The sequence below is a fragment of the Miniopterus schreibersii genome (genome assembly GCF_964146895.1).
Source record: "Miniopterus schreibersii genome assembly, chromosome: 8".
Taxonomy (NCBI): domain Eukaryota; kingdom Metazoa; phylum Chordata; class Mammalia; order Chiroptera; family Miniopteridae; genus Miniopterus; species Miniopterus schreibersii.
In genome coordinates, this window is record NC_138109.1 from 21,211,615 (window position 1) to 21,355,793 (window position 144,179).

Consider the following 144,179-nt stretch of genomic DNA (forward strand, 5'->3'; position numbering starts at 1 on the left):
AGCACCAGAGAGGGTAACATACATGAGTCAATGTGAAAGACTACTTCTAAATTCTTAATTTCTTTAAAAGAAAGATGACTGTTTAAAGGCAAAAATAACAACACTGCACTGTGGGAGTTAACATATGAAAATAAAATAAATGTCAAAAGTAGAACAAAAGAGGAGGAAATGGAAGCCTAGTGCTGTAAGGTAGATTGTATGTAAAGTAAAATAATTTTAGCTCCAGGTAGACTTTGATAATTTGAGTGCATCTTGTGATTCCTAGAGCAACCGTTTAAAAGGAGATATTAGGTTTTTGAAAATGTAGAGGAGATAAAAATAGAATACTAATAATTTTCAAGAACTCAAAGAAAGCAAGAAAAGAGGGAAGAAATTAAAAATAAGAAAAGGGGAAAATAGATATTAAATAGCAAAACAGTACTTTTCAATGTAACCAAATCAATTATTACATTAAATGTAAGTGAATTAAACACACTAATTAAAAGGCAGGCATTGTCTGACAATAAAAAAAGCAAGACCTAACTATATCTTTTTATAAGGCACAGACTTTAAGTATAAAAACACAGAGAGGTTCAAAGTAAAAAGATGGAGTCCTGGCGGGTGTCATCCTGTGCACTAAAAGATCGCTGGTTCAATTCCCCATCAGGGTCCATGCCAGGATTTCGGACTTGATCTCTGGTAGGGGGTGTGCAGGAGGCAGCTGATTGATGTTTTCCTCTCACACCTATGTTTCTCTTTCCTTCCCTCTCTCTCTCTAAAAATCAATTAAAAATCTTTTTTTTTTAAGTGAAAAGATGGGGAAATTATACAGCATGGAAACACTAATTAAAAGAAAGCTGAAGTGAGTATATTAATACCAGACAAAGAGGTTCAAGACAAGGAATCCTACTAGGACATTTCATATGATACAAGAGTCAAGTAATCGAGACAGAACAATCCTAAACGTGTGTGTATCTGACAACAGCTTCAAAACACATGAAGCAGAAACTGGCAGATCTGAAGATCTGGGCGTTTCACTGTACATAAATTGTATCTCAGTAAAAATTTAAGATATATATTTGTAGAAATAAAAAGAAAAGACAGGATCTCCAGCACAGAAATAGGTCTGGGGCTCAAGGTCAAGGCCTAACCAGCAGCTAAGAAGTCTTGACACAGTCCCAGAAGGTTGGATCAGGGCTCTCAGACCCCTCCTGCCCGAAGCCAGGGAGGACCACAGGCAGCTGGCTCGGGACAAGCAGTGGTCACAGGAGGGAGAGTCATCACGGCTGTGAGGCAGAGAAGCAGGGACAGGGACCTAGTCAGGGCTTAACAGCCATCGTGGACTATTAGGTAGAGCACGAGAGGGAACAGACTAATGTCTTATCTCTGCACATGTTTCCCTCATAAATACTACAGCTCGTAATCATTGCCTTTCTCCATGCGTTCCCTTGTTGGTTTCTCTCTCCCTGGGCCTGTAAATCCCATGAGGGCTGGGACCACGTCTGCCTCTTTCACCATCTTATCCTAAGTCCTGGGCACAATGGCTGATATCTAGAAAAGCCCCTTGATAATTGCTCATTGACTAAATGAATGAATGAGGACATGAAAGAAAGAGAGGGAAGGAGGGAGGGAGGGAGGAGAGATGAAGGGGGGGACTGGAGTGGGGAAGGATAGACAGAAAGGAGAGAGAGAGAAAAAAGAGATCAATGTCCTACTCTCCCTAAAAGGGTTAAGGCAGTGTCATAAATAATGTTAAGCCACCATACAAATCCTCAAGTCTGAGTTTCTCAGTCACCCCTGCCAGCCCTTACTAGCTGCCCTGCTCCTGTTCCCGAGCCCCTGACCTCGCAAGACCCAGAGGACAGTGCATCTCAGATGGAATCCCCTGCAGCCCCCCAGCACATCCTTTCTGACTTCAGTGCATCCTGCACTAATCCAGACCTTTGTCTGCAGAAGCACGGCCTCAGCTCGAGGTAGGAATCGACAGCCATTGATCAGAGACTCTCTCCCTGATTTTCTGCCCCCCTCACCCCATCTCCACAATGGGCCATTTCCCAGACAATAGCTATCATCACTGCCTTTGTTCTGGCCCAGGCATCTTGGAATTGAGTCTCCAATCTTTTTGCAGACATGCACGTGAAATGGAAAATCCATGCCAGTCCCTGTTGGAGCACTGGCAGTTGATTCCAAAGCACACAGGGTTCCTGCTCCCTGGGGCACAGAGGGGACAGATGACCGGGGATGGCCTGGGCAGGGAGAGGTCTAACTCCCATGGTGAGCCTTCCAGGGTAGGATCAGCAAAGCCCCCCTGCCCCTTGTATCACCCACCCACTCAAGGCGGGGCAGGGCCTGATCAAATTGGATCACCCCTGGAAAACCTGGGGACCCCAGAATCTCAGAGTCCTGTTTGCAGGAAGCCCCTCTTGCATCCTGGCAGAATAAAGGATTCAGGGAACTAGCAATCCTCAAAAGGGGAAGTAGGCAATAGATGCTCCCCACCTCCTCCCCAGGAAAAAGCCCTTGAAAGCTCGAAGCTATTTGTTCTGAGGTAGGAAAAGCCCCTCCTTTCCATTCCCCAAAGTGCAGCCTGCAGACACTTCTGACACATGCTCCTGAACATGTCATTTCTCCTGCTTGGACTCCTGACCAGTGGTACACAGCTATGATCAACATAATCCTAAACATTTTGAGACAGTTAAGGAAATTTGATTATGAATTGGGTATTAGACAAAACAAAAGACTTATTGTTAATTCCATTCGGCGTTGTAATGCTAGTTGTTCCTTTTTTAAACGCCATATTTTTAAAAATGTATCCTGCAAGGGTGCAATGACACAACCTCTGGGATTTGCTTTAAAATGCTCTACAGAAAAATGAAAAGGAAAGGAAAACTATCATAAGGCAGAATGCAGGTTGGAGGAGATGAGATACCAGGACTGATTAATGATGTCTGCCCGAGGCAAGGGATTTGCTGCAAGAGTAGGGTGTGCAGAGGAGTGCGGGAAACCAGCTGCATATTTGCCACCCTGGCTGGCCCCTTGTCTGCCAGGCAAATGTCTACGTTGCGTTTCAGGCCTGCTCCGAAGAATACCTTAGTTACGCATTGATTAACTAGGAGTTAATACAACCCAGGCTTGTTTATTTACTGTTTCTGCTCTGGGACAAGCCAAAAATAAGAACTATCAGGGCTTTGACCTAACAATTGTTATTATTAATTTAATTTTATATGAAAGTACTGATTTTATATTTTAGGTTCAACTAAATGAGCTCCCCTTTCCTTACTTTCAAGCAGGAAGTGGTATTAGTAGCTGGTATTTATTGGACGGCTACTGTGGGGGAGGCACTGTGCCGAGAGCTACACACATCACCTCAATCATCACAACAACCCCACGGGCTAGGACTGTGGGACCCCATATTCCAGACCTGAGTTAGAATCACTTGCACAAGGTCATACAGGGTAAATAGTTGAGTCAGGCTCTCTGATGCTAAAGGCAGCACTCAGATGTTAAATTCTCCCACCTCCTTCTCAATGCCCAGACAAGGGACTTATCAATTTTTCAGCCACAAAAAAAGAGCTGGGACTTTCTGGACTAGAGGGCCAGAGAGAAAAGAGACCAAGTTCCAAAGGACAGCTTCTGGAGAGCCGGTACCCCGGGGGTATCCTCTGCTCTGGGCAAGAGAGGCAAAGAGGAAACGCTGCGCGCAAGGAGCTTTCCCGGCCTGTGAGGGGAGCCCTGCCTGCTCCAGGGCGCTCAGAAGCCACCGGGGAGGATGCCAAGTGGCTGGGGCCACTTCCCTGAAAACTCAGCCAACTTTGGGACAGACATTCTGCTTGTCAACAAATGATGGATGAAAAAGGGGAAGTTAATCAGTGAAACTTGGGTACAATCCTTAGCTGGGTTTTCTTGTTTCATGATGAAAATTTGAATCACAATTTCTCCATGAGTCTGGTTATTTCTGTCGGATTTAAATTGGTAGCAGAAACTAAACATCTTACCTGATGTGTGGTGGGAGGGATGTGCTGGCAACACAAAATACAAAATCCTGATGTAGGTGTTGGATGTATGGCTCGTGCAAAGAATCAGATGGTCCGACTGAAATGGAATTTATTTAGAAATAAGAAAGGGTGGCTGTTCTATGATTCAGCGTGGTTTCCTGCTTTTGTGGTTTGTTGTCGTTGTCGTTGTCGTTTGTTTTTCCTTAAGAAAGGACCTTGAGATTCTCCCAGAAGTTGATGAGAACTGCTTGTAATACTTCGGGGATGGAGGTTAGTGAAAGTAATATGAATGAGGTGAAACTGAAACAAGTCAGAGACTACAGCTGAAATTTTGGGACTGAGGCACGAGCTCACGGGAATTGTCCAGTTTGCACGGTCCCAGTGAGTGTGTCCAGTCACAACATTGGGCTCAGGAGACCTAACCCTGGCATTGGTTTTGCTTGTGGTCTATGATATCCTTCACTGGCTATGGTTCCCCACTAAGGCGTTGGGGAAATACTAAGCTACAGAAACAAATTGCTAAGACATTAGAATTAGTACCAGATCTTTACTCAAGGTCCCAAGGTCTATAGCCTTCCAAAATCAACCTTTCCCTTCAATCTACACAGTGCTAGGCCAAGTCCTCAAACTGCTTGGCTGGAAGAAAGCCTCACCCTTTATCCGGTTCTCGCCCTGAGAATTTCTGAATATGCCTGAGAAATACGTCCATGTACCATGCGCCACAAACCAACCCTGGCTGTTGCTAGAACTTCAAGCTGTCTGACTTCTGATCAACTTATTTCTTCCTTCCTGGGTTGCATTTCTCTGTATTACCTCCGCTCTCTTAAAAAGCCCATGCTTATTTCCCCCAGAGCACAGCCAAGACCGAGTTGTAACATTTAACCACATTTTACTAAAGACTTGGGGGAGTAAGAAGGAATGACCATGCAGAGGGCTATCTCCCTCTTTGGGCTCCAGCTGTGTTACTAGGGCCACCAACTCCCTCCTCATGACAGAATTGCTTTGAATCTATCTTCCCTCCATGAGTTCAGATCCTCACTCCCATCCCAGTCTTCTTTGGGATCCAGCAAGAGGGGAGGGAGGAAAAAAGACCTCCAGTCTCTACAGATATGTAGAGTGTCTCCAGCCAAAGTGAAGACACAGCATTAACACCATTGTGAAAGCTGTTTAACTCCTCGCTGCCCCCAAAATTCCATTTCAGAAAAGAATGTCATGTATTTCAGTTGTGAAACCAAAAAGTCCCATTCGATAATTTGTCCTAAATTAGAATGTAATTTGCCCTCAAAGTTACAAATCTCCCCTTGGGGAAACAAGGAGTCATTAGTTTTTAAAAGAGCACCTTTTCCTGCCACTTCTAGTCTTCAGTATTAGGGTCTACCTTTATAATGTGGAGGTTCTCCCCAAACACAGCACCTGGGAGGGATCTGTGGTGCCCAAATCACTCCCCCTCTTTGTGGCCTGGCCTTCTGCATTTAAGTCTTCCCAAGGGGGACATCCTACATTTGTGTCCCTGTGCCCCAGAAATGGCTCCTTACAGGGTCCAAGGTCCCGGGAGGAATGAACCGTTTTGGATCAGGTTGGTGGTGCAAACTAAAGAAAAGGCCTTTGAGTGCTACTGGAGCAGCATCTGTGGTCTAAGGAGAAACCACGGTGAAACTGCCTGTGACAAAAGAAAGGACAATGCAGTGCAATTTGGCCCGTGTGGAAGGAAGAACCGGGGCAGCCCTCTGGACAGCGCCCCAAAGGCCTCATCTTTTCAGACTCCTCCTGGCGCTGCGCATTGTGTTGTGCTCAGGGCAGCCTTGGCCTTGGTGTTCCTCTGGGGAAGAGTTTGAGCTTTCCTTTTTTAAAACATTTCTAATTCTCTGTGCTGATGTGTCTTAATCTATACTTCTCAAACTAGGGCACGTTTGTCCCTTCCCCCAGGGACATGTAGCGCGCACTAGAGGGTTGGTGAAGCCACACTGCACACATCAGTGGCCTGTGGATTTAACTAAAAATATGGCTGGGGAGGGGGGTTCTACTTTGAATTTTTGCACTTTTACATTTATCACAAGGCAAAATCATCAGCCTCCTGCTTTTCCAGGTCATGTGATTTCATGTGTCTCTATGAAAGCTTGGAGGGGTTTTGGTTTTGTCTAACTTGTTAGTCAAAGTAATGCATGAAAATAGTTTTAAAATCAAATCATACAAAAAACTTTTCATAAAAAGTCACAATGGCCGCTCTATCTCCCAGCCTGGCTCCAGGGAGGTAACGATTTGTAATGCTTTATAACTCTTGCAGCTGTTCGGTTTTTTCCTCCTTCTAGCGATCTCCATATTTCTAAATAATACGTTTAAACTGCTAATTATTGATCCATAAATTTCAAACATTCTCTATTGATTTTGAATTAGGATGGATGTGTGTTTGGCTCCCTCGTTCCCCGAATCTACATTGCCTCATACAGCTATTTAGTTAAATAATTTGTGTTGTAAAATAGTTACTGTTTGGTGGCCACCTAACATCCATCTTTTTTCCTCTTTTAATGTATATGTACCTCAGTTTCCATTGGGGAATCCACTGCTCCCCTACTCAGTCACCACTTTCCTGGGAAGCTGGCCCATCTCAGACAATCAGGTGGCCCCCGATGGCTAAGCCCCATCCCCCAAGCTCTGGTGACTGGTTCCAAAAAAAAAAGGCATGTGACTCAGTATCTGCCCAATGAGAAGTCTTCTGGAGGAAACTGGAACAGAATTTCCTTGTTCTTTTGCAGAAGCCCCTAGAGAAATATTTGCCCCCTGATGAACATGAACAAAGAAGCACGAAGCCCTTCGAAGGTGCTGGAAGCCGACCGCGAGGAAAGCCTGTCTCATTTTGAATATATACCGCCGAAGGCAAAGGGGAGAGATGGAAATGAAGGATTTGAGAGAACCTCATCTGGAGCCTAAAGCAACTTCAAAATTGTCAATCATGGGAGCAAAATACTATAATTTCCTTTATGGTTTAAGCCACTTTGAGTTTTCATTTACTTGCAGAAGAAAGATTCCTCACCAATATAAGGGTTTGTATCATGATGATTTCACAGCAAGTTATTTATGGTTTCACTGCAGAGCTGAGCAGTGTATGATTACATATCCTTTCATATCAGGCTTTTTGGGGGTTTTTAAAAATTGATTATTATTTTCACTTTCAAAATGTTCCATGCATATGTCCTTAATTCTTTGCAAATACTCAACTCCAACATGCACCTTCACTCCAGGCTGGTGACTGTGTCTTCTCTTCAGCCCTGTCCTGATTGAACCCCTGCTCCCTGGATGCAATTGAGTTGCTCTGGACTTGCTGGAATATTTCTCAATGCTTTCTCTGAAAGAGTTTCAAGCAAGCAAGTTGTCTATGGATGTGTCTCCATTCTGTCTATGGAAGACGTCTCCATTCTGTCCTCACACTGGATGGATAGCCTAGCAGGATATAAAATTCCCAGTTGAAACTGTATCCCATAAGACTTTATTTCTTTGTGTATGACCTCTTTTGCATTATTTTGCTTTGGGGGGGTTTTAGGGGACCTCCTAATCCTGGGTTCTAAAGCCTCTCTATAATGTGCCTTTGATAAGGGTCTTTTTTCTCTCATTCTGTGTCCCCTTCATGATATGGGTCTTTTCAATCAGGAACCTGGTGTCCTTCATTTGAATTTTTTTTCTTAGATCCCTCCTTGTTTCCTCTCCTCTGTTTCCTGACACATGTTATGACATGGATGAACTTTGAGGAAATCATGCTAAGTGAAATAATTATGCAACAAAAAGACAAATACTGTTTTATTCCATTCATATAAGGTACCTGGAGTCATCAAATTCACAGAGACAGAAAGTAGTGTGGTGGTTGCCAGGGGCTGGGAGAGAAAGGGATTGGGGAGTAATTGTTTTAATTGGGTACAAATTTTCAGCTAGAAAAGATGAAAAAGTTCTGGAGATGGAGGGTTGTGGTAGTTGCACAACAAGGTCAATGTACTTCATGCCATGAATTGTACGCCTAAAAATAATTAAAGTGGTAAATTTCATGCTATGTATATTTTACCACAACTTTTTGAAATCCCATCAGAAGGAAAAACCCATGTAATGAGGAGAGAACATGAGGGAACTGAACTGTAGATGTGGCCGAAGGTTTTGAGTCAAAGAGGCAGACAAGCTAGAAAAGATGCCTTATAGACTAAACCACAAAAGGATGCATCTTAATGCGTTCAAAAGGCACGTTTGAAAAACCAGCCAGGAGACCGGGTTAAGTGGGTTCCTTGCGGTCAAGTCCTGTGACTGAGCATATGTTGACGTTTAGAGCATTTTGTTGGTTTTTATTCACTACATTTATGATGATGATGCCTGTGAGACGCTAAATGCAGATGTCTTGATGGTGAAATACCTGGTTAAGAAAATCTCATGGAGTCACCTGGAGAAAGTGAGCAGATGGAGGTAAGATTCTGACAGGCACAACTGCAGGAGTGGCCGCAGCGGGCTCGGGCACGTCCTGAATGAGCCGGAGCCACTGCCTCCCTTCCCTTAACACTTGCCCTCCAAGGGTCAGCCCCGTGACTTCCTTGGTGCTCTCAGTGGGAAAGAAAAATGGGCACGTATTTAATAAGGGGTGGTCCGAATGCCTCTCTCGCACAAAGTGCCTGGAGGAGCTCGTTCTCCTTCACTAGTACACACTGGTTTTGCGAGGACAGCTGCTGGCCAGTGTCTCTCAGATGTCAAAACCTAGTGTGAAAACATCGTTAGGTTTTGAGCTGAAAGAATTTGTTGTTCACCTTAATGAAAAAGTGCCTCGCAAAACCAGCTTATTGAGCAAGTTTCTTTTTCAAGGTTGAATATAGTCAAAATCTGTGAGGTCAAACTATGGAGGTACACTATTAATAATCACGCCAAGGCCTGGTATTAATTATGGGGATGCCCAGAGCTTCGGGCAGACCGGCTCTCCAACTGGCTGACACAGCCTTAAGGCAAAATCATCAAAGTGCCCAACATCTGCAAAAAAGCTTGATCTGTTTCTTTCTCACCTAGATCATTGTCTTAGTAAATGAGACTGAACATCTGCTTCTTGAAAGACAGTATAGATGTCTTTTATCTTACTCCTCCAGCTAAGAAGAGCAAAAACCTGGGCAGGGTGTATAACACAAACATAAGCCTCAGAACGTTGGGAAGAAGACGACAGCCTGGCTGGGGACTTCAGGGCCCAAGGACTGGCTCAGCAGTGAGCCCCTGGATTGTCTTTTTGCTTCCTCTGTCCCACTGGGTGCTGGAGATACAGGCAACCTGGAAATGTCAATGAGCTCAGAGGAAAGAAAAGCCTGCTCTCTTTAGACAAAGGACCAAGAAAGGGGCAGCTTAGCAAGGCAGACAACTTCTGTAAATAACTGCTATATTCCAGGTAAACAACAAAGAACAACTTTGGCCCCGGCCCCACCTTCACCAGCAAGGGCTAAGTGGGAAGCCTAGACTTTTATCCTCACACAGCTGGAATGAGGTTCTCACCCCTCTTCCACCTTCCCCTGCCCGACCCCTGGTGCTATGGGGGGAAAAAGCCAAGCAGAGAACTGGGAAGTTGACCCCCACTAAGTGGCAATGAGGCTTCTCTACATGTTGTCAGTGGAGATAACGTGGGGAGCCTGGCCTTCTACTTCCACCCAGCGGTGTCAAGGTCTCCCGCTTGCTCTAAGGTGGTATCAGGGGAGGCCGAGAGAAGAGTCAGGACTTTCATCACCAGCCAGAGTTAATGAGGCCCCTCCACCAGCAACAACAACACTGACGCCACCATCACTACCACCAGCATCACCACCAGCATCACCACCATACCCATGATGTTAGTGGAGGCCATGGGGGGAACAGAAACAAGGCACGTCTGTCTCTTCCAGCCAGGGTGGCATCTGTAGAGGCCTAGTGAGGAGCCTCAACTCTCACCCCCACGTGGTGGCACAAGTAGCCCCACGATGGTGTCAACAAAGGTTGAATGGGGAACATGGATTTCCATCTCCCGAACTAGAGCTATGTCAGATGAGGCCTGCTAAAAATAGATTGAAATAAGATCTAGTATCTCATAACAACATACCCAAAATGTCCAGGTTTCAATAAAAAGTCACTCATCATACCACGAATCAGGAAAATCTCAACTTACATTAGAGAGACTATCAACAGAAGCCAGCACTGAGATGACATGGATATTAAGGTTACCTGACAAGCATTTTATATGAGTCATCATAAAGATGTTTCAACAAACAAATTTGATACAAATTTTGTAAATAATAATAATACTCGGCAAACATTAAAACATATACAGAAAAACTAAGTCGAAATTTTAAAACTATAAAAAATTATGATAACCAAAATTTTAAACGTCAATGGATTGGATCAATATTAGAGTGGAGAGGGCAGAGAAAAGAGTCGGTGAACTTGCAGAACAATAGAAATTAGCAGACCTGAACAGCAAGTAAAAAATAGACTTAAATAAATGAACAGAACCACAGAGACTGTGGAACTTTAATAAAAGATCTAACTTTCATGTCATCGGAGTCCAAGAAGGTAAGGGAAAAGATATACTAAAAAAATTCAAAGAAATAATGGCTGAAATTTTTCTGATTTTGGCAAAAGATTTAAAAAAAGCATTTAAGAAGCTAACCCCAAAGGAATTCACACCAAAATATATTATAGTCAAATTTCTGTAAACTAAAAAAAAAAAAATCTTGAAAGCAGAGAAAAACAATTGTTTACCTATAGAGGAAAACCAATTTGATGACAACTTCTCATCAGAAACTATGGATGCCAGAGGAAGCGGCACATTTTTCCACCATTGAAAGAAAAGAGCTGTCAAACTACAGGCCTATACCCAGCAACAAGGTCCCTCAGAAATGAAGAGGAACTGAAGACACTGCCGGATGAGAGAACACTGCGGGACTCGTAGCCAACAAACATACCCTAAGAGAATGGCTATGGGAACTTAAACTTGAAGGTGGCACAGTAAGGGAATGCTGGAGGGAAATGATAAAATAAGGACTCTTGGAACAGCAGGGGGAAGAATGAAAAACACTGGAAAGAGTAAAAATATAGGCAAATAAAATAGGCTTTCTTTCTCTTGAGTTTTCTAAATTATATTTGATGGTGAAACAAAAATTATCACACCATCTTATGTGGTTCTCGGTGTACGCCGAGGAAAAGTTTAAGACAATTATAAATGGGAGAGAAACGAGGAATACAAAGGAAGGTAAGATTTCTTATACATCCCTCAAACTGACAATTGTTAACACTAATAGATTATAAGTTTTATGTGTGTGTGTGTGTGTGTGTATACATACACACATATGTACATACATACTAGAGCAATCACTTTTTTAAAAAACCTATACAAAGAGATACGCTCAAAAAAGAAGAATAAAAATAAATTCTTAAAATGTTCAAGTAATCCACAGGAAGCAAGGGGGAAAAATGGCATGGGTAGGGACAAGAGTAAATAAAGCAAAAAAGTATACAAGTTCTAATATATTGGTAATTACATTAAAGATAAATTACCTAACTACATCAAGTAAAAGATGGAGATTGGCAGAATGAATTGTTTTAAATGACTTAACTATATAATGTCAACAGAAAATTCACTTAAAAAATAACAATATAAGCAGGTAGAAGGTGGAAGGACAGAAAAAGATATATCATGCAAACATTAATGAAAAGAAAGCAGGAACGCTTATATTAACATCAGATTAGGTACACTCAGCATAGAAAATTACTAGAGACGGATAGATAATATGACGATAAAAGGGTCAACGCACCAAAACCATATGGTAATCCTAAATATGCATGCACCAAACAAAAGAGCTATCAAATATGTGAAACAATATATAAAAGAAATTGTATTCCATGATCAGGTGGCGTTTATTCCAGGCATGCAAGGTTGGTTCAATATTTGAGAACCAATCAATGTAATTCACCATATTAACAGGCTAAAGAAATGAATACACTAGTACTTTCAACAAATGATATTGAAGCAATTGGGTGTCCACGGGTCAACAACAAAAAAAAATGAAACTTGACCTAAACTGAATACCTTATATAAAAATTAACTCAAATGTATCATAGACTTAAATTAAAACATGAAACTATTAATACATCTAGATGAAAACATAGGAGAAAATCTGGACTTAGGGCTTGTTGAAGCATTCTTAGACATGACATCGAAAGCATGATCCATAAAAGAAAACAAATCAAGAAGCTGGACTTCTTCAAGATTATAAAATTTGCTCTGAAAAGAACCATACAAAGAGGATAAATAGATAACCTGCAGACTGGAAGAAAATATTTGCAAACCACATATCTGATAAAGAACTAGTATCTAGAATATAAAAGAACTCTCAAAACTCAACAGTGTCTCACCTCAAACTCATTAGTATGGCTACTATCAAAAAACAAAAACAAAAAAATAAAACAAACAAAAACAAACAAACAAAAAATAGCAAGTGTTGGCAAGTATGTGGAGAAATTGGAACCATTGTGTGTTTTCGTTGGAAATGTAAAGTGGTGCAGCCACTATGGAAAACAGTATAACAGCCCTTCAAAAAATTAAAAATAGAATTACCATATATTCCAACAATTCCATTTCTGGGCTATATATCCCAAAGAATTAAAGACAGGGTGTCAAAGAGATATTCAAAGATCCATGTTCATAGCAGCATTGCCTACAATAGTCAAGAGGTGGAAGGAATCCAAGTGCTCATCAGTGGAAGAATACATAAACACAATGCGGTATATACTTACGATGGAATATTATTCAGTCATTAAAAAGACAGAAATTCTAGCATGTGCTGCCACATGGACAAACCTTGAGGACGTTATGCTATGTGAAATAAGTCACAAAAAATCCTACATGATTCCACTTATATGAGTTGTCTTTGCAAGATATACCTGTGCGCATTTCCATGCATGGTAACCTGAACATTGTGCCCACGCCTTCTCTTTGGAAAATTCTAGGCATCTCTCCTCAGTGCATATGCTCATAAAGCAATAAAAAAAATATCCTGTTGCTATTTGTGTCCCTGTAGCTAGACAAGCCTGAGTGCACATTGTGAGAAAATAAATCGCCTGGATCCCTAAACTGATGGACAGTGTCGATTCAATTCTGTAATATTGATTGGTGACATACCACTAATACAATGAATGGACTGCTGTCTGTATCCCTAATAGAAGGAAATGCTGCATTTCTGCTCCAAGTTATTTAATATAAGTATCCAATTATTTTCTCAACCAGGTTCACGGGGTCCCTGAATTCTTACCCCAGGTTAAGAACACCAGCTCCAAGTGTTCTTTCAGCTGCATTCTCACCAGTTTTCATTTGTTCCTATTTTCATTTTTGCCCAGTTCAAAATATTTCCCTATTTCCATTGTGATTTCCTCTTGGACCCAGGGGTTGTTTAGAAGAGCATTGCTTCGTATCTCCCTCAAGCCCACAGTGTATCCTTTGCAAATGTGTTTTAGAGGTGAAGTTCCGCAGGGCCTGGAGATAAAGGAAGCTCCCCTGGCAAAGCTGACTCGAGAGGGAGCTGGAAGGTTGTTGGAGCCATTGCTACTGCAGCCAGCACGAAGTGTTTAATGTGCAGATTTTATTGCTTTAGAATTTATCATTTTTTAGAAGAGCGGTAATGTAGGCTCAAGCTTCAAAGATGCCGTGGTTGCCTGGCAGCGAACCTGGGGCTCGAGCAAGTACTGTCAGGCTAAGAGAGGGTGCTCCCAGCTGGTGGGTCCTTCACACTGCTGCCTGGTTGGCCTTTCTTCTTTCCCTCACGTGAGGGGAGCCCCTGGGGGCTAGCAGGAGCAGAGGTAGAATCTTCTAGCTAAGCAGGACCTGATGCAAGCCCTGGTTGAGCAGCCCGTATCGGCTAAAATCAAAGAGACACCCGGGGAGATGGGGGAAGGGAGGAGAATCGGGCAAGAAGCCTGATGCATGTGCCAAAATACTGCACTAGGGTTCGGGCACTAAGCGCCCACACACCAGCGGGGAGTGGGGGGTCCTCCAGTTTGGAAATGCCAGGTGTACGAGTCAAGCTTCATTTGGGCTGAGAAAGAGAGATAGTGGTTGGAAAATAAAGAGTAAGGCTCGGTGAGGTTTATTTCCACTGCTTAACCGCTGCGTGTCCTGAGTCCCCGCCTCAACCTTCCAGCCCTCGGTTTCCCCGCGTTACAGAGAGGAGGCTGAACAGAGCTCTCTGGGGACCCTTCCGGTTCTAAGCGTCCATGAAGGACACTGCTGGGTAAGTGACGTGGCCCTCTGTGCCTCAGCCTGCTGCTGTACCCATGCGAGATGACGATGCCTCTCCCCGCCTAGGAAAGCAGAGAAATGGAGGGTTTCTCTCACCAGCTCCAGCCTCCTCGCCCCAGAACTCCAGCCAGGCCAGGGGCTGTGCTGGGGACCCTCTAAAAGAAAACGCCCTTGAGCTCAGCTCTCGCCTCCCAGCTGGCCCATTGCAATGAGCTGATTTTACCATCTGCTCTCTCTTCTCTTAAGGTGAGTTTTTCCAGGAGGCTCTTGGGCCCGTGTGAATAGATCCTTGATTTTCTCTCTCCCCTCCCCCAATTGCAGTTCTCAAATGGGTCTGAATCCCAGGATGGGAACCACAGCTTCAGCACTACCTGGGGCCCAGCTCCCATGCTCCCAGGGTTAAATGTGTCCCCTGAGTGGCCGCACCCATTGGGACCCCAGGCTCAGTGCCTCTGCCTCCCCTCCTTGATGAGATGCCCCGCTCAAACAGACGCCTGTCCGCCCCGCGCATGCTGCTGGAATTCCAACAGGCTACATCCCGGCTCGGAGGGGACTGCAGGCAAGACACCGGGCACCAACCATTCGCTTAGACTCAGGCAAGCCTGAGCCCAGCCTCCTCCCAGCCAGGCTGGGTTGGGGAAAAAGAGGGAGGACAGGAAGGGGGGTTAGGGAGCAGTGGCTTTTGCCTTCTCCGGTACCTTGTCTGCCCCAAATCCCTCACGCAGACCCCAGGTCAGCAGCCCTTTCCTGTATGGGGCTAGCGAGGTGGGGAGAGGACTGCTTATCCAAGTATTTTAATTATCTACTGAAGCTAACAAATCACCCCAAAACTTACGGACTTGAGACAGCAGTTAATTTATTGAGCTGATCCTGAAGGTTGGCCGGGATCAGCTGGGTGGTTCTTCTGCTCATGTAATGTCAGCTGGGTGTGCAATCCTCTGGGGACTGCACTGGGCTGGGACATGCCAGACAGCTCATTTCATGCCTCGTGCTTGATGGGAGTGGGGGAAGGTTGGGATCCTTCTTTCTTTCCATGGATTCTCGGGTCTTCTCCTCTGTGTGGTCTTTTCAAGTGGTCTCTCCAGCACGGTTGCCAGCTCAGGACTCCACAAGGCACAAAAGAGGAAGCTTCAAGACTTCCTAAAGATTAGGCCAGGACGTGCCACAGTGCCACTTCTCTGCATTCTCTCTGCTAAGAGTCAGAGGCCAGCCCAGACGTCATGTGGGAGGGGACCACACCCTGGTGTGAATACCGGGAGACAGGGCTTGTTGAGGGTCAACTTTGGAGACTGCTGCCCCACCAGGAAGAAACAAACCCAAGATATGACCTTGGTTTACAGACCACCTAAGAGACAAGACCTGCATGGTACTCCAATGTGGATGCCATGCCACACACCCAAGGCCCTGCTCAGCCGGGACGCATAGATGTGAGAGAGTCACCTTCACACGCGGAAGGACATTGGTACACACGCAGCCTCACCTTCACACTGACATGCCTGTGAGCTCACACTCGCCTTCACCTTCCCGCTGACATGCCCGTGAACGTGATCACACTCACACGCACTCACCTTCATAATAATACGGCCGTGCACTCACAAAACACACACACGCCAACCTTCTGTTTTGTACATCCCGATCCGATCTCTCACGTGGGGCCTTCCATTCAGACAGGCTGGCCCAAGACCCAGCAATCACTTGAATGACTGATTACTCAAGTGAACGAATTAGCACAGCTCGCCTGGACTGGAGAGAAACCGAGGGTGTAGAAACCAGGGAAGCAGCATCTTGAGCATCCCTTGGGGCCAGAGAAACCCACTCGGGAAGAACCAGGCTCTGCACAAACCTGCGAGGAGCCTCAATGGGGAAAAATGATTTAATTATCAGAGTGTCACTAAACAAATTGTACGCCTCATTTTGGGGTACTTACTGCTTATGGTAATTAACATTACGAAGGTCTTTCTTCTCTCTTCTGTTTATATTTAGTTTAGTCACCCACAATAGAGCTAAAATTCTTTCAACTAATTTTAGGCGCTCTTTTACATTGCCCCTGCATCTCCTCCCCAGCACTGCTACCCAAATGCAATCTTTAACTTCAGAGACAGCCAAATTCAGGACAAATTGGAATCAATGCGGCCTTTGTCTGGGCTAATAAGTGGCTGCCACGCAGAGGAGTGCGGAACTGCTAATTGGCCGATCTCAATAGGAAAGAGACAATGGTGGCGAGAAAGCTGGGGGATTAATTATAGGGCCGCCTTCTGCGAGCCCCAGCTTCCGCGGCTCCTGGCCTGCGATGCAACAAGGGTGGGCCTCTCCATCCGTCCCAGAAACAACAAGCCTGCCAGCTGGAATTCTCCTGCGCTGGGGACTCAGACCAAACACCAGCATACGCAAAGGTCACCGAGAGAAAGGGTGAAGTAGGCAGGTGGCCGCTCATGAGGGAGAGGGCCAGAGTGTGTGCTGGAGCAGGGGCATGAGGGGACACTCAGTGGGACAGGGGAGCTATGTGCGCCTGCTCATGAGGGAGCTGTGATGATGCCCCCTCCCTAGAGGAAATGGAGGCCCAGAAATCTGGTGAGAGACATGTGCAAAGTATGGCAGGTTAGCTCCTTGACGGAGGCAAACCAAGGACAAGGCGGAGGAGACTTGGCTCCAGTGAAAGCTGATCAAAGTCCTTGTCACCTACCTCTGAGCCCTCTACCTCCAGGGTCACCCCTCCAGCCCACCCTCCATCCACAGTCAGAATTGTCTCCCAAACCCAGCCTGATCCCATCACTTTCCAACTTTAAAGCCTTCATCAGCACCCACAACCACAACCATCCTCAAAGTAACATCCAAACTCTTAGTGTGATGGACATAAGGCCATTCAGTGGCAGCCAGAGAGTCTTGGAAAACCTGACCCCGAAGGAGGAAAACTCCTTGGTGTTCATTCCTGATGCCATATGGGTCCTGGGCCTAAAAGGGTTAAACACACCAGAGCACAACCTTCCTTAGCTAGTGCCTTGCCCTGCTACAGCAGAACTCTTCAGTGTTTCCAAAACCCCCTCTGTGCTCTATCGCCTTGGTTTTCACAACCTCCCTGAGAGGCAGGCAGTCTCCTCACCATTTCACAGATGAGGAAACAGGATCAGGGTGGTTAGGTAACTTGCCCGGGTCACGCAGCTAAGAAGTGGATTCAGCAGTCAGCTTTTAAGCCACCTGATGCAATTGCCCCTGTCCCCACTAGATGAAAGCTTCGGGAGCAGAGGTACCATGTTTGTTTGGTTCACCGTTTTATCCCGCACTCAACAAGCAGTACCTGGCACACAGGAACTTTCAGTAGAAAAGGCAACGAAATCACTACCATTTATTGAGGACTTCAATCCTGTGCTAAGGGTGTTGAAAGGACACTATTTGCCTAACACTATTATTAATCCCATTTTACAGATGGAGAAACTGAGGCCCTGAATAGTTAAATCACTCACTCAAAGCGGCACAGTCAATAAGGTGGTAGCGCAGGGACTTTCACCCCAGTCTGCTGGACTGGAAAGCACTGGTTTCGATCTGTGCTCTCTGCTGCCTTCTAACCCCATGTGAATTAGTGAGTGAACGAAGGACTTCAGTTCCTGAGCTCTCTCCAGCAGGCTGCTCTTATATCTGAGTAGCCACCTCCTCACTTTCCTCCCGACTCTGACCTCTGGGCTCAGCTGAATGTAGACACTTCGAAAGCAGAAGAATTCCCGAATATTAATGCTTACAGCTAATGTTCTTTGGTAAAGATAATTTCAATGTTTTAAGATATTATGTTCTTTTGACTGGTCTCTTTTCTAAGCACTTCTGAGTAAACACATCTATCTAGGGCTGATTGATTCTCGCAATTGCACTATTATAATCTAAACTAGGACATTCTGAGTCACATATTCGAGGGGAGGAATGGTTCGGGGTATGTGTGTGTGAGTGTGTGTTAATATTTTTTCAAGTTTCCTTTTGTGCTCCACTCAAGAGAAATATTTGAAATTCAAATAATGAGGTATTCCTAGTGAGTTTTGCTTTCCTTATGCCCACGGTAAAAATAAAATAAAATGCTAGACCTTTTTCTTCCTCCATTATATGGTGCTGACTTTCCTTTCTCATTATGTTTACCTCCAAAATTTGAATGAGTGTAAAATTTAAAGGAATTACCACAATTCTTCAGTACATTTGCAAATCAATTAAGAGGAGCCAAATTATGCTCCTGCTTTTTGCAGGGAGTCAGTCTTCCCCAGCTCTCGGAAAGCTGCAGCCCACAGCTGCCTCGCACACAAAGAGCAGCTGTCAAGTCTAGAAGCAGGCTTGGCATTTCAGCGCTCACCTCCAGTGGCCAGTGCCAACCGTTGAACCAACCCCTTGCTGGGCAGCTCCACTTACCTGCCAGGAGCTGAGTCTCCCACAGTGTTAATGATGCTGGAAAAACACACACTGTCTTCAGAATCAGAGGCCTGGCTCTGCAGTCCACACTCTGCTGCCTCCTGGCTCTGTGACCTTGGGCAAGTCATGTCATCTCTCTGAGCCTCACTTTCTTTGGCTGCAGAGTGGAAACAATAATGCTTCTTCCAAGGTTGTCCTGAGAGTGCTATCTGGAGGAATGTACCTCTGACCTGCCCAACACACATTGGGCCGGTGGGCTTTACCTTCCTTTTTTTTCAGAGCTCAGAGGGAGGGTGAGATTTTCTACTTATTATTCCAGATCCCTGAGGGTATCTCATAACCCTGGGACCTACAGGAGAGGATGTTCTAACAAGACCTGAAAGCTAAAATGCCACCTCCCCCAAGAAGCCCTGCCAGATTGCAGCTATAGCATCTCCTCTCTTCTACATTGCCTCTGAATTATGGGAATTTTACTCTCTCCCTTGTGTTCTGTACCATGTACCTACACCTCTCCTCCCCAGGATGAAGCAATTCCATGAGGGCAGAGATGAAGTATGATGCCTCTTTGCAAATTCTATTCCAGCTGAATAGAATTTGTTACGCTTTCTGTTGACTTTCTTGCCACCAGGCCTTCCCTGGTGCAGTCCCCTCCATCTCCAGCACCCCTAACTCCACTCAGCTCATATGCCTGGACCAGCTAAGGGTTTGACCCTGCAGACTCAGGTGTGGGCAAAATGTCCCACTTTTTGTGTTTGGGGGCAAGAGGGTTCAATCTAAATTCAACCCCGAGCTAAGGCAGGGGGTCAGCTCATCTCTGGACAGCCTGGAGCAGCTGATTCCTCAAGCCCGAGATGCCTCCCTGGAGACCTGTGCCAGGCCCTGCTCAGGCTCCCCGGGCTGCCATCCCGTGCTGGAGGAGAAGGGCCCTAGAGCGTGAGCCTCGGGCTCTGTGAAGGGGACGGTGAGGTGCTCCCAGGAAGAGATGGAAGCTCTGCAGGGCATACAGGAGAAGATGGGATAAGCCCAATGGATGGAGATTTGGGATGGAGCAGCCGAGCCCTGAGGAACGACAACCGCTGAAGCCCAACTACTAGGCAGGGCCCAGCGACCAATTCCAGTTACAGGCCCCAGACAGGCAGCTGGGGAGGGCAGAGGGTCAGAGAGGGAAGGACAGGCCACAGCAGGCCACTGGGCTGGGCATCCCTCCTCTGTGCCTCAGCTTTCCACCTGTAAATTAGATGACTTTGGGTAGGTGGCCTCCAGGGATCCTTGTTACTCTAACATTCTGGGACCCTAGGGCACGGGCACAGCAAAGACAAAGGCGTGGCTTGTGGGGCCAAGACACTTCCCATCCTCCACCCAGGTAGCCCGGTGACCTTGAAAATATCTTCATGCCCCACACTCCCAGGGGCTGGGTGTGAGGTGTGGTCCAACTTGCTTTGTTTCCATTGAGCATGGGCGCCAGATACTGTGCCAAGGGCTTAGCATACATTCCTTGCCAAGGGAGGTGGCAGCTATGTTCTAATGGGCTCTACCATGCCCAGAAATGCCCTGGCATGGTCCTGCTTCCCTGAACACAGGCTCTGGGCTCCTGTGTAAGGAAAACAGGCAAGGGACAGGCCTGGCCCACTAGGCCCTCCTCTCGGAGTGCGTGCAATGTTTTTCAGAGTGCTGCATAGCTCCTCCCTGCCAGCTCCTGCCTGAGGTGTCGGATGCCTGGTCCCCAGGCCCCAGCAGAGGCGGGTGCAGCTCCACAGGGACCCCCAGCCAGGTGTGCAGTGCTGTGCTAAGCAGCCTGCCAGCCCCGACAGATGGCAGAGCGGAATCGCCATCCATCACAGCCGTAAGTGGCCAACTCCCCTCTCGGTGCCCCAGACAAATGGCTCCACTCCTTCCTCCCTCCCCCAGTCCCACCATCTACCACCCCTGCCAGGCAGCTGGGCAGAGCCGTTTACTCAGCGAGTCCTGCGTGCAGAATGCAGGGGGAGGCCGGGCTGAGTGCCGCGTGGAGACACATCCATCATCACTGAGAGCCGGTAGCTTGCTCTGCATGGCGATGCAGCGGGTGTCAGCCCTCAGGTGTTTGTGTGTGCAGGTGTGTACATGTGTGTGTATGTGGGTGTGGGTGAGTGTGTGTGTGCATGTGTATGTGTGTGCATGCATATGTGTGTGAGTGTGCATGTATATGTGTGGTGTGTGTGTGTGTTCCGGGCACTGTCCCACCTGCCCAACAGGACCTGGGGGGCCTCATCCTCACAGTCTTGCCTCTCAGCCATGGCCACCTGTCTGCCTCTTCCCTGGATTAAGCTCCAGGGAGTAGAGATGCCCAGACCAATCAAGGCTTTGGGATGGACTGGACTCTAGCTTTTGTGTCCATATGTCCAAATGTTAGGCCTTGTAGTGGGAATGGGCCAGACCAAGTGTCAACCAAATAGTGGGTCACGTGCCAGGCCTCTTGGCAGGTCATATGAGTGAGAACATGGATCAGGCCATGAGCCCCCCCTGATGTCAGAAATTAAAGCCACTGAACTGATTAGGTAACTGGAAATCTCCATCCAAGGCATCGCCCCAAGGAGAGGGGAAGCATGGATGGGACATGGTACCAGAACCCAGTTCTCCCACATCCGGACCCTGGAACCCTAGGTTAATAACAAAAACTGCCAAAGCCTCAATGAAGAAACTAATCCAACTGAATGACAACTTTGTGTCCACCAGGCACTTAGCAGGGGGCCTGGGAAGGAGAAGGTGCTCAGCACATGGCACTGGCGAGCTCCAGGGCACAGAGCGACAGCTAGGTAAGCTCCCAGCATCTGGAGAGTGTCAGGGCAGCGAGCAAAAGAGGAGCCCTGTAAGCCCTGCCGAGGGATAGATGGGAGGCCGCGTAGGAGAAGAGTGGGCAGAGGAGAGACGTGTGAAATTGGACCACTGAACAAACTTGTTAAAGAGTCTCAAACTGGCCCCTGGGTCAAGCCCATGAATGACCCAAAACAAGACAGGAGCTTGTTTACCTAAATGGCATATCCCAGGCTCATTGCTGATGGACCGGCACCGAGACAGCCCCTCATTAGAATCAATCTAATATCCTGCCCTTACTTTCAAATTCAGAGTCTCAGGCACAGAAGATGGAGGGACCTGAATGGGCAGAAGTTCTTGTGAGCATGAGCTGACAAAGTCCTACATGCCATTGAAGGCCCACGTCATCCCTCGCCTCCTAGGTGAAGGCTCCCCAGACAGGCTCCCTCCAGCACCTCTCCTACCGGGTCCCCCCCACGCCCTCTCCCCAGGTAGTCGGTGCCTCCCCAAGGCTGGGACTGGGTCTCGCCCACCTCTCACTCGCATCCCCAGACACTAACAAAATGCCTCATACAAAAGCAGAATGAGGAAATGAATGCATGGACGGATGAGTCTTTCCTCACCGTTAGTTTTAACTGTCCACAAGTTCCATATGGGCCAAGAGAGTTGCATGGCTCCTTACAAAAATGCCACCTTAGTTGCATTGCACCAATAGAGGTATTATGACCAGAGCAATGGAAGAGAGAATTCCTCCCTGTTCTATGCCACTTAAAAAGTGCCCAGAAGGAGATGAGAATGGAGATATAGTCTAAAAAATATGTGCCGCGAAAGCATTCAAGAAAATGAGGGAGAGGAGCCTCAGCTCGCAAGAGCTGTCTGTAAACACTGGAGGGTGGTCAGAAGGCAGCCCTGCAGTCTCCCTCCTGGGGCTTTTCACATCTCCACAAGCTCCCCCAGGCCCAGGCTTCCCGGCCTCCCCACCTCATTCCAGCCAGTGCAGGTGTCAGGCTTCCTACCATGTCCCAGGGAGGGACAGAAGCAGCAGGTGGAGTTGTAGTTGTGGTTCCCCCCACCCCCCAGAAGTTCAGGACCAGAGGGTTATCCTGACCCTCAACTTGGGATTGCTGGGTCAAGCAAGAGAATTGGCTGATCCCCCTTAACAAATAAATCCAAATTCCAAATGTAACTTCAACTTCATATCCCAAACTTACATGTTTACTTCAGGGATGAGGTGCTATTTTGTGGCTTCCAGGACAATGCAGTTCATAAATTCTTCACACCTCTCAGAGCAGGTGACAGCTTGCTTATAAAACCTAATTCATTGCCATGCAGGGCTCCAAGCTGCACTTCAATACATGCACCAATAACACATCACAATAAGGTTAGAGACAGACACTTCCTCCCTCAGCCCCAAATAGGCATTTTTCTGGATCCAGCCATCCAAGAAGAGAGCCATGCCAAGCAGACACCCCGAGCGAGACCTCCGAAAACTAGCAATAAGAGAGGCCTCCCTGTGTAATTTCCTCTTGGACCAAGCACCACCTCCTCAGCCCCCTCTCCAACTTAATTGCAGGAAGAATTGTTATGCTAATTGGCATTATTCACAGAGTTAACAGAGCACAGGGTCTAAATTTAGATCCACTGAGTTCTCTGGATCTGACAAAGATGCTGGTGGGGAAGGGGAGGTTCTGGGATGGGGGTGCTCAGTGGGGCTACAGGATAGTGGAGGGCGGAGGTGAGCCGTGCCCCATCTTTGGGCTTATTGGGGTATTTAAATCGCAAGGAAAGCCTGTGGATCTTGGCAGGGAGGACTCTGAGAAGGCAGAATCCTCTGCCAAGGGAATACTGAGCAGAAGAAGAAGAAAACCCACATGTGCTGAGGGGCCGCTGTGTGCCAAGCTGGGCACCCAGGCTGTGGGTAGGAGTGCAGCCGCTCTGGCTTATATCCGGGCTCGAGTCTTTGACTTACAGGCTGAGTGGCCTCAGGGAACTTGCTTTGCCTGTCTGGGCTCCAGTGTCTCCCTCTGTGGTGGGGATCATAGTGTCTAATTCGCAGGGCTGCTGTGGGGTTACAAGGTCGTGATGCATAGTGCCTAGAACAGGTCCTGGCCTGAAGATGACCCTACTCACTGGCTGGAACGATGGCAATGAAGGAGAACTTGGAAGGCAACAGTCACCACCATCAGCACCACCACCCTAGGAGGAAGGAGTTAGGAGTCTTGAGCTCAGAAAGGTTGAGGAGCCTGCCCAGGGTCAGAAGTTCTCAAAGAGCTGAGACTCAAATCCAGGCCCGTCTGACTATAACAGATGCATGGTTCACCCCACTGTCCTAAAGCCCTGATCTGCCAGAGGGAACAGCAGCTCAGCCAACTCTGGCCCACCCCCCTAAGACCTCTCCACTTCCCCCACCATTGTCCCATGGGAGTGAAAGACCAAGATGGATCCATTAAAGACAAGGAAAGGCCAGGCTGGGCCTGTCCTCCTCACTATCTCTTTGACCCTAACACCTGAGGGATGAACAGAGGAAGCCTGGAGACCGCTGCACCTGGGCCCTCGAGTACAGGTGTGCCCTCCCCTTTTGTCATAGAGAGGCTGTAGAGCATGGTGGTTAAGAGCATGAACTCTGCCTGCGCTGGAAGCCCAGCTCTGTGTGCCCAGCTCTGAGCCTCAGTTTCCTCATCTGTAAAATGGATATAACAATAATACCTACTTTACAGGGCTGTAGTGAGGAGTCAATGAGTTCCTCTGTGTTAGGGCTCAAAACAGAGCCTAGCAAGTATTAGGAACCAAATGACTGTAAGTAATGTTAGGACATTCTGAAAGTCTGAAGGCCAAGGAAACCAAGGAAACCTCTGCCTAGGAAACCTTGCCTTGAGAGCCCACCTTGACATTCTAAGTAGATTTTCACTGATGGGTGGATCTTTATGAGATCTAAGATTAAGGAATGTGGGACCCTCCTTTCCTCTGAGAAGGGAAAGGGTCTTATATCTAAAGCTATAGTCCCCCTTCCTGTAGGTCTCCAGTCTCTGAAGAAACCCTGAGCCCCATGGGGTTTCCCACCTGCTACCTGAATTCCAAGGGATGCTCAGCGTCAGGGCCTGAGTTTTTAGTCTGAGAGCAAAGCTAAGTCTCAGACTCACCCAAAATTTATCTGCAGAATGCCAGCCCGCTGTGCAAGTCTATCATATCTGAGTGCATGGGGTCTGTGAGAAAGCTTTGGATCCCTAGGACTTAGGTAATATGGGTACAAATTCCTGCTCCGATCCCTACAAGCTATGGGCTTCAAGCAAGTCTCAGGCTTCTTAGAGCTTCAACAGCCTCCTCTTTAAATAAAAAGGGAAATTGCTCCAGAGCAGGCTGGTTATGCAGATTAAATAACATAATGTGATGTTGCTGATTGAACTGGCACATGCCATGCAAACTGAAGGGATTACTACTTTTATCCTGAAGTATGGTCCCAGGTGCAGAGCTATGGATGAGATACCTCTGGCAGGTCCAGCTGCATGGGGATGAATGTGGGAGGCCTGCATTATTGGGCTTCCCCCAATCTGGCTGTGGCTCCTTTGTTGTTGACTACTCTTCGTTAGTCTTGTGAACACTTCAGTTTCTTGGTGTCCATCCTCCATCCCACTCTACAGTGATCTGACCCACCCACCAAGCCCTGTTACACTTTTAAGCTGAGAATTTGCCCCCAAAGTGCCATTCCAGTGCAATTCTCTCCCCCAAGCTCCAGACCCATTTATCCAACTCCTTCTCGGACATCCTGCCCAGGGAAGCCCACTGGCCTTTCCAACCCAACAGGCCCCACATTGAACTTACCACCTACTTCCCCCCTTGAATCTGCTCCTCCTCTCTGTTCCCCATCATCAGTGAAGGATGTCAACATGTCCCCAGTAGCCAAAGCCAGAACCCAGGAGTGGTCTTGGATTATTCCCTGCCTATCCAATACATCCAACCAATCAAGTCCTCCCAAATCCACCTCCTAAACTGCTCTTGAGTCAGTAATAGTGGGGAATTGTAACCCATCCCATCATTCTTTTGATATTGTTCCTGTAAATGCTGACTCTGACTAATATGTAGCTTGTAGATAAACAGAATGTTTGTAAAGAATCCTAGGAACTAACTTCAGAAGATACAGACCCTGACCTTCAGTCATCTCAGGGATTTGTTGACCTTCAACCATAGAACAAGGATGACGTAGAACCAGGATGACAAAGACCAGGATGATTCACATCAGACCATCACCTGACCAGTTTTGAAATCCTTATCAGAATGGACTATGCTCGTCTGCATGTAGAAACCTTTACAGTCTCTTCTCCTTGATATATTTGTTCTGCTTTCACTTTTCCTCCTTATAAAAACCTCTGCCTGAACTGAAATGTTGAGATGGGCTTTGTGACAAGAGTCTCCCATCTTCTTAGGTGACCATCACTTGAATAAACCTCTTTCCTTTTTCACCAGCACCTATCTCACGAGTTTGGCTTTGATGGTGGTAGGCAGCCAAACCTTGGTTTCAGTTACAAATCCAGCCACTGCTCCCTCGACCTTGGTCTAGGCCTGCTCAACAAACCTGGACTAAGATGCAGCCTCTATCCTATTCTATCACTGCTTTGTCTCCACCAAACCACACTACGGTCAGCAAGTTCTCAAGGGTTTCCTACAGCCACTGGTCTCAGAGCAAACTCCTGAGCAGGCCCTACAAGGCCTCCATCCTCTAAACTCCAGGGTATAAGCTCTGTCCCTCAGCTGCAGGAGGGTCTGCTGAAAGTGGGCACATTCAAAGGAGTCACACACAGGATGGATATTTGAATTATACTTACTGCACTCCAGCTGTGTGCTAAGCTCTGTGCGAAGCATTTGACATGCATTTCCTTGTTTGACCTTCACCACCACCCTCTGAGTTAGGAACTACCATTATGTGGTGGGCAGAACAACAAGCCTCAAAGATGTTCACCCCATAAACCTCAGAACTTGTGACTATGTCTCCTTACATGGTCAAGAGACTGCAGGTGTGTTTATAAGTTAAGGACCCTGAGGGGGGGGGGGGTATCTGAGTGAGTGCGGTGTACTTACAGCAGTGTAATCACAGGGTCCTCATAAGAGGGAGGCAGGAGGGTCAGAGTCAGAGAAGGAGATGTGGCGATAGAAGAAAAGATTAGAGAAATGTGCTTTGAAAATGGAAGAAGGTGCCATGAGCGAAAGACTGCAGGTGGCCTCCAGAGAAACAAGACTTCCCCCTGGACCCTCCAGAAGGAATATGGCTCTGAAATCCCTTCATTTGACTCCTTAAGGTCCATTTTGAACGTCTGACCTCCGGAACTGTGAGATAACAAATTTGTGTCATTTTAAGCCTCAAAGTTTATGGTAATTTGTTACAGCAGTCATAGGAAACTGATACACATTATCTCCTTTTTACAGGTAGGGAAACTGGGACCCAGAGGGCTCTGGTAACTATCCAGAGTTACATAGTAAGTGGCAGAACCCCAATTTGAACTCAAGCCTCTGGCACTAGAGTACTGGGATGGGAATCTCATATAAAGGAGGGTAGAGAAAACTGGGTCTGACTGAAAATCCCAGAATGAGTTCCCTGTCATGAGAGCTATTCAAAAGAGGCTGAAAAATTATTTACTGAAGTGTTCTAATGCAGATTTCTCTATCAGGTGTATCTTTGCTTCAGGGCACTGGTTTTCAAATCACTTAGTAGCTGAACCCTCCATCAGAAGAGAGCATTCCTAATTAACATAATCCAGATCAAAGAAAAGCATCCTCGGTTGGATGGGGTGGAGCCCTGCCTGCTGGGCTGCCCTCCCAGGGTGGTTCCACAGTAGCCTAGGGTTCCACAAAACAGTGTTTGAAGGCACTTGCCTGGGGACTTTCTGAGTTTCCTCCAGATCTGAGGTCCCAGGAACCTGAGAATTTCTCTGAAAACATACAACAGAAGACGCGTGGTATCTCTCTGAGCCCTTGCAGTGGGTGGCGGGAGCCAGGGAAGGTTTAAGAACCTGATGCAGACACTACTAATGATTTTTAGTTACTTAATTCTAGAGCATTGACAGGTCCCCATAACTTAGGGTTTATTTGCTTTCTCTTGAACGTCACATATAATTCTTGTCGAAATGTTTATTTGCCTAATGCAACTTTTAGTACCTGGATAATTTATTCCCTCTATTTGTCAGCCAGGAGGAAGGAAGGATACTTTTAGCCTCTGGCTTGATGGTGGAATGTAATGCAGTGGCCTCCTTTCATCTCCATGACACGACGGGGTGCCTTGGCTGCTACACACCTTTCCCAGAGCAAAGCCAACTCCACTCCATTTCAGGGCCCTCCCACCCCTCCTGCACAGTCTGTAAGCTCAGCTCCATTCAGACACAGGATTTTTTTGTTTTCTGCAAAAAGAGAAGCCAATGAGGAGGTGAATTTTGTCATCATGTGCTCTTTTAGGAGAAAAAAATCTATTCTCTAGATAGAATGTCATTTCCAAATTGAGTCAATTCCATGCATTGTGAGGAAATTCAACTCAGCCAACAATAACTGAGCACCTACTATGTGCCAGGCCCTCCGCTGGGCTGGGGCTTCAGCAGTAAATAAGCCTGTGCTCCTGCCCTCGAGGAGCTGAGGTCGATCGGGAGCCAGCCATGTAAACTAATAAGCTTAGAGCTACCCGGGCTGTAACAGGGAAACAGACAGAGCACCGGGGGAACGTGGGGAGGAGGAGCTGCACTGCCGTGGGAGCGAGCAAAGGCTGTGGGCAGCACGGGCCACAGCCTCGCATTGCCCAGGGGGGTGAGGGGGAGGCGTCACAGACACAGGGAGCCCAGTATAAGGAAAGGCAGGTTGGTATGGGGTGCACTGTGAGGGGTGTCAGGGGACATGGGCTGGAGAATGTAGAGGCCCAATCATGGCAGACCTTGGATGCTGTCCAAGGATTTTGATGTCACTCATAGGCAACAAGGGGCCCATCAATAGTTTGTGTTAGAAGAGAACGTGCAGCCGTGAACCGGAATGAGAGTGGTGCCAGGTGTGCTGGGCCACCTTGGTGGTCTTTGCAATAATACAGGACAGATGTGAGCTAATCCAAATGTGGATAGAGGAGGGATGAGGGAACAACATGCACTGGAAAGATTTGGCATCCATTAGATGTGAGAGTGAGGGACAGGAGGGGGCTCATGGAAGCCATCGCTGAATGGGGAGCACTGATAAAGACCAGGTCTGCGGGCAGAGGAGGCCATCTCAGAAGTTCCCCCAGGACCCCAAACCCACTCAGACCCCAATGTCCCAACAGCCTGGAAAGGCAGGCTGCAATCAGTTTTTAGCAATCCCACAAGTGGGGGACAGGGTCACCCTCCCCAGGATGAATCAGGGACTGCCAGCTTCCAGAAACTTCTGAAGTAGCCTGGGCACATCAGAGTCTCACTGGGGTCACCTGGGCAAGAGTCATCCTGACTCTTTCATGTGACACCCATGAGGAAGAATGAGGACTTGCCCGGTCTCGTGGCTAGCAGCATAGACTTCACAATAAAACCCGGCCTGAGTTCAAATTCTGACTCTGCTACTGACAAAAGTGACCTTAAGAAAATCATTCAACCACTCTGCCTGTTTCTCAATCCACATAAAGATGATAACAGTAATAGTGCTCACCTTATGTAACTGGCAGGAAAGTTAAATGAGGTAATTACATGAAGCACTCAGCACAGTATCTGGTACTTAATCAGCACTCACTAAGTAAGTGGCTGTTTTTATCTTTTATTTTTTTACCATCATGACCTTTATAAAAGGAGCTTCAGAAGCCAGAATGTGTGATATTCCAGCCATGTCCAGAGAATACCTGGATCTGACAGAGTACATTTTGTTCCAACCGCAGGAGGTATCATCCTTACTGCAAATTAACACACTAGGGCCCAGCAGGCATGAGGCCTCCCCAGGCTCTGATCACCCACCTCCTGGGGGCCACACAGGCTGAGCCAAGGTCATGCCCTCAAACCATGGAGCAGCTCCACTGCAGGAACCAGCTATCCGGGACCGCATCTCCAGCTCACTCTTCTTTAAATTTAGCTCTAGCCTGAAAGAAAGAGCCCCCTTCCCTCCTGGGGAGCCTTACCACCAGTGAGGGTCTGCTCCCTGGAGCTCCTCCATGGGAATCAGCTCAGGACCTGATTGGGGACCCACAGACTCTCCCTGGGGGACTGACAGAGGATCCCCTTCCCAATGCCTGGGGCTGCAGGCCCCTCTCCCACTCCTGTGTTCACAAGCTCCTACTAAGAGCCACCCCAGTGAACACAGCAGCCAACTCTCCACATTTGTGCCAAGGAATAGAAACTCTCAGATAACAAAGAGCCCAAAAGTCATTGCTAATCACATTTGCATAATATGATTTTTTTCAGCAGATTTACCTTCCTAATTACGCTTGTCTCTAGCCAATATTAAAGTGATTTTGCATTCCCCGAGCACACTGGTGATGAGCAGGGCTGCTCCAGAAGTGGGTGGGGAGCCAGGCTAAGGCATCCCGGAGGTTTCGCCACAAAGTAGATAATTCCCAAGTGAGGAATTAATAGGGCCCACCTCCATTCCTAGGGGCCAAGAAAAGTTACAACTGACTTTTGTACAGGGTTTTACAGCTCGCAAAGGACTGTCACAAGCATTGCTTCATTTGGGCTTTATAGTAACCCTGCCACCCAACATACAGGCGGAGAAACTGAAGTCACCTGTCCCAGGACATTTAGGGGAAAAGCCGGGACTCCAAGCCAGATCTGCTGGATCCAAAGCTCTTTAGGGAGGGTCTCTCTAAGAGCCCCTCTTCTTGATTGCACACCCTCTGTCACCGATGTAGATACTGAAGCAAAGAAAGGTCACGGCCCAATTTGTTCATGCCTCCCTGGACCCAGGCCCCTGGGTACTCCCCCTCGCGCATTGACTCTAGAATTGGCCACATGACTTGCTTTCACCCGTGGGATCGTATAAGAAACATGTCACAGGAAGAACCTTGACAAGTGCTTGCTAGTCAAGTGTCACTTAATGCTGTTCTTGGATTCCCTCAACTACCAAGTGAGCAAGCCCAGCCTAGCCTATTGAAGAAAGAGAGACACACAGTTCAGTTGCCTTCACCACCCCAACCAACTGTTGCCTAACCACCAGCTGTGTGTGTGAGACAACTTGCCCTCATAGAGATGCAATATGAAGTCACCAGAAGTTCAGAGACAACTGTCCAAGAAAACTAAGCCAGAGCTTGAAAGATTTACAAGCAAATGTAGACCACCGTCAAGGCCAGCTTTGTCTCTGCCCAGGCACACAGGGCTCTAAATCTTCTCACTGGTCTTATGAGGTGGGTCTGCTTGAGGCTGGGCCCAGGCAGTGTTGGCCCCGGTTGTGGCACCATCCTTCCTGGGAGGTGAAGAGCATGGATTGCAGAGTCATAGTGCCTGGGTTCGTCGTATCTCAGTTCCTTCTCTTAATAGCTATATGACTTGGATAAGTTACTAGTCTCTCTGTGTTCCTGTTCCTCCTCTGTAAAATGGGTATAATTTTTATATACAACTTAGAGGGCCATTTTCGGGATTAAATTTATGTATGTAAAGCACTTAGAACAGTCCCCAACACCTAGCAAAGGCTATCCAAGCACCAGTTCCCACTACTCCTGCTATTGTCTCTCCTGTTATGATTGCTCTGATCACTCTTCCTGTTCTTATTTTCTGTCTCAGAGGAAGGACCCTGGAAGGGAATGATCAAGCTCATGCTCTTGGCTTCAAGCCCTCACCTTAACCTCATGGAGGCCCCTTTAGACAGGGCAGAGCTCTCAGCTTCAGGTCCCACAAAATGCCTTTTTTTTCCTCTGCCTTTCTTTTCCTGGACCTAAGCCCAGCATGTGGTCTCTGCAGGTTTCTTTCTAATTCATTAGTATGAAAGTTCTTCTGAAATCCATACTCAGAACTGGTTCTAATTCTGGAGAAAAGCCAGGCTTCCTCACTGCAGTCCCCCAAGCCCCCCAGAAGTCCCAACATCCTTTCTGTGCTCACCCCTCACGTTAAGGTCACAGTGAGGCAATTCGTGCTATAAACCTGGAGTCAGCGGGATTTAGGTTCAAATCCAGACTGAATCACTTACTAATTTTGTAGTCTTGGGCAAGTCACTTAAGCTCTGAGTTTAGATTTCTTCATCTTCAAGATGGGTTCTTGATACTTGACTCCCTAAAGGTTAATGTGAAGATTAATGAGATAATGCATGTATATTAGTTAGAGTAATGGTAGCTGCTATAACAAATAAGCCCCAATTTTTCAATATTTCAGTAGCTTATCACAATAGAAATGTATTTCTCATTCACATAACAGTTGCATGAGATTGTTTCTATTGAGTTGGTGACTTTCCCTCACATGGTGATTTGGGGGCCCAGGATACTTCTATCTAGTAACTTTGTGACCCTTAGAGGTATGGAGGCCTCTGCACCCAGCCAATAGGTGGGGAAGAGAAGTTGGAGAAGACATATACCTTATTCTTAGCTACCTTGGCGGAGAAGGAACATGCATTATCTCTCTTCACACTCATTGATGAGGCCAAGCCATGAGCCCCAGCTAGATGTAAGAGGGATTAGGAATAGAGACAGTCCCTGGCTGGGTAACCCTTCCCAGTGACAACTCTACAATATGCAAGAGGGGGACACAAACTTACGGTGGAAGAACGTCTGGTTACTGCAGTCTACAAGTACTTACAGAAATATCGTGGGTGCATTGTAAGTAGTAACAACAGCCACTTCTACTATTGCTGCTGCCACCGTGAAAACCCCCACTGCTGGTGTTGCTGTTTTATTAATGGTTGCTCTGTGAAATAGAGGTAATAATACCCATCTTACAGAGTTGTGATGAGCCTTAAATAAAGATGTGAAGGCATAACTAATACCACTGGTGTCTCCTCCTCCTATACCTAAGTCTCCAATTGCCACTGGCGTACTTCAGGCTCTCCTAGGCTGAACTCCTGCTGAGAGCCCCCATGGGGTTCAGCATCCTTCTAAATTGGAAGCCACTCCTTTCCACAGGCTTCACCCCCACCCTAAGGTCATCTAGGGCACTTGTCCTTCTCCCTCACCTTCCTAAGAACCACTAGAGACAGTTCCCCAAGTGAGGCTCACTTGATCCCTTCATGGTCAGAACAGAATGCCCTCTGCCTGCTTGTCTTTGGGGCTCAAAATGGACTAAAGGTAAGAAAAAATGGGATTTCATGCATCGCTCACGACTATTTCTTTTCCAATACAAATGATGTTTCAAGCAGCTGTTTCCCTCCCACCAGCCCACTCACTCAATTTCTGTTAATTTTCACGCCCTCCCACTTTTTTTCTGGACTTGCTTACTATGGAAAGGATTTTATTTGCAGAAACAGTTCTCCCAAGAAGTTTTGGGTTACCCCCTTTTAAACATGGCTCTTTCTAAGACCAGGTTATTAAAGGTCAGAGTGGGAAAATGGATTGAAGGCTTAAATATAAGACCTGAAACAATAAAATACATACAGAAAACATAGGCGCTAAGCTTCTAGACATCTGTCTTAGTGATGTTTTGTGGGCAGAGGATCTGAATAGACATTTTTCCAAGGAAGACATACAGATGGCCAACAGGCACGTGAAAAGATGTTCAATACCACTCATTATTAGGGAAATGCAAATCAAAGCCACAGTGAGGTATCACCTCGCATCTGTGAGAACAGCTATTATCAAAAAGACAAGAAATAAGAAGTGTTGGAAAGGATTTGGAGAAAGGGGAACACTTGGACATTGTTGGTGGGATTGTAAATTGGTGCATACACTATGAAAAATAGGGTGGAGGTTCTTTAAAAAATTAAAACTTGAACTACCATAGGATACAGCAATTCCTCTTCTGGGTATTTATCCTAAGAACATGAAAACACTAATTTAAAAAGATTTATGCACGCTTATGTCCACTGCAGCATTGTTTACAATAGCCAAGGTATGGAAACAAACTAAGCACCCATCAACAGATGAATGGACAAAGGAGATGTGATATGTGTACACAATGGCATACTATTCAGCCATAAGAGGGGTAAAATACTGCCATTTGCAGCAACATGGATGGACCTTGAGGGTATTTTGCTAAGTGAAATAAGTCAGATGGAGAACAAAAACCATATGATTTCACTCATATGTGGAATATAAAACAAACAAAACAAAATAAAGACAAACTCATAGCTATAGACAGTACGGTAGACACCAAATGGGAGGAAGGGGGGAGGGTGAAATGGGTAGAGGAGGTCACATGTATGGTGACAGGTGGAAACTAGACTTTCGCTGGTCAGGGTGGGCTTTCTGGACAGGCAGTGGGGCTGTTATGTTTTCATCACTTTAAATAAGGAAGAAGGAGGAATCCCATGTTTGTGACACAGACATAAGGGGTCCTCTGGGAGGAAGGGAGGAAGAGAAATCCAAAAGGAAGGCTGGGTGAGGTGAGACGGGATTCAGCACGCGCGTTCCACCCCACCCTCCTCCGCCCAGTAATGGAGTGGATATGAATTCTTGTTCTGCCTCCCTGGCTGTGCGATTTTCAACAGATCATTCAACTTCCCTAAACCTCAGTTTCTTCATCTATAAAATGTTGCAAGGCCCACCTCACAGAAATATTGAGACAATGAAACAAACCTAACATATGCAACACAGCCAGCACAGTGCACGGTGCTTACTTAGTAAGGTGCCCAATACAGATCATTCCCTTTGCCCTTCCTCCTTCCAAAAGAAAGGCAGGTTAAACTTTCTGAGGTTAACTGGAATTTTTTCTAATAAAAACAGTACTTTTCTGAACACAAAAGTAGCACATTGTCAGTATATCTTTAAGTAACAGAGTCTTTGCAATGCTGCCCAGGCTGTGTCAGGGCCATGGGACAGGAAAGAGTGGCCACGGAAGAAAAAAAATCTTGTTGTATAAACTTTGTATTAAGTTGCCAATACTGGATTTTTTATCTACAAAACAGCAATTTTATACAGTTCAACCTGAATCAAATAATAATAATAACAAATGCTTATATGGTGTTTACTATGTACTAAGCCTGGCTCTAAGCATCTAAGTGCTCATTAATTCTCACAACAACCCTATAGGGTAGGTACTACTATAAATCCATTTGATAGCCAAAGAAACTTCAACACAGAGAGGTTAAGTGACTTGCCTGAGATCACACAGCTAGTGAGTAGCAGAGCTGGAATTTAAACCCAGTCTAACTCCAGAGGCCACAATTTAAAGTCACTGCAGTAGCCTCCTATATGAATAATTGAGAGGCCTCCTGAGGAGTATCCCATGTATCCATCGGCTCTCAGATGAGCAGGGAGTAAGGGGGCTGCAAAGCCAGGCCATCAGGGATGCCAGGAGGAGGAGAGAGCAGCTATCACCCAGTGGTCAGCCTGCAGTCCCGAGCCCACCCTAGGAAGAGTGGGTGCTGCTCCCTTCAGAACCACAAGGCAGGTACTGGCAGGCGCCTGGCCCCGCCCACTTTCCTGAACATTCCATTTCCCCTGTCCTTTGTGGCATGACTCTCATAAAACTATTCATTTCTTAATTCTGATGGCAGAAAGGAATTTAATCAAGTTGCTTGAATGTGACGGCAGCCTCCTGCTAAGCCAGCTACCTCCCGAGGGTCATTGGGAGACTATGCCCTGTTAATATTTAGCTCCAACAGCAAACATTATGGCTTTCAATTTGGAAGATTATGCTTCTGGTTAGTTATGTATCGTGTGTGCGCGCGCAGGCTCGCTGGGTGGCTCATCTCATCAGCGCGGGAGCATTTTGCCAGGGTTATAAAAAATGCCATTTTCTCCGCGAGGCCTTTCCAGTCAGTGATCCAGTGAAGTAACATCGGGATCAAAACCATGTTCTGAAAAATAATTGATCTGTTCAGCAGCTCACAGGCCTGCCTTCCAACCGCCCAAAAGAGCCACTTTCAGGGGGAGCCAGGGGCCGGGGTTGGAGGGGGCTGCAAGGAGGGCCCCGGCCCGGGGAGGCCCGGAGCTGTCCGCGGTGCTGAACCAAGTGCTCCAGGGTTACCGGGGAGTGAGCGTGAGACCGGCCTGGAGGGACCGACGGGCTGATTGTCGGGGGGCTGCGCCCACTCTAGGCGCTTGGATCATGACACGTTCCTTCTTTCCAGAGCTCCCCACCCTCTAGAAATCCGGATCCAGCCCTCAAGGGCCTGCTGTGGTGCTCGCTGTCCGCGGCTGCCTTTGTCCCGAGCAGTGCCTCCCACTAGCCATCTCATGGTTTTCCTTTCGTTTTCTGTTCTCTCTCGTTTGCACTCTCTCAGGATGGCTCAGAGCCTCTGGTGGGTCTGAGAAGCTCAGTGTTTCAGAAACACAGGGCCATCCTTATTCCCTTTACTCTCGCTTCCTCTCGCCCAGTTTCTCCCCCTCATCGCCATCTCCACCCCCACCTTGTTCCTTCCCCCTTGTCCCCCCCCCACTCTACACACCCCTTTCCTTCTTCCCCTGCCTCCCTCTCTCCAGCTCCTCATTTCTTCCTCTCCATCTTTTTCTCTCCCTCCATCCTTGCTCCCTCAAGGTCTCTCTCAGTAGTTTCACCTCTTTGTCTCTGTCTAGGACACCTTCTCGGTTTCCCTCCCTCACCCTCACTAGCTCCCTCCTTCTCTCCCTGCTTTGTCTCTGTCTGTCTCTCTTTGCTTCCCTCCTTCTCTGTCCTTGCCATTCCCTCCCCCGTCCCTCCTTCTCTCTCTCCTCATTTCTCCGTGTGCCATTTCTCTCCCTCCCTCTCCCTTTCTCCATATCTCTTCCCCCTCCCGTTCTCCCTGTCTCTGCACACAGATCTCCTCTCCGGGAGCCCCCAGGTGCTTGGTGAATTCATTTCAGCAGCTATTAGGGATCAGCACCTGCCCTGATACTTGGTGGGGAAGATGAGTTTGAGATAAGATGGGCTCTTTCAATCTCGGCACATCTGTAATTGCATTACCATTAAATTGCACCATTTTCCAAAGGTGAGAGCCCAGGGCCCTTGTGCTGAGAGTCTTCTGTGAAGCCACTGCCAAGTCCTGCGTGATGTGAGGCCCCGGGTAGAGGGCAGCGCAGACCCAGCTTGATTTGACCATTATATTAATCCCCTTTATTGTCAGGGTCTCCTGTTTTCTGTTTTATTTTAAAAGTAAAAGAACCCTGGGAATCATTATTTCCAATTTTCTCATCTCACAAATAAAGAAACTGAAGCTCAAAGAAAGGAAGGGAATTGCCCACGGTCACACAGGCATGAGCCACTGAGTCTACAGATGTCCCTCACTCTGCAGCCTTCCTGCGAGTTAGGACTATAGCAGGGAAGGGTGTGGGGGTGCGAAAACAGGATCTATAATTTTCAGGTTCCAGGGGGTGACCTTGACCCCATATGCAAGGATCTGTCAGACACAGCAGTCAGGATACAAAAGTGGCCTATGGGGCAGAGAGTAGTAACATCATGACTTCTCGTGGTCTGTCAGGTTTGGCCGGGGTTACAGAGAACAAGAGAGAAAAAAGCTGGCAAAAGCTGGCTGGGGATTGGGCACATTAGTGCTCCAGGCAGATGGGCTGCTACGCAGGGCAGGACACAATTTCCAGCTAGGACCTGGGGGACACAACCGGGAAATCAATACAGAAGGCAGCACATAAACCAAGGCCATAACCCGGGGGCTGGTAGCAGGCACTGCGGTCCAGGGGCCCACCCAGCCTGTGCCTGTGTGGAGGGAGATGGGCAGGATGGGGCCTGGGAGAGTGAAGATCAGGATGGGCTGGAGCCTAGAAGCAGGGGAGGCAGGGCACAGATGCTGACGGGGTGGATTCATAGGGAGAAACAAGCAGACACTATGGGTTAAACATCGGGAAAGTCTCCAGACAGGAGGCTATGAGAGAAAAGCAGATGAGCCTGTGGGAGGGTCAGTACTGGCACAAACACCAAGCATAAGAACTCCAGAAGGCCAGAGAAGGTGCCACCCGGCACAGGGGTCTGTCCCTTGGCTTCTGCTCAGCCTTGTTGGTGCCCTATTTCCTGCTTCTTAGGGAGAAGAGATGTCAAATCGAACACAGCCCAGGCTTGTCCCACCCTAGTGGATCATTCCCAATGCCCACCTACTGTTGGCAGCCTGAGGAAGGATGGGTTAAAGGCTGAGGGCTTCGAGGGACAGGGAGATCATCACCACAGTGGCTGCCGATGAGGGTGAGAGCCGAGTAATGCCCTCCCCAGCCCCAGCACCGATGGCAGCAGGAACCTAAGCAGGCAGGCTGAGCAGATGCAGGTCCCCAGCACGTCATCCCCAGCTCCAGGGCAGGGAGGCCAGCAAGCAAACAAACAGCCAGCAAATGTGTCCCTGTGCCCCAGGGTCAGCATGCCACAGAGGCTACACCTGCTTTGGCAAAGCAGTTACTTTGAAGCCCAGCCTGATGCAGACAGAGTGTGCGGCACCCAGGGACAAAATGGGGGGGTTTAATGACGTGAAATAGCTCTGTGTGCAATCTGGGTGTGCTACAAGGGCTGCTGAGAGCCTCTAAAAGCTTCCCCAGCCTGGCCTGCCTCTGAGGCTGGCCCATTATGTTGTTTGCTTCCTTGTGATCAAAATGAAGCCGGCCCCTGCCAGCCCTGGCTCCATCCACGCTGCTCCTTCCTCCCAACTCCAGGCACCCACGGGGCCCCCACCACAGGTCATCGGGCACAAGGCTGGCTGCCCCAGCAATTCTTAGATAAATCAATTAGAATAAATGAGCTTAGTGATGTACAATGCCCTTGCTCCACTGCGTGCCTTCTGAACTATTAGTTCTCTGGAGAAGATTAATTACGGGCTGCCATACTAATGCTCTTTTAATGGAATCTGTTATTTAAGTTTAAGAAGAGCAGGTATTGAGTATATGGGAGTTAGATACCTGTTACGTGCATCCCAAATCAGGGGCGATGGATGGAGCTAACCTCGGGATGGACCTGTTGAAACACAAAGAAAGCCAGTAATCAGTCTAAACCCTGCAGAAGGTTACACCAAGTCCTGGAAGGTTTTCCTGGAATGGATTGCATGTGTCTGTGGATGCAACTTTACACCCTACTTGGACAGGCATTCTTATGCCGGTAGAAACAGAGTAGGACATGGAGAAGGAGATGTTGAAGGGAAGAGCTAGGTGACCCTAACTGAGTCACGAAGTGGGGTGTAGACAAAAAGAGCTCATTTGACTTGGGTCATATTAATAGAGTTATAATATCGCAAGTAAAGGAGGTTTTAGTTTTGCCCTAATGGTCCAGTTAGAGTAGAAAGTCATGTCTCCCAAGCGATGCTGACCAGTTGGGACATTCAAAATGGACAATAACTAGAGAGATGAGAGGCCTGAACACCAAACCCTGTGAAAGTCGCAGGGAGCTCCTGGGAGATAAAGATGGGCAAAGGCAAAGCTAGAGGTCTCTCTCTCTAAAGCAGTGGTTCTCAGCCCTGGCTGCTTCTTAGAATCATCTGAGGGAAACTTCAGAAAATACCAATGCCCACACCTCCCTCCCTCCCAGAAACTCTGCTTCAGTTGGCCTGAGGCGTTAGTATTTTTAAAAAGCCCCTCGGGTGATTCTAATGTGCAGCCAAGGTTGAGAGTCACTGTTCTAAAGGGTCACAGGTGGCAGGCATGGCACTTATTATATGCTATATGGATGGATGGAAGTTTCTGTCTTAATTAATACGTTGGAATCCTGTGGTAGGTGGAACAGCAGAGGATGGGGTCGGAGTGAGCTGGAGGGAGGGGTCTGGGCCAGGGTCTGGCTCCTCTGTAGAGGGTGCGAGCAATTGAGGCACAGCACTGAGCAGGTAGGACAACCAGAGAGCCGCACGGAGGTGGAAATAATTTGCAACCAACCTCATATGTGTTTGTGTTTACTGAACCTTTGTAAAAGAGAACACAGAGGAATCGGCTGGCTGAGTCACCAGGATGTCCACCCCCAGCAGTCCCATGGGGTTAGGGGCGGTGCACCAGGTGTTTCTGGGCAGAAGCAACAGAGATGAATGGAAGGGTCAGAGCATTAGGGGCCAAAGTTCCCAGCCAGTTGCCAGGTGCTCAGGAGGGAGCATGGTCCTGCCCTAGGAAGGAGGAGCCTGGCAGGACCAGGGCAAAAGACCCAGGACCCCAACCTCCTGGGCACAGGTTCGTGACAGGGCTGCTGTCCTGGAAGATCAGTCAGCACAGAAGCTCCTCTGAGCTGGAATAGGTGTCAGCATCTGGGGCCCGGGAAGGGAGTCCTCCCTGAACACCTACCGGAGGCCAGGCATCCCTTCACTTACACCTAACAGTGGCCCTGCCAGTTTTGGGGAGTTGTGAACCTATTACAGATGTGAAAACTGAGGCTCAGAGAGCTTCGAAGACCCGCCTGGTCACAGCCAGGATCTGACTGCAAAGCTCATTCCCTGGCCCCAGACCGAGGATCCACGCTGCCGTGTGGTAAGCCGTCTGCACCCAGGGCTGAAGCCAGCCGCAGCAGGCATTGGGGTAGGGAGAGAGGAGGCAGGATGTGGGGGGTCATCAGAGGCCCAAGAAGTTAAGGCAGGGGACACAGGCCGCTGTGTGACACGGAGACTGGGGCAGATGTGCTATGTGCTATGTGGTGCTGCTTTCTCTAAGCCAGAGATTCTGAGAAGCCTCAGTATCGTCTGTCGGATGGAAACAGCAGCCTCTGTGCTGTCCCTGCCGTGAGGAGATGGGGTAAGAGGTCTGGGAGTATTACAGACCCCAAATAGGCAGAGTCGCCTTACCCCCCGTGATGAAGCGTGATCTCCTAACACCTACACTCTCTCTCTCTCTCTCTCTCTCACACACACACACACACACACACACACACAGGCACGAAACACGCTCATTTACATACAATCTACAAGTTATACCCTGTTTATTTCCCTGTTGTCATCCCTAAGCCTTTGGGACAGCCTTGTTTAAATATTCCAGCTGAGTCTCAGTTAGACCAAAGTCTGTCCATGCTCGGGCCAGAAGAGCAAATCAGGAGTGGGGTGCCCTTGAATGCACATAACAGACACATGATAATAAATATTTGGTAAAAGAGAGGGAAAAGATGAGCGAATGGTCTGCATGCAGTTGCAATCCTAACAATTCACGTGCATAGAATACAGTGAACAATGAGCTCGGATGCGTTTTCTCTCAAATAATCATGTGACAGGTATTACTATTCCCACTTTACAGACGAGGCATCTGAAGTTCAGAGAGGTTCAGTCACTTTCCCGAAGAGAGACAGGTAGAAAGTGGAACAGAAAGCTGTAGCGCAGAGAGCCAGATGAGGCCTGTACTTACAAGATCTCAGGAATTATTTAAGGCCCCAGTGAGCTGTCTGGAAGCTCTCCCAGCCTCCCCCCTCACCCACGCCCATCTCTTGCCATCCCATTGCCCTGCCTTCTTTTCTCCACAGCGCTTCTCACCACCTGACTTCATTACTCACTGGTTTGTGTGTTATGGCCTGTCTCCCACTAGCAGGGAAGCTCCAGAGAGCAGGACTCCCTCCCTCGTGTTGAACATACATCCCCAGTGCCTAGTAGAGTACCCAGCACACAGTGTCCCTCCAGACAGCAATCCATGCCTGGCTGAGAGACTGCTCTGGGGTCATGATGGGCTTGTGGGAGGGGAGGGAGGTATTCCTGGTGGCATAGATGACCCCTCCATGTCTTCCTCTGCAAAGAGTCAGTAAACAAATGCGAGACTGGTTATAAATTATTTCTGCCATCTTTCATACAATGCAGTTAACAGCTGGCTGAGCTACAATACAGCAATTATATAAATTTTGAGGGCATTTTCGTGTTTCAATTTCCTTATGTATTTCTAGTTGACCAAACTTGTTCAAAGTACCATTGACTGCAATCCCATCATGTGGCTCACTGGGCAGGAGGGTAGTGGCTTGGGTTTAACTCCCCAAGGGCCATGGAGGGGAGAAGGGAAAGGTCTGCGGCTGGCAAGGGCTGGAGAAGGACCTGCTGTTAAAAGTCAATTGGTTGCACCCTGGCTGGTTTGGCTCAGTGGTTAGAGCTTCGGCCTCAGACAGGAGGATCTCAGGTTTGATTCCTGGTCAAGGGCACATACCTGGGTTCGATCCCTGCCCCAGTCAGAGGCAATCAATCAATGTGCCTCTCTCATGTCCATGTTTCTCTCTCTCTCTCTCTCTCTCCCCACCTTCTCCTACCTCCCTTCCGCTCTCTCTAAAAATCAATGGAAAAAATATCCTCGGGTGAGGATTTTTTTTTTAAAGTAAATTGGTTGCTTTAATCTGTACACCTCATTCATCATTTTCCATCAGGGCCTCTGTATCTGGTCAGATCCGTCTCTCTGGGGACCTTAAGGCCATTTCCTATCACATTTCCACACGAAACAATGGCTGATAGAACCCCTCCTTAAATATAGTTCCCACTTCAAATTCAAAAACATGTAGTAGCTTCCAAGGAAGGAGAAATGCTGAGGAAGAGAGGGCTCTATTTGGAAAAATTATAATCCAGTGGGAGTAGGAGGAGAAGGGAAACATTAAAAGCTTTTTAAGGCTGGAACAAAAATGTGGTCAACACTCTATTCCTAGTACCTGGCACAGAGGCTGGAACATAGTAAGGACTAGGCAATATTGCTTGATGAATGAGTGAATGAATAAATATAATTAATATAATATAATATAATAATAAATATAATAATATAATATTATAATATAATAATATAATATAATATAATTAATATAATATAATACAATACAATACAATACAATACAATACAATACAATACAATACAATACAATACAATACAATATATAATAATATACCATGCATAGGCTTGGGACCAGATAACTGGCTTCAAATCCTGGCTCCACAGTTTTGTGATCTTCGGCCTATCACCTAACCACCCTGCATGGGGGTTTCCTCATCTCCAACACCAGCAAAGCATTCAGAGTAGAAGGTGTCCCATGACCCCCTCCCTCAATTTTCCAGAGGGAGAGAAAACCTTGTCACTGTCAATAACATGTTAGAACTGTCCATTGTGAAACAGAAGTCACAGTTCTGTTTATTTTGCAATGATGTAAATTTCACAGACCTTCCCTTCTAGATGAAAAATATAAACCTTCCACGGCTACATCCAAGAAACCTGTAACCCTCAAACGTTGTCGTCTGGCCATGCCTGAGGTCTACGACATAGAGACAATGCTAGTGGGGTCTTGGTGACCATCAGCCCTGTCCTTCCCTGCAAACAAGGAGGGGTGAAGGGAAGCACAGCTCACAGCCGACTGGGGAAAAGCCTCCTAGGGGAGGAGACATATGAAGTGAGCCTGAGGACACTGACAGAATTGAGGACATGGAGATGGGGTTGGGGGACCAGATCTCCCTTGGCACTAGGCCAATAAGACCTGGGGACAGTTGCTGGAGTCTGTCCTGTCTTAGCCTCTGCAGAGCCTGGCTCTGAGAATAACAACAATAACAGTAGCCCATTTATTGAGCATCTACTATGTGCCAGGTGCCATGCTCATTACTTACGTACAGATTCTCATCGTATTTATGACTTTCCCACAATATAGATATTATTGCATTGACCCCCATCTCCTGGTATTCATGTCCTTGTATCACAATCTCTTCTTCATGAGTGTGGGCTGGACCTAGTCACTTGCTTTTGATGAGCAGAATAGGGCAAAGGTGAGGGCATGTCACTTCTGAGACTAGGTTACAAAAGGCTGTGACTTCTGCCTCATTTGTTGTCTGTCTGTCTGTCTAGCTCTCTCTCAGAATCAGTGAAATCCGGAAAGAGTCTCCATCCACCTCATGGAGCTGTTGTGGGGATTCAGTGGGATAAGACCCAGGTGCTCAATAAATGTTTATTGACTGAATGGAGCTGCATTCCCGCCCGGGACCCAAGACTCTCAGCCCAGTGTTCTTCCCCCTGCGCAGTCCCCGTGTCACCGCCCACTCTGCTCACGCTGCAGACCCGCGGTCCTGACTGGCAGGGAGGTGGCGGCCAGGAGCCCGCTCCGGCACAGTCTCTGCACAGCATCTCAGCACCGGGACCCCCAGCTCAGCCCACCTCCTCCCCTTGCCTATAGCCACAGGCAGCAGCCTGGTGGCCCGCCACCTGCCCGCCCCGCCTCCCTGCGGGACAGTGCTCAGGACACCCTGCCTGAAGAACAGCCTCCCCATCCAGGCTCGATCCTGAAATTGCCCTCTCTGTGCCTCAGTTTCCTTCTCTGTAGAATGGAGATGATAACGCCTACTTCTCAGGACTGCTATGAGAAGCCTGTGGGACAAGGTCTAGCAAAACCCTTCTCTTGCTCAGATGCAAGGAGTTTGTCCCACCGGAATGAAGTCCCTAGACCTCTCTGCTGCCACCTGACCTCCTTCTGAGCCTAAGAGAGTTGAGCCACAACATCCCAAGGTCAGCGTCTGTGTGGGGCTGAGAGCCAGGAAAGGGGGTGTCGGGCAGAGGCCTCTCTCTAAAGGCCTCTTGGAGTGAGGATTGCACAGGCCTGCTTGATGCTTCCTTCAAAAGTTCCTCCCAAGATCCACCTTGGGTCCTTCTAGCCACAGGAATCCAGGCCCCAGGCTGAGCAAGCCCAGTAATTAAAGGCAGCTGAATCAATGTCCCCTGCATCCGAGGTGGCAGGGTGGGGGGAATGACTGAGGGAGGGGATAGATATCCTAGTCCAGCATCCAAGTTACAGTCCTGCATCCCTAGGGCAGGACAGGCATTCACAAAGCTCAATAACTTGTCCAATTTTCAGAAATATGAGTTTTGGTCTCCATGTCTCTCTCTCTTTCTCAAGAGCCTCTGTCTAGGAGAGTCTGTCCCTCCCCCTGCCACCTCCTGCATGTGGCCAGCACTGAGACCACCTAGTGCAGGGAAGTGAGCCCAGGCTCCCCTACCCGCAGCCCAGAGATGCTGGCTCACCTAGGATAGGACCTGCCTGCAGCAGCTGCTTGGGAACAGCCATCCCCCTCTCGGTTATGATGAGCTCCTTATCTCTCTGTGCAAATTAGGAGCACTTCATGGTAATGCAGCCCGCTCTCAGCCTTGGCAGACGCTCCAAATAAAAGAGCTCGATCTGAGTCATTGAACATTTAAACTCCACCACCACCCCATCCCCCAGCAGTCACATCTATGAGGAGCGGGCGATGCTGCTTGTCCTCACTTCCCGGGGTCTCTTCCCCAGCCTGAGCCCTTCCCCGGGGGCCAGGTGCCCAAGAGCCCGTGGCCAGCTTCTCCATGGCTCATATGGGTATCCGCCCAAACAGGGCTCACGTCCTGCACAACACACCGGTAGCAGTAACGCCCACCATTTACAGAGACCTCAGGGCCTGCCAGGCACTGGGCCAAGTGCTCTCCATGAATGGCCTCATATAAGCCTGGGGACAGCCCCATGAGGTCAGAGCTCTAGCCCCATTTTCCAGATAAAGGGCAGAGAGGTGTCGTGCCTTGGCCAAGGTCCCAATGCTGGCTAGTGGTGGGAATGAACTGCAGCTCCACCACCATCTCAACCCTGCTGACCGCACCCCTGGCCCCGCCTCGTGGCCCTGGGGATGATCAGATCTTTGTGTCAATGCAGATATGCATACACACTCCCAGAACATTCTCACTCACATACTCATGTATCCAGGACTTGAAGTTAGATTTTTCCCTCAAATGGACCCAAAAGAATGTGAGACGGGCTGTAAACGACGGGCCCAGGCTGTAAAGCAGAAAATCAATTTGTAATGGAGGAAGCTGCAGTCTCCCCGAGGTGCGAGGAACAGCCAGCCAGCCGAGGCGCCGGCAGCCACCGCCTCGGAGGATCTGCTGCCCTCCGCACCGGCGCCCTGCTCGGGAGGCGGGACCCGCACGGCCCTGCACTGCTTCGGGCTGCTCTTGCCAACAGGTCCCCAGTTCCGCCTCGCAGATGCTGAATTTCGAATGCAGTGAAAAATAAATATTTTAAGGCTCTGTGGCCTGAGTCACTGGAGTTTGGTGGCAGCTAATGCTCTGCAGCTGGCCCTGCCTACGGGCCTGCTTAGCTGGCAATTAAGATGCAAAGTAACATCCCTCAAAAGCTCCCCTCTGGGCCTCTTTGCTTCTCCCCTCAAGGCTTTGGTGGATTAAGAAGATTCAGGAACAGGGGGGAGGTGCTGCTCCCACCACCCTCATTGGCAAGAGTTTCAGGCTGGGTTTACGGGCCTGCTCAGAGCCAGGCCTAGGGCTGGGGCTCCAGTCTTCAGCTGCCCCCTCTTCCTGGCTACCTACAGGCCACCCCCACACCACAGCACACACAAACCTGAAAAAGGAAACCAGTATGGCAATTTGAACCCTTCTGCAATACCCCATTGGCTGTAGGCTGTAATCCAAACCACCGGCAGTGACCCCCAAACCAGACCACTTGGTTGGCCCCTCTTCCGTCTGAACCTCCTTAATCTCTTCTCGCCCTTTCCAGCCACAAGCGCCTCCTTTTGTTTCCCCAAAACAAGGCAAGCTTTTTCCTGCCTCAGGACCTTTGCACCACGGTCTCCTGATCTGTGCATAGCTGGCTCCTATTGAACCTTAAAATATCACCTCTTTCAAAAAAGCCTTCTTAGACCACCTCACATAATAAAGGGCACTTACTGTGTGCCAGGCCTGCACCAGCTATCTTACAGCAACCCAGGGTCTGAGAAAACAGAAGCACAGAGCTTCGCCAAGGCCACGTGGTCAGAGTTAGGGTTTGAACCCAGGTGTTCTGGCTTCAGTCTGAGTCCTTAACCACTGTGCTGTACTGTCTGACTCAAGTGGCTTCTTCCCCACTATTTGGTTATCTTGTCTGTCACCCCAGATGAGTGTCACTAATCCATGACAACAAGAGCCTTTTCTATTTATTGTCTCCTGTTTCCCCCACACCCACAGCAGTGCCTGGCCAGGGCAGGCGCTCAGTATATACCTACTAGATGAATGAATGAAAAAGGAGTGAAGTACAATGGAGACAAAGGGACAAGCAGTGAGTTTACAGTTCCTGGACTGCAATGGGGCAAAGGGGGACAGACAGGACAAAACTGCAGAGGGAGCACCAAACCTGCTAAAGAAAACACACCCATGGGCCAGCAAGCAGGCAACTGCACAGATCTCTGAGTTCTTACATGGTCAGGAGGGAGGAAGTGGGGTCACTTACTGAACACAAACTACATTCCTTAGGACTGTCATTAACAAAATTGTCAGTTATTAAGACTGTCATATGATAGGAATTTGTGTGAGGGCAAAGCTCTGGTATCCTTAGGTGACCACAGGTAAAAATGGGCAGCAGAGTGAGGTGGCTGCTGAAAAACTTTAGTTCATTCTTAGGCTATATCAATAGGAGTATGATGTATAGATTAAGGGAGGTGATTGCCTCCCTGTACCTGCTCTGGCCAGACCTCCCTGGAGTATTGCATACAGTTCTCACCACACTTTAGGGGGAACCCTGCCAACTTTTGAATGTATAAAGGAGATAGTCCCAGGCCTATTGAAAACACTGCGGTTACCCAGCCAGGAGGAGAGGAAACCCAGAAAGGCTTGACCTTTGTTTGTAATCCTTAAAGGCTGCCCTGGAGAGGGAGCTCAAGCTGATGGGGGAAGGAAGATTTGAGTTACAGGACTTGTATGATAAAGGAACCTCACCCTACCAGTTACTAGTAACATTCCTGTCATTAGCGGTAATAAGCCAAGACTTGAAGCTAATTCTGGGAGGTGGCATGAGGATGCTGGACCTGTGAGACAGTCCTGGAAACGACTGGTGCTGCCAGGGAGTTGGCCCTTTTGGGGCCACCAAGGTTGCAAGTGAGAGCAGAGCATGAATAGAGAGATGAAACCCATGGGTCTGGGATACCAGAGCCTGAGCTTCCCTGGGGTGCAGGGGTCCCCAAGGAGACACGGGGCAGGAGCCTCCGATGCTGGGCAGCTCCTTGGGTAGAGTCTGAGGGCAGCAGCTGGAGATAAGAAAAGAAAGGGGAGGGGTGAGCTCAAGGGCCGGAATCTACATGCCTCTCACAGCTGAGGCCCTTCAACCTTCCCTCCAGGTGTGGCAGGCAGCCCCGGGGGACAGCTCACAGCCCAGAGTGGCCAGGCCGTGGAAATGTCACACGGAGACATCGGGGATGGCAGCCGGCAGGGCCTACTGCTCTCTGGCATCCTCAACAGTTCCTTTACTCTTCCACAGCGCTCATCACAATTTGCTAGTCAATATTTATTGTATCATTAGTAAAAGCGTTGACCTTGAAGCCGAACGGCCCAGGTTCAGAAGCCAGTTGGACTGCATCTTAGCTGTGTGGCCCAGGGCAAGTTGCTTAACCTCCCCATGCCTCTGTTTTCTCACCTGTAATATGGGGAGAGCAGAGCACCCTCACAGGGCTGCAGTGAGGATTAAATGAGTAAACAGGAGCTCAATCAATGCGAGCTACAATCACCCCTGCTGGTGTTGTAACTAATATTGCCTACCCTCCACCGCCATGCATATGCATGTGCGCACGCATGCACACACATGTACACGCACCCCCACACAATAGACAGTAAGCTCCGTAAGAGCAGGCAAGCAGTCTGCTTGGTTCCCCGAGGTATCCCCAGCACGTAGCTCACTGCCTTATACACAGTGTTTCCCAGTAAACACTTGTCTGATAGCTGCTCCTGCTTCCCCCTCCTCTCCCCGGCTTCCCCCCTTCCTGCAGCCTCTGCAGGGTCTTCCTGGGCATCAAGGGTGGGCGTTGGCACAAAGCAGAATCTAACTCTCATCTTCCTAGTGTGTGACCTAAAGCAACTTCTCTCTGTACTTCTCGGAGCCTGTTACCTCCTCTGCACCAGGAGGGTAATTACCCTCATTAGCCAGCACCCAGGCTGGAACTAAAGAGGCTGCACAACTGTTCCCAGGGGTGTGACTTCTCCAAGTCCTGCCCCTAATGAACTTTACCTCTTTCTTACTCAGATCTATGGCCCCTCCAAAAGCCATTTCTCTACCCTTGACCCTGCAAAGGTCAAGGTCATGGTCCATAGCTTTCACACTCAACTGCTGGTCCATCGGGCTGTTGCTCCCACATACACCCAGCCTCCCGAGCCCCCTTGAGGACAAAGATTGAGGCTTCTGTATCATGTCTCTTCTCATACTACTTATCCCTCTCTCGGCATCCCGGTGGCTGTTCTAAGTAGGCCCAGGTTCCCAAGCTCCCCTGGGGCCTGATGGGGGGTGGGTCCTGATCCCCACAGATGGATTCAAGCATGTGGCATGAGCACTGGTCAAGTAAAGTGCGCACACATGGGAACACACACACAAACTGATGTGTGAGCAGCCGAGGCAAGGACAAAGGTTCACGAATATGTCATTGTGGCTACACACACCCACGGGTTTGCCAAATGCACACACACACAAAATGTGGAGTGAATGGGTGCCCACTGCCCAAGGATAGGGCTGAGTGGCCCAAGTAAACCACTCTGTATCAAGGAACATCACCAACTCCCCCACCACACCTGTATCCCCAAGAGGAATCCAGAAAAGGCAACATAGCAACAGAGGTTTCAGGGCTGGAGGAAGGCCAGGAAGTCTTTGGTGGGAGGCGCAGCCAGCCCTTCTGGCCCCCAGGTCCAAGCCCCCAGGTTCTCAGAACATCAGGGGGCTCAAACCCAAGCCCCCACCCACTAGCAGCTGCCTCTCCCGCAGCAAGAGGAGCTGACGGGTCAGGAGGAGCAGCTCCCTCCCAACAACGTGCTGTTGCCACCTAGGGTCATCCCCGGCATCTCTAGGTCCTGCTGGCTGCCTAGTCCCACTCCCGGCTCCCTGTTGACTCCCACAGTTGGGGCTGTGGGGGTGTTGGAGTGGGAAGCTAGAAGCAGAAGGAGAAATGAGACAGGGGATGGGGGCAGGCTGGGCACTTCTAGGCAGGCACAGCTAGCTTCTACCACCCCCATCAGGTCAATAGCTCTTTATGTGGCCTCAGGCAAGTCCCTGTCCTCCTGGGGCCTCTGATTACCCATCTGTAAAAGGACAAACATTCACATACATGACTATGACAACAGATCTCACAAGCATTGCTCTGGCTGAGGGTCTCCAGGGCTAGGACCTCACAGGGAGCGAGGAGGTCTTCTAATGAGGCCAGGCCAAGGTGGAAATTGCTGCTCATCCAGCCTCCACCACCACAGCCGGTGCTTCCCTGGGTTCAAATTCCAGCCCCACCACTTTCGCGCTATGAGACTTGGAGCCAGGTGCTCAGTCTTTCTTCCTCTACACAATAAATGCAGATACAGCACATGGCGTAGTCCCTGGACCACAGTGGGTCCCCGGACCACAGTGGGTCCCCAGTGGATGCTAACTGTGTCTAGCTACTAATGCCTGCCCAAGAGGGCCAGCAGTAGCTTCATTTGGGACCAAATAATCCACACGTGTTTCTCCTGTGCTCCATTTTACCTGAATGGAACCTGCCAGAAGCTGAGTGAAGGGAAAACTATTTCCCTGAATTGGAAGAATGTGGGTCACATGGTGGAAACCCTGGCAACCAGCTCCAAAAGAATGGGGGAGGGGACTGGCTGCCACATCCCAGCCCCTCCATGGAGGTCTCCCAGACAACAGGACGAGTGTACCCCCAGCCCCGGCCCCTCCAGTCTCCCGGAGGCCAGCCCAGGCTTCCCCACTGCTGCCACCAAAGATGGAGACTTGACCCACTGCCCACGTCTCTCCACATTTAGTCTGTTCAGGTCACAAAGCTCCTCCACCACCTAAGTCCAGGCCAGTGGGCCCCCCCCACCCCACCCTGGGTATCAGGACCTGCGAGGCTGCAGCTGCACCCACAGGCCCTGGATCCTCACCACTACCCTCCAGGATCTGCCACGGGCTCCCTGATTGCTAATTTAGACTTTCCTGCCATCCCACGCAGGGGAATCAGGGGAAATCAAATTACTGAGTTATTCACTCTTTTTGTACAGCTGATGGGCTGATTAGCTGTCAATCAAGGCCTGCATTAACATCTGACACTGTGTGCATAACAATACCAGTCACATTAAGGAAACCTTTCCTTCTCTCCGGAGGGAGCCGGGAGGGGAGAGACTGGAGAGGGGAGGGGGCAGGAGGAGGCGCTCAAGAGAGAGGGAGGAAATTCAATCAGCATAATTAGCTCAATCAGAGGAGAGCATCACTTCACCAGCTGAGCAAAGCCACCGCCCCTGCCAAAGGCCCGGGGCCGACCAGCTGCTCCAGAGCCTCTGCCCACCCTGCCCGGCCGTCAGCGCCCGGCCTCCCTCGGCAGCCACTGTCCGGCCGAGGCAAGAGCCCTTCCAGTCAGTCAACCACGGGGCCCCGCCTTCAGGCACTTTTTGCTCCAATCGGGTGGGCCCATTCCTGCCTGCTCCTCTGGGATTGGCTCTGACTGAAGAAAGGGCATATAGGACTCCAAGGAGGAGGCAGAGGCGGGCGGGCGCATGGGGTGGGATGGCAGGGACAGGGCTGCCTCTTGGAGTCCAAGTGTATGATTCTTCCGTGGAAGAGACGCCCTTACTTTTGTGAACCATGCTGCTGTTCTTCCTGCTCCTTCCTGAGGGTCCCCCAAAGCTCCCACCTGCACCTGCTGGCCCTCAGGGACTCTTCTGAATTGTTTCCACTTCTCCCGGTGGAACTGCCTCCTGTTCCTTCAGCTGATCCTTCGGCGAGGGCCTCAAGCCCTTTCCCATCCCACCTTCCCCCTGTGAGGCCTCTCGGGTTTTTCGCTCTCCCTGTAACCAATCCATATTCCTGGCATGTTGTAACCAACTGGGAGTTCTTGGGGAACTCAGTTTTCCCTTCTGTAGAATGGGATGCCTCTAAGGGCTCTCCAGACTAGCTTTTCGAGAGTCTCGCGGTCTGAAGAGCCCTTACGCTGGACACTGCGGCTGCCCCACCAGGAGAGGGACGGCTGCTGGAGCTATTTCCCCAGCCCGGGAGCGGGGGAGGTTTGTGGGAGTCAGCCATACTCTCCCATTCGCTCTCCTCAGGACGTCCTCGTGACTGCAGCAGAATAAACTGATAACACCCTGGGAAAGAACTGAGCTTGTCCCCAGCCCGTGGACTCATGGTCCAGAGGCTGTGTTTGCGGAGGTGCCCAGGCAGGCCACCTTCTTGTTTGTTTGTTCTCTTGTCACCTGGGAAAACTGAGGTACAAGGAGGTTAAGTAACATGCTAGGCTAGTAAACCAGAGAGCCAGGATTCAAACTCAGGCAGCTGGCTCCTGAGTCCACACTCTCAGCAACTATATTCTGTGTCTGTCTACAAGGTCCTCAGAGGCCCAGAGACAGGACAGAGTCTTTCCCAGCCCCAGGGAGCAAGCTCTCCCCTGGCCTCCAGCCCAGCAGCCTCTCCTGAAAGGCCAGCTTGGGCAACCTCGAGCCCAGGCCTGGTACCCAGCCGTCTTCAGCTCTGAGAGCCCAGACACTCCCCCAGCACTGGGAGGGTCTCCACATGCAGCAGCTGGGCGTGCATCTGAACCTGACAGCTGCCAGCACTCACAGAACCCTTGATAACACGCCAGGCCCTGTGCTAAGTGCTTTGCAGACATCATGTCATTTAATCCTTGGATCAGCCTATGGTCCGGAGTCCAGTATCATGCCCATTCTCTCTCCGCCCCCTGCCCAATCTCCCAGACCGGCCTCAGCTATCCACACCCAGGGTCACTTCTGGGCCACAAGAACTAGTCTTCTTAGACATTTTAACTAATTTACTCATTCAAAAACTCACTACTGAGTGCCCCCTATGTGCCAGGCACTGTCCTAGGTGTTGGGTATGGCTAAGAAAATGATAGAAAGGATTTCTGCCTTTGTGAAGCTTACAGTCTAGTAGGTTTGGTGGAAAATGAACAGGTATGGAAATAAAGAAAGACCATTGTTATAGTGATAAATGCAATAAAGAAAGAAAACCAGGAAGTGGTTTGAGAGTAACTGATGGGGTGCAGCCACTTTAGATGGAATGGTCATGGAAGGCCTCCCTAAAGAGGTAACACGTGAACTGAGATCTGAACAAGAAGGACCCAGTAATGTGGAGGGAAGGCAGGCAAGGCAAAGAAGACACGGAGTGAGTGCAAAGGTCCTGAGGCATGTTCAAGGGACAACATGAAGACCAGTTGGACTGGAATGGAGAGAACGGGGGACTGGTAAGAGATAATATTAACGAGTTTCTGCACCTGAATCTACCTTCAAATCACCATCAAGGATGCAGTGACACTTCCTCCCAATGTCTAACCCAAATCCTTCAACTGCAATTTAAACCTCAGTGCCTTGCTCTGTCTTCAGTGAAGGCCAAACTAAAATCTGAGAACACTCATCACAGTGCTTCCTCTTCCTTAGGCTTCAGAGTGCTCCCCCTCTGACATAGCACCATCCTACCAACAAGGCAGGAGCCTCCCCCTCCCCCTCAAGCATTTCTAGGTGGCATTTAAAGGAATGGCAGAGGTTAGGCTGGAGCCTCTATCAGCTCAAGAAAAATCTCCTTCCTGATGTTTTCAGCTGCCTCCCTCTGTAGGCTGTCAGAGCGTGACAGGGAACATTTCTTGCCAAAGGTCCCCTAGTGTTACTGCCTAAACACACTCATAAATCCTTGCCTGAACCCAGAAGCGAGGCCCTGCGTTTAAAGTAAGAGAGGCGGGGAGACCCATAGAGAACCCTCCACCCCTCTCCATTCTATTTCCTCCTCCTTTCCTTCCCAGCTCCCAGCTGCAGAAAGTAGAAAAACACTTTCAAGGGTCAGAATGCCTGGACTCTCACGTCTATATCCCCAGCTGCCAGCCATGTCTCGTGGGGCTGACAGATGAATCAACAAAGAAGTGTGACACACGCTGTAATAAATCAATGACCTAGGAGTGGGGAAAGCCCGTGGTTAGAGGAAGTGGGGGAAGATCTGCTCATTTATTCATTCAACAGATATTGATCAAACACATACTCTATGCCAAGTGCTGTGCCAGGCACTCAAATCACTTAGGGTTTCGTTAAAAAAATAAAACAGAAACCATTCTAGGTGTTTCACCCAGTGGGAATTTAATGCAGGAGATTGGTTACATAGGTGATAAAAGAGTTGAGAGGTCAAATTTGCACCATCTACAAACTAGCAGCCGCAGGAAGCCACTAGCAATTTAAGGTAATTGAGAGGAGATGATTTTGCTTGATCACAGAAGCCAGAGTTGCCCTGCAGGGAGGTAGACCCCAGGGAAAGCTGCCCAGCAGAATCTGGAACCAAGAGGGGGCCACTGTCTGGCAGGAAATGTAGTTGCTATCAGAGATGCTGTCCCAGGCAGAGAAAAGGTGAGAAATTCTCCAGCTTCTCCCTTCCATCCTCCAGTCTCCTGCCAGTGCTTCTTATTAGCCAAACCCACCAGAAGACAGCTCACCAGGAGCCTGGAAAGTATACCCTGTAGGAGTCAGCCATCCCCCACCTCCTCAAGATAGAGAGAAGTGAAAGAGCAAAGGATGGATTTGAAGGCAAACCACCAAATGAGTGGCACACTCCTAACAGCTTCATGGAAAGGGAACATTTGATGTGGGTTTTAAAGCATGAATAGGAGCTTTCCAAGCAGAAAGGAGAGGGTAGGTAGAAAAAGAGTAAGTTCAAAGGCAGAGGATGTTGCTTATTCAGCTAATAGCAAAATATTCTGCTGAAGCAACAAGAAATTGGGGACCATCTTGAAGGGCCTTGAAGGCTGAGCTCAGAGGGTTGGATTTTATCTTATAGGCAGTGGGGGCCCCACTGGATCTCAGTCATGGACAACTCATTAGTAAAGAGGAGGGACCACAGTTAAGAAGAGAGGCAATGAGGAGCCTTTGAAATGGTCCTAGTGAGTGATGATGAAGCCTGAATTAGGGCTTATTTCCATGGAGACTGAGAGAGAGGGTGGATTAAAGAGAATTTTAGGATGTAGAGCCAACAGGGCTTGGTGGTTGACTGGTTATAGAAGAGAGAGAAAGAGAAACAAAATCTGATCACTGGGGTGCTGCCTTTCTCCCTACTTTTTCCTTCCTCTAGGGCCACCTATGGGAGAAGTCTTCTCGTATCTTCTAATGTCCAGTCTCCCTTTTTTCTGTTGTATTAGAATCCCTGGTTTTAACTAGACAAAAGTCCTCCCAAAACAGAATAAAAACTACATCTTCCAGCATCCCTTGCAGCTAGGTATGGCCATGTGACTAAGTTCTAGCTAATGAGATATAAGTAGAAGTGTCACGTGGTTGCTTTCGGGAGCCTTCCTTAAAGGCAGCTGGGCATGTGTCCTTTTACCTTGTCTTTGTCTCCCTTCTTTATCCTCATGCCTAGACAGTAGGTATGATGGATACTCTGGCCAGTATTTTAGACAAGGGAGCTAAAAAGAGTCTGGGTACCGAGGACTTGGTGGGGTAGACTTGGCACCAGCTTTGTACTGCCTACATTAGACTTGTAGGTGAAAGAAAAATAAACATCTATTTGTTTCAGTTACTGAGTTTGTCACAACCACACTTCATTCTAAATAATACAATACCCCATCTCTCCAACAATAATTTAAATATCTTATCTCATTTACTCCTCAACAATCCAATGATGTAGATAGGATTCGTATACCCAGCTCACAGATGAGGAAACTGAGGCTTGATGAATGACCTTAAGCCACTCGTCCAGGGTCACACAATGAGCAGCTGGTGCAGGTGAAATCTGGACTCTGGGTGTTTGACTCCAAATGCTCTGACTTCCTCAGAGGCACCCTCTTTTCCCATCCCAGGTGTTTTTCATTTCCCTCTTACTTCTTTCAGCCTGACACATGCTTCTAGCAATAATAATGGCCTCAATAATAAGGATAAAAATAATAAGAGCACCGAGGTTTGTTCTTTTGTAGAACTGAACAACTTCCTATTATTTCTGCCAACAAATTAGTCTTAATTGCACTGTGGCATTATTAAGCAGCATTTGGGAAAACACAGAAGGTCCCCAAATGTCAAGAATATAATTTGATCAACAAAACATCTGAAAAAGGGGGGGGGGGATTCAGTAGATGATTATAAAAAAATAATTTTAAAAGCACTGGGCTAAATTTTTATAATCTGTCCTTTTAACTCCTCTCTTTGTAAAAGACGAATTTCACGTTGGTGGCTTCTGAGTGTTGCCTCGCTGAACAGTTGCTGAGCTGCCTGTGATACTTCCAGCTGAATTTGCTCCCTGCATCAGCTCGGGGGAGGAGGTTATTTCACTGAGAGAAAAGGGTTGTTTGGATTATTTCCCTGCCTTTACTCTTGCCCCTCTGCAGTGTAATCACCAGAGAGTAGCCAGATGAGGCCTTAAATACCAGAGTCAGATCATGACACTCCTCTGCTCAAAAACTGTCAGTAGCTTCCCATCCTATTTAGAATAAAAAACCATGTCTTCACCATGGCCTGCCAGGCCCTGCATGATCCGATCCTTGCCCATCTCTGGCCTCATTGCCAAAGCTCTGCCCTTCACATAAGATGCTCCCTCCATAACACACCAGTATGCTCTTGCCCCTGGGCCCTTACACTTGCTGCTCCCCCGTCTGGAACACTCTCCCCCACAGATGTCCATGTGACCCCTTTCCCTCACCTCATTCAGCTCTCTGCTAAGAGTGACCTCCTCAGAGAGGCCATCGCTGCCCACCACAAAACCAGGACCCTTGTTGCCTCTTACCTTCCCCTCCTGCCTTTTGTCATTGCACTGATCACTACTTGCCACTACAATGTAAATGGTTGTGTATATTTTTGTTGTTGTTGCCTTTTTCCCCAAGCAGAATGCAAGTTTCATGAGGGCAGGAACTGCATCTGGTTTATTCAATGTTGAGCCTCTGTGCCTAAAATAATGCATAATGCATGGTAGGTTCTCAATAAATATTAGTTGGAGAAGAAGAGAAAGAGAAGGGGAAGGAGGGAAGAAGGGACAGTGGGAGGGAGGGAGGGAGGGAGGGAGGGAGGGAGGGAGGGAGGGAGGGAGGGAGGGAGGGAGGGAGGGAAAGGCCAATATCACAAAGGAAGGCATCAGAGAAGGTAAGGAATAAATTACTCTTCAGGACCAAACAAAATGAAATTCAATAAGAAGGATTGGAGCTGGAAAAGGAAGCATTTTTAAAAATATGTTTTTATTGATTTTAAAGAGAGAGGGAGGGAGAGGGAGAGAGAAACATGATCAGATGCCTCCTGCACGCCCCCTACTGGGGATCGAGCCCGCTACCCGGGCATGTGCCCTTGACAGGGAATCACACTGGCGACCTCTCAGTGCCTGGGGCGACTCTCAACCCACTGAGCCACAGCAGCCAGGGCAGTAAGCAGTTTCGACAGTGAGCCATGTGCGGCATTGGAGCTGGGTAGGGAGGGGCGGTTAGCAAGGGGTTTGCAGTTAGGAAGCGGGTTCCCTGGGCGAGGGTCAGAGTGAGGGAGGCCACCCGGTCTCCCCTGGGCAGTGCGGGGAGGCCCGGCTGCTTGCTTTCCCCTCTTCCTGCCTTTCCACGGGAGCAACAGGGACAGAAGGGACCTGGGACATGGTGAGGGGAAGGGGGAGGTGCTCTTTTCTCTGCACCTCCCAGCAAAGTTGCAGAAAAAAATCTCAAGTAGTGAATCATCCCTCTTTACAATCAAGACGTTATTTAAAATGGAAAAAGGAAGAGACCCAGAGAAAGCGAGTGAGCGGGAGATTATTGCCCGCCAGCTCTCTCCCAAATTCCCAGCAATCAGCCGCTGGGTTGTGCCTAATCTCACGATGAGCTGCTTTCCTGATTGAGGGAGCTAATTGCGAGGCTGACACAGCTTCCCGGGAAAGTAGTTAGGCACAAAAAATGCCAAGTGCTGCACCACCAACAAAAATACATCCATGCGCGCTCCTCAGAGGCCTGTGCTGACAGAGGCAACACCCCACGGGGACTCTCTTGGGGCCAGTGAAAACCACCAGGAGACGCCCCGGGGAGAAGCTGATCGAGGACAGAAACAGCAAGTCCACAGAAGTGGAGGGGAAAATGGCCAACAAACCTAAGAAGAAAGGCTCATCCTCACTAGTAGCTGAAGAAACGCCAGTTGCAACAACCATGGTACCATTGTTGTGGGTCAAACAAGAAAAGGTCGTGGAGGCAAAATGCTCATGTGAGCCTGGGTCTTCGGGGAGGCAGACACTGTGATGGGCATCACCCAATCCATTGAGGGCCTGGATAGAGCCAAAGGTGGAGGAAGGGAGAAGTCCACCCTTCCTGCTGGTTGCTTGAGCTGGGACATGGATCTGCTCTTGCCCTTTGGACTCAGGCTGGATCATACCACCAGCTCTCCTGGTCTCCAGCTTGCAGATGGCAGATCATGGAACTTCTCAGCCTCCATAACTATGTGAGCCAATTCCCAATTCCTTATAATAAATTTCTTCACAGATATGTGTGTGTGTGTATGTTCATATATATGTATATGAACATATATATGTGTGTATATATATATGGTCTGTTTCTCTAGAAAACCCTGGCTAATAGGCACCCCACTCAGCCTCGCACTGCAGTTCTGATTTACAACTTTGGGCACCTGCATGACTATGAAGAGAGTGGTGCTTGATTCAAGTTCTGCTGGTGTACTGCTCTTTAAGTCCTCAAAGGAAGGGGATCGGTGACTGGGAAAGCTGGATTCTAGCATTTCTCAATTCCTGCCAGTCGTACCTTCTGATATCATAGAAGCCCTACCCTATTTTTTTTTTTTTTTTGAAAGATAACCTACACACAGTAAGGCATAAAGTGTAACTGTTTTCATTATACAGTCTTATAATTTATTTTGCTTTTCTCTGCACCCATCTAATCTCCCCCAAGATCAAGATAAGGAACATTCCTAGCACCCCATAAGCTTCCACCATGCACCTTTCCAACTTGTATCTCCCCTCAGAAGTAGCCACCATTCTGATTTTAATGAACACTGATTCATTTTGCCTGTTCTTGAACTTCATATAAGTGAGATCATGCCGCATAATTTTTTCTGGCTTTTCTCACTCAGCATACCAGTGAGATTCACCGACGTGGTGTGTGTACCAGTAGTTCATTCTTTTTCATTGCTGCATAATATTTGATTTTATGCAAGTACCACAATTTATCTGTTTAACTACTGACAGGTGTTTAGATTATTTCTAGTTTGGGGCTATGGTTAATAGAGCTGCTATGACTATTCTTGCATATGTCTTTTATGGACACACACACTTATTTCTCAAGTATATATGCCTAGGAGTGAAAGTGGAGGTGTGTGTTTAACTTCAGTGGAAATCATTGTCAGAACAGTTGTGCCCTTTTCAACGGCACCAGCAACATAGGAGTGGTCCAGTTGCTTCATATCTGTGCCAACACAGGACACTGTCAGTCTTTTAAATTTTGCCCATTTGGTAGACAGTGGAGTCTCACCGTGGTTTTAATGTGCATTTCTATGATGACTAATGATATTGAACAGCTTTTTATGAGCGTATGGCCATCTGCATCTCTTTTCCTATGAAGTGTCCCCTTCAGACTGTTTGCCCATTTTTTAACTGGGCACCTTCATTTCTAAAGGAATCAATACTTAGGAACTAATCAGAGAACCAGACAAAACTTGGTGCATGGAGACATATAGCACCGCTTATAATGTCAAGAAACAATCTAAGCGCTTCGCATCGAGAATTAGTTCAGTAAATTATGGTACGAGCATATATTCCAATGCTAGATAGTCACTTAAAAAGATGCTTATAGTAAATGTTAATAAAATGAGAAAATGCTTATAATGTAATGTTTTAATAGTGGCTTTCTTAATGTAAGCATTAAAAGAAAACTGCAAGGAAAAAGAACAGAATGTTACTGCCGGTTATTTCTCAGTGTTCTGCAATGAGCATATACTACTTTTATAATGCGAAGCACAATAAACACTCTATTTTTTAAAAAATTGCAAACACCACTAAATCTGACATGGACCCATCATCGCCTGCACAGAAGCTAGTCCAGTGACTGTCACCATCTTTGGGCACAATTTTCTAAGCCTGAATACCTTACAAACACTTTCTTGAGAGAAAATTGTTTTGTTTACTCCACATACCGCAAAGGTACCTTTGTGTCCGCGTGCAGATTAGGTCTCTATCAAAGCACACCGGCGCACGGCTCGGACTGAAAGGCCTGAGCGGGCTCGGGCACGGGGCGCCCCGAAACAGGCTGGCTCATCTGCAGATGGACACGCCTCTGGTTCTCGGCAAAGGGGAGCAAGGCCACAGGCTCCACGAGGGCAGGAACTTCCACACCTCTCCTGTGCACTGCTGTGTTCCCCACTGCCTCGCATAGGACCTGAGCTCCAAAACTATGTGTTGGATGAATTAGTGAATAAATTTAACTATAACTGATTTTCCTTTCCAAACAAATCAGATTTGGTATATACGAAGGAGTGTTTCCCCCACAAAGACATCCCCTCGGGGGACTATAAATAGCTCTTACAACAGCACTCTCAGGGCATAATACATTAGAAATTTCTTTTATACAGTTGCTTCCAGAGACTACAATCTATTCCTCTGAATAGTTTCAGGGTGGCCAATCGTGAAGGATGGAAGGACGAGCCCCAGACAGGGCGCATAGGAGGTGAGGCAGGACGTAGGCACAGCCTCTCCCTCCCGGGCACTGAGGGACCCCAGGCCAGCCAGGTCTGCACAGAGAGCCCGATCTGAACACAACAGACTGGCAGTCTTGCCTCCTCTGGGCTCTGCACACACCCTTCCACCAGGTTAACCCTCCTAAAGCTCATCTGATCCTGTTGCTTGCCTGCTTCCAAACCTTTGATGACTTCAGGGCAGAGGCCAAGCCTTCCAGGCCTGCTTTACGGTCCAGGGTCTGACCTCATCAGCTTCAGCCCCATCTCCGTGACTCCCTTGTATCCTGAGGGACCTCCCTGGGGGAAGAGGGCTGAATCCTGAGACTCTCTGTGGTTACCACCCATCCTGGCCGGCCAGAGAAACATCAAGATGATGGAAGGCATGGAAACCCAGGAGGAGGTCCATCTGCTACTCCATGCACTCGAGACTGGGCGGGAGGAGTTGGAACAATATTCTAATCAAGCCGTGAAGCTCTGGACCAGTGGTTCTCAACCCTGCTACATGTTAGGATCACCCAGGAAGCTATGACAGAGTGGCCAGCTGGTCAGCAAGATTTATGATCCCCTCCTAATGTGGCTAAGAAGTGGCCTCCCTGCCAAGGACTAGATTTCCCAATTTCCCTTGCGTAGAGATGGGGCCATTGACAGAGCTCTAGCCAATGGAACATGGGTGGAAGTCGTGCTCATCACTTCTATAGCTGGCCTATAAAATCTTCCCAAGCAATCCTCCATCTGCTGGCTAGATGTTGAAGCCCGGGTGACCTTGGAAGCCATGAGCTGATGATGACAGGGCCTCCATCAGCTGAGTCCTAAATGACTGTGTGGAGCATAACCACCCCCAGGCAAAATGGATTTTACTTCAGCAAGCAACCCTTTCCCCACATTACACCATTGAGATTTAAAGAGCTGCCTGTTACAGCCACTAAGGCATCTTAACTAATACAGGGCCTTTTGAAAAATGGCATGCTTGAGCCCAACCCTCAGATTTTGACTTAGTTGTCCAAAGTGGAGCCAGGCTCTGGTATGCTTCACAAGCTCCCCAGGTGATTCTCAGGTCAAAGCTGAGAAGCAAGCTCTGAGGCTCAGAAGTATTCCCAGACCTTCCTAGAGTTCATTCAACAAGTTATGGAGCCCCGCTCTGTGCCAGGAACTGTGCTTCTCGCTGGAAGTTTTGTCCCTAAAGCTGGCAGAGACTTGGCTTCTCTCCTGCCATGGCCATGGCCTGAAACCCTGCTGCCTCGGGTTGGAAGGCAAACGGAGCTGTCCCTGAGCCAGTGCCTGTGCGGGGCCTGGCAGGCCTGTTTATTTCCTGGGCACCCGAAGGCCCTGCCTGCCACCTGCACTGGGGCTTAGAGTATGGATTTTCCTGCAGCTCGAGAAAGACTGAGGAGTTTCCTCTGGGCTGCTCATAGTGCTACTTCGGGACACGACGGAGCCTTCAGACAGTCACCCCAAACATTGGCTGACCCTGTCTCTGGCCACAGGGACACAGAGATGGTCAAGATGTGGCCCCAGCCCTTGAAGACCTCGGGGTCCAGTTGCAGACATAGACTGTGGTATTGGGAAAAGAGCACCCAAAGCCATCCGGGGTCCCCCCTCCCGGAGGCAGCTGGTATGATAGAAAGAACACTGAACTCAGAGGCCGGAGGCCCGGGCCCTGATGCCACCTCTAGCACTTCCCGCAGACATCGTACAGGGCACTGTAGCAGCCCAGACGACAGAGTGACTGACTCCTAGAGGGCATCAGGGAGGACTCTGTAGAGGGGTCAGCATTTGAGTTGGGTCTTGAAGGAAAAGCAGGACAGACCAGTGGGACAGGCAATACAGGCAGACGTCACAGAGCAAGAGGGTACAGGGAAGGTGTTATAAATAATTGTGATCTGCCTGGAGAGAGAGGAGCAAGGGAGAGGGGCCAGAAGATAAAGCTGGAGAGGCGGCCGGGCTGGGATCCGGGGCTTAGGCTGCATCGTGTGGGCTCTCAAGGGCCCTTAAAGGGCTTTGAGCAAGGGCACGACACAGTCAGATTCATGGTTTATAAGGGAGACTCTGTGATGGAGGATGTATCAGTGGGAAGAAGAGACATGGGAGGTGGGAGCCCAGCTTGGGGGGGGGGGGGGGGCTATTAGTTATCCAGACAGAGGTGATGAGAGCAATGGCCATGATAATAGAGAAAGACTCACCCTAAGCATCCCTGGGGCTCCCTTCCCCCACGAGGCACAGGGCAGCTTGGAGAGAGCACTGGATTTGGAGTCCACACCTGCTGTATCCTCTGTCTGACATGCTTTTCCTCCGTCCCTTCATTCTTCTCCTTAGGCTCTGTCCAAACGTCACCTCCCCAGAGAGGCCACCCCAGACCATCGTATCGAAGTGGATGCCTCCGTTTCTCCCCATCACATCCCCCGGCGATTTCCTCTACTGTAATTTCATGATCTGTGGCTTTATTGTTTAGTCGTTTGTTCACGTGCTTATCGTAAGCTCTGTGAGCACAGTCACCTGGACTTTCCTGTCTACTGCGAATCACAGGCTCCGGGCCCAGTGCCTGGCACACAGTAGGTGCTTTTGATAGATTGCCTCATTGGCCTCAGTTCCTCGCATCTTCCTGTACCCGTGCTCTCCCCACGAACTCGGCAGGCAGCCCTGTCGCTTGGCCATGTGACTTGCTTCGGCCAGTAGAGTAAGGTGGAAGCAGGGGCCTGCTGGCTCGGGTCCTGGGCCTCGGGACGCCTCGTGTGTCTCTGCTCGCTTCCTCCCACCTGCGGTACAGCCACAGGAAGGACACGCCCAGGCTAGGCCACGGCCTCCAGAGGAGGGAGAGGAGAGCCCAGCGCAGCCCCCATCTGCCCACCCACAAACCTGGGACCATAACTCACTGCTGTTTCAAGCCGCTGAGCTTTGGAGGTGGTTTGTTCCGCAGCATTTTCTCCATCGTAAAGTCAGGGGGCTGCCGAGGCTGGTTTAAGCATCCCCCTCCAACGTCTCTGGTTTTTCTTGAACTGCGGCGGCTCCCAGATCCCCCGTCCTGCCCTCTTCACACCCCCGCCCCCCCAAGGGCCCGCTGCCTTGGCCTCGGCCCCCATGAATAACCGCGCGGCCTCCGCCCCTGAGACCCCACTTTCAAGCCGCCTCTTTGTGCACCTGCCTCTCCTGCAGCGGCTTCGCCACGGCCCGGCCCGGGGGCATGAGCGGCTACAAACCCTCCCTGGGTTCTGATGTGCAAATAGAGGGCCGCAGGCAGCCCCGGGAAGAGCTGTCCTTGCCCGGTGGCAGGCCCCACAGCCCAGGGGAGCCCAGGGAGGGTGACCCGGCTGGATTTGGAATATGAGGGGCCATCTGGGTGGGGCGTGAGACAGGAGGGACTGGGGACCTGAAGTCATGGAATCCTAGGCCTGGAGGGAACCTAAGGGACCATTTGGAACCAATCCTCATCTAGCATATGGAGAAACTGAGGCAAGAGGAAGTAAATAGACTTGCCCAAGTCAACATTTCAGCCGCCCAGTCAGGAACCAAACGTCCCCACTCCCTGGTCGGCGCTCCTTCCACTGCCCCCTGCTGGCCACAAGTGGGAGAGCAAGGCAAGGGCCTGGAGGCTGGAATTGACTCCTTTGCTAATTCATTCAACACCGTGCCCAGCGCACCCCTTGCAAGGGACACCTACCATAGGCCAGATCTACGCGTGGGGAGCAGGGGCCATCTATTAGGTGTACCACCCACTCAATGGCAGATGGCGCAGGCCTCTGACCACCTTTGCCTCCCTCCAGCCCCTTAGCTGTCTGTGTGCTTCTCTCTCCGTGTGACTCTGCTGGCTCTCTGGATGTTTCGTCTTCATATTTGTGCTTTCCATGGGCTTCTGCAGTCTTCTTCTCTCTCCTGTTCCCTTGCTTTCTTCTTTTCCCTGCCTCTATTTGTTTTCTTTTTTTCTATCTTTTCTCCACCTCTGAACCCTTTCTGTCTGTGTCTCTCTCCCAGTCTCCCCCTCCTCCCTTCCTCTTTCCTCTACCTCCCACCCCACCTGGGTCCCCTGGCGAGTCCCCTCCTCTCTCTGGGATCATGCAGCTATTCTCTCTTGCTCATGTTTTTTCAAAGTCCTCTTTCTCTGTGACTCTAGCGCTCTCTGCATCGGTCCCCCTTTCCCAGCCTCTCTCCCCTCCCCCCACCCCTGCACCCTCACCCCAGGTTCTGTCCACTGCCTCCCCGTCCCTGGGCTCTGTTCTCTGCCAGCTACGATCACAAGTGCAGCGGCTGAAGTAGTCCAGCTCTGTTTTCACGATGGGTAACAAGAGGCTGTATGTTTGCAGCCACCGACTGGCAACACTGAATTCCTCTTCAGCAAAGAAAGACAAGCACCCTCTCAGTTTATAAATATTAATTATAGGCACCCGTAATGAGAGAACAGGGCGGCTGTTGGCTGTGATCTCCGATTGTTTGACTAATCCTGGAGACGGTTTCAACAGGGCAGTCGCTGCCTGATGGGAACAGGATTTAGGTTGCAGCGGTCCTTCCGCAAAGACCAGCTTAGAAATCAGCAAGAGGATGCGGGGGGAGCGACCTCGAGCGAAGCCTCTTCCCTTCTTAGAGCGTCAGTTTCCCCTATTGTACTAGGATGCCTTCTAGCTCTGACCTGTGTGATATGGAGGTGCCACTTGGGAAGGGGTCGGGCAGACCATTTCAGAGCATTTGCCATGTGGGGGTGATGGACCAAGAGGAGAAAGGCACAGATCACAGGAGAGGGGCCTCAGGAGTCATGGGGGGGCAGCATCTGGCACCTCTGGATCCCTGGGGCTGTCCTACTTTCAGTCAACTCCTTCCCTGGGAAAGATCTTGGCTTGAGGCAAAATCTTGAGCAAGACCTGAGGTGTGTCCCGCATTGCAAGTCAAACTTTCCAAACCTATATCACCAGCTGGGCAGGCCTTCCAGGTACCTCAGTTTTACTTTCTGCAAAATGGGGACATTGAGGAATAATGCAATGCAGTTCCTGATGCCAGAGTTAAAAGTCAATCTAAATCGAATCCGAGAAGTCCCAGGCCAGTCGTGTCTGCCAGAGGCCATTTCAATAACTGCCCTATCTCCAAGTTCACATCTCAGTTCGATAGTTATCGACATCATATGTGCAAAGACAAGAAGCAACTCCCAGTGCACAGGCAGGAAGAAGGCTTGATGGAGGAAGAGGAGCGGCATCTGGAGCAGGGAGTACGCCTCTGAGAGGTCGCTGGTCAAGGTTCCCACACTGAGGAAACGGGGGCTTTCCTTCTAGAATAGGTATGTCCTCAAACCCCTCTCCTCTGGGGAGATCTGTGCATTTGTAAAACACTCTGTCACTTATCCCTTGGGAACATGGACAGCCAATGTGAAGTATGTGCTTCCCATACGGCAGAAGCAGAACTTGAGCTCGGAGGCGTCCAGGTCTCTCGCGCAAGACCATGCAAGAAGAAAGTGGCTGAGCTGGGAGTCAAAGCCTGGTCTCCGATCCCAAAACGCAACTGTGGGTTGTCACTGGGTTCCCAGCCCCATCAGACTGCTCCAAAAGGCATGAGAGCCCAGTGGGCACCGCCGAGGCTGGAGCCAGCCTCTCCTCCCCTGTGATCCGACCCTCCCATCATCACCGTGGAGCCCAGGCTGGCCCATGGAAGGTGCTCACAAGTGTTTATTGATCGAATGCAGGAAGGAGGGAGTGCTCTTCAAGTTTCAGCCCTGTTCCTATCAATCATTCCTCACTTGGTTGTTTAAAGAGTGTATACCTCTCCAGGCCAGCGTGGCTCAGCCGTTGAGCATCGACCTATGGCTCAGCCGTTGAGCATCGACCTATGATCCAGGAGATCTCGTTAGATTCCCAGTAGGGGGCATGCAGGAGGCAGCTGGTCACTCTCATTGATGTTTCTATCTCTCTCTCACCCTCTCCCTTCCTCTCTCTGAAATCAATAAAGACATATTTTTTAAAAAATTTTAAAAAAGAGTGTATACCTGGATTCAAATCCTGGGTGCACTCCACATGTGGGAGACCTCAAATTACTTAACCTCTCTGTGCCTGAGCTTTCTAACCTGCACAATGGGAATAATATTAGGACGGACTTTACTCATGCAGTAAGTGCTATGTAAGTGTTGCCTGTTATTAGTAAGAGCCGCCTCCTATCGTCCCTCTTTCTAAAGCCTCTGAAGGCAGTTTACCCAATTTGACTTGAAGGCAGATGAGGAAGGAGCATCACTCAGCTCTACATTACTCTGCTGGAAGCCCTCATTTCTGAGGTGAGGGAGGGCGTCTGGCTCAACTCTGGCTCTCCTGAAGCCAGAGGATAGGCGGGAGTCACCTCCACTGCCCTTGGCCTCCCCCAGGCCTTGACCTGTGAAAAGGCCGCACAGGCCCCATCCTGGTTGCCCCTGAACAGGGGGAATCAAGCCTAGTGCTCTGCCTGGCCCTGGGCTCTGTGCTTTGCAGCAAACTCCAGCCACGGTCCCACAGGACTAGGAGGGGTTGGGGGGAGAGGGGGGCAACTTGTTTAAGAAACCCAATGTTCTGAGCGTCCCCACTGCATGCCTCGTGGGCTCAGGCCCAACTAAGTGCTTCTTTAGAACTGTTTCCACTCCAAGTACAGCTGCCGCAGAGCTGGTCCTGGGGGAGCCGGGGGCTGGGCCTGCACACGAATCAGAGCACAGCGGCTGTCAGCAGCAGACGGAAGCTGAGAGCTCCTCGCCCTGGCTCTCCCTGACTCTTTCTCTCCCCCAGCAGCCTGAAGATGCTCGCCAGGCTTAAATCTTTCATGGGGCCCAGGCTCCTCCACACCTCCAGAGAAGCCAAGGCCGGATCAAGAGCTGAGATGCAAACCTACTCTCAGGCCCGGCTGCTCAAAGCTCTGGCCATCCTTCCCCAGGTCTTCCTGACCATCTTCCCCAGAAGTTCACAGCATCAGCAAAATCTGTGTGAGCATCTCCCTCATATCTGTGCTCCCCCCTCCTCCTTCCTGTCAGTCCTCCCAGCATCCCCTCCTCCCCACCGTGCCAGATGTAAACAAAAGCCACTTCTGCCTGCAACCAAAGCCCTCACAGCACCCCTAAAGCTTTCCAAGAAGGTCTTCCTACATGGTCAAAAGGAGGCCCTGGTGCCAGTCACTCAGATTCTCTACCTGAACTCATCCATCTGCGCATTCACTGAACTAATATCCATTCCACTAACCAACCTGGTCACTTGGGGCGAGCATCTTGACACCTTTGAGCCTCAGTTTCCCCATCTGTAAAATGGGGAGAATAATAGTTCCTGCCTCATAGGGTGAGTGAGGAGCAATAAGATGCACTTAGTGTTTCGCCAAGGGCCTGGCACATAGAGAAAGTGAACCATTGGGGGTAGTAGCTATTACCATACATACATTTTTAGTCACTGAGTACATGCTTTGTGCCAAGCCCTGGAGCCACACAGATTAACCCAACCAGCATCCCTGTTCTCAAAGAGCTCGCTGAGACACAGAAGAGAGAGACAAGTCAACAAAAATGCCAATATGATAGGGTATGTTTGTATAATAGAAGACTGTCCAAGTTACAGGGAGGCATAAAAAGGGAGACCTGGAGGAGGGATGCGGGCATGCTCGGGCAGACTCTTGACATCTGAAGAGCAGCTCACCAGGGCATCAAGGTAGGAAAGGCACTGCAGGCAGATGGAACAATATAGGCAAGGACTCAAAGACAAGAGACAGCATTTTATGGCCAGAGCCTTAGTCAATGAGAGGCCAGAGATGAGCCAGAATAAGTGAGCGGGGGCCAGGTCACTGAAGGCCCAGCACTGCGCGGGAGTCTGGCTCACCCTGCGGGTGCCAGGGTCATGTGTAAGGAAGGTTTTAAGCAGGAGAGTGACATGATCACACTCAAGTCTTAAGCCGCACACATGTTCAAGCCTGCGGGGTTTACATAACTTTTGCTTTTCTTCTTGAGCATTTATCCAGCCTGGAAATTTTAGAGCAAGCACTTTCCCTTATTTCTATTCAACCTGAAAGCGGCAGTGGAATCCAGCGAGCATCGTATTGAAATGCAGGTGGCTTGTGCAACAGTGTTGCTAAAATTACCAAAACTAACCACAGCCAGGGAAGGGCCATTATCGGAAACAGATTTTATTACCATGGAAACCAGCAGATAATGCCAAGTCCGGTAATTTTTATTCTCGAAAAAGAGAGAAAGAGACAAGGGGAAAGGAAAAGAGAAACGGAGAACGCAGCAGGAGAAGGAAGGCTGTTGAAAGGGAGCGAGGCCGCCAGAGCAGCCTGCGAGAGGCAGGGAGCTGCGGGATCTGAGGGCTTCCTGCCACACGCGCCTCCTGCCCGGCCATCCACGCACTCAGCTAACATGTACGGAGCTCGTGCTACACGCCGCAGGCTCGCAGGAAGCAGCCAGAGAGGGTTTGCAGTGCGACTCCCACTACGGGTCCAAAACATAGGAAAAGACGAAATGCCCCCAGAAAGAGCTGCCCTGCATGTATCTCTACTGATAGCATCGGACTTGGGGGTGGGAGACCTGGCTTTGAGTTCAGGCTCTGCCCAGAGTGGCTTGTGACCTTGGGCAAGGTCATGGAAATTTTTGGAACCTCGGTTTCTTCATCTGTCCCAAGAGGGACCTCCTGGGTGGCGTGAGGGCCTGATGTGCATGGCTGCCAAGGCACTTTGTAACTGTAGAGGGTGTGGGCACAGAAAGCCCTGTAGGCCCCTGATTTGAAAGGCTTCTTCCATCCACCACACGACTCCTCGGTTCGCTGCAACTGTGGGACCCAGCCCCAGCCCGCAGGCACGCAGGCACACAGGCACACAGGCGCACATGCACACATGCACACAGGCACGCAGGCACACAGGCGCACATGCACACAGGCACACATGGGCCCCAGTGCCAAGGCGTGGGGTGGGAGGCCTGCTGAGAGCTCTGGGGAGCTGAGCAGAGGAGCAGCAGGAGAGTCTAGGACCAGTGGGAGGGAAGCCTGTAAAATACTCCAGGATCCTGGGAAGGAGTGAGTAGGTTGCTGCTGCCAAAGCTTATAGTCAGGGGGAGGGCAGTTAAAAGGAAGCCACAAAATCTATGAAAAGACCCAGAACAACACATGTACATATACATATGTCATCAGATCTTTGCCACTCGGAGTGTCACCACCTGGGAGCTTGTGAGATGTGCAGACTCTGACGCCTGGCGGTGCAGCTCTCATTCAAGTGTGAGAGGCTCTGGTCTAAGTCACATCCCTTCTCTGAAACTCAGTTTCTTCATCTGCAAAATAGGAATAATCACACTCTCCCAGCCACACGGGGCTGCCGCAGAATTTAATAAAAATAAATACATTTTTAAAAACATTGGAATGGATCATTTTGAAAAATGGAAGGCTCCCTATGAATGTAAGATACTGTTTCACTGTTACGTCGTTACTACTAGTATATACCGGGAGCCCAACCTCCGGGGTAACAAAGCACTTTCATAACAAAATGACTTGATTAGACTGTTCTCTTAAAATCACGGCTCCCCAGCTAACATTTTCCTGCCAGTGTGCCTCTCCTTGCAGCTGCATATTAAATCTTCATCCCATCAGCACTTGACTGAATCTGTAGAAACAAAATGGAAGAGGGAACTCAGGCATGAATTAGCAGTTTAAAACAGGAATGAGATTACGATAAAATCCCCACTCTCTCCATCCATCAAAATGTAATAAGAATAGAAAACTAATGTGAAAATATCAACATGACCTATTGCCGTGAGCCTGTCATCACCGCCCTTTATGATCGAGCCTTGCAAGAGGCGAACATCTCATTTCACTGTGAGCATCACGCTCCCGGCAGAAGAGGCAAACCGTGTCCCGACGGGCCGCACACTGGGGCGGGGGCCCCTGGGGAACACGGGAGGGGACCAAACGTGACGCAGCTCCCTGGCCGTCTGATCACAGAGCAGGAGACGAATCCGAGGTGACTTGAGTTGAAGGATGTTTTGTTCTCTTTGACTGTCTCGATGGGGAGGCCCCGGCCCTGTCAAAGGACTGTAGCTCCTGTCCTAGAAGATGTCCAGGAAAGGATGTTTCTTAAGTTCCAAGTGTCTCCAGGAGCCTCAGATCTCACGCAGCAGCAATGGCAGCCTCGGGAACCAGCCGCACACCCTCCCTGCTGGTCACCTGTCCAGCTGCGTGGGCCCCACAGGATATAGAGCAGGTTCCTGGAGGGAGCTGTGCTATCATCGGGCCCTGTATCAGATACAGCTCTAAAAGGACAGCTCAAGGTGCTGTGAGGACATCAGCCTTAGGGCTCGAGGGCAGGAGCAGGGAGACTCATTGAGAGGCTATAGCAACGGTCCAGGTGAGAGGTGGTGGTGCCTTGGGCTAGAGGGGTGGCCACGGAGGTGGGAAGAAGAGTATGGATTCCGGATGTATTCTGAAGATGGAGCCAACAGCACCTGCTAATGGGTCAAATGTGGGATACGAGGGAGAGAGGAATCAGGAATAACACCAACGCTGGGCCAGTGTTGCTCAGTGGCTGAGTGCCAGCCCATGCACCAAGAGGTTGTGGTTTGATCCCTGGTCAGGGTACATGCCCAGGTTGTGGGCTCAATCCCCAGTACGGGGCATGCAGGAGGCAGCCAATTGATGTTTCTATCTCTCTCTTCCTTCCTCTCTCTCTAAAAATAAATAAATAAATAAAAACTTTTATTTTTATTTAAATAAGGGTGACACCAAGAATTTTGGCCTGAGCAACAGGAAGAATGGAGCTGCCATGAGTCAATAACTTGCCTTATACGCTTAAGCCCGTTTGAGTTTGAGTTTCAGCACTTGAAAAAAAATCTTGACTAATTCAGAGACTAACAGGCCAGAGGCTGCAGGGTAGGGAGCAGGGAAGAGGGGAAATGGGGGAGACCAGGGAAGGTGCCTGCTCGAATGTAGCAGGAAAGTGGAGTCTCAAGATAGAACAAAGGACTCTGGGGTCTCCACCCCACATGCTTAGGAGTATGGGTATGACTTCTCCTTTTCAACATCTTGATCTTGAGGTACCAGCTGCTGAAAGTGTGTGGTTGGAGTTTTGGAGATTTACCAGGGGAGAAGATAAATCAGAGTTACTGTTTGTTGCACGCCTTCCATGAGCCAACCACCAGGCCAGGCTCACTGCATGCAGACACTACTGGCTTAGCACACCTGTCTTCACTTAACAGATGAGAAAGCAGAGGCTTAGAGAAGTTATGAGGCATGCCCAAAACCATACAATTAGAAATAAAGATTTGGAAGGCACTCAGGAGGAATGAAGCCCTTCACCCCTGGGTGTCATTATGAATCCAGGGCTGGAGGTGAAGAGACTTGGGGTCCAGGCCTAGTTCTGTACTCACTTCCCACGTGACCTGGGATGAATTCACCCCTAGCTCCATGCTTACCTCCCCATGTGGGAAATGCCAAGATTGGGCTTGATGATCTCCCCAACTCCTCACAACTCTCATTCCTCCTGCTCAGGCTTCCAGGGACCAGGCAGGAGTAATCAGTCTGCCACAGGCGCTGAGCACCTACTGTGTGTGGCACATTCTCTTGGGAAGAGCCCAGAGGAGATAAGGGCTGTGGGCTTGCCATGGTCTGTTGAGGGGCCTCGAACCTACCCTCAGAGTGCTCCCAGAATGCTGAGGGCTGGGAGCTCAGGGCCGCAGTAAACAGCCAGGAGAGCCTGGGCAGCCAAGCCAAGCTCCTGGGCACGAACCGTTCGCAGCATATGCTCCGCATTTCATACTTCATTTGCAAGGAGCTGCAGCCACTTTGCAAAGTCTCTTCCTGCTCCAAGAGCATTTGAGCTTTGCCTTCTGTCTTTTCTGAGCCAGCTACTGGCCTTTCCTCTGTCCCCTTCCACTGCTACCAGCAGCCATGACATCGTTTGGGAGATCCACGCTGAAGTGGATTGGTGGACCGGATAATGCAAAGGATGTGCATGTCCAGGTCCTGGGAGACTCTTCTGGCCAAGGTGGAGCAGGGGTGTGAGGGACGCATCTGGGAGGGCACTGAGAGCACATGGGAGGGTGCACTGAGTAATATAAGCATCGGCTGTGGTGGGTTCACTGAGTAATGCAGACACTGGCCGTTAGGTTTCCACATGAAGCTGCTATGATTCCACAATGTGGAAAAATGCCCGCAGCAGGGTCCACTGTTCAGGTAGGTTAGGTTTCAGCAAGTACATTGCTGTGTAGGGGGGCCAGGGGCTGGGGGGGCTGGAAACAGGGACAGTGTTCCATGTTCATGGTTATCTCCAGGGCTTAGCACATAGTAGGTGCTCAATGAATAGTTGGTAAGCAAACGAATGGATGAACTGAGTATCAGGATCCTGCTGAGGGCTCCTCCAAGCTCTGCCCCTGGGGCCTGCCCAGGACACTGGGGACCACAGATGCAAAGAAAATGGGTCATCTGATCCAAACAGAAGAGCCAACCCATGTCCATCTTGCTCTCTCTCTTCCTCTTTCAGCCTCTGGCTTCGTGGCTAGAAAGAAAACAAAGGAAGATCACCTTGTCCATGCCAGGACCCTCCTACAACGTGGAGCTTTCCAGAATTCAGATGTCCACTCTCCACTGTCCTTCCAAAGTGGGGCCAGTAGCTCAGCATCCAGGACATGGGGGAAAGTGGAGCTTTGGGCTCCCACCCAGCGCACCAGGCCTAATCCCTGCAGGGCTACCATGGCCACGAAGCCTGCTGGGGTCAACGTCAAGACTCCAATCTGGCAGAATCTACACACACACCCTCCCCGCCCTGGGGTGCCCCCCCCAGCCTGAACCCAAGGTGGGACTGAGATGGCCCAGGGAGTCCTGGTTAGGGCAGCTGGGCTGAACCTCAAGCCTAATGCAGATTCTCATTCTCTCCCAATCCTGTCATCCAATAGAGTTGTTGAGGACCTGGGCCGGGCACCTGGCTCAGCACTGGGGACACCACAGTGGCTGAGCTGAAAGGTCCCTCCCGTTGTAGAGCTGAAATTCTAATAGAGAAGAAAGCCAACTGACCAGCCTGCCAAAGACATAAGAATATTGCAGGTGGCGATAAATATGACAAAGGTGTGCTGGTCTTTCGATTTGTTCCCCAACCTCGACTCTGTCCTTCCCAGCCCCGATCTGCTCTGTGCTCTGGGGGACTGAGCCCTGTGGATGCACCCGAGGCCCCCTCGCCACCGCTTCTACCTGGGCTCACACTCAGGAAGCCCCGAAGGAAAGGAGGGCACCAGGGAGGAGGGGCCCAGGGATTTGTTCTCTGCTTCCTCCACAGCCTGTCGCCCGGCCCTGGCAGTGCCTGATTCTCCTGTGATGCCACATCCAGCTGTCTGCAGGCTCTGACAGCACCCTCTCCTCCAGGGCCCCCAGGCCTGTGGTGGAATGAGAGTGGTCAAATCTCACCGGGACCCCTTACCCCCATCCACAGGGGGTGATGGAGCGGACTTGCTCATGACAGCCTGGATCAGACGCCTCCCAGACGCATTTTGTGGCGGTGTTTGGAAACGGGAGGAAGGGAAGGGAAGAGCATGTCCGGGAACCGAGCCACCTGGTCGGGCCCGTGGCAAAGTAACCAGCTCAGGAACCCCGGGGGCCCTCTAGCCTGCAGGAGACAAACACATGTTTGGCACAGGCCCATCCTGAATGTGATGGGAGTTGGCTTCCCTTCACCAGGCAGGCAGCCCTAAGAAATCAGAACGCCCCAGGATTTACTGCAGAACTACGAGGGAGGCCTGAGGGGGACGCAGAAGAAAGAGGGGTAACAGCTTCGTGTTCTCCGTGTGCAGGAGCGATGGGGTGTGAGACGGGGGATGAACTGTGGACAGACGACCCCTCGAGGGTCGTATGTGTGTTTGGAGTTTACAATTCCAAATTCTATAGAGCTTCTGGAAGGATCTGGGGGCTACATTTTCCATAGCCTGAATGTTGGGATCATGACCATCCCTAGACTTGGACTCAGAAGCCCAGGGTTTGCATCAATGCTTGCGTCTCACAGATGCACAGAAACAAGGTTTTAAGGCAAGAAAGAGAAAGCTGATGTCCAGGACACCACCTCATGGTTCTCTTCCTACCCGTCCACGAGCCAGGCACTGGCTCCACACGTGGCCCTGTCTTCACATGATCTCACCAGGAGTATTACTATGCTCATTTCACAGAAGGAGAAACTGAGGCTCAGAGACGAACTCCCCGCCCCAGTCCTGCAGCAGTTTGGCAGCGGAGCCGGGGGCAGGGCCAGACCTCTGATGGTAAAAGCCTGGGTCCCTGACCACTAGCCCCCCAAAGCCTGGGTTCCCTCTGCAGACGCTGGAGTCTCCGGGGAGAGCGCAGCCCGATGCTCCCCTTCCCGGCCACACTGGGTGGAAGCTGGATCCAGCCTGATTCATTCTTTTAATCAGGGACAGAGCGGTGGCAGCAGCCTCCTGAAGAACTCTTCAGACTCTTATTAAAATTAAGTCATTGCTTTAATAACCACAGGATGGAGGCGGCTGCCGCTGAGGGCCTGGGGCTCTCAGTGATCCCCACAGGTCTTCATGAGCAGGGCACTGCCACAGGGCACTGGGATGCTCTTGTCCCTCACTCCACAGCAGATGCCTTCCTCCCTCCTCTCTCCCAGGGCGATGCCAAGGGGGTGGCTGTCCTGGTAGGAGCCTCTCTGACAATTAGCCACATGGGCAAACCCTGAGTCCCAGGGGCACCTCCCAAAGGTATGGCCAAGTGGTTTCTGGCTCTAGTCCCAGAGACAGGGTCAAGCTAAGCCTGAAAAAATGATGACTTGGAGATTACACAGTTGGCCTGGGGTCACACAGCCAGCTCGAGGAGGCTCAGGGGCTTGAGCCCAAGTGCATACACTCTCCGCTCCAGCAGGCGGCCTGTGTGTCCTGTGTGAGCCCTGAAAGGGCACCTATTCATGGGACAGGTGCAGCATCACCTGGCTGACATCCCCCGCAATGTCCCTCACCCGCTCTGTGGTTTGTGGTGAATTGCCTCACTTGTCTATGCCTCAAATTCCTCATCTGCTATGTGGGATATCAGGGCATTCTGGACCTGAGTGAGATGACAGATGTGAAATTGCACTGGAAACTATGAAGTGCGGTGCACCTTGAGGAATGGGGGCCCAGAGCTGTGGGGGAAATGCAGGCCCTAAAAGATGTCAGGGCAGGAGTGGGGAGCAGCAGCAAAGAGCAGAGGGGAAGGGACATGGGCTGGGAAGGGAGGAAGGGTCCCTGTAGGTGTCAGAAAAGAGGAGCACACAGAGACCTGAGGAGCCCGAGTCAGGCTCAGGAACAGAGGGCCATCCTGGTCGGGCCACGCGGGGCTGGGGCTGGGGGATCCTGAGGAGCTAATTGCAAAAAACCAGGAGGCCACACTTCCCAGGACAGAGCCAGAAATGGCCAGGGTCAGGCAGGCTGCAGCGGGCTGTGTCCAGGATCGGGCAGGCTGTGGCCAGCAGTGGCCGAGTTCTAGCCTCTGAGCCTCTGTCTCCTCTCTGCATGGTCTAGGAAATACAGCTACATTTCAGGGCTGCTGTGAGGATTGGCATGTGTGTAAAATACCTGACATATAGTAGGTGTTTAATAAATCGTTTCCATTATGATAATGATGGTCATGATTAGCAAATTACTTAAAACCTCTGAGTCTGTTTTCTAGGCCGGGAAGTAGAAGAAATTAGATCCATGTCACATTGTCCCTGGGAAGCTAAAGGTGGTAATGGGGACTGCCCAGCACAGTGCCTGGGGCACAGGAGGTGCTCAACAATCACCAGTTCCTTCTCCCATCTCCCTCTTTCGGTTCCAATGAGAACATAAGGAGCCCACGGATGGACACGATAGGAAGACAAATGTCGGTTCCTTCCAAGAGCTCTCAGTTTCCCTGGAAAGATAGTGAGCTCTCCACCCCTGGAGACACCCAAGGAGAAGTTAGATGACTTGTTGTCAGTGTGGGGAGCTGGACTTGAAGCCAAACCTTTCCCTGTTGGAGGAAGCATGATTCCATGACACTGCGTGCTCTGGTGTAACCAGACTGCTCGGCCCTGGCCTGTACTAACACAGCCTTGGACTTGGAGTCACAGGCTGTGGGCTGAATCCCAGCTCAGCTTCTCCCATCTTCTCAGAACCTTCACATAGCAGGTGAACACTAAACCACTTCCCCTCAGGGCCGGAAGGATGGCTGCCCCTTCAGCTGCCCTCCAGCAAAAGCCTCCTGCTTTACCATCTACCAAAGAGCACAACCCTCCCCTGGAATTTCCCAAAATTGGGAAGAGAGCAGAGATTCCTCCAAAAGTTGATAGATCCTGGCCCACCCCCTCCTGCTCAGGCACACCCAGGTGCCGTGGAGGCTCCCCGTCCCCAGCAGCCCAGGCCCAGCCCCAGCCCCAGCCCCAGCCCCGGCCCCAGGCCCAGCCTTGGCCCTGGCCCCAGGCCCAGGCCCAGCCCCAGCCCCAGGCCCAGCCCCAGCAGGTGTGTTTGGAGAAGTACATCCCAAGTCTCTCCCAGTACATGCTCCCCAGCTCAATTACAGGCTCAATTTTCTTTTCTGTTTAATCCCAAAATCAATATGTGTTCATACATATTTAATCGGGAGGCTGTTTTTATTAGAGTGGGGATTAGTTTTACATCTTTCTCCCCACCGCTTAGAAGGCACCCGCACTCACATGGAAGGCAAGTAGATTAATGAGGGGAAGGCCCGGCCGAGTCAGAGAAACTGAGAACGCCATTCCTGGGCTGCTGTCCCCTCTGCCTGGGCCCCATCGTCCTGCCTCATCCTAGCTTCCCTTCTCCGTGGCCAAGATCCACAGTACACCCCTCACCCCCAATTCCTGCTGGAGGTCCCTGCGCAGGGAAGCTCCCCTGGGTCCATGCAAACCTGCTTTCCACTCTCCTCAGGCAAAGAGCCAGGAGAACCAGGGCAGCTGCCTGCTAGAGGTCAGAGAGGGGAGGTCACCCTCAGCCTTGCCTTCCAGAAGCAATAGATTTCTCCTTCCAACTTCGAGTCAAGGCTGAGCAGAATAAATTATCACCTTTGACAGCGTAATCACTGTCACATGCAGCCCCAGCTGCCATCTGCTTCTTCAACAGAATCCCCACCTAGCCAGGCTGGAAGGAAGCAGAGGACGCACGGACCTGTAGGTCACCGTGCTGGCTAGAGAAGGGCAAAGACAAGGACACTGTGGGGCCTGGAGTAGGACAGAGGAGGCCTGGACGAGTTTCTCAGCCCCCCCCCCACCCCCCAGGTTAAAGCGGAGCTGGACCTGTCACAATGGGCAGGCGCTGTGTTAGGCCCCGGCTACAGTCCATCTCATGTCATCCTCATTGCATCACTGAGAGACAAAGCCTGTTCTGATCACCCCCTTTCCCCCAGGTGGAAACTGAGGCTCAGCGGTCCCACAGAGAGGAAAGAGCAGTCCTGGCTTTGGGCCAAGACACCTGGTTGCAGAGTGTGCGCCTCACAGCTGGGGGGCATGCTGCCTCCGTCCAGCCTGCAGCATCCTCTCCTCTGCACAGGCCGGGGGCCACCGAAGGTGACATCTAGAGACCGGAATATTTTAGGAGCCCTGGTTATCGGCAGGAAGTTGCCAGCTACAGAGGAATCTGGGGGCTCAGGTCCCGGCCACCTCCTGTCTCCTCTGCCCCTTCGTGGACTCGTGCCTAACACACCCGTGAACACCTGCACCTGCTCTGTGCTCGGGGCTGTGCTGCGTGGATGAGCCAAGCCAGGCGTGGGCCCGCTTTCACAAAGCTGACAGCCTTACGAGCGAGGCTGGCAGCGGTCATGCAACGCCAGAGGTTTGCCTGCGCACAGAGCCCAGGGGCCAGGGACAGAATGCCTGTCCCTCCCGGAGCCCTGCCCTGCCATCCCGGGGCCTCGTGCAGCGGGTGCGTCCGTCTGGAGTGGCCCCAGGCCTCTCCCTCCCAGAACTCATCCCATTGGCAACCATTTGTCTGCGGAGGCCAGGCCGATGTGACTCCAGTGATGATCTTGTTTATCACTGTCGTAGAGAACAAAAATTGAGGGAGGGAAGAAACTTGGGCAACTTGGAAAGACCAGACGCCCCCAAAGGCCCTACGCTTCCCTCTCTCTCTGGGCTAAAGAGAGACCAGGATCCCAGAAACTCGCCGAGGTGGTAACATGAGACCAGCTCCAGGGGAACGGGTGAAGTATTCCATGGGTTTCCCAAGAAGACAACTGTCATCTGAATTAACCCGTCACAGAGGCCAGGGGTCCATGCCCCTCTCCTCAACGCTGCCAGGTGCAGGGGGGGGGCAGTGTGACCCCCAGGGACTGACCTCCTATCTACTGCCCCCATGCACTTGACAAGAGACAGGGCAGACCGAGCCCAGAGAGTCCTCTGGCCAAGGAGCCTGTGGCCAGTGCGTGGGGACCTCCAGAGCTTCTCAAGACGCTTATGTGCCTCCCGCAGGCCCCCTTTCCCAGGCTGGCCTGCTGGGAAGGCCCGTGGACACCAGGACTGTCCAGGGACCCGGGTAGCCAACCTCTCTCACACTAACCACTTGGCAGCCTGTGTTTGATGACCGGCTTAATTCCTGAACAAAACAGATAACGTAGGCAGTGTGATTCCTCATTTAGCTGTCAGATCAGAATAAAAAATGTGTGAGAGAGAAAACCCAAGGGAAAAAGAATTGGATAATGATAAATTGTGATTGAACGCTGCAAAAAAACACAAGCCGTCTCTCCCCCGTCATGCTGTGCCCGCTGTTGCTTAACCTGAAAATATTCTAAGTGTGCAGGGCCCTCTCCTTAGCACTTTGCAGCTCCTCCTGAGAGGAGCCTGATCCCCTTTTTTCCACGGTTTCATTTCCTACGCAAATCCAGCAATGCATCAAAGACCCTGCAGAAAGGGAAGCCAAGAACCCCCGCCCCCGCCCCTGCTCCTCGCTGCCCCACCCTGAGGAGAGGCCTTTGCACCTCAGATGGCACAGTATTGTCACAGTGCACACGCAAAGGGCAAGGGAGGAGAAGGGAAATAAAGTTTTGCTGTGATCTGTCAACTCTACCTCTGTCTAAAAACGACTGTTGTTTTGCAAAATGGAACATAATTCAAACGTACAGAAGCGACAAATTGAAGCAACCTCTTCACCAACAGAAGTCTGTCCCGGGGGATCAGAGTGAAAGTTCATCTCTGAATGTCTCGTCACATCCCACAAGGGCCAGTTGAAAAATCAGCAGCCTTTGGAGCCTCAGTGGGGCCTGGCCAGCGCCCTTCCCCCAGGAGAGCCCCGACCCTCCTGCCTTGGCTCAGGTCCCTGATCATCTCCAAGAACAGACAGTCAGTGGCTGAGTGGAAATACTTCAGGCCTGAAGGTGGGGGTGGGAGGTGGGAGGTGGCGACTTGCAGAAAGTCAGGCTACCTAAGGATGTTCTGTGGGCCCTCGGACACCTGCAAGGGTAGGCGGTCCTCTCCTCCCTGAGTGCCTGGTTGTCCATCTGTGAACAGGGGACTGGCCTGAGTGACCTCAGGGCTGAAAGCAGCAGGCTTCTGGGACAGGCACCGCAGTCCAGGGACTGCCTGGGGTACAGGTTAAGGCAGACCCACCTGAGGGTGGACCCACCCAAAACAACCTAGAAAAGAGCAGATCAGGAGATGGCTCGTTGGGTGAGTGGGAGAGGAAGAATAGACAGACCACTGCCATAGGGGCCCCACGGTGGTCAGAAATGGAGACCAAGTCAAATGGCCTCACACCAACCCTATGAAGCAGGAATTATAATCCCCATTTTAGAGATGGGGAAATTGAGGCTGAGAGGAGTAGAATACCTAGGGTCATGCTTGCCACTCTCCCACCCCAATTTCCGGTCTATCACAAGCTTTTAGCTCCACCTCCAAAATATCTCTGGATTTAGCCCACATCTTTCCATCCCCACCACTACCCTAATCCAAGCCACCACCTTACCTTCCTGAACCCCTTACAGCAGCCTCCTGGCAGGCGTCTCCAGTCTAGGCTTCCCCCCCATCAACCAGAGATTGCCTTATAAAATGTGACATCATATTTCCCCCACCTAAACTCTTCAATGGCTCCCCACTGCCCGCAGGACAAAATCCAGCCTCTTTAACAGGGCCCTCAAGGCTCTCCCCAGTTCTGCCCACCTCTGTACCCTCATCTCCTGCCACTTCCTCTCCATGCTCTAGCCCTAGCCATCTGAACCTCTCTTAGTTTTCCCCAAGGGGCAAGTTTTCCTTGCTTCTGGCCCTTTGCACATGCTGTTCCCTCTGCCTGGTGCACCCTGTCCTCTCCTCAGTTGGTTCTATCACACTTTAGGGCTCCCCTGAGGTGTCACCTCTTTCAGGAGCCTTCTGGGAGCCCTCCCCAGATTACTTTTCTCACCCCCCCCCCCGCATTCTTCCAAAGCCCCCCGTACCTCCGGCATCCCATGCCGCTGAAGCTGCCAGCACCCTGTCTAAAATGCCCATTGGCCCATAACTTAGAGAAGGCATCACACTCCTGGCACACAGTAGGCACTCAAGGACTATTTGCTGGACCAATGATTGAATGAATGAATAAACGAACAAGAGGGTGAACGATGAGGCTCCCCTTCTCCGTGTGTCCAAACGTATAAAAAGCGCGGGCGAGTCCATCAATAAGGCAAGCGCTCGCTGCGCCAGCCTGTCCTTGGCCGGGAGTCGGTGATGGATCTCCGGAGGTGACGCATGGGAGCGTGAGGAGGGCGGAGTGGACGCATGAAAGAATAGAATATAGATTTCTATAGATTAATCATTTGTCATTCCTGCCACTCGGCATGTTCGCACACACACTCCTTCCCTACCCGGATCTCCACCCTCCCCTGAAGAAACACAACTCGCACTGCCCTTGGGCCATGCAACAGGGGCACACACACACACAACACTCATCCACGGCGACAACACACACTCAGAGACACTTCATGCAAGTTTGCACATCACGAAAGCTTCAGGCACACAAATGCAGACACCTACTCTGCACCAAATCTTAAATCACAGCTTTCTTACCACCTAGGACACACACACACACACACACACACACACACACGCACACACACATGCACTCACGCAAGCACACTCCTCCAGTCTTCAGACTCACCAGCCATGTGAGTACACTGTTCCCTGAAGTCTGTGGGGTCACCCTTGGGTCCCTCTGCCTCAGTAGCACTTGAAGGCTCTCAGGCATGCCCTTGTCACCCTCTGAGGCCCTCCTAACCCACAGGTACGCCCACACTCTTTATCCTGGTCACCTGCATAAACTCTGAGCTTTTACCATGTGCTGCCGGGAAAACAGCCTTGAACCCTTCTCCAAGCTCCCATTTTGACTCCTGATTATTGAAAACTAAACCTCCTAAATGTCCCATCCACCCCAAAGCCCAGGGACCTAGGCACCCAGGTCCCTGCCTACTCCCAGTGGGAGTTACTCCTTCACTGCACCAGTCACAGCCCACTAAGAATGTCAGTCACTATTCATCCACTTACTCACTCCTTTGTTTATTAAGCAAACACTTATTACTGCTCTCTCTGAGCTGTGGCCGAAAGGATGCGCAGTACCCCCACCGAGCCACTGCTGCCCTGGGCTGGCCATTCACGGAGACCCAGACATTCACGAAGGACCAAATCCAAGGACAGAGATGGCTCAAAGCAGGAGCAGGACTACTGGCTGCGAGTCAACTGGTAGTGACCTCTGTCCAGATCCAGGGTCCCCATTGAGACTTATGAAGAAAAGCTTGCAACAAAAGGCCAACTTGTCCACGCCCCTGCTCCCAAGCACGGCGAACTCAAACCTGCCTGGAGAAGGGGGGCAATATCCAACTCTTAAGCAACCCCTGAGAGGCAGAAGAACCAGCCCTTCCCGGCTGTGTCTGTTAGTTCCCCACTTACACCCAAGCCAGCTCTAGAACTTTCTGAAGGACTAGATGAGAACCCAGGACACACACACAAACCCACACCGAGGGTCCTACAGGGCTCAAAGAGGTCATTATTTCCTCCTGGCAATCTCTGACCATCTGCCAGCAGAGGGGCAGGGGGGTGGGTTGGAGATGTCAGAATGCAGGAGTCCTGAGCTCCTCAGACCACCCCACAGGGGCTGAGCTGGGCCGGGCTGCAAAGGGCTTCCTCTGGACTCAGCTCCCTGGAATCTGTTTCCTCTCTGGAGAGCCCCTCCACTCCAGCATCTCTGTGGGTCCTGAGGCCTGGAAGAGGGGAGATGGCACCACGCTCTGTTTCCTTTTATCTCAGTCACAGTCAAGTTGCTCCAACATCTAGCGGCCTCTCTCTCTGTCTTTCCATCTCCCTTTGAAGTTGTTAAGTAAAGATGGCTATAGATTACAGACATTTCAGCTGCCTGCAGCGGGACCCTCTCAGGCTGCCTTCTCTTTGCTCTGTTTGCTCTGTTGGTTGGGGGGGGGGGGGGGCTGAAGCCCCTGCTCCAGACTGGCCAATGCCAGAGCTGCTCCCTCCCACACGTCCTGGGCATTCGAGCAGGAGGGACCTGGCATCTCTGTGTGCCATGCTCCCAGGAGAGGGCTCTGCCGTGACTTTACTGGCCCCTGCAAGCACTGAGCTGAGTATCTCTGGAGCTGACAACCAACCAAGGCCCCCAATGTCCTGAAGCATGGCTTGGGGGAACTCTCCGTGGTGCTGAAGCCAGGTCTCACACCACAGTCCTCTGAGAGTTTAAAATCAGCCCCCCTAATTAAGGTTTGAACCCTCAGCACCACGCTGGATGGGAAGATAGCCCACATCTCTCCTCCCTTGCTAATACAACCTTGATTTCCTTTGTGCAAACTGCCTCTCCCCGTCCTTTCTAAACTTCGGTCTTCCATCCTGCTCTTCCCTCTCTTTGCTCTCTCTACTAACTCCACCTCCCTTCTGTGCAGCTCAAGCCTTTCAGTGCTACCCCTGTGGCTGGAGCCAGAGTGAACTTCTCAAAGCACAAGTCATGTTACCTCACTGCTGCAAACCCCTCGATGGCTTCTCATTGCTCCTACAGTAAATATAAACTCCTTAGCTTCTTGACATAAATGACTCAACCCACCATCCCTGCCACATCTCACTGGCCTCACTTCCCCTTGCCCCCTCCCTGGGGCAGGCCTTTGTCCACACTGCCCCCTCCCCTTCTTTGTCTAACAGATTCACCCTGCAGAGCTTGGCTCCCGTGTTGCATCCTCCAGGAGGTCTTCTCTGGCCCCACCATGCAGGCGAGGTCTTCCTAGGATCACTTTCTTAGAATTGCTCTCCTTTCCTGGCAAGGACTTGCCTTGGCTTTAACTAATCACTCATCTGCATGACTATTTGACTAGTATCTGTCCCTGCACTCCCATTAGACTGTAAATTCTACGAGAATTAAGGTTTTGTGTGTTTCTATTCAGAGTCATCACCAAGGCCTAACTCAATGTCTTGACCATCAGAAGCACTCGATACATATTTGGCTGACTGAATGAGAAGAGGTTAATTGCTGTGGGTTTGAGGGAGCTGGAAGCCCCCAGCCAGGCTATTTCGGCTCGGATTGTGCCATTTTATCAGACCAAGTGTGAGATTGGCTCCTAGGGAAAGAAATAAGACTCAGGCCCTTCCTTTCAGCCCACACTCTGATTGCTCAGAGCAGTGCCATAGACTGTTGAGTGCATGGACCTGGGTTCAAGCCTGAACTCCAGCCCTTCCTCGAGAAGTCTACATTTTATAAAACAAAGCTCAGTGATTGTAGAAGGGCCTGAGCTGGTAACTCCTGAACTCCACACACCAGCCCTCCCCCTGGTAGGACTCAGCTTAAATGAGCCACCTTCAGCTTTAGAACCAAGGCCAGAAAAATAGGCAAACCAGGAAAGTGCTGGAAGCCACAAGAGATGTTATAATGCTAGGAGGGGCCAGAGCTTGGAAATTCAGACCCTTGACTTTAAACCTGACCCTCACTCTCCCAGAGCAAGACCCGGGCTGTCTCCTCACCCCTGGTCCTACCTGCACTCTGCAGGGCCCAGCATAGAGGCCTCTGTCTATCCCCCACCCCTCTGAGTGGGGAGAGCTGCCATAAGCTCATTCCTCAGTCCCCACCCACACCCCCAATACATCAAGCCCCAGAGGAGCCATGCTCTCTGATTCTGCTAGAAAGTGAGGTGCCCTTTCCTCGGTTCGCCAGTCCTGCATCACTAAAACTGGGCAAAGAACCTGCTTCTCCTGTTCCAACCCTCTCCTCCCAAAGCCTTTTGGAAGGGAAGGGGGAAGGGAAAGAGGAGAAGGGAAGGGGGAACCACACACAGTGACACCCCCCTGCCGCTCCAGGCGCCTTAATGAATTCCAGCCTTCGGGGAGAAGGGCGGCTGTGTTAACGGTGCTGGTGAAAAATGAGGGGAGGAACAGTGGAGCAAATTTCCTTTTATTGACTTTTAGTGAGCTATTTAATCCAAACAGCTCATTATCTGCAATATAAATATACTATATAATGGATTTTGCAATAAGAACAATTAGTTTTGCAATTAGCATGAGAATCAGCTCTCCCCAACTGCAGAGAAGGCAAGGAGCAGACCTGGGGGGCTGGGGGAAGCTGTGGGTGGGAGAGAAAGCAGCCCTCCAGGTGGGAGGACAGGGCAGCCCCCACCCCCAATCCCACTTCCTTGTGTGGCCCCAGAGCCACAGGGAGTGAGTAGACAAGATTTCAGAGCCACGCCGGTGGTTGTTAAAATCACAGGTTTGCAGCAGATCTGGGCTGAAGGCTTAGCGCCATCACTTACCAGCTGCACAACCTCAGGCAAGTCACTTAAGGTCTCTGAGACTCGGCTTCCTCATTTGAAAAAAGTGGGCATCGTCCCAGTACCTCCTCATGGATTGTTACAAGGATGACAGCAGGGGGGGTGCCAGTCTCTGGAGGCCCAGGAGTGCATCCTCAATGCCACTTCTGAGGGCGTTGAGCTGGCATTTCTCTGCACATCCTTGGCTCTCCTCCAGGAAAGAGGACATGTCAGCTGGTACATAGTAGGCACTTAATAAATATTCCTTGAATCGATGATGCTAAGTCAATGAAACTCCAGGACACATGACAGCAGCCGTATCTCAGGCAGCCCTGCAGATAATCATCGTAACAGAGGCCAGTCTGCAAAAAAAGTGCACCCCCAAAGGCCCTGTTTCTGGATTCTCCCAGCCTGGTTCTTCTGCTCTCTCCTCAGCTAGCTCCTCAGAGTCACGGCCTCCCACCCATGTCCCTTCCTCTCTGCAGCTCCAGAGCCTTTCTGAACATGGTAAGTTCAGCCCTTGTCCCCCACTCCACCCCCAGGCTGCCCGCAGTCCCCTGCCCCTGCCCTGAACTGGAATATTGAAGACACTGGCGCTCAAAGGCGATGGGGAGGTGTTCACATTGAATTCCGAAGGCAGAGAGAACAGCTTTGTGGCTTTCCACGCGTCCCAAACGCAACAGAGCACAGGGTTAAGGCACAGATGCTCAGCCAGATGGCCTGGGTTTGTATCCAGGAGCTCTTTTTAGAGCTCTGTGACACTGACAAGGCCCCTAACCTCATTTGCCTCAGCTGTAAAGTGGGAACATTATATTAATTATGACCCAGAGTTTGGGGAGAATTAAATAAGAAATCCATGGGAGGCACTAGTACCTGCCACACAGTAAGATCTCAGCGAATATTCATTGCTGTCTTTATCACATCCGTTGTGGGTTATCGAGACCACGCTCTTGGGCCCAATTCAGCTGCTTCCTGGCTTCTCTCCAGGAAGCTTTGCTGAAGGTATTTCATGTCTCCGCCAGTCCCTACAAAGCTGCAGCCTGGCTTTCAGATAATATTACACACATAACATTACTCAAGCCTCAGGCCTCTATGAGGTAGGATTCAGCATTGCACAGATGGGGAAATTGAGGCTCAGGGAGGCGTGAGACTTGTACAGGGTCGGCTTGTCCCTGGCAGAGGCTTGTCCACCACTGCCAGCAAGGGGTAGAACCAAGACCCAACCCCAGTTCTTCCCAAGCTCCAACCTCTACCCCAGGCACTAAATGTAACCTTGAAGACACAAGTGAAGGCAAAGAATCCTTCCATTCTCCCACTTGAGTCTCCAGATGCTCTGTCCTGGCCCCTGCTGGGCAACTGGCTGAGTGGCTTGAGCAGGACCTAGAGGAGGAAAGGAGATGACACCCGGGATCCTGAGCCCCAGGATTCCCCCAAGTCAGCCACAGGGACACACAATCTGGGCAGTGGCAAAGACAGGCTTCCTGTGCTTGCCGGGGCCCTCCTGACCTTGGGCTGAGGCTGAAGTGACCTTCAGGCTCCCACCACGGCTGTGGGTGGGTGGTCAAACATCTGGCACACACGGTGAGGAAGACTCAGCTCCCACCCAGCTTAGCAAGGAGATGGCTCAAGGACCCCAAAAGGCATGAGGCCACCCCCAGGCTGATGGACATGGTGGCCAAGAATGCCAGTGTCAGAGGCACACAGCCCCAAGGTAGTGTCCCAGCTCTGTCATTTACTTACCCCAGGACCTTGGGCTCATCCTATGTTCTTTCAGAGTCTCCATTTCCTCATCTAGAAAGTGGAGACAATGATAATACTCTACCTCCCAGGGCTGGAGCGAGAGGAAGCATGAAAAGTGCCAAACCCTGCCCGGCCGGGCGAGGCTCAGCCGTTGAGCATCAACCTAGGATCCAGGCGATCAGGGTTCGATTCCCGGTCAGGGCACATGCCTGGGTTGCGGGCTCGATCAATGGCTCTCTCTTCATTGATGTTTCTATCTCTGTCTCTCCCTCTCCTTTCCTCTCTCTGCAATCAATAAAGATATATTTTTAAAAAAGAAAAGTAAAGTGCCAAACCCAGACCCTGGCACCCATTAAACGGAAGCTCTTACTGTTACTACTATTCTGTTTTAAATGTGAGCTTCTGTGGAAAGACAGGGGTGAAACCAACTCAAGACAGGGGTGCCCTCTCCAGGTCTCAGTTTTCGCGCCTGAACCAGATGGTCAGCCAGCAGCCTCTACGCCTCTCCCCCTCTCGCCGACCTCGCGCTCAGTCCCGGCTGCAGCCTCCCGGAGCCGCCTGACTGCTGTCCCCGTGGCCCTCCTGCCGGAGAGCAGCACGGAGGCGCTTAGTCACCGCGTGGAGAGGCGCCACGCGGGGGAGGCCGGCGGGACCGGAGAGGTCATCTCCATTACAAACTGGCTGTGATTAAGCCATTACTTCCCGTAATGGGATGCTTTCAGTTGGAGGTGATGCCTGCCACAGCCGATAACACAGGTGACAGCCACCACGCCGGCAGCTACAATAACACCGACTCTCCCCTCTGTGGCAGTTCAAGCTCTCACGCTCGTCGAAAAGTCCATTTTCCAGCACAACTTGGTACACTTCCCCGTGACAAATGCCTGTTCGCCTTTAATCTGTTACAAGCAGAAGGGGCCCAAACGAAGCGCTCCACCGCCGAGAGGATGTGTGTGCAGGCTGCTCTGGGGGGGCCTGGCCGAGGGGGCACCGCGCACGTCTGGGCGTCTTTGCGCTTATGGGCACTTGGGAGCCCAGAGCCACTTTCAGGAGGGGCCTGCCGCAGTGCGTGGGCCGGGCTGAGTGGGGGCGCCACGCAGGTGTGTGGGAAGCAACGTCATGCGCCTGTGCTTGGGGAGGGCGTGGGGTGTGCCTGGGAGGACTCGTGTCCTTTGCGTGTGCCTGCGTGTGGTGGGAATGCATGTCTGTGAGTGAAGGCAGGAGGGGGTATAATATCTGCGGTGCGTGAGGGAAGATAAGTGCCGGGGGGGGGAGACTATTCAGATATGTATATTGGGGTGCCTGGAGTCTGCACAAGTGTGCAGCAGTGGATGTGTGTGTGTGCGCCTGTGTGTGTACACACCTAGGTCTATGGGTGTGTGGGCCTGAGGGGTGCACCTGGATGAGAAGCTGGTGTGTGTGTGTGTGTGTGTGTACGCGTGTGTACCTGCATGAGGGCCTGAATAGGGCCTGGGTGTGGGTGGGTGTGCCTGGGTGAAGACCTGTGTGTGTGTCAGATGTATATAACTGAAGAAGGGCAGAGCAGGGTTTAATGGCACAACCATCTTCCCTAGGCCTCCCGGGAAGACTGGTGGGGGCCCTGAGTACTGGCCCTTAGGTCCTCATAACTCATCCAAGGTTGTCCCCACACCTGGGAGCTGCCTGGGAAGCTGGGATTCACCTGGAGCCAGGGGTTGGGGATGGGGGTGGAGGGGGATCCAGAGGCCAGAGGTGCCCTCCCCCAGCCTAGATTCTGGGCACAGAGTGAGGGTCTCAGGATGGGGACCATCTGAGAAGCGACACTCAGTTCTGGGATGAAGCCAGAGAGTACAAAAGCCACACACACCTAAGGATGACCGTGGGGTGGGAGGAGCCAGGAAGCTCTGAAGGGGAATACTGGGAAGTGTGTGCTTGTGTCTCCTATTGAATGTCTAGTCTATTTTTTTTTTTTAAAGAAATGTGTGCAAAAGTAAGGGTCAGGGTGGGGGCCAGATGAAGCTGAGGATGAAGAGGAGGTTCAGGCATGAGCGGGGACCTTTGACCTTGAGATGGCACCTGTGACCTTGAGCACTTGGGGCAGGGGTGCGAACCCTGGGCTGGTGAATATGAGGGCGGCAGAAGACAGGAGCTTCCTGACAGCAGAGCTCTGATGGTTGGAACCCCCACTGTGGGCCAGGCACGGTGCTGGGCTCTTATACTGATGATCCAGGTAATCACCCCACTTCATAACACAGAACACACAATGGCCATCCTCCTAGGAGGGTGCTAAAGCTCAGGGAGTTTAAGTGGTTTACCCAAGATCACATAGCTCATCGGTGGAGACACAGGATATGAAGCCAGGCCTGGCGGGCTCTTTCCCCCACACATCAAAAGTGGGGCAGCTCCGCATCCCACTTCTGAGCCCTCTTGGTATAACTGTGGGCCCTGAGCCTCTCCGCCCTCCATGGCCTCAGCTTTCAGCTCCACTACGAGCATCACTCATTCTGAGGCTCCAAAGATGGATCCTGGAATCTCTTTGCCCCAGGAGCCAGGGGCCTGAGCCTCCATTCTCAACCCCAGTCCTCCTTTCCAACACACTGGCTTGGGACTCTCTGTCTGATCTTTGAAACATCTCTTTTCTCCTCCTGGCCCCTTCCAGGGCTTCTTCTCTGCCAGCCTGGGCCCCCACTGCTCCCATGCACATGTCCTATGTTAGAGCAGAAAAAAACCTCTCTCTTCTCTCATCTCATCCCCAGTGGGCTCCTGCTATGTCCACACATTCCATGGCTGGAAAAAGATCTAATACCAATCATGTGGGGCTCCTTCCTGAGAAATGGTCTCTTCTCCAGGTCATGACCCTGCCCTCGCGGGACCTCCCCACTGGGCATTTAGCTCACCTCTGCAGGAAGAAGGGGCTGGCCTGGTAAATGCATAAAACCAACTCCTATTTATCTCTCAGCTCTTAGACCAAACATCGCTTCCACCGGGAAGCCCTCCCTGACCCACACCAGACTCTCACTGCCCTGTACGCCTGTCCCTCAGATCACTCAACACAATTTACAACCAAACCATAAACAGTGCAATGCAGCATTGGACATGTGTCTCCCCTGCTGGGCTGTGCGCTCCATGAAGGGGGCTGCATTTACCTTGTCCATCTGGGAACCCCTAGCACTCAGTACAGAACTCTGTACACAATACAAAAGCAATAAATGTTTACTGAATGAAGGCTCCAGGCAGAGTTGGGGCTTCCTCCTCTGGGCTCCCACTGTCCCCTGGACACAGATTCCTCACTGCCTTACCACACTATGCCCAAGGCCTCTCTTTCACAGTCTCAAACTCACAGCCCAAGAGCCAAATCTGGCCCAGGAAGAGATTTAAAGTAAATGATTTTATATTTAAAAAAAATCAACATATTAATTTCTCCTTAAGAATAGGACGATCTGAGAATGGAAACCCACCTTCCCACCTGGCAACAGTCAGGTGGAGCTGAGTGGCAGCTGTCCCCCTTTAGATGGGCTCCAAGTCTCCAGATTGCCAAAGCCCCCCAAGTCCCTATTCTCCTTACCCCAGACCTGCTTCGCTCATCTTTGTCACCTGCCCTGACACTCTAGGCATTTGGGTTTGGGACCTTCTGCTCTGTTCCCATTACTCTGGCTCCACCCCAGACCGTGAGCTTTTTGAGGTCAGCATTCCCTGCATAGGGCCTGGCACAGAGGACAGGAACAGTAGGCGGCTGAATGAGTGAATATAAGGCAGAGCAGAAGGAAGCTACAGGGGGTGGCGAGACCAAGTGGAGCAAACTGGGTGTTGGAGAAGAGAAAGCCTTCCCTAAAGGAATGGGAGCAGCGGATTTCACGCTCTTTAGGAATTAGTTAAGAAAAGATCAGTGAGTGCACCAAGCACTTTGTATTTTGTCTCATTAGCTGCTGTGATGCTTGCCATGCTTAAAGTTGGGGGTGGTGAGTAGGTGAATCTTATTGAACGGGTTTAATAAATAGAAATACATTTTTAAATATCTCCCAAGGATGGAAATCCTCTTTGCTCTGGCCTGGCGCCCAAAAGCAGCCTGAGACACTACTGCCACCTGGTGGTAATGGGTATGTATTGCAGGAAGAGCATCCTAAAAGGAAAACACTGTCAGAAGCAGCACAGACATTTTCAAGAGCCTGGACCCCTTCCCCCAAGGCAGAAACAACCTAGACAAAGGGAAGGCACAACATAGGGCAGAAATGACTGGTTTAAAAGAGAAATTAAATGTAGTGTAATTCAGATTACAATTTCTGAGTATTTAAGGTACCCAAGTCAGGCTAAATCAGCCCCAATCCTCTGGGAGCTTTTAACTATGATCAAGAAAGCCATAAAAAACTCTAGCACAAGGCTGACTGAGGCGCATGTCCAGATCTGTCAAATCCTCAGAGTGTGGGTGTTGCAGCTCAGCTTAAATTAATCACAACAGCTGGTAATATAAGCCAGGCATCGAGCAAAGTGCTTCTCTATATTTTATCCCCAGTAAATCTTGACAACAATCTTTTGAAGTAAGTCCTATTGTTATGCCATTCTGCAGATGAGAAGACTAAGGCTCAAAGAGATGAAGTCACGTGTCCATGGTCAAAGAGCTAGTGGCAGAGAAAGGGTTCAGATCTGGCTTAGGCCTGGCTGACTTTGGCCATTTCTTTATAGTCTCCTGTCTGCTCTAGACCCAAAGTAGCCTCTTTCAGATTCCAGGGCCCACCTGAAATAAACATTTCCCCTTCCTGGGACCTCAGCAGGTCTCTGGAAGGACTAGATAAACACAAAGAAAAGAGTTGGGCCTGCCCACCCCATACCCCCTTCCCTCTATTCCACAATGCCCTCAGCCTCCACAGGTGCTCCTGGGCCTGTGTGCCCCAGGGCAGACCGGCTTTCTCTCCTGAGCCCGGAGCCCCAGCCTCTGTCTTCTCTACGCCAAATCCACAGCCCATCTGGGCAACACAGAGCCTTGTTTGCTGACTGGCAAGTTCTCAGTATGAGTCCGTGCTCCTCGGAGAGAAATACAAAACCATGATTGTCCCCAGATTGGCTTGTGTTCCCTGTGGAAGGAAACAATACACAGCCTTTGTGTTTAAAAGAAAAATTACTGAAACAAAAAAAAAAATTTAGTTCACACTCTTTTGAATTGAGAGAAAAAAGTAAACACTGTTTCCCAAATCTGTGTTCACTGGGAAGCCTCCTTTTATTATATTTATGCAAAAACATGAGCCAAATCTCATCCTACACCACTTTAAAACACGTTCGATAATAAAATGCGAGCGCTGTTTGCAAAGAATTACAGGGGATCAAGTTCTGGCCTATTGTGAGGAGCGGTTTAAAATTAAGAGTTTTAAGCTTCATGTATCCCAATTTTATTTTGCAATAATCCATGCCTTTAACTTACCCTGTTTATATTTGCTCCAAATAATGTGGCCAAAAACCCACTGAACGGTGATTGTGAAAAGGATAATTCATTATCTGCTTTCGCCCAGAAACAGCAGCGGAAGACAGGAAGGTGTTTGCTGTGCTCCCACAATTCTCGGGAAATATTTGCTTTCAGACGTTTTGTAATATTGTGAAGTGTGCATATTTCTGGGTGGGAGCTTTGTAACTTAAAAAAAGATACTAAAAGGAGCAGAAAGGAGACTAAAGAAGGTTTGCGCCCATGGCCCAGGTCACAGTGGTGCCTGATCTGCATCCCCACCTGCGGAATTCCGGGACGTGGCCATGCTCTCCTGGGAGCATTTACACGAAGGGTCGAAGGGTCGGCCGGGAGGGTTGGGGGCAGCTGCCAGAGGGACCTCATGCACACACTCCATCCCACCCCCTCCGCCAGCCATGGGAGAAACGGGGAGAGCCCAGTGCTGAAGGGCCCTGTGGGGAGGATGGCCGCTGCCGAAAAGGCCCCCCAAGCCAAGGAGTCAGTGAGTATATGGCTCATGGTGACGGTGAGCAAACAGCAGCCTCCCCTCCGCAAACCATGGGCAAAGGAGCCTGCAGAGTCATGCAGTCGGCCTTGCCCGCCCTATTGGCGTTAAGGTACCCAAAGGTAAATGACTTAAAGCACTGTCTTTGTGTCAAAAGAAACAACATGGGTATATTAAGGAGCAGAATGCAAAATACACATCAAGGTTCCTGGTCACCAGCACAAGGGGGCTGAAGGCTCCAGCAGTGCCCCGGCGGGCAGAGCCCAGGCCCTGTGCCTGCTGACCAGCCCCCAGGAACTGAGCCCCAAGCCCCCCATTTCTGCATAAGCTCTCTGGAGCATGCAGGTCACAGAGGCTTGGAGCTGTCCTCCCTTGTTTAGGTCCCCTAAGTCAAGGAAGGGGGAGCGGAGGTGCTCCCTGGCGGAGGGGAAGGCCTAGGAACCTGGCCTGGAGCCTGGCTGCCCCGGATTTGCATTCGCAGCCTGCGCACCCCCATGTGTGTGCCCCACCTCCGCCTGCCTTTCCCTTTCCTCTCCTTCCTTCATCCATCTTGCTCACTGTTCCTCTTCCCATTACTGCCAGCAGTCACATTAAAACTCTCTGACCTTTACGTGCCATGCTTTGCTCTTTCCAGAGCACTTTTTCTTACATGAATGCTTCTTAAACTGGGGTACACCCACCCCTGGCGGCTTCCGGCCACGGGCCAGGGAGCCTGCGGAGCCACATGACCAGCCTGGCCCATTTGTCGGCATTAAAACTACCCAGTGGTAACTAACTTAAAGCACTGTCTTTGTGTTAAAAGAAACAACATGGATATATTATGGAGCAGAATGCAAAATGCACATAAAATTTTAAGCTACAGAGAGACTGTGGCAGGCTGCTTGAAGCTACACCCTCAAACCCCCAGGGCACCTGTCGTCAGGTTCTGCTTTGGTGGAAAAGTTTGAGAAGCTCCGACTTACTTTATTACATGAAATCCTCACAACAGCCCTTTGAAAAGCAAGGCAGTTTTAGAGATGGAGGAACAGGGACTCAGATATGCTGAGTCACCTGCCCCAAGTCACCCAGCGAGCAGGTGTCATAGCCTAAATCCTGGTCAGGTACTTTGACTCCAAGCCCAGTGCTCATTCCTTTCCAAGGTGCTGCCAGATGCCTTGAGCCACTGAGGACAAAAGGCCCTGTAGACAGGGCGGGGGGGGGGGGGGGGCAGGGCTGGGAAGGATGTTCTGTGGTTCTATGAAGGCCTCCTCTACAATCACTGGCTTCACAACTTACAGGCAAGGAGATGCTTCAACCTGAGATTAGACCCAGGCGCCTGCAATTCTGATGGCACCCAGACAAGCCACTGTCAATTCTGGAGCACCAGCCTCAGAGGCTGAGGACAGGGAAGCAGGGGTTGTGCCCCCAGTTCTTCTTGGAGAGACTCAAAAGACAAGGGACAGACACATGGGGACACAGGGGGCCCCGGCCTCTTCCTCAGTGCCCAGTGCCCAGTGCGGTTAGGGCAGGTGCTCTGGCTCCCAGGCCTCGGGGCCCAGCAGGACTCTGGAGTCAGCTGCTAAATGGTCATTTAGAGGCAGGATTCAAATGTTGATCACGCCTGTTAAATTCAAACATACTAATCCAGGAATCCATAGGGCTGATCTTCCTTGCCCAAGGTGACTCACTCTCCTAAAGTCCTTTCTAATTTTATTGAGACCAAAAAACAATAGACTACATAGTAGCCCAATGCATATCAAAAGCTCTGTTTTCATTATTAGAAAGGAAAAAAAAGAAACATTAGTGTACATAATCTCCTCCTCACCCTGAGCAGTTAGTTGTATTTAATGTAGAGATCACAGAGGCAGGTAACTCATATACGCTTAGCAGCAAATGGCAAAATCAAAGCAAAATAAGTTAAAAAGAGAGACAGCAAAGAGGAGACTGCTCCTCCTAAACCCACCTTCTTGAAATGCTTCGGGCACCCTCGAGGGCCCTGTGAAATGCGAGGCTCGGCTTGCCAGTGTTTCCGATGCCCACCGAGGGCATGCGCAGGCTCTCCGATGCCTCCGGGGAGTCAGATGATCTCTTTCAGCTACGACATGAAGCAAGTGCCCCTGGCTGGGCACTGTGCTGGATGCCTTGTCTCCTTTAACTCCCCAAACATCCTGGGAGGTAGGGATTATTTTCCCCATTTCATTGATAACAACTCTGAGGCCCACAGAAGTTAAGAAACTCACTAAGGCCCTGGTTGGGTAGCTCAGCTGGTTAAAGCATTGTCCCAATACACCAAGGTTGTGGGTTCAAGCCCAGGTCAGGGCACATACAAGAGCAACCGATGAATGCATAAATGGAACAACAAATCGATGTTTCTCTCTCTCTCTAAAATCAGTAAATAAGATTTCAAAAGAAAGGAACTTGCTAAAGGTATGAAGTTTATATGAATTTGATCCTGATCAATTCAGAAAATTTACAAGATCTTGGTTAAGAGTGAAAAGATTGACCCTGAGATGGGAGACTGCAAATGATGAGGCTAAGCTTGGACGAGAGGAAGCGGGTAGAGAAGAAATGTTTGTTGAGGCTCAAGACAAGGCATCTCTCTCCCGTGTCTCACCCAGTTCCCCTGATCACTCTGCAGGGTGAGGACCATTCGTCCTACATTCAAGGTAAGAAACTGAAGCTCGGCCCGGCCGCCGGGGCTCAGCAGTTGAGCACCCACCTAGGATCCAGGTCACTGGTTCGATTCCTGGTCAGGGCGCAGGCCCGGGTTGTGGGCCCGATCCCCAGTCGGGGGCACGCAGGAGGCAGCTGATCAATGACTCATCATTGATGTTTCTCTCTCTCTCTCTCCCTCTCCCTCTCCCTTCCTCTCTCTGAAATCATAAAAACATTTTTAAAAAGAGGAAAAAAACAGAAACTAAAGCTCAGAGGGACTGATGGACCTGCTCAAGGTCGACGGCTAGTAGCAGAGCCCAGGTTCCCAGCCAGGTGTGTCTGGCTCCACAGCCCACAGCTGCTCCCACATCTGGTCATGGGGCCCGGGGGGTGGGAGCAGCCTGTCCCGGGAACCACAGCACCTGCGATGGAGCCCCAGCTTTTCCAGTGACTTCATGTGTGACCCTGGGCCTGTCGCTTCCCTCTCTGGGTCTCTGTTTTTCTCATCCAGAAAACGAGCAGGTAGGTGGAATAATCTCTCCTCTTGGCAGTAAGCCTCCGAGTCTACGAGAATCCTAAAGCAAAACACAAGTCCGCTGACTCCTCCCTCCCGCCTTGGGCGGCACAGGAGAGAGGGCGGCAGAATCCCTGCTGCCAGGTCTGCGTCCTGATCTCACCCTGACCTGCCACCTCTCAGCTCATGGAGCCCCACCCTGGACAATCAGAGACTTGCCCTCACCTTTGCCTCCTCCCTCCCCCTCCCCCGCCCCCCACGTCTGCTCCACACCAAACCCAGTGCCCTCTGGCTCATTAGCTCCTCCTACATGGGCCCCCATCCTCTGCACCCCAAAGACATGTGCCTTAGCTTGAATCCCCTCCATCTCTCCCGCAGGCAGTGAGGAGCGTCACGCCTGGTCCTCTGGCCTCAGTTTCTTCCACGAGAGCGGCCAGAGAGATCTTTGTTGGATCAGCTCTTTTCACGCTCCGACCCCGTTCATCTCTCCCAAAGGCCTACAGGATAAATCCCTTAGCATGACATCTGACTTTCAAAACCCTTCGAGACCTGGGCCTAACCAGCCCCAACCAGTTCATTCCCACCCACCGCTCCCCGCCCGGCCCTCGCTCCCACCTGCACGTCAGCCGCGAGCTCTGCCTCCCGCCTCGCTGCCCACACGCGCTCTTCTTCCCGCCTGGAATTTCCAGCCCGACCCCTGCCCACTCCCACCCTGATCTGGCTCAGTGCCCTCCCCACAGCCCTCCCTTCTCTCCATTCCCATGAATCTTTTCACGGCACTTTGTGCAGACCATGATTTATTCGATTCCATATCTCCAGTGCCTGGCACGGAGCCTGGCGTGTGGAGTGGATATAGATGCATATTTGATGGATGAGTGGAAGTTTGACATTTCACTCTCTCCTGGGCCAGGGATTTGTTTTCGTCTAGAATGTCAAGTTGCCCAAGAAAGTTCTGTCCATCACCCAGAGCACTGCTGCCCACATAAGCAAAGCCTCTCAATGTGCCCTTTGCCCACGTCCAGGCATCCTGCTGGCGTTCTCTCTCTCTCAGTGTCCCCTTCCCCTGGTCTCTGGGGACATTGAGCCTCCCCTCTCCTTTGTCAACCTTCAACCCCTAGGGTCTTCAGGTCAAGGGCAAGTCTGAGAAGAAGTGAAAGATGCACAGTAGGAAGACGAGGTGTTTCCATAACTAGGCCCTTGAGACACACACATATGTCTTCCAGGAACATACAACCAACAAGATCTAAGTAAGTGATGATCCGTCCAAACAGGAAAGCCCACACAGCGCCTAAAATGGCAGGGTAGGCCTGTGGCCGGTGCCGGGACGTGGCCGCGGTCCGCTGTAAAGGGAGAGGTTCGGGGGGAACCGGTTTGTATGCTGACTCCGTCCCGGCAAACACAGGACCAGCGGAGGGGCCACGCGCCAGACGCGTGGGGTCTGCTTCTGGGTGGTGGGGGTTAAAGGCGGTGGGGATTATGTTTACATTTGTCTTCAAACTTTTATACTGTCTATGTTGCTTTTTGGGTTTGTGTGTTTTTTTACAACGAGCATGAATTTTTATGTTCGGAAAAGCAATAATGCCACTTCCATGTTGAAAGAAAGGGGCAAGGAAGAGAGCAGAGAGAAGGAAAGGAGGGAGAAAAGCTGATCAGGAACAGATAAAGGCAGAGATACTCCCGAGAGACCCTCTGAGCTTCTCCCAACCCCCTGACAGGCCCACTGCCCAGGAGGGACGCCTGGTCGTGGTTCCCGCGCTCCCGGGACCCTGATCTCCCGCTCCAGCCACTCCTCCAGCAGCAGCCGGGTTCCTTCCCAGCGTCTAAAGCTCGTCTCCACCTCTAGACTACACCCGGTCCTGCCAGGGGTCGGGGAGATCATCAGGACTGTTGGCTCCCATCAACCCCCTTTGTTCATCTGACTCTGAACAAAACAGCAGGGCAGGAACCCAACCTGACCCCGGTGCCCCCCAGGAGAGACTCGGGCAAAGACACTGCACCAATGGCCCACTTGGCACCACCTGAGGACACAGGACGGAACCCACAGGGAGAGTCTGAGTTGCTCGAAGCCCGGATCTGCAGGGCACTGGGCTTCCATGCGGAGGCTGGGGGCCTGCCTGCCCCGCCCCTTAGTGTCAGTGTTGTGTTCACCTGGTTAGGTCACTGCCTGAGCCTCTGTTTCGTCACCTGTGAAGCGAGAACAATAATAATACTGATGTCACGGAACGAGCGAGAAGACCGAACCGGATTATATACGCAAAGCACTTGGCACAGTGCCTGGCACACAGTAGGCACTCAGGAGATAACAGCTTTTCTTACTGTTGGCAGAACTGTTCTAATCCCACAGCGAGGAGGTCATGGGCGAGCCGGGCCACCGGCGGTCCTGCTAACAACAGGAGCCCGCGCGTCCGCGTCGCTTACCATTAGGAGGCTGGCAACGCCTGAGGGGTTCTGACAGAGGGAAAATCGATCGGGGTTCATGCGAGGGAGAAAGAACTACATTTGTCAGGGGAGGATTGTTGCACAAGAGAAATATGAAGGGCTCTTTCAGCTCATCCTGTTTCCTCCTTCAGACCATCTAGCCTTATTAAAAATACAACGAGGAGCCTGGCTCCCACCTCCATCGCGGCTGGTTAGGGAGTGGAAGGCACCAAGGTGGAAGGAAGGAAGGAAGGAAGGAAGGAAGGAAGGAAGGGAGGGAGGGAGGGAGGGAGGGAGGGAGGGAGGAAGGAAGGAAGGAAGGAAGGAAGGAAGGAAGGAAGGAGGGAGGGAGGGAGGGAGGGAGGGAGGGAGGGAGGGAGGGGGAGGGGTGAGGGAGGGAGGGGGAGGGGGAGGGGAGGGAGGGAGGGGGAGGGGGAGGGAGGGAGGGGGAGGGGGAGGGAGGGGGAGGGGGAGGGGAGGGGGGAGGGGAGGAAGGAAGGAGGGAGGGAGGGAGGGAGGGAAGGAAGGAAGGAAGGAAGGAAGGAAGGAAGGAAGGAAGGAAGGAAGGAAGGAAGGAAGGAAGGAAGGAAGGAAGGAAGGAAGGAAGGAAGCCTCTGTCTGTTGGGCTGAGGCCCCAGCACATCTCTGAGGAGCTGCCTGGGGAGAAGCCTGTGCCCGTGGGAAGCAGCAGGAGCGCCCCCTCCAGGAGTCAGCTGCAGGGAACCCAGGCGGGTCCTGGACACCTGGGAGGCTTTTGTGGTCCTGGAGCATCTGTTGGTACCAGGACCTCCGTTCTTGCTTCCTGAGTCCCACATGTCCCAGCCTATGGGCCTCAACTCACAGCCGCACCGGTGTTCCGCCCACATTGGCCCGTCCCACCCATGGGCCAGGGCCCATTTTTTCATTCAGTCCACAAACCGGAGTGGATGCCGCTGTGTGCTGGGAGAGACAGTGATGAAACCGAGACAGACCCCCATGTCCTCTAGTCAATGAGATGTGGCAGATGCCCAAGGAAACCCAAGTCGTGTCACTCCATCACGTCACTCTCCTGCTGGAAAGTGTCCCTGTGGCCTGCATGACGGTGTCCAGAGACCTGAGCACAGCGTCCTAATCCTCTCCCCTCAGCCGTAGCTGACCTGCTCCACCCCAGCCCCAGCCCCAGCCCGTTCCTCCTCCTCTCCCGCCTCTCTGCCCCCTGTGTTCCAGCCTCACTGAAGGCCTCCTTGGCCGTGCCCCTGGGTCTCCGCCCATGCTGTGCTCCTCGCCATTCGACAGACTTCTACACCTGCGTCAATATCCTTTCCAAGTGTCACTCCTCCGCCCGTCTTCTCAAGCAACCCCAGGAATTACGGTCGCTTTTATATTTGTGTTTCCAGAATGCTGGATGCAAATATTTATTTTAGCACTTATTTATTTTTTCATCTTCCCCACTAAGCTGTGAGCTCTTTGAGGGCAAGATCCATGTCTTATTACAATGTCTTAATAATATAACAGCACCTGGTGCACATTAGGGGTTCAATAACTATTTATCTAATAAAATACAGATAGACAATAAATATAAGGAAAAAATGCTCAATCTCCCTAGTAATAAGGAAATGCAAACTCACAGAAATATAATGTGATGCCATTTTCACCCACTGGAGTAGCAAAAATTGTAGAAGATTGATAATGTTCAGTTCTGATGAGGATGTGAGGGAGAGGGCTGGTGGGAAGGGCATCGCTACATATTTTAGAAAGAAATATAGCTCCATCTGCTAACAGAATGTGTACACCTGTTTGCTCTTTAATAATGCTATTATACATTTATCCTATAGAAATAAAAACATCAGCACATAAGATGCATTAGTTATCCATTGCTGTGTAACAAATGGCCCCAAAGCTTAGCAGTTTGGAACAACACACACGTACTAGCTCACAGTTTCTGTGAGTCAGGAATCCAGGCCCTGCTTAGCTGGGTCCTCAAGCTCAGGGTGTCCTGTGAGGCTGCAATCAAAGAGTCCGCTGGGGCTGCAGTCATCCGAAGGCTTGACTGTGGGAGGATCCATGTCCAAACCCACTTATTGGGTTGTTGGAAGGATTAAGTTCCTCCATGGATTTTGGACAGAGGCCCTCAGCTCCTCACTGGTGGTTGGCCAGAGGACACCCTCAGGTCCTTGCCATGGGACGCTATCTAACAAGCAAGCACATGGGAAGAGCTATAGAGAATACTGAGAAGGCAGACATTACGGTCTTTGGTGACCTAATCATGGAAATGACATTCTACCGACGTTATCATATTCTGTTCCTTAGAAGCGAGTCACTAGGTCCAGCTCCCACTTAAGGGCAAGAATACAGGAGGTAGGAGTCGTTGGGAGCCATGTCAGAAACTGTCTACCACAGCGTGTGTGTGTGTGTGCGCGTGTGTGTGTGTGTGTGTGTGCATCAACCATGAAGAAAGCTATAAAAAGAACACTTAAAAACCCTTAAGTGGGGTTACTGGGGAAAGGGCAGGATTCAAGAAGTAGGAAAAGTGGGAGGAATAAATCTTAATTTTTTAAATCTAAATCTCTATTTTGTTTACTTTTTAAATAAGTAGGCATTTGTTTTATGACTTAAATTTTAAATAAATATTAATATGAGGTAATCAATGCCGAAAGTGTCATGGGAATTCCAAAAGGGAAAATCCATCCTAGCTTGGAGAAAGAAAGGGAGAATCAGGGAAGGTTTCATGAAGGAGTTGGTGTTTGAAGTAAGTCTTGAAATATAAGCTGGGTCAGGATATGCAAAAACAACAGGAGTGATGGGAAGGGAAGAACACAACAGAAGGCAAGTTAACTGTCCCAGGACTAAAGGGTGGCCAAGGTGACAGGCAGACATAGCACAGGCACTCAGCCGAGGCACCCAGGCCAACCTGGTATGAGCTTATCTGGTTTTCTAACCCCCAGTCAGAGGGGCTGCAGATGGATATGTAGAGGAAATGAACCCCAGCACCTCTGGCAGAAGGTTCTACACCTTTGTACCTGCTCAAACTGCTTCCAAACTCCAAAGACACAAGCACCAGTCCATTCTAAGAGGTCCATGGGCAAGGGGCCCTTAGGAGCCTAAAGCGTGGCCAATTGAGTCTCCCCAGAGGGACACGGCAAGGGGAGGAGAAATGCCAACACTGCCTTTCTCTCTCCATTTGTCTCAGAGATGGAGGCCACACTCTGGTTGCTCTGTAGAGCGAGCCCCTCTATATCTCCCCAGCCATTAACTTCATTAAACTCACCCAGCCTCCCTCCAGGGAGAACTGGCTCCATCAAAACAACAGGGTTGGGGCCCTAGCTCAGTGGTTCCTTCGACAAAAGGGAAATTGGAGCCATGGGGCTGGACCTGGGGAAAGGGTTTTGGTTGTATGTAAATATAAACCACAAGAAAATTAGTCCTTCTGAGACTCTCCCTGATCACCTGCTTTGGGGCAGGCCCCACTCTGGGCCCTGGGGAAGGGAAGAGTCTGAGACCCAGCTCCGTGCCCTGGTGCAGCTCTGGGCCAGGTAGGGGGCGTGGACTATATCAGATCATTGCCAGCAAGGTGATGTGACACATAAGGGAGGTGAGCAGTGAAGGATGGTTTTGAAAAGAGGAGACACGTGGACTGGGTTTTGAAGGGTGAGTAGGAGTTTGATGAAAAGTAACAGAGGACAGGCACTTCAAGCAGAGGAAATAGCACTGGCAAAGACAAGGCATCTGGATCAGCAGTTCAGTGTAGCTGGAACTTGAAGGAGGATGGGGAGGGGGAGGGGCAGGATAGGCAGGAGCTGAGAGGGGAAAGATAGGCTAGGGCCAGTGGGTGAGAGTTTATAAGGCAAAGCATGGCAAGGTTTCTTGACTGCCATAGCTCATTAAAGATGATTTTAAGAAGTGCAACCTCTGGAGCGAGATATGGATGTGGGTGGAAAAGGGATTATGACAGAGAGACTTTTATATCCTTCATGGTTTAATACAGCAAGTCTGTATTACTATTATAATTCATTGCTTAGTATTTTAAATGCTCTCTCTTGGCTAGGATCACAAATAATTAACAAATGCTGCCATTTACTAAGGACTTATTCTAATGGCTTTATGCACAGTGTCGTGCTTAATCCTAACACTAGCCCTCTGAGAAGGTGCTATTATCTGCATTTCCCCGATGAGAAACTGAAGGCCTGGGAGAGAAAGCAACACTGAAGGTCACACACACAAACAGGCCAATGAGTGAGAATTTGAACCTGGGTCTGGTACACAGAGCTGTACTCCTAACACTCGGCTCCATAGCCTCCTGGTAGCACACACGTGACAGGAAGGCAAGTTCATCACTTTCCCAGATGCCCTGAGGCCAGGAGACAGAGCAAATGCTCAGGACAATAGAACTGGTTCAACCCATCTGGATGGGCTGGTGCCCTGGGCACGGAGCCAGTGTGCCAGGATGGAATGTATCAGGCACAGATGTGAAGCCCTGGACCTCAGAGCAAAGTCCTGCCCAAAGACAGGTGGGAAATGTGTGTCCAACCCAAGACTTGTGTACCCTGATGACCCCAGAGGCCGTCCCTGCCCACCCGGACCCTGGGCCAGGAGTCAGGCTAAGAAGCCCTCATCCCATTGGATGCAGGGGGCAGTGGGTTGACTTCAGCCCATAGCCTCAGGAGACTATTGGACCCCCTGTCTCCACTGTCCTCATCGCCATCCCTGCTGGTGTCTCTCTGGTGGCTCCAATGAAGCCAGAGCCCAGCCTTGAACCACCCCAACCAAGAGACAAGCTGAGGCAAGGTTAGGCTCTTGCGGAGGTGGAAGGACCCACTGTGTGGGTTCACAGAATTGCCCTAGGTCAGTGGTTTTAAGTTTTTTTAAGCTGCAGAGATGCTTCTCTTCCATGGAATCTTATCTAGAACCCACTATGTAAACTAGATAAGGTGGGAGTGTCTCTGGCTGAAACTCCCCACCCCCCAGGGGTCCCCGATTGGTCTGAAGGGGCCAGCTGAACACTGTGGGAAACCCACTGATCTAGATCATTCCAAAGGCCCCAGCTCAGAACTGCTCTTACCCTCCAACTCCTAGTGGATAATCAGAGAACAAACGAACACATGTTGGACACTAACTGTGCACCAGGCACGAAGCTAAGTGCTTTACACGAATCCTCGCATTTAAGTCTCATCACAGACCTACGAAGTAGGTTCTGTCACAGGGGCAGAGACTGCCAGCTGTCCACCAAACTCTACTCTCCCTTTCCTCTCATCAGGATTGAAGCCAGATGCATGGCTGGACTACATTTCCCAGCCTCCCTTGCAGCGAGGTAAGGTCATGTGACCAGGTTCTGTCCAATAGCGTGTGAGCAGGGGTGATGAGCGCCACCTCCAGGCCAGGTTGAGGGAGGGCGTGCACTCCCCACACCCTCTTCACCTCCTGCCCCCTGGCAGGCATCGGGACCACTGGAGTGACTGGGGAAGGCTGATGCTGAAACGGTGGGCTTGGGTCCCTGAATTTACCCAGTGTGGCAGCGCCCCCTGCTGACTCGGAGCCCACCCCACCTGTACTGTTTACCTGAGAGAAGTTTCATTTCTCTTTGAGCCATCACAGTGCAGCTGTCTAGGTGACAGCCTTTCCTATCCCCATTTCTTGGGGGAGGAAGGTGAAAGAGATTAAATAACTTTGCAAGATCACCCAGCGAGTGGCGGAATCTGGAACTCCTCAGTCTGATTCTAAAGTCCCTGCCCTCAAACCACGGCACCCCCAGATGTTATAAAGTTGGTAACGCCAAAACCCGGAGCGCCCAAGATGTCCTTCAGCAGGTGAATGAATAGGGAAACCGTGGTACATCCAGACAATGCGATATTTTTCAGTGATAAAGAGAAATTATCAGGCCATGAAAAGACATGGAGGAACCTTAAATGCATGTTACTAAGTGAAAGACGCCAATCTGAAAAGGCTACATGCTGTGTGATTCTAACGATATGACAGCTGGAAAGGGCAGAACTAGGGGGACAGTGTGTGGTGTTCGGGGGGAAGGAGGGAGGGACAAATAAGTGGGGCACAGAGGAGTTTTAGGACTGTAAACCTACTCTGCATGATGACATTTGTCAAAACCCACAGAATGTGAACACCAAGAGTGAACCCTAATGTAAACTAAGGAGTTTAGTTAATAATAATGTATCAATATTGGCTCATCGGCTGTAACAAATGTATCACACTCACTCACACAAGATGTAAATAACAGGAGAAAACCGTGGGAGCGGGTATATGCGAGCCCTCTGTACTTTCTGATTAATTTTTCTGTAAACCTAAAACTTCTCTAAAAATAAGGTCTAATAAATATATATACACACAGCTTTAAGAACTCATGTATGAAAAAAATTAATAATATTTACCATGCACCATACACTTTCGTTAGCACTCCTTTTATCTTTTCACCAATCTATGATATAGATACTGTTACTAGCTCGTTTTTCAGATGAGGCACAGAGAGGCCAAGCAACTCACCCAAGCAGGGACAAAACTCCATCTGTTTGGCTTCCTACCATCTTCCCTCCCCAAGACCTGCTTTGCCACCTTCCATGGATGGCTGCCCTCCCCAAGGCAGGGTGTCAGGTCCCCAGACCAGAAGAACCTACAGGTTACGGCATGCCGGGTTCCTTTTCATGTGAGCCATGTGGATGAAGGCTCACAACAGCCCAGTGAGGGAGGCTCCAAGGTCAAGGTCACCTCCAGACTCCCTGTTCAGTGCTCCTTCCTCTGCAGAGTGCTCGCTAAGAACAGGTCAGTTCCTGCGCCCCTGCGCCCCGCAAAACACACACACACATACACAAACACATGCCCTTCTCCTTTGTCATTTGACCCTGAGACAGATAGACTCTGGGTTTCCAGGGGACACAGGGCCCTTCAGGGCTTACACAAGCTAGCATTTCTCACCAAGAACTGAGGGTCATTTGGGGACATTTTTTTTCCTGGAGATTGTCAAGATGTCCTTCAAAATGCGTAGCCACATCTGCACATTAGCACGAGGCACTGCTTTCCCTGCTCTCTGTAACCCCTGGAGGGGAACTGAAGGAATGTACCAAATTCTTAATTTAAGAAAAAAATCCCCGGCGCCCGCATGCAGTGAAGGGCCATTTACGTATGTGGAAGGCGTCACGGAGAGAGTGCTGCCCGGAAGCATTCTGATGTGACTGCAGTTTCTGGGATGCTGGGCCTCCCCGTGAAAAAAACAGGACCTGATCCAGCTTTGGCATTTAAAGGACATAAATGCAAACCAGGGACAGGGTGATGTCTGCTGTCAGGGCTGAGGACCATCCATTACCTTAGACGGGGTGAGATGATTCAAAACCTGCCAGGTTTTATTAAACATGCTGATTCCATTCCACGGTAAGTGGCTAGGACAGCACCGGGTGCAGAGGGCAGCCTCGAAGGCTAACCATGCTTCCGAGAGTGAAACGCCCCAGCCGGCAGCCTCCTCCGTCTGGAAGGGCCGCCAAGGCTCTGGGCTCAGACAGGCCTCACCATTTCCTGGCTTTGTGACTCTGGGCACGTTACTAACATCTCTGAGCCTCTGTTTCCTTCTCTGGAAGAGATTGACAAATAATTATAGGATTCACTGAGATAATGCAAGTAAAGCACATGGAAACATTCAATCAAGTGGTTCTGTGATGATGATGATGGTTACTTGAGAGCTAGCCAGATCCTAACAGGTTATCTCATCCAATCTTCTCATTATACAGATGGGAAAGTTGAGGCCCAGCAAGGGGAAGGGACTTGCCCAAGATCACACAGCATGCTGGAAGATCTCGAACTAGAACTTATGTCCCTGTTTCTTAGACCAAGGCTCTCTCCACTGTGCACGCTAGTCACGTTCTGAGAATATCTTAGAAATATAAAGAATATTCTAACAGTCTGAAAATGAACGAAATGGCAGGAGAAACCCTACTGTATCCTTCCTGTGTTTAGAACAAAGACGGGCAGAACAGTCTAGGCTGGAGCAAGAGACAACGCAGGCTTTTTACAATGAAACGCTGCTGTAGACGATCGGGCTGCACAGAAGGCCAGAGGGACCCCAGGATTCTCGCTGCTAATGAAGCTAATTGGGGAGGAGGGCAGAAAGGAGGTGGTGTGATGGCTGCGGAGTCGGCAGTGAAGGTCTGGCTCAGGCCGTGGAATCAGGGTCATGTTCAGCAAATTAAGGTCGTACTCACAGCACTCAAAGCTTCTGGGACTGCAAATAGCTCAGCCCCATCGTCAAAACTAAGCCACAGGGTCTAAACAGAGCAGGATCAGACACCCTGGAAAGAGTCCCTCCGCTCCCCAAATTCCACAGTCAACATGGGGAAGTGGAGAAATGTTCTTCCAGCCACTGAGAAGAATCTACTCAGATGGGCAGCCTGGTTACTCTCCCCCAGGCCTGGTAGGGCCCCAGGGAAACTGGGAGATCAGCACAGAAGGGGTGCTGGGCTCTGCGGGGCCAGAGAAGAGATACCTGTGAACATAAGGATTTGATGCAAATACCAGCCCCTCCTCTCTATATAAGGGGATCTGGAGCAGGAGATGGGAACCAGGGACGAGCTGCACAGAGCTGCTGACAGCTGGAAGCATCTACCAAGGATATGGGAACAGGATGGACTCCTGCAGAGCTCACAAGCTCAGGGAACAGGCTGGACTCCAGGATTTTCCTCATCTCTGAAACACTAGGGGTCACACTCTAGAGAAGGTCACCCTGGGAGAAAAAAGGACAACCCTCAGCTCCGTTCCTGCTACATGTACCTCATCTAGAAAATGCCTGAGCCTGAATCCCACCATCTCCAACGCCAGTGGTCCCAACCTGAGTAGCTGCGAATTTGACAAGGCAGCCAGGGCTACAATCATGTATTTTCTACACAACAGTGGGTCTTGATATGCCTGCGCCAAGCACCTACTTGGATGGGGCATGGGGGATTGCATCACTAGAGATTAGTGACCAGTGGGAGCAGATTAAGAAGCAGTTCATCAATAGGACTGTCTCTGAATCTCATTGGCCGTCGGCCATTCCAGCCGTGTTAGAGGGAAAGTGATCTAGAGAGGCCCAGAGAGGTCCCACTGGTGAGGGCTGCCACACGTGTGGTCCACCGAGCGGTGGGGACAGGCGATCGGAGACACTTGGCAGACGTACCCCAGGGCAGACACCTGGGACCACACCCTGCAGGCACTCCTGAGACCGTGAGGTCTTCCCCCATCGTGTGGTCAGAATCCCACCTTGTCCACCACCCTCTCCCTCAGTTCGTCTCCCCTCGACATGCTCCAGCCTTGGGTTTACCTGTGATTTGCTCTGGGCTTGCTGACCAGCACCCTCCTAAGCTCAGGAACACTGGCCTTCCCCAGCCCAGGAGCCGCTATGATTCCATGTTTTTCCGAGGTTTGGGCCTTCACCTCACCAATTCTACTCATCTTGGCTAGAATTAGACCCAAGGTAGCAGGTCTCCCCTTGGAGAAACCAACGACACTCAAATCTCATTGGGGCCTCTTTGCCCAACCAAGTGAGACGGCCAGCAAGGGCCCAGGGCTTGGCAGTTCTCCCCTCCAGGTGGCCTGCCTTGGGGAGGGGCTACTGATCAGTCACTTGGGGAAGCCAAGCACATCCCAGGAGGGATTATGAAGAGGGAGCTGGTGGAGAGGCCTGTGCAGAGCCAGCGACTCTGAGTGGCTCCAACTCCCGAGTCTGCAACCATGTGTCTGGTGGTGGGCCTGGGCCACCACTGGTCAGCAGGGAGGGCAGCCAGAGAGAAGAGCTGAAACCTGCTGGGCACCTGCTGCTCCTTCCAACTGCAACGACCTTCCAAGAGTAAAGGTTGCTGTGTCCCACCCACCTTCCAATCACATGTAGCTTCCTCTGTGGCCAACTCTAACTGTGGTCCACATGGAGAGGGGATTCCCAGATTACCCAAGGGGACTCAGTGTGAACTACCATGCCGGTGCACTTATGGGGACCATGGAGCTGGAGATTTGAAATCAGGGTTATTCCAGACAACTCTGGGAAGTATGCCCCCCGACATGGCAGGGGGCCTTATCCTATAGGGCAGACTTGCTTTAAGTAGCTCCAAAAAAGATAGACCTAGGGAAGACAGTGTGGGGCCTTAAGAAGTCAGACAGACCTGGTTTGATGCCGGTCCCTCAGCTTTATAGCTGTGTGAGTTTGAACAAGTTGCTCAAGTTCTCTGAACTTCAATTTCTCCATCTTTAAAATATGAGACAGTAACTACCCAGTTTCATGGAGTTGTGCCTGGTGTGGTGCCTGGCACCAGGGTTGGTATTCGTTATACCAACTCAATTTCCCTTTCCCTCAACTCCAATGAGTGGCTGTGCCTAACATAGAGCAGGCCCGGTGCATAATGGAGGGGCACAAAAAATATCCGCTTAATTGTGTCAATTATAGGGAAGTCGATTTTGGCTGAACTGAAAGAGAGCTAACACCAAAACCATCCAATTCTGGCAAAGGTTCCCCTGGGGGTAGGGAGCTTCCCGTCGCAAGAGGTGTGCAAGCCCATTGGGAAATCAGTGGGACTAGGTGAGTTCTAAGGACTCTTTTAGCTCCAGGAAATTGTGACTTGACGAAAAGCTCAGTGGGTTTATGGAGAAGCACTTTTCCCGTCAGTTTCAGAAGCGCTCCATGGTCATTATCAAGTGCCCACCTTCATTTGCTGCTGATGGGATGACAAATTGACAAACTTCCTGAGGGGCAATTTGGCACAACGTATCAAAACCCTTAAAAGTACCCACACCATTTGACCCCGTGGGTATTGGTCCCAAGGAAGTAATGTGCGACGTGCCCAGAGATGTAAGTACAAGAATGTGGCTTGTCATTTATAATAGCATAAAAAGGGGAAATAATTGAACTGTCCAACAATAGAGGAATGATTAAGTAAATTAGGGCACAGCCAAAAGATGTAAAGCCATGCTTCTATTCATCTTGTCTTCAAAAAAAATCACATGTCCAAACATAACATGAGGATTTCTCCCACAATTATCCTTTAGAAAAGAGAAAATCTCTTTAAATTCAGCTTCTTACAAAGAGTCTCCTATTAAGAGCACTCTCCCTTTGTTATTTTATTTTAAACAACAAAGTACTGTTTGGGGAAATCACATTAGTCCTTCCTGACCTCAATCAATGCTAGTTTGGGATGTTTAAAGAGGTCACCTGCTAGAATTGGCAAAAAAAATAGCAGCAGAGGAATCTAACAGGATTCAGTAATTATTCTTGGGGTTACAACCTCACGATCGCAAGTGTTGGCTGTCATCGTAAACAAGCCTTTAAATATCACTTTGAAAAGCAATACAGTAAGTGCTTATGTTATAAAGATCACAAATACACGCTTATGAGGCAAATAAAAAGACTGTCCTGTTATGCAAATAGGTACTTGTGGCTCAGAATACAATTTCCAGAGACAACATCATACACGGATTTTAGAAGTGTTGCCTCTCGATCTCAAGCAAGTCAGACAGAAAGGGCAGTGCTGTGCTCAGGACGCTGCGCTGGGTAATTCGCGGGGCGCTCCAGGGCCCCGAGAGTGCAGGCGCCAGGGATCCGGGTGAAGCCCATGGTAAGGCGAAAGTGGAGAAAGCGAATCTAGCTAAATGTAATATATTTCACGTTACCTGTGGTTTTAAATATCTATGTGTGCCCACGTTGATAAGTTAAACATTGCGAGTAAGCTTTTGGTGACTTCTCTAAATATTGCGTATTCATGTTGGTCCCAAAACTTTTTATTGAATCGTCCATTTGGGAAAACTGGGCCTTATGGTCTTGGCTACCATATATTTAGACACATATGATATAGAGTGATGAGAGAAAATATCTATGAAATAATATTAAATAGAAAACATAAATTGAAGATGTTCCAGTGTGGTTCTAATTTTGTTTACACACACACACACACACACACACACACACACACACACACACAAACTGAGGGCATAGGAAAAAAGACCAGAAAGAACTATACCAAAATATTAACAACAATCCTACCTGGTGGTAAGATTATGAAGTATATATGGTTTTTTCACCTTGTTAGTTTTTGGGGGTTTTTAAGATAAATGAGTGTTTTAGCCAAGGGAAGTAATTTTTTTTGTCTTTTGCAAAAGTACCTCCTTTCTTAGGTTCCCCCTTGGGGCTATTAGAATATCTTTTGTCCCTGTCATTTCCTAGCTCTGCTGGGAGCAGCGCTGTATGACAGGGTGGGGGTTGTGACAGAAATGGATGACTGACAGGGACAGACGTGTCTGACACAGTGATGAGGGGGAAGCAGGCTACTGAGCAGCGTCAATAATGTGTACTGAGTACGACTCCCCCTGAAAGGAGAGAGAGGGAGAGGGTTGGGGCGGGAAATATAAAGAGTGTGGGGGGGGGGGGACGACATATGTTTGCATAGGCACAGAAGGAAAGCCACCAGATTGCTAACCAGCGCCCAGGGTGGAGCAATCCTGCACTCCTCCGTCGCGCCCACTTTTTGTTTGTGCGGTGCGTGTTTATAACAGGATGTACTCACTTTTTGCTGATTCTACTGAAATAGGGGATGCTGAGGGCGAGTCCCATTCATTTGCATGGCTTCACTGCTCTGCAAAAAAAAACAAAAAAAACAAATTAAGCAGTATTTTGCTAGACCCCCAAGTCTGTGGGGTACAAAGGAGTTTAGTCTCAGCACCAAGGGGCATTTCCGTGGCTCGAACCCTGTTTGCTACTGTAGGACTCCTAGTCCCTGAGAGGACACAGAGACACACTTGAGCATGAGGAGCTGCTGGCTGAGTTTCCTACATGCCGGGACTGTGCCAAGTGCTTTGTTTGCATTAGCTGGTTAACACATACCCAATCTTCTACCCATTTTACAGGTGAAGAAACTGAGGCCTTCAGAGGCTGAGATTACATAGCTAGTCAGTGACAGCTGAGACTTGACCCCAGGCAGCCCAGGCACCCCGTGGGTGACTCGCATGTGCCACAGACACATCCTCTCAGCTGCCGCATTAACATCTCCTGTTTCTCCCCTTTTGTGATCTGGTCCCATCAGTCACCAAGGCCTTTGCTGCCCACTGAGCCAAAGGAACAAGCCACGCCCCTTGGTGGCAGCGATATCCACCATGGAGGACACCAGGATGGGGAGGCCAAGGCTCTTGTTTCCCAAGGCCCTCAAGGCCTCCAGCATCCTCCACTGCCACTGGGTTGGGGCTGAGTGACCAGAGTGTGACTAAAATTGAATCGCTGGGATAGCATCTGGGCCAGTCCCAGAATTTCGAAATCAGGCCTCGGCTCAGCCCTCCCTCCTCCTGAGAGTTCATAGAGAAGGAGCCCCACCAAGGAGTATGAGGGGGCCGCACCTTCTTACTAGCTGGCTCCAGGCCCAGCCCCACGCCAGCAGCCAGCATGCCGGCTGAGCCCAGGAGAACTCCCCTTCCCCAACCTAATCGCAGACCTCACTGCTCAGGCAAGACCAGCCCAGCCCCAGCCCCAGCCCCACCTTACCCCGCCACCAGGGCCAGAGGAAGGAAAACACAGGCAGATACCAAAAGAGAGCACCAGCCCCAAGCCTGGGCCCGGGCTCAGCAGGATGCACCGGCCACAAGACCTTATTAGGGCTGCCCAGCTGGGCAAGGGCGAGAGACAGAGGCAGAGAACTGGACGTTGCAGAGAAGCCCTGCCAGTGGCCCTTCCTATTGGAAAGAGAAGAAAGAGCACACCCCCAAACCCTAGGAGTGGCCTCCTGGGGTCCTTAACTCAGGCAGTCAGCATCCTTCTTTGGGGGTGGGCAAGGGGACAGTTTCTTGCCCTCAAGGCTGACCCATCCTTGGGAAGGACTGTCGTGGGCATTCAGGGGAGAGGGAACCCCACCTCGACTGCCTCAGTGCCCCATTACTGCTGCAGGCGGCCCTGTCACTGTAGAGCCCTCCATGGGACAGCAGGACCTTTGGCCCACTGAGACCACTCTGCACCCCCTGAAGCCCCCGTGCTAGCCTTGGCACAATCGCCCACCCCCCATTCCTTTTGTACCACACAACCTAATACACGACACAAGCTGGACCCTAAAAACACCCCCTTGTGGACTCCCACTCCCATCCCTTTCCCAGGACTGAGACAGGGGCCCAGGTGAGAACAGAACTGCCCCTTCCCTCCGACAAAGCTAATGGAGCCACGCTCCCCTCCCTAAGAGGCTTCCCCACCTCGCTGTGCCCGCAGAGGCCCTCCTGCCAACCCCGTCCCGCATCCCCCCATCCCGCATCCCCGGCCCGTGCCTGAGCAGCCTAGTCCCAGGTGAGCTCGGGCTGGAACAGCCCCTCTGCCGCCTCGGCTCAGAGCTGTAAGCGACTTCTCAGCGACATTGGTGAAGGTCAGAGGCGAGGCAGCCGCGTGCCCTGCGGGGGCTGGGCTTCGGGTGCGCGGCCCCTTGGGGAATATGAGAAGGACCCGAGTGTCTGGAACCCCGCGTCCATCTCTCCTTTCAGATCCTATCTCCTCCACGCTCTTCCTTTTTATCTTGTTTCCAAGCCAGCGATGAGCGCGTCCACGTTGGCTCCGACTTGATTATAACTGACTCTGAGCCTTTCTGGTGATTAAAGTAGCCGCGAGGCAGGGTTCTCCAGAGATCTGCACGCAGGTTGAATAATTGAAGGCATCCCTTCCAGAGGCCCAGAAATCTGGGAGGAAAAAAAAAACAGACAGCAGAAAACTTTTTTTTAAGAAAAAAGTAATTTCCCCCATGCTGACTACACAATAAATACTCGATAAACATTGATTCGTTTTGATTGACATAAACTCTCAAACCGAAATCAAATGGAGAACCTGGCAGTGACCTGGCAGGGCTGGGACAGGCTATCGGATGCTTCCAGCAAGTGGGGCGATTCAGGTGACTGACGTCCTCCCCTCCCCCTTATAAAATAATATGTGCGGGAGCTTCTGGTATTTCCCTAAATGAGAAGGAAGTTTGTCATGAGGGTCGCGGAAGGATGGCATGCGATGGCCTCTGCTGCGCTGCTCGGCCTCACGGGCCGAGGTTGGAGCCGGTGGAGAGGGGTTAGGCCCAGAAGATGCAGGAGCTATTTTCACAGAGGACTGACTGTGCGGACTGTGGGTCCAGGCTGGGCCCACAAGGCCAGTTTTGGCATGGAGGAGAGAGAAAAAGAAACACCTCTCCACTTCAGCTCTGGCTTCCTGTGCAGAGTTCAGGGGTCATGAAACAGTGGTAGAGCAGAACCAGGCCATCTGCACCAGGCAGACTGCCCAGGAAGTGGCCTTCTCCCCAAGGGCATCAGTAGAAAGTGGCAGTGGCCAGGTGCCACCTTCAAACAGCAAGCAGAGGGCCTCCCCGGGAAGGAGAGATGAAGAAGAGGCATGCACCTAAGGGCCTGCCACCCTGGGCAACCCAGCATAGCCAGGGAAAACGTCAATGGGAAGGGGAGACCTCCCAAAAAGCAGATAGAGTCTGCAGCTCTTACTAATGATCTGGTGGCTGCCTTACCACCCACAGGCTGATGCAGGATGGATGGTTCAGGTTTTGGAACTTCCGACCCAGAACTTGTCCAAGACAGAGAGAGAGAGAGAGAGAGAGATTTGGGCCCACTGAGTGAGCCCACGCCAGTGCCTCGTGTCAGAGGCTCTGTCCGGTGGATCGTCAGCACCTCGCCAAGCTGGAATCCAGCTGCTGCTTTTGCTCCCTGAGGTTGCACAGTCAGCAGCCACAGAGCTAATTCATCTACCTGTGGTTTAATGAGCATCAGATGCTGCGACCAGGGACCTGGAGGCCCAGAAAATTCCAATTCCAAGCCCACTCTTTATAGTCAATTAGCATCACAACCCCACACCCTAGAGAGTCCAAGGACACAGGGGCCATAGAGCCAGCAGCTGGGATCCCTCCTCAGACACGGAGCCCCAGCCCTAGAAGGACAGCAGTCTCGGTGTCCCAACATCAGAGATGTCTCCAGTCCTGGGAAGTAGCCAAAACAATTGGAAAAAGAGACCTAGTGCTGGTCTGGAATGAGAGGAGGAGTCCCAGCACCTCTGGGTGGGGCAAATCTTCAAGGAATAGACCCCCTTCTACTTCCAGACCACCTTTTACAGAATCACTGTAGGTTGGCGACTAGACTTTATTAACTTGGGAGGAGCCTGGGCAGAAGTGTTCAAATAGGTTAGCTGTGCCCCGCCTACTGGGTTCTCTGGCCAGCCCCCCTTTTCTATAACCTCCCTCTTCTTCCTCCATGTGGTCATAGCAATGGGCCCCCACCCCATTCTAGTGCTCCAGTGACCACTATGGCTCTGGCCCTATGGCCACTGCTCGTTGGACAAGGAGTGGGCATCGGGTCTGAGCTGGACCCATCAGAGGCCCTTCCCTGAGGGTTGTGGGAAGCTGGTGATGGAGGTGGAGACAGAGAGGAAGGAAGAAACTGAGTCCCACTGGGTACCCAGCGCTTAGAAACTGTGGGAGGGGGATTTTCCCAGCTTTTCTGTGGACCAGAGAAGCAAAGAAATTCTGCCTTCCGAGAAAGCAGCAGAAAGGAACAGAAGTGAACAATTGAGAGTTTGGGAAAATCCCAAATCAACTTTCTGAAATGTCCCCTCACTGGTCCTGTGGGTGTCTGGGCTCATTGCTCTGTTTTCTGCTGAATTGTTTCTCTTCTGGTTTCCACATCCTTCGGTCCTTAGCTGCCTGTCATGGGTGTGATCTGGAATGCTGCCCCGTGTTAAACACACTTGGGGTGCCTCTGTTCCCCCCGGAGAGGCGCATCCGGGACTCACCCAGGTCTCTGCGCTCAGGTGCTAAGCAGCTGTGAGAAGAGGTGGGGACCAGCCCCTCCCCGCCCCTAGCTTCATGCAGCCCCAGTCCACTTGCTCGTGGCAGTCACGCCACTTGGCCGGTTCACACGAAGCTCACGGTCCACTGAGACCCCCGTGTTTCTTACGGCTGCTTTTGTAAAGCTGCATTTTTCTCCCTTTCCTTCATTTCACTGGAGTAGATCTTTCGAGATGCTACCCTCTCGTTATCTGTCCCTCTCCTGCTCTCATCCCTTCTTCCCCAGGCCTCCTGCTCTACCCTGTCTCCTTTCACACCCCACACTGAAGCCAGGGGGAGCTGCCCAGGACACAGCTCCGCCTGCCTTGCACCCTGGGGAAGCCTTTCCAGGGCTCCCCTGACCGTCAGAGAGAGTCCAAACCCCTGGGAGCACAGCGGGGTCTCCCAGCTCTGCCCAGCCTCCTCTCCAACCCGTCTCCCTCGGCCACTCCTCACAGAGGACACTGGGCCACCACCTGTTCTCATGATGCCACACTTTGGCACATGCCGCTCCTCCTAACTGCAGTGGCTTTGTCACCACATCATGGCAGGCAGCTTTGGAGTCAGGCAGACCACTTCAAACCCTCATTCTGCCCACCAGTAGCCTATAGCCTTGAGAAAGCCCATTCCCACACTGAGCCTCTGTTGCCTCAACTACAAACTGGTAATAAAAACATCCACCTTGCAGAGCTATAGAGAGGGTTGGAAAGAACAGGTGGAGCACCGAGCACAATGCCTATAGGTGCCTGTAATGTGCTTACCACACTATGTGCCCACAACCTGTACATCTAGAAAATTCCTATTCATATATCACAACCCAATTCAAATGTCAGCCCATCCATGAAGTCTTCCCTGATTGCCCGCTCGGTCCTAGACTCCAGCAGAGCTCCTGCCTCCGGCCTCGCTCCCACTTGACTGCATGTCCCCCGTGTGATCTTTATCTGCATCCCGGTCCGTCTCCCCACCTCAGGTCTGAGATCCTGCAGGGCAAGGCCCAGGCCTGACTTCATTCTCCAACCTCCAGGAGCAAGGCCTGGCACACGGAAGAGATCCGTGGATATTTACTGAACTGAATCACACTGTTATTCAAAAGTGATTGAATTCCGCCCCCAGCATATTCTGCATTCGCCCAGCTTTTAGAAGTTGCACTCCCTCTGTCATTAACAACAATAATAACAAACAGTGCTGGTTGCTTCTGGTGAGCAGGCGCTTTCCAGGTGGGTATCTCATCATGATCTCAGTCCTTACTAACCCCCCTGAGGAAGGCGCTGTGACTAGCCTTGGTTTCCAAATAGGGAAACTGAGGCTCAGAGAGTTGTGTTTCATATCCAGAGCCAAACAGCCAGGAAGCTGAGGAGCCAGATTTGAGCCCATGTGCTCTGTTCCCAGCACATCTGCTTTTTTTTTGCTTTTTTTTTTTTTGGCTTTTTATTTTTAAATAATTTTAGATTTAGAGTTGAGAAGATGGTGCAGAGCTCCCGTATGCCCTTCGCCCAGCCTCATCCAATATTAATGTCTCATATAACTATGGTATAGTTATACAAATTAAAAATTAACACTGGTACCATATTATTAACTAAACTACAGAATGAGTGGGATTTTTCCCCGTTTTTTTCCACTAATGCCCTTTTTCTGATCCAAGACCTAATCCAGCACTGCATTTAGTCACAACGTTTCCTTCGTCTCCTCTAATCTGTGGCCCTGGCACTTTGGGAGAGTGGCTGTCAGGTATTTCATAAACTGTTCCTCCGTTTGGGTTTGCCTGGTGATTTCTCTCGAACATTCCAAGGTTACGGATTTGGGGAAGCTTATCACAGAGGCACAGCGCCCGTCTCCTTGCGTGACATTGGGGGCCCATGATATCATGGCTTGTTACTGGTGACGTGAACATTGATCACTTGGTTTCTCCGCTGCAGTTAGTATTTCTCTGCATTTGCTTTTAACCGCCACAATCTAATGCTCTCCATCAGCGTCACTGGTGCTGGAGAAAAAAACGCGCCTGCCCAGGCTGGGCCTGCGGAGACAGGAAAGCCCAGAACAAAAGGATTCGGGAGTTGCCTAAGGCAGGGCCAACTGTCAGCTGCCCCCACAGCATTCAGAGCATCAGCAAAGGGCATTCTCCCCACGGCTGGAATCATCTCGAAAGGCTTCCAGGGGAGGCAGCGCTGAGGAGGGATTTATACAGGCGGCAGGGAGGGAGGACCATTCTAGGCGGGGAGCCGGCCCCAGCATGGGCATCCTCACTCCGAGAAGCCAGCGGGGACTGGATCTAAATAAACAGCAGTGTCCAGACTAAAATCACAAAAAGGTCACCATAGCGATCCCCTGTCTCCAGGCAGGATGACTCTGAAACCTTCCCAGTCCCTTGAAAACATCTCCACATTTACAGCCCAGAAACTCAGAACAATGGTTTCCAGAGGGAAAAACTCCAGCCAGTGGAGCATCCCACATTTATCCCCCGCCCCCACCCCGTGCTCCCCCTGGCATTCATCACAGCTGCCTTTGTTTCCAGATGCAGGCAGGCGAGCCAGGCTGAGCTCTCCCCCAGCCCACCCCCACTGGCCTGCAGGAAAGGGGGGCCCTGCACAATCCTCTCTCCCTCCCACCCCGCTTTTCCTCCAGGCACCGAGCCCAGGGCCTGACACATAGTAGGGCCTAAGCAAATGCTTGCAGGAAGGTGAAAAGAAAGCCGATTCACTTCTGCGAGAAGCTTTGAGAAGAATAGTCTGAAGATATTTCGTGACTCCTATCGCCTTCCAAAGCTCAAAAAATCATTTTAAAAACTGATGACTGTGAAATTTCAATTATATTCACAAGGAAAGCTAGAGTGAACTGCAAGAAGCACAGAACAGCAGCTTTGTGTTTGAAAGACCAAAAGGGCTTGAGAGAAGAGAAAGCAGGACGGGGACCAGCCTTGAAGCCAGACCCATCTGTTTTCAGAGACCAGCTGCACATAAGCAGACTTGAATTTATAGCCCTTGAAAGAGGGTACAGCTCCAGGGACATTAAAGAGCTATAAGGATGGGTAAGTCGATGCCATAAACCAGCTATCAAAAATAATTTAGTGCTCAGAGGCCACATTAATAGAGGTATAATATCCACACAAAAGGAGGTGATAGACCTGTTCTGCTCTATGCTTGTTAAATCACAATCAGAGAATTGGGCTCAGAAAGACCAATTGGATTTTGTGCAGAGGTTGGTCTTCATGGATAAAGGCCTGGGCTTAGCCAGTGAAGGGATGGGAAGAGGATTCCAGATAAAGGCTAATGTGTGTGAAAAATCTGAGACACATGCTGACTGCTCCTGAGGAACCATGAGAAAGGCCAGCATGGCTGAAAGAAAGGGAGCAAGTTATAGCCAGACTTGAGGCTGGAGAAGTGGGTGGCGGCCAAACCTGCAGGGTCTCATGAGTCATATACAATTTGGATTTTATCCCAGGAACAACAAAAAGCCTGAATCTATTATTTCATATTGGCCAGAGACTCACATTGGGCTAAGTCCCAGACACCACACACACATGCACACACACACACATCCTGCAGAGGGACAGCTCATCTCTGCCCAGAAGGGACACTGCATTGGAAAGCTTCAGAGAAGCTGTAGGTGGGGGATCCCCTGAACCCTGACCATTAGAACACGGCCCAGTGAAGAGCACGGCCGAAGCTACCATCTTGTAATCTGCAGTCGCTTTTGGACCTGGCCTTCAGGGATCTCAGAGGACGAGCAGCTGGCAGAAAAGGTAGCAGAATTACAAGATTTGTACCATTTTCTTTGGGGGTGGGGGGTCTTACCCTGCAGAAAACTGGGACCACAGCTCATCTCTTTCCTGCTGCTATACTTCCCTTAAAGTCAAAAGAAGTAACCACCCCCCACTCCACTCTTCCTATAGTGTGCACAGCCAGGAACCCACATGGCGGGTACACATCTCCCTGGGGAGACCGTCACAGGAGTTTACACCAAAACAGAGATTGTCATCACTTCATCCCTGGATGAGGGGGAGAGTCCCACTGCCCTCCCCTCCTTTTCACATCTCCCGCTGCTGCTGCTGCTGGAACTTCCACTGACCACGTCTCCAGAAAGTACACGCAGATGTGGCTGTTGCTGCCCCAGTGCTGAACCAGAGTGGACCCTGCAGGTCCCTGCTTCTTTACTCCCTGGTCAAAGTCCAGGGTGGGTGTGTCTCACTGGTCCTGAACCTGTGCCCTGACAGAAGGAAAGCTGGGAAAGTAGTTTGCAGGTTCTCTGCTGAGGCCGTCTGGCTCCCACCAAGGCTCAGAAGAGGAAAGAATTCTCAAGCATGGAAAGGTGGTTCTGATGCCGGGAGCCCAACAAGTATGGTGCATCCTAGTACCAGTGTCTGTCCTTGCCCAGGCCCTCTTGGTTTTAAGCAGCAACAAGTTCAAGACTAGGAGTGATAGGGGTTAGATGACAAGCCAGCCACCACACAGGCAAATCCCTTAGGGTCTATGGCCCCAAGAATCTGTAAGACCCAGGATCTTCATGAACTTCTGCTGGAAGCATAAGGAAGGGATTTGTGGGTCCTGCCTGGACAGGCTCTCCATGTTCAAACCCAGTGCTCACTCCCAGTGGAGGCAGAAGGTCAAAGCCACAAGCAGAATCTATGTGATGAGCTGAGCTGAGCTGAGCTGAGCTGAGCTGCTTCCCTCCCCGCCAAGGTAGTCAGTCTTGGGGGAGCCAAAGGCAAAAGTTGCAAAGACTTTGTCTCAAAGAATAGACTAACACTCAGAGGCACTCTCTGTCCCCTACCTGCCCCCAACATATGCCTTGAAAGCTCCTACTCTTTTAGTCACAATCCCACATCAAGGCATGAGAAGCACTTGGCCGGTGTGGCTCAGTGGTTGAGCACTGACCCATGAACCAGGCGGTCACAGTTCAATTCCCAGTCAGGACACATGCCTGGGTTTTGGGCTTGATCCCCAGCAGGAGGCCTGCAGGAGGCAGCCGATCTCTCTCTCATCAATAAAAATAAAAATAAATTTAAAAAGGTATGGGAAGCTGCTGTGAAGGTGCCTCCTTCCCCTCGAGTCCTAGGCTCCTAACCCCTTAGAGTCTGTGTGTCTGCACTCCCGCACCCTTCAAAGATGGAAAAACCACCCAACAAGGCCAGGCCATCTGTCTTCTGGAAAACTCCTGCACCTCATAAAATCCTTTCCTGAGGCCCCAAGTCCAGAGGACCCCACTTGACAACAGCAGGATTCAAAGGCCAGTGCTCTGTCCCCATGCCTGCCCAGGAGGGAGCAGTGTCTGCCAGCCAGCACTCCCTCGCTCTCTTTCCAGGTCCTTACCTAAGACTAGGTAGAGGCTGGGAAGAAGGGCTACCCCAGGGAAACATGCTAAAATTAAACCACAATGAGAGCAGGATGACTAAAGCCACCCCTCCCCCACGATTAATTTAGGACACGCCACCCCGGCCATCTCACCAGAAAGTAGATGAAACCCTTGGGGAAGAGGAGCGATCTGCGTTACATAATCACACACTTGAGACACCAACACCCCCCTTCCACCCCTCCCCTTTAGCCTAGAGAAACGAAGAATAATAATAATTAAACCAGTCTATTTATGATCCTGAAAATCAGCAGTTCCAGGCCACACCTGCTAGGGTCGAGCTGAGCTGTGGAAAGACGGCGAACCGTCCCCAAGTCTGCTTAACTGTAGCGGGCAGGACGCGGGAGCTGCCAGCACCCCCTCGGGGAGCACAGGGCTATTTAGAACAGCTCGCTGACGGGGTCAAGGAGAGGAAGCCGGGGCTCTGAAGGGCGCCTCATGCTGTGAAACCCAGCCAGCGGCCCAGCCTCATCACTCAGCGCAGGCCGCACAGATTTATTTATATTTTGCACGAAAGAGGGAAATTACTTAGCCGTGGGGATCAATTCTTCAATCCAATGTTTCTAACTTGGCAATAAATTTCTTTCCCCACCTCCCTGTTTCTTTTCCGTCTTCTTGCAGCTCAAAGAAATAAGTCGCCCTCTGGGGAGGTTCAGGGAAGGGGACATGAAAGGAAGGAAGGACGGACAGAGAGGAGGCACCAGGCCAGGAAGCTGCTCGCTGGGCACCTGGCTTTGTGGAATGAGCACTGGGGTCAGGAGTCCAGAGACCTGCGTTGCCGACCCTGGTTCAGTTACTTTTCTGCTGTGTAAGGAACCCTGAGCAGGTCAGAGCTCCCTTTCTTAATCCCTGCAACGGGGACAGCTATTCCAGATCCCACCGGGTTGGTGTGAGAAGTAAATGAGACCAGATATATTCAGGTTTCCAGTCTAGATATATTCAGGTTTCCAGTCCAGCAACCCATACATCACTATGATTGATTGAAGGTGAATTTCAATCGGATAGGATGGCGTGACCCACAGCTTCTCCCTACCCAACTTGCAAGTCTGTGACGTTACAGAGACATCATATCTTGAGTGAGAGAACATCCCAGCCATTTCCCAAGGCCAGAGACTATTTGGAACCCCCTCCCCTACCCCAGCCCCTCAGAGACAGCCCTGGCCTCATGCGCCCAGAGCCCAGGGAGGCCTCCAGCAGCTGGGCAGGTGTGGTGAATGGTCCCCCCCCCCCGGCATGTGACACCTTTTCACCAGAGACAGGCTCGGGCTAATGCAGGGGCCATGTCAATGCAGCTGCTGGTCAATGCGAGGCCGTGATGGAGAAACATTAACATGGAGATTGAGTGGGAGGAAGCAGTGTCATAGGGATGAGGGCAGGGAAGGGACAGGAAACTTTCTTGTTGGAGATGCTTGAAGCGAGAGGGGTGAGGGCCATCCAGGTAGAGGGAAGAGCCAGAATGAAGACAAGGAGACCAGCAGGTGGGGGGGTGGGGGAGATGTCCAGGGGTGCAGGGTGTGTGAGAAAAGAAGGAGAAAAGACCATCCTCCGAGGCCTGTGCCAAGTGTCTCCCCTTCCAGGGAGATCTTTGTGACCTCTGGTTGTGCTCCTGCTCCCGAGGTGACCGCTGGCCATATGCCTGGAAGGCTCCTTCACTGGCATTCAAGACCAAATCTGGCCCCAGATCAATGTCATTCCCACAGGCTCTCACTCCCCACACTCAGCCCCTACCACCGCCTGCCGGCCTTCGCTCCAGGCATGGCCTCCACCTGGAAGGCCTCCCCTGCCTCCCTTTCCACCCATCGAAACTCTAAGTGTCCTACTAAGCTCAACTCGAATGCCCCCTGAAGCCTTCCTCCTGAACGGTTGCCATCCCGCCACCCAAATCCTTAGAGCAGCTTGTCCTTTTGGGAGGCTCCTGGTGTGCCTTGCCCTGCTACACCGACATTCATCCAAAACCAAGCATTTGTTGAGGGTGGGTAAATGCACATGGCATTGCGTACAATAGGCCACCACTCAGCAATAAAAAGGAACAAGTCACTTGACATACAGCAACATGGATCTCAGAAATCATACGTTGAGTAAACGAAACCAAACATAAGAGCACATACTGTTTGCATCCCTTTATATAAAGTCCCAGAACAGGCGCAACTAATCTATGGTGATAGAAATCAGAACGGTGCCTGGGGGACAAGGGCACTGACTAGAAAGGGACAGGCAGAGCACAGGAATTTTCTGGGGTGATGACAATGTCCTGGTCTGAGCTGTTCAACTCAGTGGCCACTAGGCACGTGCGGGGACTAAGCACTTGAAACATGGTTGTCTGAACTGAAATGTGCCATAAGCATAAAATATACCCTGGTTTCCAAAGACTTGGGATGAGCAAATAACATAAAATATCTCATTAATGAACTTTCATACTGGTTACACAGTGAAATGATAATTTTTTGAATATATTGGGTTAAGTAAATATGTTATTAAAATTAATTTTTCCTGGCTTTTTTTTTTTTTTTACTTTTTTAATAAGGCTACTAGAAAATGTTAAATTACCTATGTAGATCACACCATATTTTTTGGACAGCACCACTATAGACCCTGATTAATGTGCTGGTTACAAGGAAGGACACATTTGTCAAAAACTCATCAGAACGCACCCAAAAGATCTGTGCACCTCACTATATGCAAATTATACCTCAATTATAACAAATTTTTGTGAGCACCTACTATGTGCTGTCAGACACTGTATTATGCATTTGTAATACTGCACTATAGAAAAAACATACCCAGCCCCTGTTGAATTTAGTCAAAGAAACTGGCGTGAATCAAATAATTGGTCTAAAGAATGATCTTATCTCAGTCCCAAGTTAATACTGTTGAGGCAGGAACTCATTTGGACATCTTTGACCCCTTTTTGTTAGCCCAGGGAGAGGTGCACACTAGGTGCTCAGTAAATTCTGATACACAGAGTTGAACTAATGAATTAGTTAAAATTCATTTTCTGAAACAGGCAGGTAAACAGAGTCTACCTGGCGGGCGATTGAGCCAGACCAGCCAACACATTAGAGCTTTAGTCTTGCTGTAAAATTTCTGGGGAAAGAGCCTATCTCTGATTTTGGTCTGCTTCTTTGGGATATAAATCTTATAATAAGTCATGAAACCTTTTGGTTAAATACTCTAAGCTTCCTGGGTAAATACTGTGAGAAGCAGGGCGGTCAGAATTAATCAAAGAAAATAGATTTTCTTCTTTAAATTAAAGTGTGTATATATGGACTACTTTTTTTTCCTAGAGATTTTGAAGGTAAAGTGTTTTAGCAAATGTCCACACAGAACAGGTGTTTCCCAGCATGGTGGGCACACTCATGTAACTTTTTAGGAAAGGTTTGTAAATAGGCCCAGTCGGTTTTCTTTCCAAGATCATCAGGCCTTGGTAGAAGAGTCACTCCTTACCTATCAGTTTAGAGCACTCTCTCTACAATGCCTATTTCCACACACCCTAGGCCTAAAGGGGAACCACTCAAGCAATCCCTGTTTGCTGATGAGGTTTTAAAGAAAGCCACCCCATGACCTGGTAGAAGTCATTTAAATGTGTGGATCCATTAGAGACCGCTGAAGTAAAAAAGCCAACTTGTAGCAGCTGCAGAAAGGGCTTTTATATTAATTCATTTGGGGGCAGTTATTGACTTCTGCTCTGAGCTGAGCCTATGCAGTGTTCAGGAGACACACAGAAGGGTCAGGCTAGGTCCCTCCCCTCAAGAATCACACAATCTGGTGGTAGGAATATAATGAGCACAGTTATTGCCAAGTCATAGGTAAGCAGGTTCCAGAGAGAGCATTTGGAGAGCTTCGGGAAGGGTGAGATTCATTTCACTCTGGGGAAAGCTGGACAAGTTTCTGAGCACCTCTCTGTGCCAAGCATGGCTCAGACAGTCTCCTGCTTCCTCCATACACCTCACTCTCCCCACAGCAGCCGGAGGGATCATTTAAAATCATAAATCAGATCAGGTCACTCTTCTAGATTAAAAACTTTCAATGGCACTCCACCATATTTAGAATAAAGCTCAACTTTCTTGACGTGGTTGTATTAGTCAGCTACTGCTGCGTAACAAACCACCCCAAAACAGAGTGGGCTAAAACAACGGTAATGTATTCTCACATGTCTGTAGGGCAGCTGGCTCAGATGGTTAGGCTGACTCTGTTCTATGTGTCTTTGAACCAGAAGGTCAGCTTGAGTAATTTTTTCTTATGATGATGGCAGTTGCAAGAGAGCAAGCAAAATATGCAAACCTTCTCAAAGCCTAGACTTGGAACTTCCAGACAAATATATTGGCCAAAGAAAATCACATGGCCAAGCCCAAATCCAAGGGGCAGCAAGGATACTCCACCCACAGTGAGCCTTGGCAAGTGTGTAGATAAAGTGAGGGGCTAAGAATGAGAGCCAATAATGCAATCTATGATCTCCTGTCTACCTACACCTCCAGATTCACCTTGGATCATGCCGTTCCCTTTCTCTGTTCCAACCACACTGGCCTTTTTCACTCCCTCAAATGCAACAAGCTCTCTCCCATTCCAGGGCCTTTGCAGAGCTCGACCCTCTGCCTCAAAGACTTTTCCTCACTCTGGCAAGATGGCTCTCTTTCATCCTTCCAACAATCTCCCCTCCAATGTCACTTCCTAAAAAGACCTTTTAGAACTGCCAACTGGAGTCCACTCATGTTGCATGCTGCCATTCTTCATACCCTTCACAAGCTGTGGTTATATTTGGCCTTTTAATTGTTCGTTGTCTCTGTCGCCACTAGAGTGCAAGTTCCACAAGGAAAGACAATGCGCCTGTTTTGTTCACCACATCATATCCCCAAGGCCTTGCACAGTGAGTGACTAGCACATAATAGGTGCTGAACTCACATCGGGATAAATAAATGAAAGGGCCACTGAGGTTACATTTAAGCCGACCTTTGAAGAGGGCCTGGAATTTGAAAAGCAGACGGGAGAAAAGGCATCCCAGACAGAAGAAAGCCTAATCCAGTGATTCTCAAAGTGTGGTCCCTGGACCAGCAACAGCAGCAGCATCCCCTGCGAACTCATTAGAAATGCACACTCTCAAGCCCGGACACAAACGTACTAAACCAGGACCTCCAGGGCTGGGGCCCAGCAGTCTGTGTTTTAACAAGCTCTTTAGAGGATTCTGATACAGGCTCAAGTTTGAGAACCACTGGCCTAAGCCAGAGGTCAGAAAATTTATTTTATTTATTTATTTATTTATTTTTAATATATCTTTATTGATTTCAGAGAGAGGACAGGAGAGGGAGAGAGAGAGATAGAAACATCAATGATGAGAGAGTCATTGATCAAACCCGCAACCCGGGCATGTGCCCTGACCGGGAATTGAACCCCGATCGCCTGGATGCTAGGTCGATGCTCAACCGCTGAGCCACGCCCGGCCGGGCAGAAAATTTATTTTCTGTAAAGGACAAGATAATAAATATTTTAGGCTTTGAGGGCCATAGAGTCCCTGCTACAATTACTCAACTCCGCTGCTGTAGGGTGAAAGCAGCCAGACCTGTGAACGCAAGGGTGTGGCTATGCTTCAGTAAAAAGGTTACTGACAAAAGCAGGCAGATTTGGCTCTGGGGCTGTCCTATGCCAGCCCCTGGCCTAAGCAAAGGCACATGTGTTACAATGTGCATTATTTAAGCTCACAATTCACACCTCCAGCAAAAGGAATTAAAATTTCAAAGCTAAACAAATTTCTTTTATATCAAAATTCTATTTATTCAACAAATTAGTTGGTGCCTTCTCTGTACCAGGCATTCAATATACAAAAATGAAGACGTTCCAAAAAGGGAACTCGAATTAGCCAAGCACCTATTATGAGCCAGCAGCTTCACATAGGTTGTTCCATTTATTCCTCACAACAGCCTTACAGGGTGGTGCTATTTTCCCCATTTGACAGTCACAAAAACCGAGGATCAGAGAGCAGAGCAACTCGGCTCAGGCCACACAGCCAGGAACAAGCAGAGCCAACTGACCAACTCCAAGCCGGGGCCGTGTCTCCCGAGGGGAGGATCCCACAGTAACTAGGACTGTTTTATTAAAACCACTTCAGAACCCGATCGGCATCACCCCCACCCCAGTCCTGCCGCCAGCACCAGCTTCTTCTGCCCTCGAGAAAGTCAGATGCCACTTGTCCCATCTGCCAACAGGGCTGCAAAGTGGATCCAAACGAGACTGCCAAGATAAACCACACTCTCATGGCATCATCTGTGCCTCTTCTCAAGATGCGACCTGGGGTGCCCTGGGAGATGGGAAGTGTTGCTATTATTTAATAACATGCAAAGCAATTTTTTAGGAGGAATTTGTTCCTTTGGATGAACTTGATTGAATCCCATCTTCCTGACCAGAGAGTTAAATCAAGCCTTTCAGACAGGTGATTGAAACGATGCTAGAAGTCGATTTGGTTTCACTCAAACCTGCCCTCGTAAGAACGGAGCTCAGAGCTTCCCGCTATCTGCAGAATCATCAAATTAAGGAGAAGCTCGAGCTGTCAGGGAACCAGAGAGGCTGCTTCGGCCCCAATCTCTGGCTGCAGCTGACTCAGAAGAGGCTGGGGTCTCCCGGGACCAGGAAGCAGGGACCCCTCCCACCCAGGAGGTTTCTCCTTCCAGCCCATGTAATGCTCTTTGGCAGGTTAGCTTTGCAGAAATGAGTGCATGCATTTTCTACCATAACTGGACGTGAAAGTGGACATGGCTTTGGGGAAGAAACTGAGCTGCGGGGGCAGCGTGTCAGGGGGGGGTCCAGGCCTGGAGAGGCTGCTTTTGCAGAGAAAATACGGGAGCCATGGGAATGTCCCCTCCTGACATCCTTTCTGCACAACAGCCACTAGTGTCCTCACTTCTTCCCCATCCTGGTCCATCTGAGACCTGGTCTTAGAGAATCATCCCTCGGAAAACTCTGGCTCCTCCAGAAAGAGAGGAACAAAAACTTTCCAAAATTCTAGGATCATCCCAGATACCTTGTGGAGCGGCGGGTTCCTGGAGACAACCAACAATATTTTCCCACCGGCCACTTCTCCAGAGCTATCACCTGTTTATCTCGCTAAATCCCCGCTTGACACACACTTTCTCTTTTCTCTCTTGTCACCTGGCCCCTCTCCAGGGCCACATCTCCCTCTGCTCCAAAGACAATGTCAAAACACTTTAGAGATTAAACAGAAACTGTATCCAGAATGTGATCAGCTTCGCTCAGCTGGGAGCCTGCCCCTCCTTTCACCATCACAGCTTCCATGCCAGACACTCCCAACCAGCTAGGGGACAAGTGGGCAAAGCCCCAGAGCAGTGGCCTGGCAGACACAGGGACAGACTCCTCTGAAGGGCTCAACCATTGCCCTGAGGCCTCCAGAGCTGTCACCTTAGGGTAGCCGGGGCAGCGAGGAGCAACCAGCATGCAGGGTTAGGAGGCATCCGGCCTGGAGGTAGGTGGCCTCCCTGGTGACTAGCATTCCATGCAGCCTCCACTGCTTTGCTGGTCTGTGACATAGGTGTGGCCTGGAGCCAGCGTCCTTGGCTGACGGTGCTGGGCAGAGGGATGCAGAGGATGGGACTAGATTGGACGCCCTTCACCAGCAGCGGGTGGGGCCTTATTTGTCTCTGTAACCCCAGGAGCTTCCCCTGTGCAAGTAAGAGCAAGAGAGGGAGAGGTGGAAAAACATGGGCGATCAGGGAGGAAATGAACTTGAAAAGCGCCTTGAGCCAGAGCTCAGGCTAGAAGCGGAAATGAGGGACAATGCAGCTTCCTTGGGGCACCCGGCACAAGGACCCCAGAACTGGTGTGGACCCAGGGGACCACAGTTCACTGAGAGAAGGCGCGATGCTAAACTACCTTCGGGGGGGACCAAGAGCCTCAGGCTGCCAGGCAGAGGGCCGGGGTTCCAGCCCCTACCAGGCAGCCCCCTCAGTCTCTGCTGGGCATCAGTCTCCTCATCGGTAAAATGGGTTGGCTGAGACCATCTCCAAGACGCCATCTCATGGGTACTCTGTGATTGCCTCACCTATAGATAGCTGGTCTCTGGACATAACCTCCTGCCTGGACAGAATGTTCTGGGGGGACTCAGAGGGCAAGCCAAAGGGTGCTGGTGACCCAGGCAGCCCCAGAAGGAAGGTGGAGAGGAAGGCAGAGGCAGGAAAACCTGGTGACAACAGTAAAGCTGGGGGGAGAGGAGGGGAAGGGGGCGCAAGCAGCCATGTCCTCTTTACCCTCCCATATGAACACCAAGTCCAAAATGTTATTGTCTTGTTGCATCCTGGCCTTTCCCTCGTTGCGCCCACCCTGACTTTTCTTTTTATTTATTTCTTTATATAACAAACACTTATGACATAGCACTTATATGTGCCAGGCACTATTCTAAGTGCTTTATGAATATTAACCACCCTATGAGAGAAGCGTCATTGTTAATCCCATTTTACATATGAGAAAACGAAGACACAAAAATTCAAGGAACTCGCCCAAGATCAGCATAGCTTATAAGCCACAGAGCCAGGGTTCAAACCTATGTGCTTCCTAAGGGCAGGGCTCAGGTCTGTTTCATTCACAATCTAGCACATTTAGCTCAATAAATTTATTGAATCTACAAGTAAATGATAGGAACCAGGATGGCTGATGTAGGTTCAAACTACCGCCAAAGAGACCCACGGGGACCACTGCTGTGAGGAGTCTACTCTCTGCCTGGCCTGGGTCTCCCTGGCCTGGGGTCTCCCCAGGCTCTGGGCTTTGAGGAGACCTCAAGAGGATCCGAGAGTCAGGCTTGAACCCTCATTGGGGTCTGTGGAAACAGGAGCCCCAACTTCCTGTGGCTTCCCCTGCCCCCTCCCCCTCTGTCGCTGGAGACTGCAATTAATTATGCCATGTAATTACATAAAGAATATTCATTTTTCATTAATGCTGGTAAACTCTTGCTCTGTGGCTGAGTTCCTTATGTTTTAATTAAGCAGGGCTCCTGAAAGCTGCGTGGCTCCTTCGCGAGTGCTCCCTCTTATAATGAACAGTCACTTAGAATTTTAAGTGAAGAATTCCTTCCCCAAGTTAATTACCTCAAAATTAGCTTAATCACAGCTCATTTAAACTTATCTAAACAACAGCACAAGGAATTCCAGGAAACAGAGGTTCTGACTTTGCTTGTTAGAGTTTTAAAAAGTAATGATAACATTAAAGTCCCTTCCGGAGGGCAGCAGTGGTCCCTGGCTTGTGGGCGGAGATTCGTTCCCAGCATTAAAGACTTTAACCAGGAGCTTGGGCATTTGGCAGCTGCCTTCACCAACAGCCCATCTATGGCTGCTGATTGCTGTGGGGGTGGGAGTGAGGACCCTGGCTGCTCTCAGAGGGAGCACAAAGCCTCAGGCCTAGGCCCTGACTACCCCTCCCAGGCCAAACACCCCATGCCTCCCCATTTGTCCTCAGGTCCTGTGGTACCTGGGGGTATGGCCAGGTCTGGCCCCTCCCCACTGGGCATGTACAGATGAGAGTGTCTGCAGACGAGGTAACCAGGCCCTGGACTCTCTCCCACCCAACACAATGCCTGGCACCCTGTAGGCACTCAATATGCATTTATTGAATGAATGAATGAATGAATGAATGAATGAATGAATGAATGAATGAATGAATCGCCAACTGTGTGGTCCTGGAAAACAGAGCTAGGATCAGCAGAGAAACTGCCAGATTTTAGTGCCCTACAAGAACAGGACTATCTTCCAGAAAAGTCACTCTGGGCCAGCGATTTCCAACGTTTTCCATCACATGGTACATAAACTAATTACTAAAATTCTGCAACACACCAAAAAATATATTTTTTCTCGATCTGACAAAAAAATAGGTATAATTTTCATTCATTCACTCCAGGCAGCTATTGTTGTGTTGGCTGTTGTCATTTTTTTTAATTTGACAAGCTAAGGGAAAAGAGGTCAGGGCCCCTGACTAAATAGTCAGGTATTGCATGTTTTAAAAAACTCTGTGGCTGTGGCTCACCGGTTGAAAATCGCTGTCTTGGGCCGTCCTGGCAGGACGTTGATGAAGGCTGAGTCCTTTACATCAAGCACCTCATTTAATCCTGCAGCATAAGGACGATTATTAGCCTCATGTCACAGGTGGGAAAACTGGCACAAAGAGGTGACAGAGCGTGCCCAAGGTCACGTTGCTAATAAAAAGACTTTAGACTCAGACAGTGGGGCCTCTCTAAGAAGGGGTCAGTGCCCCGGCCTGAGGATGCTCTAGAGGGGAGCCCTTGGCGGAATGGAAAAGATTGGGGCTGGGTGACCCGTGAACCCCTGTTGTGTTGTGGGTTGGAAGGGTTCGCCGCATCAGGCACTTCCCCTGCCCCACAAACACCTGCTCCTGCCCTGGGGGCGGAAGGTGCTGAGCCAGCCGCAGATCAGCAGCTGCCCGCAGGGACGGGCCGGCAGGAGGCTGCCGCTCTCCCTCCTGGTAGAACAGCCAGGGCCCCTCGGAGTGGAGGCGGCTGGGAATTATTTATCTGCACCCTCCGTTCCACACAATTGGCTTTTCTTTGCCAACTCCCTGTTGGAGTGGGAACGCACAAAAAGCCTGGAAGGGGCATCGAGCCATCATAAAAGACTTCCAAAAATAAAGAGGCCCTCTCCCCGCCGTAGAAATAATTAGCTCTGGCAGCCCCACTCACCCTGTCCCTTCTGCCCAGTCCCAGGTCACCCTGACTCTCCAAAAAACCCAGGAGCTCCCAGCAAGGGTCCAGAATGTCCCAGCCATTACCTGTCCCCTCCTCCATCCCCCTGCCCCCCAGGAGAGGTGGCAACACTGCTGAGACACCATGTAATTGTGGCTGTCACTGCCCTAATTACACCCCACGGTCCTCCCGCCAGCACCGTGCACCCTGTGCTGCCTGCATAATGGGCCTGTTTTTTTTAAAGACACTCTCTCCTTTTCACAGCTGCCTTTTGAAGGCAAAAATTTCTCACACAATGTCGCTTAATGACAGCATGCTCAGTGATTCCCAGGCCCCAGCCCCCTTCCCCTCTCTGTCTTTTTCTCTCCCTCTCTCTCTCTCCCTCCTTTTTTTTTAACTTGATAATCATCATAATTGTCATAATCACCCTAGAGTTAAGAGAAGTGTACCTGGGACATTTCAATCAATTATGAAATGACCCTAATAAAAGGTGAAAGCAGCCTGAGTGAGATGGAGGCTGGGGGGGGGGGAGGCAGACACGCAGCCCCCAGGCAGGGGCGAGTGCAGGCTCACACAGCACACACGCCACACACGCCACGCGGGCACGTGCCACACCAGGCCCTGGCGGCTGACAAAAAGCACAATTTCCTCTTGATGCCTCGGAACAAAAAGAGATCAAATCCTTTGGGAGAGACCCCAAGAGCCTATCCACCCCAAGCCCCATAATTAGCAAAAACCCCTCCTCCCGCAGAGCGAGGGTGTTAGAGGCCACTTCCCTGAATCTGGGTTCCTGCTCTACCCCCCTGGTTAATCTCTCCAAGTTTCGCCACATTCATCTGAAAAATGGGGTAGCTAACTGACCCAGCATAAGGTTCTGGTGAAGACTAAATATTCTGACTGCATTCTCTCAAATAAAATCTCTCTAGGTTAATCTCTAGTGTATTCATTTATTTCCTTCACATCATTTAAAACAATTATGTGTGTAAAACTGTTTATTGCACGCTGACTATCAGATCCTTGAGGGCAGCTGCTCACAGGTAGAGCGTGCAAGGTCTAAGAGCACAAACTCCAGAGCTAAACTTGCCGAGTTCAAATCCTGGCTCTACCGCCAACTAGCTGTGTGACCTTGAGTAAATTACTTAACCTCTCAGGGCCTCGGTTTTTGGCATCTGTAAAATGGGGATAATAGTAGTACTTCCCTTCAGGGTTGTGGGAATTAAGTGATATGCTATACATCAAGTGTTTAGGGGGGTGCTGGCTTATAAGGAGCACCATGTCGCCTGTGGTGGCAGCCTTTGTGCCTGGCATTGCGTAGACACTCAATAAACATACAGCTCTTAGCACTAAGAGTTTAGTACGCAGTCAGCGTTCAACAAGTTTCCGCTGTTATTATCACCTTCATCACCATTATTATTGTTACCAGGTACAGTTCCCACCCTTCCCACTTCATCAGGGACAGCTGTCCCCATTACTCAGATGAGAAGTTGAGGCCAGGGATGGCTTTCCAGAAATGACCCGCTGGACTGGGGCAGTCAGGAGCCGCCCAGGCCTGCTGGCCTCAGCGCTCCCCCTACGCAGAGGCCTTGCAAACAGCTGGCTCATTTAATAAACAGGCTGAGGCTCCGCTAGTGCCCCTCCCACGTACACCCTCCAAAGCCTGGAGTCAAATCTGTTTTTGATGTGTTGGGGCCTCTAGGAGTGAGCTCTGCGATGGGCTCTGGACCATCTGCCACCAGCCTGGGGCTGTGGGGCCGGAGCTGAGGCAGCAAGGAGCAGCAGCAGGGTGTGAGGGCTTGTGGGCCCGCAGACTCTCCCTCAGGGAGGGCTGAGAGGAAGGGCTCAGAGCCCTGTGTCCCCCACCACCCGCCTGTTGGACACAGCACCCCCCTCCCTATGCCTTTCTCAGCGAAGCGTGAGCTGTCAGCCCCACTGGGGAAATCACCAATCAGGGGGCCAACCCTGGGCCTCAGGCAGAAGGGGCTGGGGTCTTGGCTAGACCCTGTACCAGGACCCAGGAAAGCGCTGGTGGAAGGAGCCCCTCTAACCAAAACGAATAGATCAGCTCAAAGCAAATAAAGTCAGGGTGGGATTCAATCTTTAGATGCCTGAAAAAAGATTTTAGTACCATCACCTCCCCCACTATAAAATTCAAAATAAAATTTGATTTTTGGAAATGACACAAAATTTACAAGCATTACAAAGGCGGATGTTCAGTGGTCAGAGTCATGGTCAGGGGCTCTGCACCTGTCAGCCTGGGTTTAAAGCCTGACTTCGGGCAAGTGACTTGAATTCTGTGCCTCAGCTTCCTCTTACTTGAATGGAAGTGACAACTGCCTCTTAAAGGGGTTGTGAGGATGAGGGGGATAATATGCACTAAGTTCTCACTTAACGCCATCGATAGGTTCTGTGACTTTAAGCAAAGCGACGTTACGATGAAACCAATTTTACCACAGGCTCAATGATAGAAACAAGAGTTAGGTTCCTACAGCGTCTCATCATGAGAACACTTGAGGACCTGCTGTACTCAGAACAGAACCAGTCACAGAATGAAAGCCCGTTAAAGGTTATTATCATCATGTGTTTTAAAATTAAACTATCTGGCCCGGCCGGGCGTGGCTCAGCGGTTGAGCATCTACCTAGGATCCAAGCGATGGGGGTTCGATTCCTGGTCAGGGCACATGCCCGGGTTGCAGGCTCGACCAATGACTCTCTCATCATTGATGCTTCTATCTCTCTCTCCCTCTCCTTTCCTCTCTCTGAAATCAATAAAGATATATTTTTTAAAAAAAAAAATTAAACTATCTGCGCCCCAGGTCTTCAGATTGCAAAATTCTGATAGGTTTATTGAAGCTGTGGGTTTTCCTCTGTGCCACCCGCGCCGTGCCTGCCCTAAGCACGGGCTCGGGTTTGCCCCTGGAGGATCAGCACCTCGCCAGCACCACAGTGACCCTCTGAGACCAGCAGCTGCCACGGTGCCAGAGCTGCAGGGAGCTGGGGGAGGGGCATCGGCGGATCCCCTGGGGCCCGGCTCAGTCACCGAGGAGGGGCAGGGGGTGTCAGGAACAGAGCCCTTCCTAGACCAGCTTCAGGTCCCCGCAGGTTCTCACAATGGGGTTCCGGTGGAAGCCCATTTGCCAGAACCAAGCACAGGGGCACCAACTAGAGAAGAGGAATCAGAGCGGCCCCAGGGAACTGGGCTTCAGTCCCTCCCGCCCGGAGCAGTGTCACCCAGGCCAGCGGGGGGGGGGGGGGGGGGGGGGGGGGGGGGGGGGCTGAACTACAGGCACAGCTGAGGGCCGGAGGCTACGCAGAAGAAAGATGCTCTGTGCTCCCCTCCCTCTCAAGTCCCCTTCAGAGCAGCAGATGAAACACGGAGACTAAGCTCTTTTTTGAAGAGCAGGGAAAATCAGATTTTTATAGTCACTCTTGGAATATACAGTAATTAAGCACGCAAGAGAAGAGCTATCTGCTGAGAACTGCTCCGGGTTGCCTCCCTAGCGGGCTCCATCTCTAGAAACTCTCCCCTGCCTGCCACAGGGCTGCAGCTGGGGCTCCCGATGGCCATGTGGCCTTCCAGCAGCCATGACCCTGTGCCCTCCACCCTGCCAGCCGTAAGTCAGTGTTGGGGGCTGGGAGGACCTCACCCTGCCAGGGCCAAGCAGAGTTACTCTCCAAGAACTTGGAGTTGGAACAGAGGGACGTTCAGCTCCTTCTGAGGTATTTGGTGGTGTCCTGTGTAACCCCCAGAACTGCAGGGGCCGAGTTCTCTGCCATGTGGACCAGAGAAGCCAAGGAAGCTGGTTTGTGAAGGAAAAATGCAAGACAGAGAGGAAACTACTTGCAGAGGAGCAGAGGCGGAGAGAGGTGCTGGTGGAGCTCTAGCTGGCAGCTCTGGTCCTGTCTAAGGACCAGCTCGGTCCCTCCTGGAGACACTCAGCATTCTCACAGCTAAGTTCCCCTAATGGCTGAGCTACTTTGAGTGGGTTTCTTACCTTTGACCAAGACGCTATTACGTTTCCTGCTGTCTCTGTGCCCATCAATCCTAAATTCCATCATGAATTTATTAACAAGGTGTACATCAGTTTCACAGACATCCCACTTTCAGAAACAAAAAGTCAAGAAGGGGAGGGGAAAGCATTTCTTATGCAATCCAAATGGACGCCTCTGCCCCAGGTGGCCCGTCTTGCCTTGGTTCTACATTCAAAGAAACAGTCTGGCAGCCAAAAGCAATTAAAAAGGAATCCCAATCTTTATTTGAATCTCTCAAAGCATTGTAAAAGGGATCCAGTTCAAACTCTGCAGACTCTTAAAAACCCCTTTCCTCTTTTCTCTCCCTTTCCCCAGAGCTTCACATCCTGCAAACCTTTGCATTCTTACCCTTGCACTCCCAGCTCTCTCAGCTCTCTGGTCTCTTCCCCTCCCCGCCTCTTTCTCAGCAATTCATTACACAAATGTTTCAGGCTTTGAGCTTTTTTGTTCTCTCCTTTTTCTCTCCCCTCCCCTCCCCTCCTTTATCTACCACAAAGAACACTGACTCGGACCCGCAGCCAGAGCCCTGGCTCTTCTGCCACCCCTTGAGTCCATCTCTCTACTTGACTCACAGAATCCTGAGAACAGGCTCCATGCTCCTTAGAGGACAGTGGGGGCTGGAGGAAAGAGTGGGCAGGCTGAGGGCACCCCAAGTCAGCCAGTCTTGGCCCTGCCCCTCTGTGAATCCTGGAGACTCTAGTCAATGTCCTAGGGGCAATGTCTCACCTTCCCCTCTACCTGGGCATCCACATTCAGCGTCCCCAGCACCCCTCTGACCTGTGTGCCAGTGGCCCCACCCTTGCCCCCTCTTACACAAGGTCACGTGCTTACATCTCTCTAGTTCCCCTTCCCTGCCACCAGCTGGACACCAATCCAAAACTTTCCCCCGGGTCATCTCTCCATCCACTCTCATTGTCTGCCCAGGCCACCCGTCGCATCCATTCACATCCATGGTAACAACATATAAACTTCATGTCTTTAACATGACCTTTTCTCCCTTTTGATTCACACTGGCCTCATCCAGCACCCTGACCCACCCACCTCCTTTGCCCTTGCATGACCACTCCTAGTCATTAAGCCCTCAGGGCAATGAGGTTCTGGTGGGCACCAAATAATCTTAGGAACAAAGCCTTGGGCCTGCTGACCCCAGAGACAGAGTTTTGATCAAACTAGAGATAACATCTAGGCCTCAGTTGTGTTTCAGCTGCAGACCTAGAAAAGTGGCAAAAGCAGAAGAAGTGATGCCATGGCTGACATCAGGACCAGATGCAATGATCAACTGCCCCCTCCCTTAGTGCTAACCAACCAGTAGAGTCCAAGACTCTGACCATGACCCTAACTTCCTTAGTCACCATGACTAATGATGTTTCCCCTATATAACATATCCCCTGGGAGCCACCGGGGACCCAGTTCTTTGAGCATTAGCTCACCTTGTCTCTGGGCATGGCCACTTCCTAAAAATAAACCCTTCCTTTCTTTGTTGCAAACTCCTGTTCATGTATTATTGAGCTTTAATTCAAGGAGGCAACACCATCACGCCACTGGGGCCACAGTCTCCTACCGGCTCCTTCCTGCCATCCCAACTCCTGGACAGCACCCTGCCATCTCCAAAGCAGGTGCATGCACACACATGCGTGCACACGTGTGCACACACGTGCACAGTAGAGATTGATCTTTCTTCCAGAAATATCACTCCCATTTTTTTCTCCCAGTGGTTTCCCACTGGCTGGTAGATAACGTGTCCTTTCCTTTCCTTGGCATTCAAGGCCCTGCACAGCTTGGCCTCTTCTCTCAGCCCAACCTCCCCTCCCACCTCCCTGACACAGCCCTTTGGTCCAACTCAGCTCACTTGCGACCTGTGGGGAAGCCTTTGTTCAGCTGGTTCCCACCTGTAATACGGCCCACACCTGTATAAATCCAGTCCCAGCCTTGGGGTCCCTAAGCTCATGTCCCTTCTTCAGGCACATAAATGTGACTGAAGGACTTTCATTCTCCATGGCATGTCACTCCAACTGCAAGCTCCCCAGGGCAAGTGCTTGGTTCTCCTAGACTTCAAGAACTTTAAAAAAAAAAAAAAAAATCACAGAACAGTAAGTCTAACACAATTCTATTTTTGCAAAAACAAGCAAGCAACCAAAAAACTCATGTGGGTATGTGTATATATGTGAGTAGATGTGTGTGGGTGGGAGGATGGGGGGGTGAGTGGGGGTGCGCACTCAGCGCATAAAAAGTTCTGGAAAGCCACACATCAAACGTGGACATTGATTTTCTCTGGAGGGCAGGGTAGGAGAGAGGGATGAAGAAACTCACTTTTTACTTACATTCCTTTAGTGTTTGCATTTATCACTGCAAGCAAATATCACTTATAATTTTTCTCCTTAAAAAAAAAAAAAAGAGAGCACTTTTTAGGAAGCCAGAAGACTTTGGTTCCAGCCCTGGCTCTGCCACTAGCTCATAATGTGACCTTAGCCCAGCCCCTCCCCCTCGGCTGGCCTCAGTTTCCCCCCCACATACTATGGGGACTCGCATTATGCCAGTGGTTGTTGGACGCTCGGAGGCGGCAGTGCAGAGTGAGAGGCGGCTGGGCAGCAGGGCTGAGACCCCTTGTCCCTGCATCGCCCAGAGCTGGCCCTTTATTCTTTTGTCAGTTTTACATGTTAAATTTCCAGCTCCTCAGGCAGGCTTTTGAAAACCACCAGAGTCAGTAATGAGGCACTCCAGGCGGGTTTGGGGTGTGACTGACAGGTCAGATCTATACAAAAAGAAGGCACCTGCACACTGCCGGTGGGAGTGCAAACTGGAAAATACCTTGGCAGGTCCTCAAAAAGTTAAACATGGTCTTAGCACGTGACTCGGCAATTCCCCTCCTCGGGATACACCCAAAAGGGTTGAAGCAGGTGCTCGAACAAGTATTTATACATGAAGAGCAGCACCATTCACAATAGACAAAAGGTGGAAACAACCCAAATGTCCATCAACAGATGAAAGTACCCGATTGAGTTCAAACACAGTCTCCACCACTATTTGTTGTGTGACCCTGGGCTTGTAACTTCACCTTTCTGAACCTGGGTTTTCTTGCCTGTAAAACACAGTTAATAATTGTCCTCATCTTTTAGGATTATTGTGGGGACTAAAAGAGATAATGTATGTCCAGCGTGTAACACAGAGTATAGCACATAGTAAGTGCTCAATTAGCTATTATTACTATTACTAGTATTACTTCAGCCCACATTGACTTCTGAACTTGATTTCACAAAATCATAGCCTCGTTTTCAAATAAGGAAACTGAGGCTCAGAGACATTAAGAGACTTGAGCAAGGTCACACAGCTAGTAAGTGACTAAACCAAGTCTAGAATGCAAATTTCCTCCATCAGCATTTCCACTGCAACATCCCTGAATTCTTTCTCATCTCCCCTCTTATTCTGGCTTCGGTTCATACATAGTTTTGCTTTATTATTTAACTTCCTCTTGTGGGTGCGTAGGAGCACCTGTTGTGTTTGTGGTGCCTGTGTGCGAGTGTACACAGGCCTTGGTGGGGCTTGGTTGTGTGTGTGTCTCTGGGCATGCTCGGATGTGTGTGCTTGCATTTGTATGGGTGACTGAGTTGCCATGTGTGTGTGTACTGGTGTGTAGGGGAGTGTGAGCATGAGTCGTTGTACACGTAGATAAGTGTGGGTACCTGCAGGAAGCTTCTGCCATGTGAGTGTCCGTGTGTATAACCAGAGGTGTGTTTCCTTCCCAAGTGATGGTAAGATCACTGAAGGCAGGGCTATGTCTGTCACTTCGTGTATCCTCACTGTGCCTGGCACAGTGCCCAGCATGCAATAAGCCTCAGTAAACACAAGTGGAATATAAGGGGGCGTGTGTACCCTCAGGAGAGTGGAGAGGATTTTCACATCTCCAATAGTCTCTGCTACTGAGCTCAGCAATTATAGGAGGGGTGCTCCCTCAGGGCCTCATCCAGCTGGGCCATCCAGTGCCTTCCCTGAATCAGGCAGTAAGCACAAAACAGCTGACTGGAGCTGTCCCCTGTGGGAGAGATGAAGTGGGTGCCCAGGGACATACCCCCAGCCTGAGGGTGGTTGCTTCAGCAGCAGTAAAGGAAACAAAAGATGAAATACATCAGCCATTGGCAGCTGTAAAAAGAGCAAAATTGCTCAGCAGAAAGCCACATGCTATCCATCATCCGGCCTTTCTCCACTTCAGCTGCCAGAGCAAGAGGGTTTTTAATGCCCTCCAATTCATTTGCATTTGCACTGCCTCTCTTTTATGGCATCAGGGGTTGCCAAGAAGATCTGAGCGGGTTTTTAAAGACGTTGATAAACCATTTCCACCAGGGAATAAAAGTTTTTTGGGGAAAAGAAAAAAAAGTTTTCCAAAGTAATGCGTTCCGTCTGCAGAGTGATGGGTAAGTGATTCTACAGATGTATTGGTCCCATAAAACTGAGCGAGGAGTTTGGCCCAAATGTGCTCTGTGCTGGTGAGATGAGCAAACAGTTCATTCATTTTGCAGCTGAGTTGAGAGCTAAAACTTTGCAGTGAGTCACAGAGAAGAGCTTCAAAGCAGCCTGCATCTTGTGTGTGACTAGGGCTTGTGACCCCTGAGACACATACACACTGTCAAGGTCTCTGGGTCTTACAGGCCCCTCCAGGAATCCCCACTGGCTTTTAAAGTGCAGTAAACAGTAAATGATTCAGCAGAGGGAGATTCTCCTTCCCTTCCATGGGTCTGAGAGCCTAAGTAAATAATCAGGTGTGAACATCACATTCCCCTACCATCCCTTACCCTCTTGCAACACTTGACTAAGCACTACCACATGGCCTAGTTTTGCAACCAAACTCTGGCTTCATGACCCTGGGCAAGCCTTTTTGTAGTCTGGGCTTCAATTTCTGCATCAACCAAATGAATATATTGGTCTCAACACTTGGTCTGCCAAAGCAGTCAGGTATCATCATCCTCCCATTATAGGCAACTGAGGCTCAGCGAAGGGAAGTTGCTTGTTTAAGACCACACGCCTGGTAATGGTAGGAGCAAGACTTGAACATGGACTTCCTGATTCTCAAGTAATGGCTTTCTTCTTCCTCCCTTCCACATTTATTGAACATGTGGTAAATGTCAGGCAATTGTTCACTACCTCCATGCCTTCCTAGAACCTGGGGCAGGAGAGAGGAAGAGATGGAATAATGACAAGGCTGCAGGCTTCCCCAAAAGACCTCCCAACCAAAAAAGAGCATGAAGTCCTCTGCCCCCACTTAATCTCAAGTGAGAAGTTCCAGATCCTAGCTCAGTCTGAGCTTTATGCTCATGACAGATGTCCACACATGAAGACATAGTAGACAACTTCCAGATGTGTTGGTCTGACCAGCACCAGAAAGATCTCTCTGCCTCTAAACTTGCCGTCACACATTCCCACCATTAGTCGCACCTATAGGTCAAGGCATTGTTAAGGCACAGTTAAGATTCAAATGACATCTCACTGGAGGATCACAGTAACTCACAACTTTCTGCTCCTCTTTGCCCAAAAGGGCTGGAGAGGACAATAAGGGACAAAAAGTCTAAAAGACAGAGAGGTTGGAACACCTGTGATGGACAGCTGGGCATACGCAGGGTGGGGCAAAAGTAGGTTTACAGTTGTTTGTATGGAAAATAATATAAACATTTTAATAAATAACAATACAAGAATAAACTCTGTGTTTTGCATACTCACAACTGTAAGCCTACTTTTGCCCCACCCTGTATATAGTGCTGGTGGGATGGGAAAGGCGAAAATAGGGATGAGGGGCCAAGACAGAGGTGGGGGGGCGGCATTCTGGAGGCAGGAGCAGCTAATAATTATGGCCATTTCATCATTGACTTTTATCTCATTTGACCTTCACAACAACACACTAGGAGGTCATTTTTAATCACTCCTTTTACAGAAAATGAGATTCAGAGGTTCAGTAACATGCCCAAAGTCCTACAGCTAGCAAGTGACAGTGGAGCCAGATTCAAGTCCTGCAGTCCAGCTCAGCGCGTGATCACAACTTTGGACAACTGATTACACAGTCACATCATAGAATCACGGTTCGTGGCAAGTGTCAGTGCCCTGCCCCTATCTGCTTAGAGACAAGGGCCTCTAGAGACCCTTCTGTGCCTGTGCCACAAATTCCTCCTCCTGAGCATTTCCAAAGTCTAATTTATGATCTTCCCCTCCTATCCACAAAGTCTTGCATGCCTATTGTATTCCGAGGTAACCTGGGAGTCAAATTCAACTCCTCCTTGTCGCTTACTCTCACGCCCAATCGCTCACCAAGCCTCGTCTTGTTCACCTCCTGTAGGTGTCCTTCTCCCTGGAGGTACAAGGGGCCTGCAGCCTCCCAGCCAGGCAATCACCCTGGAATGGGATCTTCCACCACCTGTCTCACTGGTCACAGCTCAGAAAGTCTGCACAGCACCATGGAGAGGGACCCGAGTTCTTCCCCTTACTAGTTTGTCAGCTTGGGAAAACAGCTTTTCAAAGCCTCCGTTTTCTCATATGAAACGTCCCTTCTTCCAGCTAGAGTGCCCAGAAGTAGATAAGAGCTGATGGTTGTGTTTGAGGGGCTTAGAGTACAGCAGCAAGACAGATATATGATAAGACGATTAAAATAGCCTGATAAGGCTCTGGAAGAGAAGAGTATGGGACAGAGCGAGCACAAAGGAGGGAGCAATTAGGTAGTTAATAATGACAGCTACTGTTTATTGATTATCTATAATGTGCTGGGCATTTTACTCACATGAGTTCATCTGATCCTTAGGTTGAACCTTCCAAGAAGACATAATTATCCTTCTGCTTTGATAAGAAAGGATAGGCTTGGAGAAGTAAAATAATTCTCTCAAGGCTACAGCCAGAATGCCCTGGGGATTTCCATCACTGCTCTTCTTACACTCCTAGTAGAGTCTCATCCATGACCTCCCCAGTTTCCCCGTTTACCCCTAGAGCAGTTAGCATGACATAATCTCTCTGTGGCCTCTATTTTTTCATCTTTAAAATGGCCCTAATAATAAAACCTGCCACAAAGGATTGTACTAAGGATCTAAAGAATATATGAAAAGCATTTGGAGCAGAGCTTAGCACAGTCAGGGCTACGTGGTGATATATTTTCCTTAGTAATGTTATTTTTATTGATATCTCCAAGGGCACCATCTTTCTAGGAGCCTGTGGACGACCTTGGGCTCAGTGAGGAGCCCATCATCCATGTTTATCAAATCATACAGATGTGAGTATCCTGCACTCACCAAGTTCTGTCTAAGTTGAAGTCTCCAGGCCCCTCTCACCCAACCAGCTCTTCCCCAAACCACTTTAAGCAGACCTCTCATATACTCCTATTTCCACTACTTCCCCAGCCTCACAAACTAAGAAAAGGAAAGCCAGAGGGGCCTGGGAGAGGCCAGTGGAGAAAGGGCTGGGTTGCTGGCCCACAGACGTCCAAGAGTGGTAAAAGGTATTCCTGCAGTTCATGAACAAAAACCCTTCTGCCTCCAGGAGTGCTGGGTCGGCAGCTGTGTCTCTGGGCAGCCAAGAGTCTCATGCTAGAAGCTGCCCATTCCTAGCGAATTTCAGTGAGGTGCCCTTTCTTATCATTTCTAGACCAGAGGTAATGAGGGGTCTGACTTGAGGTCTCTGAAGTGAGGCTAAGAAAAAACAAACAAAAATGTTGAAAATATTTTAGCTGAGGAATGGGAGAATTAATACAGGGGACTATCTAGGGTCACCCTCAGGGTACAGCTTGGCCAACCGGATAATGAAGGATTCTCCAAGACCAACCGAGGCCAGCTGGGCTGTGGGATCTCAGGCCTCGACTAGCAAGAAATGGGCCTAGAGCCAACAGCCCAGCCCTCAATTTCCTGCATCTAGGAAGGCAAATATATTTCATTCTACATGCCGACTCTGATGGATTGGTGGTGTCTACCTAAATTACTATTTGAAAAGGATTATAAGACCATATCTGGGCCAAATGGGAAAGAGAGGTCTGATTGATTAGCAGCGTCTGTCACGGGCACTGGGTCGGGAGGGGTAGTACATGTCTCATCCTTGTTTTCCCTGCGATGCGTACTTAGATTCCCTGCCAAGAATGATTGAGATGAGTCTTGGGTGCCTCTCGATCAGCCCAGTTAACAGAGAGCAGCGGTGTACATGGGAGTGGGCAGTTACAGTGGGGAGCCCTGAGGCTGGCCACCCGTGTGCTTTGGACCTCTAGCTAGTGGAGTCCAGAGGGGGGCCAGGCAGCATCTTCGTGTTTGGGATTGGTCCCTGGCCTCCCGAGTGGTATCTTAGAGACGCCTCCTGGGAAATGGGTGGAATCCCTCAGACACTGACCAGAAACTAGAGCATTGATGATGCCCAAGCGTTCAGAGGTCTTGTCAAGAGGTAGCACAAGCCATAAAAACAAAGAAGGGGCATCTTTCTTCATCTGGAACCCATGGGAGAGCTACAAGGAGACTGTAAACCTCTTGAAATCACTTGCAAATTGTTCTAAGTATGTGCATTTTTCCTCAAAGAAGGTCTTTAGTTTTTGCCAACCTCTCAAAGAGACCCATGACCAAAAACACCTTCAATCACTGCTCAAGGTGCAGGAGTAATGAGATGCCCGTGACCTATGTTGGGGTGAGGAAGACACAGGCTCGGTCTCAGCAGGAAGTGAGCTTCTGGGCCATCACTGGTCTACTCAGCTAGTATAATCCACTCAGCCTTAAAAAGTGTCTCCCCCACCTAGGTGCAAGCCTGGGGCTACTTTTGAGCACTGGGTAGATGAGAAATCCAGGGAGGCATTTTGTTTTTCAAGGCAGGGTCTTAGTTTTTATCAGTCTCTCAAACAGCCCCAGTGGATTCTTCAGGCCTGGAGATATGTTCTTTGGGTATCTCCAGTCCCTCTGGGTCTGACGGATGGGAAGGAGGTTTGGGGGCCTCAGGACACCAGGCTCTAGATAGACTGTTCCACGCTCTGCTTCTCCTGGCCCATGTCCCACCAAAACACTAAGCACCAAATGCCTCTCCATCCGCCATCACAAATAACATCAGTGGTAACAAACACTTGAAATACGGCCTGCCTTAGCCACCTGCTTTGTCTGTCTTGTCAATAGTGGAACAGGCCATGCACCTCATGGAAGGAATGACTCTGAACTCCAGGTCACATTCAATGCAGGCACATCCATCGTAACTTCCGCCCGTGAGCCAAATTATGCTGAAATCCATTACAAATTAAAGATAGCACGTCTCCTTGAAAACAGTCGCGTCAACTGCCATTCGGTTCAAGGTGGCAGAGTGAAGACATCATCACGGTGGCAATCTTGATCTTTTTGTTAGTCCCCAGATGTACCAAAATAAGCCCATTTCTTCTAAATTTATCAGCGTTGACACACAGAAAAATGTCAAGCTGTCGATTGAAACAGAGACCTCACTTTGGTTTTCAAAGCAAATGCATTCCAAAGAGGCTCTATATCAGGAATGATGCTGCCCCGAGAATCAAAACTCCCAGGTTCCCGTTCTTGGTTTGGTCATCACTGACCCCTCTGGGCCTCAGACATCTCATCTGCAACATGAGGGGCTTGGGCCAGATGATACTCTGCTGAGACAAAGTA